Below are 122,135 nucleotides of genomic sequence, written 5' to 3'. Positions count from 1 at the left end.
TCCAGGACTTGGCACAGACGGCAAAGCAGACCGGTCAGGTGATGTGGAAACTATCACCTTCAGCAAATAACAGGAAAGGGAAGTTTCTGAAGAAGATTGAGTCTAAATTCCGGGCCCCCAAGCAAATGCCAAGCAGGGTAGCTGGGGCCTTTCTCCTAGCAGCGCTTGCTCTGCCTGGCAAAAGCTGCCGAATTTGCCTGGGCCTCTTCCCCTGGAAAGGCAGAGCCTCAAAAATATTAACCGTGTTGGGGTAAAGATACTGTGATTGTGTTAGAAAAATCACCCAAGATCTCCCTCTCCTGAATAGTTTGGCTAGAAACTTTGTCTCGTGCCTCCAAATTTACCCCTACCCCAAGCCCCTTTCAGTCTAGTCTGACATATTGCTAAATTTCGTTATATCTGCTCTGGGGAAAAAAGAAAAATAACCCATATTTTCAGTGATTTACTCCCCCTTTGCTGAAAGATATGCCAATTATTTTTTATTTCTCCACGATATTTTTCCTTTGAAGCCTTGTCTCTTACTGTGGCTCTGAAAAGTTTATCTGTACTGGGGGGGGGGGGGGGGGGGGAGAATACAAAGATTTAATAGCTCTAAGCTTGGTTTCCTCACTTGTAAAATGGGAGTTTCATACCGCAAGGGAAGAGGGGGAGTGGGAACTACAGCTGTTGAGTCAGGCCCTGGGCTGGCCTTGCCTGGGGTGTTTCCCAGGTGAGAAGGGATTCTAGCAAATCTTTTCTTTCTCCTTTGTCTCTCCTCTAGATCCTCTTTTCTAGGTTACTTATATTTGCCTTGGTTTACTCCCCTTCTCTGTGTAAGCTTTTCTCCTCTTTTTAATTTTATTTTCTTCTATCAAATCAAAGGCTCTAAAGTCAGACAGTCCTGGATTTGGATGGCAGTCCCCACTGCTTCTTACTGCTGATGTATCAGAATCCCTTAACTTCTCTATTAGTTTCCTCTCTCTAAAATAAGATATTAATACCAGCCTTGCTTTGTTATTATGCGCTGTTAAGGTTTTGTTTTGTTTTGTTTTGTTTTTTTGGTGGGGGGACAGGGTCTCACTCTGTTGCCCAGGCAGGAGTGCAGTGGCATCATCTTAGCTCACTCCAACTCCTGGGGTCAAAAGACACCAGCGTCAGCCTCCCAAGTAGCTAGGATTACAGGCATGAGCAGGTTTTGTCCACCTTTTTCCTATTATGGTCATATCTGCATCCCCAGGGCTTGAAAACTGACACAGCAGGCAAGCAATTCATATGTTTAATTTTTCAGTTAATTAAGAGAAATGATGTATGTAAATCACCTAAATGTTCTTTTCCCATCTTGTTATGTCATTTTTTCCCACCACTTTTCCTGTGTCTTTGAGTGTGTAATACTTGTCAAGCATGTGTCTTTCAGTGGAGTTCCCTTAATCCCTCCGACTCTATTCACAAAAACATTCTGAACCTCCTCTGGCCATCCGTACCCACTTTCCATCTTCTAGTGACTTCAGCCAAGTGAATTATCCATTTGTGAGGGAGTATTTTAATGTTCCTTTAAATTTATACATCCTAGAACCACAGGAAGCTTCAAAGGGACATGTCAGAATTTCTTGGTAGGGACACAGAATAGGGATCATATGTCGTAGTGAACATCTCTTGATCTTCTTTGGGGAATTACCCTTCTCACAGTAGTCCATATTATTGATTCAGATGTGGTTGGGCCCTATACCACATTTTTTCAGGGGTAGGGACATGATTATCTCTGATTGATTAAATCATTCCAGTTCTTAGCCCCTCACTCCCCCCCTGCCCCAACCCCCACCCCCGCCCCATTAGGAATGAGAATGAGTAATCCAGTCAGACCGGTCCACCACTGCTCCTAGGCCAGCCAGAGAGAAGTGTGCACGTTTTCTCTGAGTAGCACAGTGCTGAGCCAGGGCAGCCATCTTGTTTGCAGGAGGGAAGAAGCTGCCTGAGGTAGACACAACACAGTGGGAAGGAAAGCTGAGAGATGGGAAGTAGGACCCCTGGAGGCTCTTGTTTAAAAAGCCTTGAACCTAGCCCCACTTTTGGAATTCCCAGTTATTTGAACATAAGAGTCAGCTCTCTGCAACCAACTGTAGATTGAAAATATTTTTTTTAAAAATCTCGAGTAAAGTGCAGTGGCATCATCATAGTTTACTGCAACCTCAAACTCCTGGGCTCACAGGATCCTCCTGCCTCAGCCTCCAGAGTAGCTGCGACTACAGGAGAACACCACACTCATTTTTCTATTTTAGTAAAGACGGGGGTCTCGCTCTTGCTCAGGCTGGTCTCGAACTCCTGACCTCAAGGAATCCTCCTGCCTCGGCCTCCCAGAGTGCTAGGATTACGCTCATGAGCCACCGCACCTGGCCTAACCCTAACTTTTAATGAGCAGCACTGATCCCATTTCTCTGGAGTCCATGTTTACCAGATGGCTCTTCCTAGCTTTTTGCCTGAATAAACTCTTTAAAACGGGATTCTGATCCTTTTGATTATTTCAGGTTGACATCCTCATATAAGTGAAATCATGTAATATTTGTCTTTTTGTGATGGGATTATTTCATGTGGCATAATGTCTTTAAAGTTCATCCATGTTATAGCATACTATGTATTTTTACATGATTCTCTTAAACAATTTTTGGATCATAATACAAACTGAATCATTCATTCATCCAAGAAGTATTATTATGGGCCGGGCGTGGTGGCTCACGCCTGTAATCCTAGCACTCTGAGAGGCTGAGGTGGGAGGATCTCTCAAGGTCAGGAGTTCAAGACCAGCCTGAGCAAGAGTGAGACCCCATCTCTACTAAAAATAGAAAGAAATTAGCTGGACAACTAAAAATATATAGAAAAAGAATTAACCAGGCATGGTGGCACATCCCTGTAGTCCCAGCTACATGGGAGGCTGAGGCAGGAGGATCGCTTGAGCCCAGGAGTTTGAGGTTGCTGTGAGCTAGGCTGACGCCACGGCACTCCAGCCTGGGCAACAGAGCAAGATTCTGTCTCAAAAAAAAAAAAAAAAAAAAAAAGTATTATTATGTATCTTCTATTTTTCAAACACTGAGATGGATTTGGGGAATAAAATGGTAAGCCAAAACAGCCTCAGCCTGCCATCTCTTCCAATAGAGAGAGGAAATTAGTGAGATAGTGAGAATCACACAAATAGTTGTGAAATTACTTACTCGGAAAATGGTCTGGAGGAGAGGCAATTGGTGCCCTAAAAACGTCTCATAGGAGGGATTGGCCTGATCAGGTAGACCAAGGCTGGCTTCCCAGAGGAAGTGATGATTCGGTAAAAAGAAGGCAATAACTAGCAAGGTTAGTGAAAGAGAAGAGTAAGAGAGTGTCCCGGGAAGAGGGTACACATGTGTAAAGCTCCTATGGTAAATTAGAGAAATTAAGAATTGAAAAAAAAAAAAAAAAAAGACCATTGTGGCTAAAGCATAGAATAAGGGGTAGATTTGAGATTTTATTAATGATATGTCTTATGGACTGAATGTATCCCTCCAACATTTATATATTGAAAACCTAATCCCCAATGTGATAGTGTTAGGATGTGGGACCTTTGGGAGATAGTTTGATCACAAGGGTGGAGCCCTCATGTATGGGATTAGCACCCTTTTAAAAGGGACTCCAGGGAGCTCTCCCGCTCTCTTTTTTCTACCATGTGAGGGTACAAAGAGAAATGAGCAGTCTGTGACCCAAAAAGGGGCTTTCACCAGAACCTGACCATGCTGGTACCCTGATCTCAGACTTCCAGCCTCCGGAACCATGAGAAATAAATTTCTGTTGTCCACAAGCCACCCAATCTGTGGTATTCTGTCACATCAGCCCAAACTCAGACAATATGTAAAATACTCATTTTATACACCCATTTGTTCATATATCAACAAGTACTTGCCTACTACGTTCTTTCAGTGGGGCAAAGATTATGCCAATGCACATTAATTAAGCACTTACTATGTTTGTCTCTGGAAGACTCATGGAAACTTCTATGATGGTTTGTCAGAAATATATGCACTCAGGATACTGTCTTCCCCTCTCCCTCCCATGTAGAAGACCCCAGGTGGCAATTGGAGTGGTTTTGTTTGTTTGGTTTTTATAGAGACAGGGTCTCATGATTTTGTCCCCGCTGGTGAATTCCTGGCCTCAAGCAATCCTCCCACCTTGGTGTCCCAAAGTGCTGGGATTACAGGCAGGAGCCACTATGCCCAGCCAACAATTGGGGTTTTATTAAATAAGGGGGGGTCTTGTGCCTGGAAAGGAATAATGATTGATTCTGGGGTTTTGATTAATGTTAAATTTATCAAAATTTCAAATTCTTTTTTTTTGATGCTGACATTTAAAAATTTAATTTAATTATCAAAACAACAACAAATCACTGAAGAAGTTCCTAAGTGGCAAAAACACACTAAAACAATTATTTGTATTGCGCATGTGATATTGTGAAATATATATTTAGTTCAAATTCTTAAATTCAGTTATTTTTGTACAGTTAAGCTAAATTTCCAATCATCGCTATTTTGTTTTCTAAAAATCTAATTCCCATTGTACTTAGATAAATTTTTTTTTTTTTTGAGGCAGAGTCTCACCTGTTGCCCAGGCTAGAGCGCTGTGGTGTCAGCCTAGCTCATAGCAACCTCAGACTCCTAGGCTCAAGTGATCCTTCTGCCTCAGCCTTCCAAGGAGCTGGGACTACAGGCTGGTACCACCACACTTGGCTAATTTTTTCTATTTTTGGTAGATATGAGGGGTCTAGCTCTTGCTCAGTCTAGTCTCGAACTCCTGAGCTCAAGCGATCCTTCCACCTTGGCCTCCCAGAGTGCTAGAATTATATCCATGAGCCGCCGTGCCTGGCCTACATAAACCTTTTATTCACTCCGAAGTTAAGTAGAATTTCTCTAAATTTACATACTTGATTAAGTTCCCTTAAATATATGAAGCTACATTTATCTGTTTAATATTTAACATTTGGCCGGGCGCGGTGGCTCACGCCTGTAATTCTAGCACTCTGGGAGGCCGAGGTGGGTGGAATCGCTCAAGGTCAGGAGTTTGAGACCAGCCTGAGCAAGAGCGAGACCCCGTCTCTACTAAAAATAGAAAGAAATTATCTGGCCAACTAAAATACATATATAGAAAAAATTAGCCAGGCATGGTGGCACATGCCTGTAGTCCCAGCTACTCGGGAGGCTGAGGCAGTAGGATTGCTTAAGCCCAGGAGTTTGAGGTTGCTGTGAGCTAGGCTGACGCCACGGCACTCACTCTAGCCCAGGCAACAAAGCGAGACTCTGTCTCAAAAAAAAAAAAAAAAAAATTTAACATTTGATTTTTGAAGTATTTCAAAGATCTATCGTAGCAGACTTAAAATTCTAACAAGCAATACATCCGTGTTCATGGATTAGAAGACTTAATATTATTAAGATGGTGATACTGTCTAAAGCAATCTACAAATTCAATGCAATCTCTGTCAATATTCCAAAGACTTCTTTTTCAGAAACAGAAAAGCCAATCCTCTTCGTGCAAAATGTATTCAGGAAAAAAAAAAAGAAAAGCCAATCCTCAAATTCATATGGAATTTCAAGGGGCCCCATATAGCCAAAACAATATTGAAAAGAAAAACAAAGTTGGAGGACTCACACTTCCTAATTTCAAAACTTACTACGAAGCTATAATAATCAATACGCTGTGGTATTAGCATAAGGATAGACATATAGAAGAATGGGATAGAATTGAGAGTCTGGAAACAAACCCATACATCTATAGCCAGCTGATTTTCAACAAGGGTGCCAAGACCTTTCAGTGGGAAAAGGATAGTCTCTTCAACAAATGGTGCTGGGACAACTGAATATCCACATGCAAAAAAACGAAATTGGACCCCCTACCTCATATCATGTACAAAAACTAACAAAAAATAGATCAACAAACTAAGTGTAAGATCTAAAATCATAGATAGCTTCATGCTGGGGGCTGGTCACTAGGAAGACCAACTAAATGATTAGAGGGTTGGAACTTTGAGCCAGCCTGACCTCTGGGGAGAGGACAGGAGCTGCAGATTGAGTTCAGTCCTGTGGCCGATGATTTAATCAGTCAAGCTTACTAACGAAGCCCGCAGTAGAATCTCTGGAAGCTGCCGATGGAGCTTCCTGGTTTGTGAACACATTGATGTACAGAGAGGGTGATCTACCTTTATTCCAAGAGGAGAAGGCATGGAAGCTCCATGTTGGGAACCCTCCCAGACCTCTCCCTATGTTTAGAGGTTAAAACACTTTTGCTTGTTAAAATTGTTTTGATTGAGATAAAATTCACATAATGTAAAATTAACCATTTTGAGGTGAACAATTCAGTGGCATTTAGTGCATTCACAATGTCATGCAACCACCACCTGCACCTAGTTCCAAAAGATTTTTATCACTCCAAAAGGAACGCTGGTGCCCATTAAGAAGTTGCTTCCCATCTCCACTCCTCCTATCCCTGGAAACCACCAATTTGGTGTATGTTTGAAATTTTCCATAATTAAAAAGTTAAGGCCAGGCGCAGTGGCTCACGCCTGTAATCCTAGCACTCTGGGAGGCCGAGGCGGGAGGATAGCTTGAGGTCAGCAGTTTGAGATCAGCCTGAGTAAGAGCGAGACTCTGTCTCAACTAAAAATAGAAAAAATTAGCTGGGCATGGTGGCACATGCCTGTAGTCCCAGCTACTTGGGACGCTGAGGCAGGAGGATCGCTTGAGCCCAGGGGTTTGAAGTTGCTGTGAGCTAGGCTGATGCCACGGCACTCTAGCCCGGGTGACAGAGCAAGACTATGTCTCAAAAAAAAAAAAAGAAAGAAAGAAAGTTAAAAAAAAAATAGAAGGAAAAGAAAAGGAGAGTAACTAAGAGAGGAAAGCATAAGAGATGGAGAAAAAGAATACTTATGCTGCCATTGATGTCATAAGAGAATAGCACTTCATAGATTGCAGAACATTTACATCCAGTAATTCAGAAGAGACAGGCTAGCTCCCAGCTTCTTTCCAAACCCCTTCATCCAGCTGCAGAATCCCTGCATGCCTTGAGACCCTGCCCAGCCTGGCACATAGATGACACTCAATAAATGTTCATCAAAAATGAGTAAATGGAAGCTCTCATTCACAGCCCTCCCCACCTTCCCCAGAGGCTCTGCCACAATCCTCTTAGCCTTGGTTTTACATCAGACAGAGACTGAGGCAGGGACCCATAGCAATTGCACCTGTGCTCCCTGTCTCTTTCTGGTCTACCAAGCACATCTTGAATGCTTCTGATTGCTGGCCGCATATTTTAGAATTTAAATTACAAATTTACCCAGATCTTTATTCCCTAGCCAAAAACCTGTAGCTTGCTTCATAGATTTTTTCTTGTTATTTGTTTTTGTTTTAAAATTTTAGGGGGCCTGGCACAGTGGCTCACACCTGTGATCCTAGCACTTTGGGAGGCTGAGGTAGGATGATTGGTTGAGGCCAGGAGTTTGAGACCAGCCTGGACAACATAGCAAGACCCCTTTCTCTACAAAAAATAAAAAATTAGCTGGGCATGGTAGTCTCAGCTACTTGAGAGGCTGAGGCAGGAGGATCGCTTGAGCCCAGGAGTTGGAGGTTGCTGTGAGGTATGATCATGCCACCGCACTCCAGCCCAGGCAACAAAGCGAAACCCCGTCTCTACTAAAAAATAGAAAGAAATTAACCGGACATCTAAAAATATACAGAAAAAAATTAGCCGGGCATGGTGGTGCATGCCTGTAGCCTCAGCTACTCAGGAGGCTGAGGCAGAAGGATTGCTTGAGCCCAGGAATTTGAGGTTGCTGTGAGCTAGGCTGACGCCACGGCACTCTAGCCCAGGCAACAGAGTGAGACTCTGTTTCGAAAAAAAAAATAAAGGGGGAGGGGAGTGGGGTGGGAAATGGGGCCAGCAAATGAGGAATGTTCGTTTCAGGTTATGGTTTATGGTTCTTTGCAAGTTATACTTCCTCTCATTCACCATGTTGTGTCCTGGGAAAGTTTAGTTATCCCAAAGTGTGTCACAGAATCAAAACACTGGGAAACACCGATCAGCAGAGGATTTACGTACGTAAGGAACTGGCAGGGCTGGTGGCCACTGAGTGGGTTTTAAGCGAATTCATAACTATTCTTACCACCCCCCCAAAAAGGTTACAGAACAATGTAGGCATGATCCACTTTTCAAATATATTGTAAGTATTTATATGTATATGCGTGTGTATATATGTGCATATGTGTATATACATATAGACACTGAGAAAAAAGTAGCAAAGGTTATGTATCAAAGTGATAACAATTACTTCTAGATGGTGAGACTTTCTTAGCTATTTGTTTCTCTGGTCTGATTTTCTGTAATTATAATTTAATGAAAATTAATAAAAATTCTTTTTACTGAAGTAGAGAACCAAAATACCTAAAATATAATTTGGCTTTAAAACTTTTATTTTAAATTGGTCCACAGTGAGTTTCCAATCATCATCAGTTAATTATCTGATTTCTCCTAGTCTGGGAGTGTCACACAATCACCGAAGTTTGTGAGTTTTGTAAGCACATTTGGGTAATTCTGTTTCCCTGAAATGCCACCTCGAAACACATTTCTCCACATACAGCAACACCCCACCCCATTCCAAAACACACATGCTAAATTTCACCCTGTGGTTTTTCCTGGAATGCATCTGATTTATAAAACGTAATTGTAGCACTTGAAACAAATGGAAACTAGCTGGGTGTTCGTGGTACACCTACAGTGCTAGCTACTTATAGGAGGCTGAGTCAGAAGCATTGCTTGAGCCCAGAAGTTCAAGGCTTCAGTGAGCTATGATGATGCCACTGCACTCCAGCCTGGATGACAGAGTGAAACCCCTGTCTCTAAAAAATAAAATAAAAAATAAAATAAAATAAATAAAATAATAAAATAAAATATAAAACTAGGACACAGAGAAGTTAAGTAACTTGGTCAAGGTTACACAGCTTTAAGGGATGAAGATGGGATTCCAATCCCACGTCTGGCTCTGGAGCTAAGTGATCACTTGAGAAGCAGAAGGCAGCAATGCTCAGAAATTGCTTGCCTTTGGTGTCTCTGGGTGTGTCTGTTTGTTTTTCAGCACTCCCCACCCCCCCCCCTTTCCTCTGGGAAACCCTAAGGAACAGCATGTTACATGAGCAGATGTCCTTCCTCGCTGTGCTTGGGCCCCGAGACAGCACAATTCCCGAGCCTCCCAAGACGGGTTTTCCCCTTTTCATTTCAGCTCCGCCCTCTCTCCCCCTCGACGCCTGAACTTCAATGCCTGCGTCGTGTGTTACCTTATTTGGTTCTCAGCCCTACAAAGAGGTCTGGAAAAGGATCCAGGCCAGAAGGAAAGAATTGCTGGTGCCACGGGCGGGGGTGAGAAGTCTTTATTCCAGTGACCCTAGCTGTTGCCCTGGAAATCACAAATACAGGGAAGCAAGTTTGACCTCAATGGCAACTACAAGAAGCAACTGAAGAGGGCAGAGTAGAGATGTGAAGATGTCACAATTTTTAATGTGTGCTTAATTCTATGTTTGTCTTTATTCAGCTCCAGTATGGCTGTCATTTTTTCTTTCTTTTTTTCCTGAGTTTCTAGAGTTTATACACCAATCTCTAGTTTACAGGCAAGGAAACTCAGTCCCAAAAAGTGATAGCTTTCATAATTTAGCATATGCTTATCTGTAGCAACTATAATTTTTTAAAGCTGGTTCAAAGCATTTCTCTCTTAATCTCTCCCTCTTTGTTTCTCTGTCTCTGTCTTTGTCTTTCTGTCTTATTCTATACCGCACACACACACACACACACACACACACGCTTATTTAATCCTTGAAACTCTCTGAGGTAGATGTTCTTATTATCTCCATTTTATGGATGTAAAAACTGAGGCATAAGAGGTTGATTCACTTGCCCAAGGTCATAGAGCTCTGAATTACAAGAGCCAGGACTGACCTCTGCAGTCTGAATGCCTAACCACAGACCACGCTGCCTCCCCGGCCCAGGGATTCCGGAGTCCTTATCTTACCAGACCTATGGCATTTCAGCCTGTTGGTGTCCTTCCTCCTGCATTGCTGTCCTCTCTCTCCCAGTTTCCAAGTTCCCATCGCTCCGGCTCCTCTTTCTCCATACCCTTCAGAGTACTTCTTTCTCCACTGCCTGCTAATTCAGGGAGCCCTCCGCGTCCCCTCCTGGGCCTCCTCCCGGCTCCCTGTGTGCCTCTCTCCAGGCAGGAGCTCATCTGCTCCCAGGACCTCAGTTCTTTGCTTTATCTTTGGTGGGATGGGTGTTTTCCTGCACTGAACCATGCATCGAACATACAGACTTCTTTCTTGTGTCCCCAATGTGCTTCAGACCCCCAATTTTGCCATCTTTCCATTCTGCGCCCCACATCTGAGTGTCACTGGCCCCAGGCCACTCTTGACTGACCATAAGCCTCATGACCTTTGTACCTAGCCCCTGCCTCCCTCCTGGGTATCTCATTATTTCCTCTCCAGAAATAAGCTGTGCATGTCTACATTCAGACTCCTCTGCCGGGAGTGCCCTGGCCTAGGTTTTTCAAACTTTTGACCACAACAGTAAGAAATACATGTGACATCACAACCCAGTACCTAAAAGGACATATCCCGAGGGTAGACAGAATCGAGGCTGTCTCAATAGTCCCAGACAGTGGTGGGTGACACTGTGTTCAAGTTAGAATATGGTTGCCAGATCACACTAGTTAGAATTCCAACCCAGTCCGTGTCCACACCCAGGGAAGTTATTCAAAATATTTAACCACAGTTCAGCCTGGACCCTAACTAATCAAAACGGTCACGGGAGGGAGGCAAGAGCAGAGACTGTGTGCTGGGGTGTGTGGAAGTTAGGCGCTGGGGGTGGGTCTCAGAGCAGCAGCTATCTACCAAGGAACACAGAAGTATTTGCATATTTTCACAACTGCTACCTCTGTTCCAGAGCCTTCCAGCCGAACCCTGTCCACCGTTTCGTTTCTGAGTCCCTCTCTGACTCCACCATCCAGTCCCCCTTTCAGATTCCTGGCTTTTCTGCCACTTGCTACTTTCTACCCCTATCCTTGCTTGGCAAAGAGCCCAGGAGGCCATTCCTAATGAATTCCAATTTCTGAAAGAAAAGCTGTGAGAAGTCAGCGAAGGGGGCTTTCACGGCAGAGGCCTGTTGGGCCGCAGTGTTCAGCATCGGCCTCGCACCCGCAGGTGCTGGGAAGGGGAGCACAGCAGCCTGTGAGCACGGGTGGCAGAGATCTTGCTGAGAGGAGGGGCCGGTGGCAGGGAGATGAATGTTTCTCACTAGCCCCTGACCACATTACTAGGAAGCAGGTGCGGGTCAGGCACACGATGACCAATTTTCAAAATGCCTTGGCAACCAAGAGCTTTTATTGTAGAATCAAACTCTTACTGGGATTCTTGTTTGTTAGCTGGGATTGAGACCTTGAGCAACTTCCTTAAACTCTTTTCGAGTCTTGCTGTCACAGCTTTCAGACTGTGAAATGAGATCACCAGAATGACCTGTGTGAATCAAAAAGCTGTGTGAGGATTCAAATAACTCTTTATTTTGAAAATTGGCAATGAAAGGGAAAGGATTAAACATGTAACATATCTTTCCACAGGGAAATATATTTAAATAACGACATAATCTCAGTTGATCAGAGAAAGCTCTATTTTATCAAAGAATACCAGGTAATCAATGTAGAAATAATGTTAGAAATATAAAATCAGCTTCTTGCAAGCTCTAATAACATTGGTTCAAGCAAGGATTGTCCGCTGGTTTTTAAATGATCAGGTGACCCACCTGTTACAATGGCTAGAAGTAAAAAGCCTGATCATACACTAACTGTTGGTGAGGACATGGAGGAATTGAAACCCTCATACATTGCTGGTGGGAATATAAGCCACTTTGGAAAGTAGTTTGGCAATTTCTTAAAAAGTTAAACATACATCTACTTTATGACTCAGGCATTCCACTCCTTGGTATTGTATTTACTCAAGAGAAATAAAAGCACATATCCACACAAAGACTTGTATGTGAATGTTCATAGCAGCTTTCTTTTTTTTTTTTTTGAGACAGAGTCTCACTCTGTTGCCCTGAGTAGAGTACCGTGGCGTCAGCCTAGCTCACAGCAACCTCAAACCCCTGGGCTCAAGTGATCCTCCTGCCTCAGGCTACCGAGGAGTTGGGATTATAGGTACGTACCACCATGCCTGGCTAATTTTTCTATTTTTAGTAGAGACGAGGTCTCTCTCTTGCTCAGGCTGGTCTTGAACTCCTGAGCTTAAGCAATCCTCCTGCCTTGGCCTCCCAGAGTGCTAGGATTACAGGCATGAGCCACTGCACCCGGCTTGTAGTAGCTTTCTTTGTAATAGCCAAAAATATGAAATCAACCCAAGTGTCATTCAGTAGATGAATGGATAATGACATAGTATATTTGCACAATGGAATATTTACTACCTAGCAATAAAAGGAATGAACTACTATTATGAACAACAACATGGATGAATCTTAAAATAGCTATACTGAGTGAAAGAAGCCAGACAAAAAAAGTGCATTTATATAAAACTCTAGAAATGCAAACTAATCTATAATGACAAGAAGCAGATCAGTGGTTGCTTGAGGATATGGAGTGTGGAGGGGCAGTAGCAAGAAATTACCAAGGGAGGCCGGGCGCGGTGGCTCATGCCTGTAATCCTAGCACTCTGGGAGGCCAAGGCAGGTGGATCGCTCGAGGTCAGGAGTTCGAGACCAGCCTGAGCAAGAGCAAGACCCCGTCTCTACTAAAAATAGAAAGAAATTATATGGACAACTAAAATATATATAGAAAAAAATTAGCCGGGCATGGTGGCGCATGCCTGTAGTCCCAGCTACTCGGGAGGCTGAGGCAGTAGGATCGCTTAAGCCCAGGAGTTTGAGGTTGCTGTGAGCTAGGCTGATGCCACGGCACTCACTCTAGCCCGGGCAACAAAGCGATACTCTGTCTCAAAAAAAAAGAAAAAAGAAAAAAAAAGAAATTACTAAGGAGCATGAGAAAACTACTGAGGGTGATGGAATATACAGACACACACACAAACACAGTTGTGCATCAGTTAACGACAGGAATACATTCTGAGAAATCCGTTGTTAGGTGATTTTGTCATTGTGTGAACTCATAGAATGTACTTACACAAACCTAGATGGTAGGTTGTTGTGCTAGGACATTACGACAGCTACAGCATCACTAGGTGATAGGAATTTTTCAGCTCCATGATAATCTTATGGGACCACTGTCATATATGTGGTCCATTGTTAACTGAAACATTGTTATACCATGCATGACTGTATGTTAAAACTTATCAAATTGTACCTGTGATAGTCCTTTTGGTGTGCCAACTTTGCTATGCTACAATCCCCAGTTATTCAACCCAACACTGATATAGGTGTTGCTGTGAAGATCTTTTTTTCTTTTGTAAGGCAAACACAAAAATGAGGTTTATTGAGCAGAGGAAGACAGGATTATAGAGCAAGAACAAGATACAGGTTTACAGAGCGTGACACATACGCCACAGATGATGACCAGATCCATCTTGCAGCAAAAGGAAGGGCAAAAAAGGTGTGAAGGTCTTTTGTAGATGTAAAGTCCATGATCAGTTAACTCTAAGTGAGAAAGATTATCCAGTCCGGGTGGGCCTGATCCAATCAGTTGGAAGGCTTTAAAAGCAGAGCTGACGTTTTCTTGAAGAAGAGATTTTGTCTATAGACAGCGGCTTTAGTCCATGCCATAGAGCTCCAGCCTTCCCTTCCTGATGGCCTGACCTACGGATTTCAGATTTGCTTAGCTGGCCTCACAATCACATAAGCCAATTTCTTTCAATAAATTTCTTAACATACATCTCTTGCTGGCTCTGTTCCTCTGGCTGAACGCTGGCTGATTACAGATTTCGGTACCTGGAAATGGGGTGCCGCCATAATATCTAAAAATGTGGACGTGACTTTGGAATTGGACAATGAGCAGAGGTTGGAACAATTTTGAGGAGCATGGAAAAAGCCTAGTGCCCCTTGAACAGACTGTTAGTTGAAATAAGGATGTTAAAGACTCTGCCTGTGAACACTCAGAAAGAAGTGAGGAGCCGGCTAGAGGAAATGTCTGCTGCCCCAGAGAATACCTACATCACTGTAACCAGACTGTTAGAAACATGGGTATTAAAGGTGTTGCTGGTGTGGGCTCAGAATGAAATGTAGAACATGTTATTGGAAACTAGAGAAAAGGTGATTCTGGTTCTATAATGACAGAAAACTTAGCAGAATTGTGTCCCGCTATTACAAGGAAAGCAAAATGATGAATTTGGATATTTAACTGAGGAGATTTCCAAGCAAAATGTTGAAAGTGTGGCCTGCTTTCTTCTTGCTGCTTATAGCAAAATTCAAGAGAAAAGAAATAAATTGAGCCAAGAACTGTTAAAGAAAAGGGAACCAGGACTGGATGATTTGGGAGCCTCTATCTACATGGCAAAAGATGCTAAAATTAAGAAATTCATTGTCAGGAAAGCACGGTGTAAAGAAAAAGCCAAGTATGTAACTCCATAGCCTTTTGCTAATACCTTAGAAAGAGCAAAAGTTCAGAGAGTTAACTCATGCAGAAGGCTCTTTGAAGAAATTAAGAGTGTGACTGGTAGATCCTTTCAGCCACCTCAGCAGAAGAAAAAAAATATAGAGATGAAGATATCTAGGAAAGATAAGTGAAGGAGCCTCTTATCTACTAGTTAATCTCCATGACATATACAGGAGACCCACAGGGCTCTTGGGAACTTTACACCAGCAGAAACACAGACAGCTTGAATTGAAAGGAACAGACAGAAGATGAAATGAAAGAAGTCTGTCAGGCCGGGTGTGGTGGCTCATGCCTGTAATCCTAGCACTCTGGGAGGCTGAGGCAGGAGGATCACTTGAGGTCAGGAGTTCAAGACCAGCCTGAGCAAGAGCGAGACCCCATCTCTACTAAAAATAGAAAGAAGTGATTTGGACAGCTAAAAATATATGTAGAAAAAAATTAGCTGGGCATGGTGGCGCATGCCTGTAGTCCCAGCTACTCGGGAGGCTGAGGCAGGAGGATCGCTTAAGCCCAGGAGTTTGAGGTTGCTGTGAGCTCGGCTGATGCCACAGCACTCTAGCCCAGGCAACAGAGTGAGACTCTGTCTTAAAAAAAGAAGAAAAAGAAAAAAGAAAAAAAAGAAAGAAGTCTGTTAGAGCCCCTAAATTCTACATACAGGAAACAGGCTGATAAAACTACTTCGCTGTAAACATATGCACCTTTCATGAAAAAGGAAGGATGACAGAGAGGGTGGAGCCTCAAACCCAAAGACCAGAACTGAGAGCTCAGGCCTTGAAACGTAATGGAGTTTGCCTGGCTGGATTTTGAAATTTGTTGGGACCAGTGACTCCTTTTTTCCTTCTATTTTTCTCCTCTTTTGAATGGGAATGTCTATTGCTGTTATCAATGTGCCACCGTTGTCTTTTCGGAGCAGAAAACTTGTTTTCTATTTTCACACTTCCCCAGATAAAGAGGAATTTTGCCCCAGGGTGGATTATACCCAGAGTCTCATCCATATGTAATTTAGGTGATTTCAGTGATGGGACTTAGATGAGACGTTGGACTTTGAGGTGATGCTGTAATGAATTGAGACTTTGGGGGACCTTGGAAAGGGGTGAATGGTATACAAGATGAACATAAATAGTTGGGGATCACACAGCACACTAAGGTTGGTAGAATAATGGTCCCTCAAAGATGTCCACATCCTAATCCCTGGAACCTGTGAAAATGTTATGTTAGGTGAAAAAATGGAATTAAGGTAGTAGATAGCATTAAGGCTGCTAATCAGATGACTTTAAAATGGGGAGATTATCCTGTGTTACCTGGATGGGCACGGTATAATTACCAGGATTCTTAGAAGCAGAAAGAACGTCAGAGGGATATATGACTACAAAGAATAGTCAGAGCCATGCAACACTGCTGGCTTTTAAAACGGAGGAAGGGAACCATGAGCCAAGGAATGTGGGCAGCCTCTAGGAAAGGCCAGGAAATGGATCCTGCCCAGGAGCCTCCACGGAGGGACGCAGCCCTGCCGACACCTCGATTTGAACCCAGTGAGACCCATGTCGAACTAATCTACAGAACTGTAAGACAATAGATTCGTGTTGTTTTAAGCACTAAGTTTGTGATAATTTGTTAAAACAGCAATAGAAAATTAATACAGTACCCTTTAAAATGTGTCACTTATTGTATGTCAATTGTGCTGCAATAAAGCTGTTAAAAATGAAGTGAATGGTTGATAGAGAAGTGGACATACAAACAGTGCCAATTAGTACCACACTATATCACTTCTAGTCTCAAATTGAGGCTGAGGTGGACACAACCATTTAGTGGGAAAATCAGACAGTTGTTCCCCTAAGCCTGATTCAATCTTAGCATCAATAATGGCTCATTAGGTGTCTTCTGATGATATAGTATGAATGCACAACACCACTTAGAGTATAGTCTAGCTAAAATGTTGATACGATGCCCAGGCTGGATTCAAACTTCTAGGCTCAAGCAATCCTCCTGCCGGAGCTTCCCAAGAAGCTGGGACTATAGGCACCTACTACTGAGCCTGGCTCTGTCACACTTTTAGATATAACTTTTAATTTACAGTAAATGCAGGGTATAGGGTAAATATTGGCACAAAGAAGCAGACAGACAATCCAGAAGGTGGAACGTTCTGCAGAGCAGCTGGCCTGATCTCTTTGAAAGTCAACATCATGACAAAAGGATTAGAAGAGAGTAAAGGCCATAATAATCAGATCAATGAGTAGTCCTGCATCAATAGCGGTGTCAGCAAATTTACTTTAAAGAAAATCTTGGGGGAAATTTGAATATGGTATGGATGTTAGATAAAATGAAAGTATACAAGGGTGAAAAGGAAGACTTTTTGTTTGTTTGTTTTTTAAATTTTTTGTAGAGATGCAGTTTCACCATGTTTCCCAGGCTGGTCTTGAACTCCTGGGCTCAAGCCACCCCCCTGCCTCTGCCTCCCAACCTGTTGGGATTATAAGAGTGAGCCACCCCATCCAGTCAAGACTGTTGACTAAAAAAAAAAAGGTTACAAAGTAGTATGAAGCATGTGATTTTATGTGGGTTAAAAAAAACATGTATAGAAAAAAATCCAGAGTGATATACACAAAGCTGTTAACAGTAGAATCTCCAGCAATGGGATAATTTTCTTATTTTTGACTGCTTGGATTTTCCAACTTTTTACCCTCAACATGCATGATGTTATAATAATAAAATATTATTTAAAAAATATATTAGGAGTGCGTGAGATAAGAGATAATAGAAATCAAGCATTGGGACAGTATTAAGCACATCTGTGGCTACCCCGCAAGGTCTAGTGCAGTAATTAATAATAACTAACATTTACTGAGTGCTCACAAGGTGCCCGGCCACGCTTCTAATTGCTTTACCTGTAGTCATTCAAAGGTGTTCAAGCCTTCTCTTTTTTAACTTTTTTTTGTCTGTTTTGAGGCAGGGTCTCACTCTGTCACCTAGGTTGGAGTGCAATGGCATGATCATAGCTCACTGCAACCTTGAACTCCTGGGCTCAAGTGATCCTCCCACCTCAGCCTGTGGAGTAGCTAGGACTACAGGTGTGCACCACCACACCCGCCTATTTTCCTATTTTTTTGTATAGATGGGGGTTCTCACTGTGTTTTCCAGTGTGGTCTCGAACTCCTGGCCTCAGGTGATCCTCCTGCCTTGGCCTCCCAAAGTGCTGAGATTACAGGCATGAGCCACCGCACCTGGCCTGTTGTATTTTTTTTTTTTTTTTAAATAAAGACAAGGTCTCGCTCTGTTGCCCAGGCTGGAGTGCAGTAGCTCACGGCAGCCTCAAACTCCTGGGCTCAAGTGATCCTCCCACTTCAGCCTCCCCAGTGGTTGGGACGACAGGTGCATGCCACCACACCCGGCTAGAGGTGTTCAAATCTTTTTGATGGTGACTCACAATAAGAAATACATTTTAGGCTCATGGCTGTAATCCCAGTGCTTTGGGAGGCCGAGTCAAAAGGATCCCTTGAGGCCAGGAGTTCCAGATCAGCCTGGGCAACATGGCAAGACCCCTTGTCTTAAAAACAAAGAGACATTTTACAGAGCAATGCAGCACACTCATGCATACGTATATACTTTCATACTGTACACAGTGGAAACAAAAGCTTTCAGAAAACAATTACCTGCCATGACTATGCAATGCATTCTGGTATCTTGTATTCAATTAGGTTCCATCTAATTCTATTTTGTTTTTTAAAAAATGCTGGTTAACCCATTAAATTGATTTCATGACTCACTAATGGGTCTTGACCTGCAATTTGAAAAACGCTTTTAACTCATTTAATATATGCACAGACATACACAAACTGCTATGAGGTAGGAACTATTACTGTACCCATTTTTTAGAAGAGGAAATTCTGACACAGCTAGGTTAAATAACACAGCTAAGGGTGAAGTAGGAGAACCAGGATTCCAACCCAGGGAGCCAGCTCCAAAGTCTATCCTTGAACCACTCTCTCACAGAGACTCTCTCCTCCCACCAGCCACATGGTGATAAATGAATATCTGCTAATATATATTTGACCCTCCAAAAGGCGGATGCAAGTAGTATTTTAACAGAATTGGCATGTTCAAGGTTACAGCAGATTTAGGGAGCAGAAGTTGTATTTTCTGACTCTTGTTATTTCATGACGAACAATAGTACTGTGTAAGGAGCATGGACTTCAGAGTTGAATAATTCTAGGTTCAAATACTGGCTCCACACCAGGGACAGATCCAGATTTTGTGAGGACTGAAGCTTATGCAATTTTGAAAGCTCTTAAGAAGAAGAATAAACATTATAAATACAGAGTTAGGTACAGTGCCTCGAAAGGGGCCCATGTAAGTGGGTTCCTGAGGCTTCATTAGCTTCCTGGTTAACCTGCCTCTGGCTGCCCGTCATTAGCTTTTATTTCTGACACTCAGTTTTCTAATCTCTGAAATAGGGGCAACAATTCCCGTTTCTCGTGGTTGCCAGAAGATCGATTGAAAGAACCTGACGGAAGGGCCCTTCCAACGTTCACTGAGTAGGCACTCAATAAGTGGCTGTTGTTAATAATAATAAGAAATAATAGAATACTTCAATTAGAAGCCAGTTTTTAAGCAAGGTTTGAAATAAGAACATGATGTGGAGAACAGTTATTTTGTCTGCTCATTTAAGCTTCAGCTCTGCAACTTGGCTCTCCCTGGAGTTTAATTATTTTGGTTTCTCTGAAGCTCTCTCTACAGAGAGAAGTCTAAGTGCAAACAAGAAGGCATCGGAAAACAAAGGCAGACAGCGCATCATGGGAGGGAGTCGTTGGCAGGGACCCCCACAGGCCAGATTTCCACCACAGGGATGTCAATAAGAAAAGATGTTTAACCATTTTAAATCTTGTTAGTCTTTCTCAATCAGCCCAAAGAAGGCAGGTTTCATGGTGCATTTTGGTGTTGAGAGGGAAGGCAGCTAGACAGGTTCTATCCCGGCAGCATTGAGTTCTTGGTCACCTGCAGGCGGCCACTTGGAGTTTGTTGTTCTGCTGTGTCCTGAGGGATTATCCAAAAGCAAAAGGCCCCTGGAGTTGGTCTCTTGACCCCTAGAGAACTAGCAGTATTTGCAGAAAAGCATGAGCTCATGTTACCTAACACTTGCATCATATACTCTCCTCCCAGGGTTTGAAATTCTAAAAAAGGAGGTATCTTAATATATATTTACAAGAAAACATGACAGGAGTCCTTCTCAAACATGTGGCTTCTCTTGGTTGTCTGTGGGCTTTTTGTTTAGGGTGATTGTGTTGTTTCATTTAGGTAATAATAAATGGGGATATGTGGGAGGAGAAAGGTCAAAAGATGGTAGGAGGTAATTAGATTAATTAGGTAATTAAGGGGAGATATGTGGGTGATTATTAACTTCGTTGTTAGCTACATTTAGGCACAACTACATGTGTTATTTTTGTTAATATTTACAAATGACTCATACCCTTTGCTAGTCAACAATCACAAAATCTTCACATTTCCCTCTAGAAATTCCTCTCTGTAATACTGAAGATGGAACAGCCATTCTTTTTCTACTCCTGGGCAAAATGATTTTTTTTCCCTCCTGCTATATCTATTTGTCTAGTTTCTGGGGACATCAGGAAGTTCTGGAGTCATCTTTTGTCTCCAAACCCTGTTTTCCCTGGATTCTCAATACCCACAATCCACATACTGTGTCAGGGTGCTATTTTGGAATATTGTAACTGATGGCTTCTGTCCCTGGGATTTTATTTTCTCCATGGCCCCTGTCCCCGTTCTGTGAACTAATCTTTGTTGTCTCAACTTGGGGAAGAGTGGACCCAGCTGAAAGAGGAAGGAGTGTCCTCTGTGGGCTTTTGAGCCATGACCCTGTGGGAAACAGAAAGAACTCACGTGCAAAGACAACACATGAGGCTTGGAAGAACCTACCTCCAGGTGAGATCAGGGTTCTTGGACTGAGGAGAAGACTGGAGAATTCAGAAGTGTGTTTGTTGTCCAGGCCCTGTGCTGTGCCCCCATAACTGGACCAGGCCTTCAGGGGTGGGAGTTAGAAATGGAGATGAAAGGAATCCCCTGATTTCTTTTGGTGTCTTTGTTGTTTGTTAGGGGAAATTTCATACAAAGAGGCTATGTAGCCACTATTAGGCCACCCCCCGGGACTGCTGCTTCAATCATTTCCAAAATCACTTTGCACAATGTCTGGAAAAATACTGGGGAAAAATGAAAATGTGTGAGGAGAATGAAAGGGAGTGTTCAGATCACTGTAAACTAGCATGCATGAAGACTGTGAGCTCTTAGTATGTTTCAGCCTGGCCAGTATACCAGATGATGTTCAGGAGCACGAAGCCACCCTCCCCTGTGTCTTGCTACCACAGAAGTCCCTGGAAATTAAATACAGCCTGGGGAAAAATCTGGGGGTGTAGAATGACCCTAGCACATCTAATTGCAATCTGGGATAATTGCTACTCTGGCAAAGCACAGGAAGCCATGCAAACTGGTCTGAGGGGACAGGGAAGGGCTCCCTGAGCAGAGACCTGAAGGGTGAGTTAGAGATAACTAGGTGTTTGTGAAGGGAGAAGGAAAATCCAGTCCCTGGGCTGGCAATTACCTGGTGAGCCACCCAGAGTCATTTAAAAATTATTGTCATGAGGAAGATGACAAGTAAACAGAGTACTTCAAGGAGAAGGTACTGGTCAGTGGTGGCAAACGCTTCAGAGAGGCCAAGCAAAATAAGGACCATGAAGAGCCCATTGGATTAAATAATATGGAGGACAATGGTGTCGACCTTGTCAAGAACGGTTTGAGCAGGTTGTGGCAAGAAAGCAAAATTGCAGGAGGGTGACACATGTGGGAGGTGTAGACACAGAGATGGTAAACAGAGACAACTTATTCCAGAAATTTGGCAGTGAAGGGAATGGTAAAGGGTAACGGGAGCTGGACAAGGGAAGAGGCTTTTAAGATAGGGAGCTCAGCCTACGCATAAATGTTGGTAGGATGCAGCAAGCGGAGAGGGCAGGTAAAAGAGAGAGGATAGAGACCCCAAAGAGCCAGGAAGTGACACAAGCCAAAGCCCACGTAGGAAATTGGCTTAAATAGGAGGAGAAAAGAATGGGAGCGGATGCAGATGTCTGTAGATTCGGTGGCAGAAGTAAGGGAGCTCTCTTTTATTTATTTATTTATTGAGGCAGAGTCTCGCTTTGTTGCCCGGGCTAGAGTGAGTGCGTGGCGTCAGCCTAGCTCACAGCAACCTCAAACTCCTGGGCTTAAGCGATCCTACCGCCCCAGCCTCCCGAGTAGCTGGGACTACAGGCATGTGCCACCATGCCCGGCTAACTTTTTCTATATATATTTTAGTTGGCCAGATAATTTCTTTCAATTTTCTTTTTTTTTAGTAGAGACGGGGTCTCGCTCTTGCTCAGGCTGGTCTTGAACTCCTGACCTTGAGCAATCCACCCACCTCAGCCTCCCAGAGTGCTAGGATTACAGGCGTGAGCCACCGCGCCTGGCTGTAAGGGAGCTCTCTTTGGCCTCTGCCTTCTCTGTGGAGTAGGAGCTGACAGGCTCTGCTAATGGCATAGGGTACTGGGGAACGTGGATGGGTTGGGAGGGTTGGCCACATCAAAGAACTGAAGGCAGAGAAGATTTGAAATAGCCACGAGAGTGGGCACAAATTCCCAGTGTGCAAGAAAAACTTTATATTTCTATATCTTTTCAGTATTCCTGTTTCAAGCTCTCTTTCCTCTAGGTGGTCAGAGTTTCATCTTAGTGACTTGATGAAGAAATGACAGGGAGGCAGTTGGGTACATGGCTCGAGTTCAGAAGAGACGAGAGAGCCGAAAACATTCACTTGGGAGTCATCAGAATACAGTTTGTCTCTGGAGTCCCTGGAAATACTGACTTGGCTCAGGGAGACAGAACGGGCTGCAGAGCCAAACTTGGAGAAACCCCAACATTTAAAGGCCTGGTGGAGGAAGAAGAGTCAGAAGGTAGGAAGAAAAGCAGGAGATCTCAGAGGATGAAATGCAGAGACAAGAAAAAGAAAAGAAAAAAAGAAAAGAAAAGTAGGAGATCTCATGTCTTAGAACTAAGGGAAGTGAATATTTTAAGTAAGTGGAAATGAAAGGCCAACTAGCAGTAGGATAATCAAATATCCACTGGATGTCATACATTCTTCTTTCTTTGGCTTGAGGCACAAAGAACAGTCAGATGTAATCATGGCAATCAATCATTATATCTACTATTACCGAGTGCACAGTTCCTGATTATGTCATTCAGCCAGCCAATCAATCAGTCCCGTAATGTATTAACTGAAACACACCGTGTGCCAAGCACTGCCGAGGACAGTGTTTCCTCTCACGGTGCTCATCGGGGCTCCTCAGTCTTTTCTCTGTCACACATAAAAAATAATACCACTCGTGCCTCCCCCGTGGCTACTCTGAGGGCTGAGAGATCAGAATCTCATCATCCCCTGCCTCTGATCACAGTTTTCCTGTTCTGACGTTGCGTGTGACTACAGAGGAGTTTTATGGTTGTGAGCACAGAGCTGGGGACCATACGGTACATAGGAGCTGCTAGTGATTGTCAGCAGGTTAAGAGCGAGTCTTGGAGAGTGAGGCTGGTTTCGAAAGTTTGGCGCTTAAAAGGAAAGAAAAGAAAGAAAAGCTGTTCAGTTTTCAGTAATGAGAGGAGAGAGAGTGAGAGAGGGAGGAAGAGAGAGAAGCTTGTTGTAAAAATAAGGAGAGGGGAAAAGTTACTCTAAAAATTAGAAATCTTGAGGTAGTCTGAGACTTAGGAGGTGAAAACACTTGTGAGTTTCTGTTGGGCGTGCATTTGTCTGTAGGTGCCGATGCTGCTCTCATTGTGGCCCGTGCACAAAGGGACACACCCTGAGAGGATCTTGTTTCCTGCGACAGAGTGCAACTGAAAACCAGGCCTGCAGATAGTGAATCAGATTGTCAGTGGAATAGTTGAGTTCACCATGAAAAAGAGCTCCTTTTAGGCTAAATTCATTTTGATGTATCCATCAATGGGAAATTATACAGCCCTTGAAAAAGAAAAAGAATGAGACACTTCGATTTGTCCTGATACAGAAGGCTTTCCAAGACATATTTTTCAGCGAAAAGTAACAAGGTACAAAACAGTATGTTTACAGTGCTATTTTAAAAAAAAAAGAATATATATGGATATGTTTGCATATGCAAAGAATATGGAAGAACACACAGGAAACTGGTAAGAGAGGTGGGTGGCCCACGAGGAGGGGAACTCAGTGGCTAGGGATCAAGGTGGAAGGTTTTCATTGTATACTCTTTTGAATTTCATACCAAGTATAAGTATTATTTATTTAATGAATAAATATATGCAAGTACATAAAAAAGCCTTTGGTGAATCATTTTGCAAGGTTCATTTGTAATGCAAACAACCACTCCCTAATTTGCTTTGGAAATGTTGACATTTGTGTGCTGGATTTTCTTAAAGCATGAAATACCAGCGTCTGCAAACCACACCCTGAGTGCTTAAATTTGAGGTCACTGAAAAAACCAGCCACACAAGTGTGACTTTCCAAAAAGCCAAACATTGTTAAGAGAGGCAGAGAGAGTGGCAGGGGCTCCATGCATTCCCAACATCTAAGAATGTCAGAGAGAAGGAATCGTGGACAGTCAGTGCAATCTCCTTTCTTCATAAATCAGAAAACGAGGGTCGAAAGGGAAGAGACTTGCCTAATAAAAAGATGGTGCCATTTTGTGTAAAAAAGGGAGAAAAGTGGCCGGGCACAGTGGACCACACCTGTAATCCTAGCACTCTAGGAGGCCAAGGCAGGAGGATCGCTTGAGGTCAGGATTTTGAGCCAGCCTGAGCAAGAGCGAGACCCCATCTCTAAAAAATAGAAAGAATTAGCTGGGGGTGGTGGCAAGCGCCTGTAGTCCCAGCTACTTGAGAGACTGAGGCAGGAGGATCACTTGAGCCCAGGAGTTTGAGGTTGCAGTGAGCCTGGGTAACAGAGTGAGACTCCATATCAAAAAAAAAAAAAAGGAGAAAAACAAGTCTGTCTATCCATATTTGCTTCCATTTGCATAAAGGACTCCAGAAGGATACACAAAACACAAATACAAATAGGTAACTACATGGAGAGGGAAGTTGGGAAATAAAAGGATGAGAGACAGAGGTAGGAATGAGATTTTCACTTTTAATCTTTTATAATCTTTGATCTATTTTTTTTAATAATACAAAAATTTTGAAAGAGAGATGGACCATGCCATCTATATGATCTACCATTCATTTTCAAGGAAGATATCGTAAGTCTGTGGGTTCAGAGGAAAGTTAAGAATCCAGTGTTGAAATCACAGATCAGCTTCTGCTCCTTCACATGCCAATAACTGTTTGAATTATTTTATCATATCGAAGTTTCACCATATTGAGATTTTTTTTTTTTGAGATAACATGGCCATCAGATGGGCTTAGATCTCATTTTTTATTATAGGCAGATTTGTCAAAATCATGTAGTACCAGTCGATTGCTAGTCTGTGGATTCAGTCATAATGGGCAGATACAACAGGGCAGGAGAAAAAGCAGTGGACAGAAAGTCAGGAAACCTGATTTTAATCAAGTTTTGCAATTTAATTAACTTTGTCACCTTCGGCAATTTAATTTCTCTCCTTAGGCCAGTTTTCATATCTACAAAATGAGAGGCTTAGATGAAGTGATCTCTAGGTTCCCTCCTAGCTCTGATATTATTGGATTCTGAAATAATTATTAGTAATTCAGAATGTAAGGGGAATTTATGAGATCATTTTTTAAATCCAGGAGATGGTAACAGGTTGTTGGGCCTCTTTTTGCTCTTTTGACCTGCAGCTACACAAGAACTATTGGGTGATCTGCTCAGCCCCTTTCTCCTAAGCTCACACCCTGATGGTAACTATTTAGATCTGTGTTTCTCACAGCACAAGTTTAAAGGAAATGTTAATCTGTGTTCCACAAAACATCTCATATAAATTTGGGAAATTCTGTATAACAACTGTTCCTGATGGAGAGTCACAATGCTATTAAAGGTCCTGAGAAGTCCTGCCATAAAGAAACTCACGTAACTTACTTAACTCTGCATTTTCAAAACTTATGCATATGGAACACTTCGGGCGTGTGTGTGTGTGTGTGTGTGTGTGTGTGTCCTATTGCCTCTATTTGGAACAAATGGGATCCAAATACCTCCATTTTTAGGGAATTTATGAGATCAGTTATCAGTTGGCAGTTAGGACAGTTCTGGGGCCTCTGCAAACATGGGAAGATTTAGCATGTTCCAGAGGGAGGCTGACCCTGTGATTCATGCAGCTCTCCACCCCACCAGTTGAAAGAAAACCTTCCAACAGTGGGAGCCTCAGAAACTCTCTTGTTTTACAGGGAGGTTCCCATCTAAGCATAATGAGGTCAGTGGACATCTTATCCCTTTCACTTCTGCCTTTGGCTTTCAGATTTATTTTTGCTTTTGGGAACTTGTTTTCATCACCCTTTTTTGTTCACAAATTATATAGTTCTCTTTCTGTCCTTCCTCCATAAGGCCTTAAGGCCACGTTTCCCTCCCTTCTAATATCTTCACTCCCAAGCAAGCATGTGAGAAAAGTTTTGGGCACTGGACCTGCCACACTTCACATCCTTCGTTAGTTTTTGAGATTTTCACCCTCAATTCCCAAAGAAACATTGACTCATCACAGCACAGACACACAGTCATTTGGAAAAAATTAATTTAAAATATGTGTCTCTTAAGACTTCTCAATTACTTTGGCCCCATCCTTAAGCGTTCAGTTTAAAGAAAATAAAATCTCTAGGCAGGCAAAAACATATGACCAAAGCTATCATTGTACTATGTGTTGGCATATCTGCAAGTCTGAAACTAAGGAACAATATGGAAAGCTATTTTTGCATTTAGTGCTCTCTTTCCTTTGAGATTCTCAGGTCTGTAGTCAAAGCATCAGGATAGAAATGACCGGTCAGACAGCTGTTGCAGGCCCAACTGATTATAGTAGTGCTTCCCTGAAGGACTGGAGCTGCAAATACATCTTTCTCCTGATCAGACTTGGCTACTGGCCAGACTCAGCGTATCCCACAGAGTATATGCTGCCTGGGCTCAGCACTCTCCCTCCTCCCTCCTAGGACGGTGGGAAAGAAATGGAGGTGAAGAGGCAGCTAGATGGGAGTAGAGGAATTGCCCATTGACTCTCCCATCCACCCTGTGGGTTTTTTTTTTTTGAATTTAATTTTTTTCTTAAATTTTTTTTGTAGAAATGGGGTTTTGCTATATTGCCTGGGCTGGTCTCAAACTCCTTGAGTCAAGTCATCCTCCCACCTCCGCCTCCCAAAGTGCATGAGCCACCACAACCAGCTCACTCTGGGGTTTTTAAAAACACTTTGACTACCCCAGCCCTATTCCTTTTTTTTTTTTTTTGTGACAGAGTCTCACTCTGTTGCCTGGGCTAGAGTGAGTGCCATGGTGTCAGCCTAGCTCACAGCAACCTCAAACTCCTGGGCTCAAGCGATCCTTCTGCCTCAGCCTCCCAAGTAGCTGGGACTACAGGCATGCACCACCATACCTGGCTAGTTTTTTCTATACATATATTTTTAGTTGTCCAGCTAATTTCTTTCTATTTTTAGTAGAGACGGGGGTCTCACTCTTGTTCAGGCTGGTCTTGAACTCCTGAGCTCAAACAATCCACCCGCCTCAGCCTCCCAGAGTGCTAGGATTACAGGCGTGAGCCACGGTGCCCGGCCTAGCACTATTCCTTGATGGTTTGTCTTAATTCACCCGGGAAATATTAATATTTGCTGAAAGCTATGGTTGATATATAAAAGGGGGGCCAGAAATTAAGTGGGAGGGTGACACTAAAGAGAAAAAACAAAACAAAACATACAGGGGAGATTAATTAGGAGGATGGAGAGTGTAGTGTGATGGTTAATTTTATGTGTTAACTTAGCTAGGCTATGGTGCCCAGTTGTTTGGTCAAGCACTAGTCTAGATGTTGTTGGGAAGGTATATTTTACGTGTAATTAACATTTACAATCACTTGACTTTAAGTTAAGCAGATTACCCCCCATGATGTGGGTGAGCCTTATCCAATCAGTTGAAGGCCTTAAGAGCAAAGGGTGAAGTTTCCTAAGGAAGAAGGAATTTTGTCTCCAGACGGCAACATAGAAATCCTGACTGAGTTTCCAGCCTGCTGGAAAAACCTGTGGATTTCAGACTGAAGACTGCAACATCAACTCTTGCCTGAGTTTCCAGCTTGCCCCCTACATTTCAGACTTTCCATCACCCCCAACAACTGCATGAGCCAATTCCTTAAAATAAATCTCTATTTCCATATACTCTCTATTGGTTCTGCTTCTCTGGAGAACCCTGACTCCAGAAGGCTCCAGGGAGGATGGCTCTAGAGGAAAAAATTGAGCTGATAGACTAATTGTGAGTTTGACTGTAATCTGAGAAGTTTTCCGGTGTTGTCAGAGAGCTTGCAGATAAGTGATAGTTATTTAGAAACAAAACTATGCAAGAGAAAGAATTGAGGCAATTGTTAACTCCAGGGAAAACAAAAAGTGGTACAAGAAGACAACTTGATTCAATTGAAAACACTGAATACTGGCTGGGCATGGTGGCTCATGTCTATCATCCTAGCACTTTGGGAGGCTGAGACAGGAGGATCACTTGAGGCCAGGAGTTTGAGACTCGCCTGGGCAATATAATGAGACCACGTCTTTACAAAAAAAAAATAAGAAAAAAATTAGCTAGGCATGGTGACAATGCCTGTAGTCCTAGCTGCTGGGGAGGCTGAGGCAGAAAGGGTCACTTGAGCCCAGGAGTTTGAGGTTGCAGTGAACTATGAGGCCACTGCACTCTAGCCTGGGCAGCAGAGTGAGACTGTGTCTTAAACAAAAGGAAGAAAGAAAGAAAGAAAATACGAATATTGATTTAAGAGGGATTGTGGTAGTGAAGAAGTTGTATGGAAATTGCAGTGTAAGTAAGTTAAATTCTCATCTTCACTGAGGAAATTAAAAAGATCTAAAACTGGCCAGGTGTGGTGGCTCACACCTGTAATCCTAGCACTCTGGGAGGCTGAGGTGGGAGGATCACTTGAGGTCAGCAGTTCGAGACCAGCCTGAGCAAGAGTGAGACCCTGTCTCTACTAAAAATAGAAAAAAGTAGCCAGTCAACTAAAAATAGAAACAAAAAATTAGCTGGGCATGGTCGCTCTTTCCTATAGTCCCAGTTACTTGGGAGGCTGAGGCAGGAGGATCGCTTGAGCACAGGAGTTTGAGTTTGCTGTGAGCTAGGCTGATGCCACGGCACTCTAGCCCAGGCAACAGAGTGAGACTCTGTCTCAAAAAAACAAAACAAAACAAAAACAACAACAACAACAAAAAACAACTAAAACTGAAATTTTAAGAAGTAGCAATGTTGTTTAGAAACAAAGAGGTAAACAGCAGAACAAACAGCTAAAAGCGCTGAAAGCAGCTGCTTCTACTGAGTGAATCCGATAGGAGCGGATGGGGCAGGGAACTGCTGTTTATCATTTTAAGTCTTGTAGATCATTTAATCATTTTCAAGTTTGTACATGTATTACTTTGATAAAAATAAAAACTAAAGTTAGCTATTCCCAACTGGGGCAGGGATTTAAAAAAATGTTATGTGGGCCCAATGTGGAAAATTTGGAAAGTACAGAAAAATGTAAGGAAGAAAATAATAACCACTCATAATTCCTCCACTCAGAGAAAGCCACTGTATGCATTTTGGAGGAATAGGATTATTAAATGAATTTGTGAGATTAAATCATTAGAGCTTAAAGATTTAAAACATCACGATTTAGATATAAATGTACAAATAAGAACAGCATAGCATGTGTGTAATATTGTAGGTATATTTATGTAGTTATAACCATGTACAATATGATCCCACATGCGTTTATATGCAAAGTAGGCTGTAGGGATACCCACCAAAATGTTACTTGGTGGGTGTGTTACCAGGGGTGGGACTAGGGTGAGGCAAGCAAGGCTCCCAGGATGTCAGTGTAAGGATGCCCTCAGCCTCAGGATCACAAAAGTGTAGGGGTGGCACCCGAGGTGTGTATCTCCTTACATGTTGTGCCCTGGGTGCCTCCCTCACATGCCTAGGACCTAGGGCTGCTGGATTCTGGGCACTTTCCCCTTCTTATTTTTCACTTGGATATATGTTCAAGCTCCTTGCTACTCCAAGTGTGGTACATGGACCAGCAGTGTTAGCATTACTTGGAGGCTTGTTTGAAATGCAGTGGCTCAGCTCTGCCCCAGAACTTCTGAACCAGAATCTGCATTTAAACCAAATCCCAGCGGATTTACGTGCATGTTACAGTTCGAGAAGCATTGGGTGAGCAGGGACTAAGCTCCTCTTATAGAAGGAATGTTCAGAGGCAACTGATGTCATTGCTCCCAATGGGTTAGGTAAGATGCCTGTCTTTAAGAGGGTTGTGGTTGTCACCAAGAGGCTGAGCATCAGCTGGTGAAGCAATCACAGGTCAGCCTGATGAAGGAGAAGCAGGTGATTCCCTTGGGACAAAGAACGACTTGGGCAACAATTAAAGAGGAGAGAAAGACTATTAGGTCTGAAACTGGGGAAAAGAGCAAGACAAAAAAATGCTAATATTCAAATCAAGTAAGTCGAGTCCCATGGGGATGAATAACTTAGTGTGCTATAAGGTTGCTTTTTTACCCAAGAGTTTTAGAGAAATTTGTTACAAAACCAAGAAGCTTAGATTAGGTGAATTATAATTATTATATGAGGGCAGAGACAATATAGAACAGATAGTATAAAGGGATTGTCTCTGTTCAGTGTTCCCATTAACTAGAAGTCAATAACAGTCCTGCTATGTATGTCAGTTCTCCATATAGATTAGTTAGATTAAAATAGAACGCAGAGTAACATACACTATTGTGACACACATTATTGGCTAGATAACCTAGTATCCATTCCCAGCCCCTTTCTTCCTGCCTGCCTCCAGAGCAAAAAATGGGGAAGGGGTACTGGAGTACTTGCTTTCTCAGGAAAATGACACAAGCCTGCCAATGAAACTCTGAAAATATACTGGAGTCTTCAGAGAAAGCTCTTGTTCTCTTGATTAAAGGGAAAGACAGCTGATGGTGCCCCGATTCCCTTCATCCACCTTGAATGTACACGTGATGCCTGGAGCTGGGGCTGCCAACTTGTATCAATGAGGCAAAAGCCAAAAGAATTAGAGAAGACAAGCCTGACACCATTGAGCCATGTACCTCTAGAATTCTTTATATGTGAGAAAAAAAAGCCACATTTGTTTAAGCCACTATGAATCCAGTTATCTGTTACTTGAAGGGAAATGCATTCTAAATAATATAATTCCTGATGAGTACCCATCCTTTTTGTTCAAATAATGCCAACATTTTCTCTGATTGGTATTTTGTGGGACTTCTAAAGTGGTACGATTCTATCCCCAGTTTGGTGGGTCTGTGGCTGTAACCCCTGGTGATTTAGATGAAGTCATAAAGTACGGATGACTTTACCACACAATCTATACAACGAATAAAAATAAAGCAGTATTATATCATTTTGCCTAATATTACATTTTTATTTTCAGAAGTCCTTGGACAAGAGTAAGAAGAGAATATTGCATTGGTCAGAGTTTTTAAGTGCAAATCACAGAAACTAACTCTGGCCAATTTATGCAGAAAAGGACTTTATTAAAAGGATATTGAAAAAGGAAATAAAGGATCCTAGGTAGTACCCAGAATGCCAGGGACAGCCAGAGAGCCAGGCTTAGTGGCAAAGCCTGCAAGAAAAAGGCTTAATATCACACTGACCATTTGGTCTGATGAAGGAATCTGGGCCCAGATCTTGAAGCTGGCGTGGCTGATACCATTGACAGCAGATGCTGGATATGCTGCCACCTAAGCCATGGCCACATCAGCTTCTAGAAACTGTGTGAAGCAGCTGCCACCCTCACCAGAATGGATTCAGAGTGATCCTTCCAGGGCCTGGACTAGAGTGAGCTGAGCAGGTGACCAACTCACCTTGGGTAGAAGATTTCACAGGGCAGCAAATGACTCAGTAATCAAGATAAAGATCTAATGCAATGTTTTAAAAAATTAAAATTAATGCAAAAAATCCATTATGAACAAAATATCAAAATTTAAATAAAGGCAGGCTGTGATAACACCAGGATTAGTAAGGCAAGTACAGGTCAGGTCATCCAAGTTTCTAATTCACAGTCTAGGGTGGGTGTAAGTGATTGGTGACATAGAGATTTTGTACCCTAGTTGCAAAGGAGTCTAGGAGAGAGGATATTTGGAATTTTCAGTTTTGGTAGTAGGAAGTGGGAAACATAGTGAAGGGGTTCAGGTGCTTGGGTGGCCAAAAAGAATGACAAATGTCTACTATACTTATTGGAGTCTTGGTAAAACATCATCTTTTGGGTTCACAGAGAGCAGCATATTCTGGCTATTTTGAGGAAAACTTTAGTGTTTATTAGAGTTGGGATATAGATAAATTAATATAGGAGGACAGAGAACAGAGAGTGAAATAAGTCTTCTGAAACTGGGAAGGCTCCAAGGGGAAGATAAAGTTTGAGCAGGGCTTTAGAGGAAGGAAAGGGGAAGGGAGACAGAACACAGGATTTGCAGTCAGGAAGTGGGATTCTCTGCTTGGCTACTTGGCTTATTCAGGCAGGTCACTTAGCTTCTCTAAGTGTTAGTTATTTTATCTGTAAAACCTTATCTTATGTGACCTGCCAAAGAGTTGTGAGGATCAACTGATTAAATGAGTGAAAGCTGTTTGCAAATTGTAAAGCACTATGCAAACAACTTGGACTGTTATTAAGAGGTTAAGGATGGGTAGGACTTGGATAAAAGGCTCTGGGGGAGAAGGGCAGGGAGAATGAAAGGTGAAGTGATTTTTGTATGAGGCTAGACAAAAGGAAACTGGGCTTTGAAGATGAAAGCAGTCAAGGAAGTCTTGTTTTTTCAGATCATAAAGGAAACAAAGCCTGAGATCCCAAGCTTGAAGGATAAAACCAAGTCCTAAGGTCTCACCACAGTTACAGGAGAGCATGGGACACCATAACACCCGTCACAACACACCTGAATGATGACTGGGAGCACATGCTCCTTTCGCTCCCTTGATGGTCCATTCAAAGGCAAGCAGGGACCATGTCTTACTCATCTTTGTTTCCAGAAGCCTGATACATTCTAGTTGAGGGCATTCTGCTCCACTTCCAAGGAATGAGTGTGTGCCCAAAGGCTAGTAAACTTGGGACCTCTTGACCCCAAAAGGTGGTACAGACCAAGCGCTTGGGTAGCCTTGAAAAGCAAGTTCTGTGCATACTGCATCACCCTCTGGGTAGCCTCCCAAATCTGAGAGCTCACCTTATCCCAGGTAAGGTGTATTAATCCTTAATTTAAGGAGGAGTGGGTGGGACGAAGGGCTCCAGCAGACCTATTCTAAAATGGTTGAAAATCAAGGAGGGAGGGCTATGCATGTGATAAAACTTCATAGAACTACATAATACACACATGCACACGAAGGATGACAAACTGGTTAAATCCAAGTATGGTCTGTAATCAAGTTAATTGTATTGGTTTTGTTAATTGTATTGTTGCCAACCTCGATTTCCTGGTTTTGAGAAGGTATCTTACGTAAGATGTTGAGGAAAGCAGGGTGGGTGACAAGTATACGGAACTTCTCTGTACTAACTGTGCAACTTCTTGTGAGTCTATAATGATTTCAAAGTGAAAAATAAAAACAAAAAAATACAAGTGGAACCGCCCCCTCCCATCCCCGCAGCCGACCTCTAGACAGTCCACACATCATCACACACCTGGCCTCACCCCGGCCTCGCCCGCCCGAGGCAGTGGGGCGGGGTGTGGGTGTGTGTGCGTGTGTGTGTGTGTATGTGTGTGTGTGGGGGGGGGGGGGGGGGTGGCGGTGGTGCTAGGGCGGGGCAGGGCGGGGCCACGCACGCGCAGTCCTGAAATCCCGGCCGCGCTGGGAAGTCGCGCACGCGCAGTCTTGCCCCCAGGCTGCCGCACCAACTCCTCTCCGAGACTGGGGACCCGGCTGCCTTGGCCCCTCCGCGGTGCCGTCTTTTCCGGCAGTTGGGGCGCTTCCTGTTGTCCTGACCCGCAACCGCTCCTCGGCCCCTTTCTCAGAGCCCCTTGCGCGTTCCCTAGTCTCCTCTGGCTAGCTGGCTGCTGCCGCTGGGGCTTCGTCTGTCTGCACGCCGAGACTGCTGGCCGGGAGGGGGGCGTCTGCGGCTGTCCGCCGCCCCCAACCCTACCTCCCCTGGTGCTCTGGTGAGTTTCTTGACGTCGCCGTCTTCACACCATCCCAGGCTTTTTCCTTCATCTCCTTCTTCCCCCGACTCCTCCTTCCCGCCAGCGCCCTCTTTCTAGCTCTGTCCTTTCAGCCCCTCGGCCCCTCTCCTCAGCCTCCTGTCAGTCTCCCTGTCTTCCGTGTCTGGAGGCTCCTTGTTGGCACTCCACATTTTCTCAGTCCCAGGCTCTCCACCCTGTCCTTTCTCTTTCTCCTTGTGCAGTTGGGGCGGGGAGCCAGGCTCTCCTCTTTTTTCCATGTTGCCAGCTTTGTCTGCTCACTGCCACCAGTCCGTCCCCTCAGAGATCTCGGTTGTCACCAATTTTCACCTGCTTTTCTTTTTTCTGGAGTCTAAGAACCTGAGAGCTGTTATCTAAGGTAGAGATGTCGAAAGCCCACCTTGGGGTGTGGTACTTTTGAGTCTGCTCCCTTCCCTATAGTTAGTTTTGAGGTACTGGGCTTCAGCGAAGACTCTTAGAGTGGAAAAGGATCGGCTAGAGGAAAGGAAAAAGTCAATAAAGACTTAGAGGAAAGTCGGTGTCAGAAAGTGTGCAGAACGCCTAGCAGAGAGACCAGATCTCCCAGTTCACTCAGAGGACTAAAACACACAAAGAGAAACTTACTCTTTTTGTAATGCACTGAGGAAGGTTGGAGTGCGGTAGACCCTACGCTTCCTCTCCCTTTCAGCTGACCTTGGTCTGAATTAGACAGGCAGTAGATATGGTTTCTCTAAACGTAAAACAACCACCACCACAATAACAGGTTCCTCTCCCCACCGCAAACATTAGATATCAGCTTCCTTATAAGAGGATGAGAACTCTGTTCTCCAGCTCTGTATAGAAGAACATTTCATGTCCCAACCCTATCTCCCATCAAACATACCTATTCTGAACTCTTAGGAACGGACATCAACAGTGAGTGTTTTTTCTAGTTAACCTTTTTTTTAAGGTGCTTACTAAGTGCATAGCACTGTGCATGAGATGGGGGGATATTAAAATGAGTATAAGACATTGTGCTTGCTTTCCAGTGGCTTATACTTCAGTAAGAGAGATTAGATATGTGGCTTGAGGAATAGTCTTAGTCCCAATGTTGAATTGTCCAAATGAAAGGTAATGGATTGTAAATCACAAAGAAAGAAAGTACCATATTCATGAGAAAAGGGGTATTTATAGATATCACAGAGTACCATTGTAAAGTCAATCAGTCAACCAGGCATAACCATCTAGATTGAATAAAACAATGGTTTTCATTTGACCTCCTTTTGAGTTTGAAGTCCCTATCCCATTTGTCAATTTTTGAAAACTTTTAAGAATTTCTGGTGGTGGTGGGGTCATACAAAAAAAAAAGAATTTCTCATCTAACTATTATTACCTAATTCTGCAGAGTTGAAGGAAGATGAAACAAATTGGGCGAGGGCCTCCAATGGCCTATAGGTCAGGGCAGGAAGGCTTGAATTAGTGAAAGCTTGAAGAAAAGCCCTATCTTATGAAAAGTTGGTTGACCTAGTAAACATATGAATTGCTGTAGGGCAATATTAATTGTGTCTTTTGATTAAAGGTTATTAGAATTAGGCTAAACCTTTTGTGAGTGGAGGAGGAGGAAGAGGAGGGTTTAAAGAAAGGTCAAATGGTAGGACAGTGCAACGTTTATCATTACATTAGAAACTGTATGTGAAAGTTGAAAACTACTCTGCTAAAAAATTTATTGGCCTAATATATGAGGATCTTTGAGTGCACTTTATGTCTTTTTGATCTTTTTAAAAAATGTTTGAGAAGTAATGCCTTAAGTGACTTAAATGAGTCAAAACTTCTTCCCCCAGTTTTTTATGTACCCTTTTGTTCTTTACTTTTGTTGACAACTAAAAATCATTAACTTGTTCACATTGCGTTTATTAACCACCTGATGTGGAGAAGGCATTGTTTATCTTAGGGGTAAATTCTCTCAAATTGTTGTATTTTTATGTTGAAGTAATTTCAGTTGTTAAAATATAACTACATATGTGTAAAAAGGGTCTCCTGAAATTTTCAGGCAAAGGAGGAGTGTAAAGTTCTCACTTGCTTTTGACTTGTTTTTAGATCTGGTTTTAAAATTTCTTCACCAGACACACTTAGAGTGCATGTGGTTTTCATTGTGGGTGGAGGGGGTACAGGCTGACAAATAAGGAACCACACCCAAGATTCGTAAACCAAACAGAGGTTTTTAAAAAAAAATTCTTCCACTGATATTCTAAAAACACTTGGTATTAGCAGAAACTTTCTCATAAAAAAATAACATTTTATAGTAAGGTAACTCGGAGTACAATGTCTTGAATTTGTGATTACTGATCATTTGGCCTATCATGAATCAAAATATTTGACTCTAAAGTAGAGCCTTGATTTTGAATCTCTGCTCTGAAGGGATTATTTTTATGTGAATTTTGTCTGAGTATCTTTTTTAAAAATTGTTTAATGTTAAGCCTTTTTTCTTAGCAATAACAGTGTTTACACTGTTTCTTACAAGCCTTAGTTTAATCCACAAAACAATTTAAAAAGCTGCTAAGTATTATGGGGGAAAACCGTAAGAAAACTTTTTATAAAATATGCTATCTTTGAAAATGGCCCTTGGTCCCTCCTCATTTTTACTCAGCTTTATATTGGGATGAAAAGACAGAAGCATGATAAGAATTAAAAGATTGAGCACTATTGCCAATGCTGGAGTCAGGTAGTTTTGGTGAACAGTTTGACCAAGTGTGATAATATAGGTTATCCAGAGCATCTGGGGGAAATGAGATTTTAAATTTAGGAAAAAATCGTTCTATAAGTTATCTAAAACTGTTGGTATTGTTTTTTTCTTTTTTTTTTTTTTTGAGACAGAGTCTCACTCTGTTGCCCAGGCTAGAGTGCCGTGGTGTCAGCCTCGCTCACAGCAACCTCAAACTCCTGGGCTCAAGCAATCCTCCTGCCTCAGCCTCCCGAGTAGCTGGGACTACAGGCATGTGCCACCATGCCTGGCTAATTTTTTCTGTATATATTCTTAGTTGTCCAGGTAATTTCTTTCTATTTTTAGTAAAGACGAGGTGTCGCTCTTGCTCAGGCTGGTCTTGAACTCCTGACCTTGAGAGATCCGCCTGCCTCAGCCTCCCAGAGTGCTAGGATTACAGGCATGAGCCACTGCGTGGTGTTGTTTTTTTCTTATATAAAATGAGGAAGTTAGGATCCCTGGTTTTTAAGGTATCTTTCATCACTAGAATTGCAATTCAGGTTTTTTCTTTGTAACATTGTTCCCTTTATGGGTCTTTATTTTAACTTGTAAATTCAAATAAATGCCAAACATTTATCAACTATCTTAAGGCTGTGTTAGAGCACATAAATACCTACTGATTAGCATTTTATTCATAGTTTTTTTTTTTTTTTTACTGTAGAAATTATAAACTTAAAAGTTACTGGTAACAGTACATGCTCATTGAAGAAAATACAGAAAAACATGGAAAAGCATAAGCCAGTACACGCCCGGCTAATTATTTTTTTGTAGAGATGGGGGTCTCTATATTGTCCAAGCTGGTCTCTAATTCCTGCCTTCAAGTGATCCTCCTGCCTCAGCCTCCGAAAGTACTAGGATTATAGGCGTGAGCTGCCATGCCTGGCCTTATTATAGACTCTTTTTTTTTTTTTTTTTATTTTCTACCTCCCTATAGACTTTTTTTTTTTTTTTTTTTTTTTTGAGACAGAGTCTCACTTTGTTGCCCACGCTAGAGTGAGTGCCGTGGCGTCAGCCTAGCTCACAGCAACCTCAAACTCCTGGGCTCAAGCGATCCTCCTGCCTCAGCCTCCCGAGTAGCTGGGACTACAGGCATGCGCCACCATGCCCGGCTAATTTTTTCTATATGTATATATATTTTTAGTTGTCCATATAATTTCTTTCTATTTTTGGTAGAGACGGGGTCTCGCTCTTGCTCAGGCTGGCCTGTAGACTCTTGATTTACCCATATGGTATTGTGATCTTGTTCTTCTCCTTTTTAAAAATGGCACTGTGTTTTAAGGATATGTTCACGTGGCTTGTAGGTACGATAGAGTTGCTTCTGACCTTTACATGGTATTTCTTTTTTTATTTTTTTTTATTTTTCATCACACACTTCAGTGTATGCATGGTATTTCCTATGCATCCACAGCATTTTATTTATTTATTTCCTTAATGAGTGGCCTCCAGCTTTCCATAACACAAATGATGGCATAACGAATATCCACTTCTCATTTGTATTAGTCCCCTTAAAAGCCTGTGTGACAATCTCTAGTTTTTGTATGTAGGGGTGGGATTTCTGGGTCATAGGACACTAATATATACTATTTTAACTAAGTATTCTGTTTGTCTGGCTTTTGTCACATACTATCTGTTTATCCTCCAGAAAACTTGTACCAATTTAAATTCCTACCAATAGGGTAGGAAAGTGCATAATTGATGGATTCTAACTCCAAAACTATTACCTCTTCTTTTCTTTGTTTCTAGCAACCATGGCAATGACAGGCTCAACACCTAGCTCGTCCATGAGTAATCACACAAAGGAAAGGGTGACAATGACCAAAGTGACACTGGAGAATTTTTATAGCAACCTTATCGCTCAACATGAAGAACGAGAAATGAGGTAAAGAATTTTGTTTGAAAAAATTGTGTCATGGCGTTCATGTTTTGTATCATAAACATACTTACATTGTTGAAAGGAGACAAGAATAGCAGCAGCCATGTTATAGCCTATGCCATTACAATGGAGTGATAGTGTAACGGATTTTCGAAGTTCCTGCCATTAACTCACTTATGTCTACTAGTCAATAACACAAAATTCTATGGCAATATAAAAAAATAATTGGTACTCGGGAGGCTGAGGTGAGAGGATCACGTGAGCCCATGGAGTTCAAGGCCAGCTTGGGCAACGTGGTGAAACCCTGTCTCTTAGAAAAAAGAGGGCCAGATCCTTGGAGTTAATTGTAAAGGCAGCGTGATATATTGGAAACAGCAGCTTCTTTGGAGTCAGATCTGGTTTTAGAATCCTTTCTGCACCGTTTAGTAGCTATGTAAAGTTAGAACAAAGTTCTTTAGTCTTTCTGTGTATCATTTCCCCCATTTGGGAAATGGGAATAATAATACTTACCTTGCACGATTGCTGTGGTAATTAGATATAACATACATGTATACCCACCACAGTGCTTTGCACATAGTAATCACTTAGTTAATGGTGGTAGTAGCAGCTATTATTATTACTGATCTGGTGTATACTATCCATGTAGTAACTCATAATTTAAAAAAATCTTTCCAGCATTTTATGAGGAAAGCATTTGGAAGTACAGAAAAGTTGAAAGAATTATACAGTGAATGCACATATACACATAATCTAGAGTCTATAATTATTATTTATTGTATTTATTTTATCATATAGCCATCTATCCCTCCATTCATTAGTCCATCTTAATTGTTTGCTGTAGTTGGTATGTTACAGAGATTAGTATACTTCTGAATATTTATGCTTATATAACATTAGTTAGAGTTCAATATTTATATATTTTTTGTGTGGGTATAAAATTTATATACAATGAAATGTACAAGTTGAAGGGTTCCATTTGATGAGTTTTGACAAATGTATAACTTAAACCCTTATCAAACCATAGAACATTACCATCCTCCCAGAAAGTTCTTTCATGCCCTCTTGCTCCTTCAACCTCAGGCAACCACTGTTGTGATTTTGTCTCTATCGTAGATTAGTTGTGCCTATTCCATGCAAGTGGAACATGTAAATGAAATCATACAGTACATATTCATTTGAGTAAAGCATCTTTCATTAGTCTAATGTTTTTGAGGTTCATCTGTGTTGCTATGTGTATCAATAATTTGTTCCTGGCTGGGTGTGCTGGCTCCACCTATAATCCTAGCACTTTGGGAGGCTGAGGTGAGAAGATCACTGGAGGCCAGGTGTTTAAGACCCGCCTGAGCAACATAGGCAGACCTCATCTCTACAAAAAATTAAAAAAAAAAAGTTAGCCAGATGTGGTGGCACATGCCTGTAGCCCTAGCTACTTGAGAGGCTGAGGCAGGAGGATAGCTTGAGCCCAGAAGTCTGAGATTGCATTGAGCTATGATGATGCCACTGTACTCTAGCCCTGGTGAGACAGCGAAGCCCTATCTCAAAAGAAAACAAAATAAATAAAAATAAATATTCTGAGTACCATTCTGTTTTCTGACTATATCTCATTTTGTTTATCCATTCTTTTGTTGATGGGCTTTTTTCAGTTTTTGGCTATTTTGGTTTTTTTAAAAAATAATATTGAATTTTTTTTTTTTTTTTTTTGAGATGGGGTTCTCACTCTGTTGCCCACCAGACTGGAGTACAGTGGTGTGGTCATAGTTCACTGCGGCCTCAAACTCCTGGGCTCATGAGATCCTCCTGCCTCAGCCTCCCAAGCAGCTGGGACTATAGGTGTGCGCCACGATGCCCGGGTAGCTTTTAAATTTTTTTTTTTTTTTTTGAGAAAGAATCTTGCTATGTTGCCCAGGATAATCTCAAACTTCAAGCCTCAGGTGATCCTCCCACTTCAGCCTCCCAAAGTGCTGAGATTATAGGCATGAGCCATCGTGCCCAGTTTTTGGCTATTTTGAATAAGCTTGTATGAACATTTGTGTACAAATCTTACAGAGAAAGTTTGTTTTTAGTTCTCAAATAAACACCTAGGAGTGGAATTGCTGGATCATACACATGCATAGGTGTATGTTTAATTTTATAAGAAACTGCTAGATCTTTTTCTAAAAATTACCTATAGTATATGAGAGTTCCAGTTGCTTTACATTTTTGCCAAGAATTTATGTTGTCAGTGTTTTAACTTTAGTTATTCTGGTGGGATGCTTAGTGGTATCTCTCTGTGATTTTCATTTGCATTTCCCTGATGGCTAATAGTGTAAGTCCTCTAGCTTTGTTCTTTTTATTTCAAGATTGCTTTGGATATTCTAGGTTCTTTGCATTTCCATTTAAATTTCAGAGTCCCCTTGTCAATTTCTATATCAAAGTCTAATGGAATTATGGTTAGAATTATATTGGATCTATAGATCAAATCAGGGAGAATTGACATCTTAACAGTATTGAATCTTCTGATCCATGGTTATTTTGGATACCATATTCCATGGTATATCTCTCCATTTTATAGATCTTCTTTAATTTTTCTCAGCAGTGTTTTATAGTTTTTAGTGTGGAGGTCTTACATGTCTTTTGTTCACTCATTCCTAGTATTTTGGGGTTTTTTTCATGCTATTGTGAATGGATATCTTTCACTGTCCAGTTGTTTGCTGCTAGTATATAGAAATATAACTGAATTTTGTATATTGACCTCATATCCTGCAACTTATTAATTTACTTATTCATATTTTTTTGCATATTCTTTAGGATTTTCTATATAAACTATCATGTCATTCATATAGAGACTGTTTTACTTCTTTCTTTTCAATGTATTTAACTTTTTTTTTCTTGGTTTATTGTGCTGGCTGGAACTTCCAGTAAAATGTTGACTAGAAGTGGTGGGAATGGATATCTTTGCTTTACTCTTAAGAGGAAAGTTGCGCAATATTTCTCTTTTAGTTATGATGGTAACTGTAGGTTTTTCAAAGATGTCCTCTATAGACTGAGGAAGTTTTCTTAGTTTGTATTTGGCTGAGAGTTTTTATCATGAGTGGGTGTTAAATTTTTTCAAATGCTTTTTCTGCATCTTTGAAATAATCATTTTTTTCCTCCTTTATTCTTTTAATAAGGCAAATTACATAGACTGATTTTTTTTTTTTTTAAGAGACTGTTTTTTCTTTTTCTTTCCTTTTTTTTTTTTTTTTTTTTTTTGAGACACAGTCTAACTCTGTTGCCCGGGATAGAGTGCCGTGGCATCAGCCTAGCTCACAGCAACCTCAAATGCCTGGGCTCAAGCGATCCTCCTGCCTCAGCCTCCCGAGTAGCTGGGACTGCAGGCATGCGCCACCATGCCCGGCTAATTTTTTCTATATATTTTTAGTTTTCCAGCTAATTTCTTTCTGTTTTTCTTTTAGTAGAGATGGAGTCTCATTCTTACTCAGGCTGGTCTCGAACTCCTGAGCTCAAATGATCCTCCTGCCTCAGCCTCACAGAGTGCTAGGATTACAGTTGTGAGCCACTGTGCCTGGCTGATATTCTTACCTATTTTTTCTTAACTGTGTCTACATTTGATCTGATCTGATACTGAGCAGAAGTATGTGATTATTATTAGTGATCCAGTGTCAGTTTTTTTTTTTTTTTTTTGAGACAGTCTCGCTCTTTTGCCCGGGCTAGAGTGCTGTGGCATCAGCCTAGCTCACAGCAACTTCAAACCCCTGGGCTCAAGCAATCCTCCTGCCTCAGCCTCCCGAGTAGCTGGGACTGTAGACATGCGCCACCATGCCTGGCTAATTTTTTCTATATATATTTTTAGTTCTCCATGTAATTTCTTTCTATTTTAGTAGAGATGGGGGTCTCGCTCTTGCTCAGGCTGGTCTCGAACTCCTGAGCTCAAACAATCCACCTGCCTCGGCCTCCCAGAGTGCTAAGATTACAGGCGTGAGCCACCACGCCCGGCCCAGTGTCAGTTTTATTTAAGCCTTAAGGATGGATAAATCCAGACCTTTTAGTGGTCTTCACTCACCAGACATATAACAGTGAAACCAGAGTATAGAATTGAAGTAATTTGTTGAGATTTAAAAAATATGAGTAATATTAATTTTCAGGATATTAGGCATTTTCTCAATTTTGATCATAGAGATATAATCACAGTTTATACTATTTTTCCTGATTATAAGTGTCTCAACAACAGAAATTAGAAATACTGTCTATTCACCTGTCTTGTAGAGTGGAAGAGCTCCCTCTTTCCATTTTATTGCCTCTGAATCAGGCTATGATGGGATGGGAGCCTAAATTAGGTATAAAAAAGAGTGCTAATTATAAGTAGTAGTCATGAATGTGTCTGCACATTGTTACACATTCTGACCTCTTTATTTATTTTTTTAATTTAACAGCATACATTTTTAAAACTAGCTGTGTACAAAGCACACTGTTCGTAGTAGAGACAGGAGATTCAGATGTGGTCCTTGCCTGCAAAAGAATTTACCCTCTCATATGGGAAATGAACATACACGCAAATAAATGGAACACATGGAAAGGCGTTGCTGGGGTGAGATGGGCTGTGGCCTCTAAGTGTGAAAAGTGGCCTGGTCTCTTTCCCAGCATTCTGCTTGGGAACACTGGGGTTGATTGAGGGGGAAGGGTGGCTCCACTGAAGACTGGAGTGTTAGCTAACCTGGCACTGCCACTAGAGAGCATGCCTTTTGGGAGGCTTGCTTTTCTTTTTCATTATGAATAATTTTAAATATACACACAAGTAGAAAGAATAATACAACGACACCCCGCATGTGTTTATCCCTTAGATTCAGTAATTATTAGGACTTTGCCACATTTGCTTTATGTATTCCATTTTATTTTTTCTTTCTATTGTGTTTTAAAGTAAATCCCAAACATCTGTCATGTTAATTCTACATACTCTAATGTGCATCTTCAAAAATATGGCCAATTTCTTGCAGAGTGTAAATGCCACCTTGAATCTAACCAAATTAACAATAATTCTTTTAGTATCATTTCACAGAGGATGTCACTTTTAAGTGTCATTTCAGGCTGTGCCTACTATTTTTGGTGTCCTCAAGGCCTTTATGGATTTGGTCCCAGTAAATCGTTATCATGATAGCTTTTTCTGGATAATTTCTCTAATGAAATAATCTAATTGTGTTAAAGGAGTTAATTCTGATAACTTTACTCTTAGGCAGGTGCTCTACTGAAACCAATTTAATTAGACTTCATTAAAGCTGTGGAAAACCTCTCGGTTTGAAGTTAGGTTTAAAATATAATCGGAAAGAGCTGGTTTTGTGACATAGTGGATAGCATATTGGACTTGTAGCCCAATCTGATGTGGTCATTTAAAAAAATGTAATCAGGAGGTTTGGTGGTATATGGTACTCAAGACACAAAAAGAGCTGACCATAGTTGAGTTCTTATAGCTTTTGCCAATACGTTATGCTTTGACTCTTCTTACTCTTCCCTACTTCAACTATCTAACGACTGAAATGGAATTAATTTACACCCCTGAAACTACCAACAGTACAGCTTTCTCCCTCCATTACATGTGCACACATAGATGCATATCTCAAAATATTCTGGGAACTGGGAGAAGAAAATTGGGAAGACTGGGAGCCATGTAGATGTTTTTTTCTTTCCATCAGGATCAGAGTAGATCATTTCACTTCCTCAGAGTTTGGATGCAAATTCTTATTCATTGTTTCATCCTATGAGTTTGTAATATAATTTCTAACAAAATATTCATTTTAACTAAATGCTATTATTATAATAAATATTCATTGACCAAAATGAAACTCATTTTCTTCCCATGTTCCTTTTTTTTTTTTCCCTTTCCTCCACTCCATGTTCCCCCATTCACAATGCAGACCAGGCACAGGGCCTGGGCTGGGGTGTACGTGGGGTAGCTTTACTCTGCCTCCTCTTCCTATACAGTCAGTGTAAGAACACAGCCTGTGGTAGCATTGGGAGGCCTCTTTCCATGTTCCTACCTCTGTGTTTCCTGTGTTAGTTAGTGGCATCATTATCCCTCTAGACAAGAAATTGTAAGACTTTTCCCTTGACTCCCACTGCCAATTGGTCATCTTTGCAGTAGCTCCTTTCATTTTGTTCTAGCTTCAGATCTTTACTACATATCTGAATCATTACGATAACTTTCAACTGGCCTCAGATCTTTCTGAGTTGCTTCCCCTGCCAGTCCATCAGATTCTCAATACTGCTGCTTACCATTCTAAAATAGAAATGTCGTCACATCATTCCTTTGTATACAAGCCTCTTTGAAGCTCTCAGTTGTCTACAGAATAAGATCCAACCTTCTTGGTGTGGCATGTTAAGTGCTATGTACATCAGCCACACTAGACTACATGCTCTTGGTACAGCATACACTTTTATTCTTTCTTGCCCTGTCCATATTGCCTGTTTATCTGGAATGCTGATAAGTGGTGGTGATTTCTAGCCATGTGCTTTCATTTATTATTCTGAATAAATGAAGGTTCTGTGGAATTGGTTGTAAGGAAGTTTTACTTCTTTTAATTTTATCAAGTCAGTATGAGACTATATATAAAAAATATTATTGGATGCAGTTTCTAAACTGAAGTTCAGTACTCTAGGAGTTTGTAGTCTTAAGTTTTGATAGTGGTGCCTATCACCTTTCTTTATCTTAATTTTCCCCTTAAATCTCCAAATTCTGTCTTTACCTTTGTTGCTTATTACTCTTTTCTTGTGGCAGGGAGGAGGAGGAAGATGCTAAAATAAAGGAAGTAGATTTCAGTCAGAGGGAAAGAAACACCATGATATAAGAGATTATCAAATACCAGCTGTTTCATGGTTTGGTAAGGAGGAAATAACCGCGAAAAAAAAAAAAAAAAAGAGAGAGAGAGAGAGAAAGTACAAAACATCACAGAACCTGAAACAAGATTCTTTGTTGCATTAACATCTTACACAATCTTTTTAAAAATGCAGACCTCAGGAAGGATAGGAATCTTTTCACTTGTCCTGCTAACTGTAATTTTTTGTGTTTTAATGTGGCATTTTGAGATTTACCTGTTTTTGTCATTTTTCAAAACTAATTACAGTATTATGTTTATATAGAATTTTCAGAAAATTATTCAAATGTTATTTCGTGTGTCTCTTGTTTTTGTTCATTTGTTTTAGACAAAAGAAGTTAGAAAAAGTGATGGAAGAAGAAGGCCTAAAAGATGAAGAGGTAATTAATATTGGAAATTTTTTCTTTGAAACCCCGCATGGCAGGCTGTATCTTGTCCAGCAAGTTGCTGGCCTTGGTGCACACGGGAAGGGTTTTGGCTCAATAACAGAGGAATGTGAGGGTTGGTGTGCTTCTGGATTTGGATATTCATGCACAGGGAGAAGTTAATTATTAACTACCTAGGAGAGGAAGACTTCTTTAGGCACAGTTATAATAAATTAGATTTAGAATTACAAGAGAAAGAAGGGATGAATTCAGTGAAGTCAAATTAAAATTTAAAAGAGTAAACTGTAGCATTCTTATAGAATTCATTGGAAAGGCTCCATAGAAGTGGGGCAAATTTCTGAAATCTTTATCAAGGCAAAATATCCATCTCAAATCAGCCCTTTCACCCAGTACCCACAGATGTGGTAGGAGAAAATACAGTTAACAAGGGACTGTGCAAGGAACTGCAATGGCAGTAAATAGGATTGAATCATAGAACCCAGGCAGTGGAAATGCTTTCAGAAATGGGATTGAATCACAGAACCCCAGGACAGTGGTGAAAAATATTTGTAGGAATAATAGAGCATACAGTGAGCTACAGTGTGTAAAAAAAAAAAAAAAAAGAGGGAAATAGAAAAACACATTTTTATTTTATGTAAAAAAAAGTAAAGGAAAATGGTTTTGACTGTTTATCCCCCCTTTCGTTAGAAGTGTTGGAGTAGTGGATGGCTGAAGTAGCTTAGCTAGAGTCCTTCGAGGAGGCATTCATCTGTTCGGTATGGCTTGGGTGTTGTGTCTGAAGGTCAGGGAAGGGAGAAGTCACCTCTTAAGGATACTTCTGTGATGCTTTCATGTGTGAAAAGGCTATGCCTAATCTAGTATGGCCCTGTTTTCCACCTGGTAAGTCACAAATATGACTTTGTTGCAGAGTTTCAGAATTTCAACTTGTTCCCTTCCCTGCTCTCCCTTATTTAAACATTAGAAACGACTCAGGAGATCAGCACATGCTCGGAAGGAAACAGAGTTTCTTCGTTTGAAGAGAACAAGACTTGGCTTGGAAGATTTTGAATCCTTAAAAGTAATAGGCAGAGGAGCATTTGGTGAGGTAAAAACCACAGCTACTTATGAAGTACAAACACATCACAGAACTTCAGAGCTTCTGACATACTGTAAGCTCATGATTGTTGACATAACTGAAATATGTGGAATGTCAGGCATGCCAGCCCCACATCCTAACTGCTTTGTCTGTCCTGTCTCTCTTTCTTCCCCTCTCCACTGTCTCAGATCTCTGTTGTTTTCTGTTGTTTTGCCAGAGATGATGTTGGTGTTTGAATACTGATCTAGAGGGAGAGTTGAAAGGTAGAAGGGAATCAATATTTGTTATTTATTCAGTGCTTTTCACCTACAGTCAAGACAACAACCCATTTTATAGATGATGAAATTAAGAGTCTGAAGGTATATATAGTGTCTCAATGTCACATAGCCATTGAGCATTGGGACCAGAAGTTGGGTCCAAGTCTTTCTGCCCTCAAAGGTCTTGCTTTTTCCCAGTACTGTACTACCTCTCTGGGAGCAAACTAACAGTATATCTCCACCCTTTATTTTTATTGCCAGATTGGTACAGCTCTAAAAAGATGGCCCTAGGAGATAGAATTTATAGAAAGGAGTTATACTGGTAGTGGTGGAGAGTTGAAAGCATTTACAGCTTTGTCCTAGCTATTCTTAGAAATGAATCCTGCTTGGTCACAAGAGCGTTCTGTTGGGGAGAGTTTAAGTGAGCCCACACAAGGTCATTCCCATTAATGGAGAACACCCAAAGTGGACAACCTATTGATGCAATAGTTTCGTGTATAGAAGGAGCAGCATATTATTAAAAACCAGTACACGGGGAAATGTGAGCATATTCAAAGGTACAGGTAAAGCTAAACTAGGTCCCTCAGTGTTCATCCCTGTTGGACTCTTGAAAGAGGGAAAGGTATAAATACCACCTCTGAAAGAGCTTTCTGTTCAGTGAGGAAGGGACATGGTACTCAATTAGGAAAAACGTGAAGAAAGGTACAGGAGGAAGAAAACATACTTATCTTGGGAGTGGAGAAGAGAATATGCAGGAACTTGTGAACTTTTCTTTCGGTTTGTAAATCATTTTCTTTTCATCATAAAATTATTCTCTTTAAAAACATTGGAAAATATAAAAGAGAAAGGAAAACTGCATAAAACTCCATTTCCCTAATTATACATTTCAGGGTTTTTTTCCTTATATTTTTCCTATGCGTGAAGTTTTACTTTATTTTAAACATTGTTGTAATCATTTACTTAGATTTTTCTGAGCTGACTGAATGACATATGCCAGAGGTTTAATGAGTCTTTAAGTTTGAAACTGAAAATTTTAAATTAGATTGGTTTGTTCAACTAGGGAGCCAAAGCTGTTCAGATATGGAGATATTTGAGGATATTTCCAGCATTGACATCACTGTGTAATGTATTCTTTTGGGAATGTATTCATTTTCTTCTGCTTTGTTACTGCTAGTTACTTATATTAAAATTATCATACTTTTTCAGTTTAATTACTGCTTCCTGTAACACATGAAAGTATTAGCTTGGTAGTGTGAATTTTTGACTTGGCATTTCTTTTATAACTTTTAGGTGCGACTTGTTCAGAAGAAAGATACAGGGCACGTGTATGCGATGAAAATACTCCGTAAAGCAGATATGCTTGAAAAAGAGCAGGTAAAGCACAGTTGTAGCAGTGTTTTTAGTCAGCTTATGAATTTTTGTCTCCTAAAGCTATTCTCTATGTTTAATTGAAATGTGTATTTTTATTACAGTTTTCTTTAGCTCTGTCATGTATGACTATACATATAATATTACTTTTTTACCCCTACAAAGAAGCAGTTACATATTGAAAAGTACAAATAATGCCTCTGGATTATGTACAATTTTCTTTAAAGTTGAAAACCTAATAAAAAAGCAGCTGCTATTTGTGTCTTTCAGTTGATCACAAGATGTCCTTGTCATGAGAGCCTGTTTTTTGAAGTCATACTTGGTGTGGCAGTATGTTTCTTCCCAAATGCCGAGAAATAGAAATTATATATGCACTTTGGAACTAAGGACTAGGAATTAGAATTTGGAATTTATAATCTAAAACATGTCTTAATGTGCTTCATTCTGTATGCCTAAATCAAAGTTGGGTGTTCTAGGTACCTCATCACAGCCTAAGAGAGACCAGTCTTCCAATTTCTAACATTTGAAAAATACAATGCAAATGGTAGAACAATACAAATTCTCCTTTAATAAGTAAGAACACTTTCTAAAATCCAAACCCACTTTACAAATAGATCTATAAGATGCATAAGTACTTTATGTGAAATAAATAAGGTTTTAAATATTGGACAGTGTATTTTAAAAAGCAAGATGCAGGCTTTCTATAAATCTAGTTTAGTTTAGCTGATTGCTTAAGAATTGATCACAGTGGATGATGACTGCAGATGTCCTGTAAAAGATCTGATGTTACAGGAGAGCAAAGAGAGACCCTGTGGCAAGGAAAGCTCCTGATACAGAACCCAAGAGCAAGAATGGAGATTGGCCCCACATCCAATCCTTTCTGTCTCTTGAGAGGAGGTACAATACAATCACTGAGTTTTCTCTGTCTTCATTTAAAAATTTAAAAATTGCACCTCAAAATTTGGAATTTTTATTTTCTCTTTAATTTTCACATGTTACTCAGAAAATTTAGACTCCTAGGAATTGCAGTTGAGAATATCAGATACCTGAGCAGTAAATCTTCAGACACCGTACTTTATGCTGACACCAACCTTATTCAGAATGCACAGTAGCCCTATTTATATATGACGTAAAAATTACTGTGTGGTCTGAGTGTGTAGGCACTGAAAGAGTTCCAGTTAACTTGAGAAGGAAAACATAAAGCTTATTTCTACATTGACTGGTCAGCGTATTTGTATTTCACGAGTAAGTTTTATTTTTACAATACATATTTCCTACAGTTTTAACCAAGGCTTAAAACTTCTCTTTATGAAATAATTAGCAGTTAGAGTAAAATTGTAAAGAGAAGTATGTATCATTATATATACTTTGAGAATCACTAATTCTACGTAGCATGTGCCAGGTGCCCAGAATGGTAACAGAGGAAGATCCAAAGGTATTTTTCTCAAATATTGTACCTTCTTCAAAATCAATTTTTAAAATTTTTCTAAATGAAAGTAAAGGAAATATCTGTTAGGGTTAGGATTTTTAAATTATGGAATAATTTATGCATTAAATGGTACATTAACTTAATTTTTTAGCTGACTTTAGCTGATGGACTCAAATCCCTAGGTTTGATCTCAGTATGGGCCAGTTAAAGTCTCTGGCCACAGACTCTACCTGGGTCAGCCAGGGTAGGAACTGCCCTGAAGGAACTTGCATTGAGTGTGTGCTAGGTAAAAGCTGGAAGTAGACCAGTGCAAATCCATCATCATCCTGCCCTTGAAGGAACTTGCATTGAGTGTGTGCTAGGTAAAAGCTGGAAGTAGACCAGTGCAAATCCATCATCTTTTTTGGGTAAGGTTGACAAAGTTTAGATTCAGAACCTAACTTTTCATAGTTACAGGTGTCTTATCCAGAGGAAAAATTTTGTTGTTTTGTTTGTTTTTACAAAACTGAGCAGGAATTAAATCTATGCACTGAGGCTGGGTGTGATGGCTCACACCTGTAATCCTAGCACTCTGGAAGGCCAAGGCTGGAGGATCGCTTGAGGTCAGGAGGTTGAGACCAGCCTGAGCAAGAGTGAGACCCTGTCTCTACCAAAAATAGAAAAAATTAGCCAGGTGTGGTGGCACACACCTGTAGTCCCAGCTACTTGAGGGACTGAGGCAAGGGGATTGCTTGAGCCCAGGAATTTGAGGTTGCAGTGATCTATGATCACCCTAGATGGGGCAACAGAGTGAGACTCTGTCTGAAAAAAAACAAAAACAAAAAATTATGCACTGAGAGTTCATGTTGTTGTTCTGGTCCACAGGGTGGAAATTTCTGCTATCTGGAAAATTTTAGAGAATAAGACATTGGCATTTAGCTGGTTTCTGGTGTTTCTCTTTCAGTGCAAAAGAAAACCTTCAGTTGTGACGCCAGTATACTATTAATGATGGAACAAAAGACTGGCTTTTATCTCTGCTTTCTTTAGTGCCCAGGATGGCAATTTGTACCTCCACCCTATTAAATATTTATGGAATGAGGGAAAGAGAACGTTTTTTTGTATGAATTGCACCTCTCACTCTTCCCTCTCTTATCCTATATTCAGCTGACTCCACTTCTAGATCTTGAGGTTTGTTTTTTTTTTTTTTTTTTTGAGACAGAGTCTCACTCTGTTGCCCAGGCTAGAGTGCCATGGTGTCAGCCTAGCTCACAGCAACCTCAAACTCCTGGGCTCAAGCGATCCTTCTGCCTCAGCCTCCCTAGTAGCTGGGACTACAGGCATGTGCCACCATGCCTGGCTGATTTTTTCTATATATTTTTAGTTGTCCACCTAATTTCTTTCTATTTTTAGCAGAGACGGGGTCTCGCTCTTGCTCAGGCTGGGAGATCTTGAGGTTTCTAACTGCCATTTCAGCCTCAGGAGAGAAGGGCAATGTGTACATACATTTACTGTAGCTTTCCCCTTGACAAACAGGAAATGTTGCTGTCACCATTCTGTCCTCCAAGGTGAGTGACAAGTGGTAATTGTAGTGCCTCCCCTTTTCTCTGGCTCCCTGCAGTAGGTAGGGGACTTAACAGGAGCCAGGGGAGATAGGCAGGTGAAGGCTGCCTTCTACAGTATTAGTGTATGACAGTGGCTAGGTCATAGCCAGCAGGGGGTCAGCAAGCGGCATTACTGTTTTACAAAAGCTTTACTTTTGCATTAACGTCAAGTGAAGGCAGATGCTGTGCTTGGCTTCTTGATGGTTTCATGGCACTGTTCCTTATCACCCTTATTGTCCATTTTTTCCCAACCCCATACCATAAGTACAGATGAAAAATGTAAGTCTTCTGTAACATTGAAGGTATTAAAAAATTCCCCAAAGAAAAATTTTAGTAGAGACTGAAAACGCAAATATGTAAACTCAAATGCTTCTAGGCCCCCAAGAGTTAGCTTGGAAGACTGAGGCATTAGGTGTAAGACAGGAGAGAGGGTGGGATCTGTGTCCGAATGGAAGAGTATTAGAAGAGTGCTTGGTCTTACTGAAGACATTCCAGTAAAACAAATGTGCATTGTATCAGACAAAACAACAGCCATGGGCTGAATTTGTCAACAGAAGTGCCAGTTTGTGAACCTTGGTACATCTTTTACTTTAAAACATATTGTAAAAACTCAAGACATGTAGCATATGTGAAGACCAAAACCTCTATTCAGGGATTCAGCTGGGTCTTAATAAATGTATACCTAGTTCAACCCAATTTGCATCTTGTGATACTTAAAAAAGAAGGGTGGGGTAGGATTTGCTAATATGCAGCGATGTTTTGATTACTGTTCTATATTTAAAGTAAATAAGGTAAACTTGACAATAAAGCATTATTTTAACAAAGTAATTCTAGTTCTCCCACACCTCCTGTAACTTCGTCTCCTTAGCAAGACATTTCAGTAAAAGTAGAAAACTGGAAATGTCATTAATTTGAATCTAACTTTTCTTAGGTGTTCTTATATTTCAATTCATTAAGAATTGATTGAGCACATGCTGTGTGCATAGCTGTGAACTAAATCCTGTGGCATAGCATTCTAGAGTTGTCAGCCAGGGCACTGTCATTGCAGATAATCAGATACCAATCGCAGACCTGAGGTAGGATTTGTTTAGAGTCTCACCTTGAGGACCTATTTTTATCACAAAAGATTATTAGAACAAAAATGTATGTAAAAGAGTGGTAATTTTAATCAGAGGTTCACTTTATACCATGTTAAAGTTGCTGTATGCATTAAAGCCATTCATTTTGCCATTTTTAAAAGCCTTTCATCACTCAAGTTTTCATCACTGAATACCTTCAAGTCAAACGTTGTCAATTTTGAGTTATAGGTTTGCCTAAACAGAAATGAGATCTTTTTCATCATCACCATTAAATACTCAAAACAGTATATAAATTGTTTAAACAAATATACAGTCTAATAAAGCGGAGCAAGGCTTGTCATTAATCAAATGCATATACCTCCAGGTTGGCCACATTCGTGCGGAGCGTGACATTCTAGTGGAGGCAGACAGTTTGTGGGTTGTGAAAATGTTCTATAGTTTTCAGGATAAGCTAAACCTCTACCTAATCATGGAGTTCCTGCCTGGAGGTAATTACTTGACGATGAAAGGTCATTTTTCCTTATTGTTCTATGGTTTCTTTCTCTCACATCAACAATTAACCCTCCTTCCTACTTTTAATTGTGCTCACAAAGTTGCTTTCTGTATCTTTTTTTAGGTCTATAAAGGAGGTCAGTAACCTGTCTTATGCTGGGGTGCATTTCTGCAATCTTAGTGCCATAAAAGTAACCTTTTCATTCATTCTCATGATTTCAGATGGACCTTTCTTTCTTTTCTTTTTCTTTGTTAAATATATAGGAATAAGCTAGGGGGCTCTGCCTGCTCTCCTATCAATTGGAATCATGTATGATAGGTTACCCAAGTGACAAAATTGAAGCTGTAACATTCTTTGCTGCAACTTTTTCTTTCTTTTTGTATAACCTATATTAATGAGGAGTAAATTTCTCACTACCTATATCAGTAGACAGACTCAATCCTCGTTTCTGAGATTTCAACTTTTATGTAACTCGGCATGTGTATCTCCTAAGACAGCTTCAAAGTAAACCCAGAACAGAACATGCCATCTGTTCTGGGGAACACAGTCTGTTTCCCAGTGAGTAGATGCACTCTGAGCAAACTCTGGTGGGGAAAAAAAGAAAAACTTTTTCCTTTTTGGTTCTTAGCAAGGCACATGTAATTGTGGCATATTTTGATTTTGTGACAACTCTTAGATTAGGGTCATTGATATTTTTCATTAACAATTGCTCAAGGTTAGAGAAGAGTTTGGTAGAACAAGGAGAAACTTTTTAACGTTTAGATGCTAGTTCTTAAATAGGAATAAGAGCCAGCTTGGTCACCGGCTCCTAACATGTGTCTCCTCAAGCCTTACCTGCACCATCTTCCATAGCTTCTCATGTCTCCTGGACCCTGCCCTTTGCACTCGGTGGAGCTGGCCTGCAGAGCCATAGACCATCTGGCCTGAGCTCTTTGATCATCTGGGCAAGCTCGCACAGGTGAGGCCATTGGCTACTCTCCTGGGCCATGGAGCTAAGGCCACACAGCTACCTTAGAGTTGGCCTGAGTGCACGACCCCTAGTCTCTGCTGTCCCTCGAGATTGAATGGCTGCCAGGAGTGATTAGGGAATCATATTTTTCAAGCTTTACACCAAAAAAGAGCATTTAATAAATGGTTTAATTTTTGCCTGAGGGAAAAATATCTACTTTTCTCTAAGAATACTAAAAATAAAGTTATAGATGAAGTGAAATTCAAAAAGCAGCACAATGCTATCAAAATCAGAGATTTCTTTCTCCTTTCCCTGTTTTCTAACATAAGTGGCTTTATGTGAGGTCTAAACTGAATCTTTCCTGTTTCTCTTAGCTTTAAACTACTTATACATATTTTCTTTGCTTTTCTAACTGTTGGGTTAGGATGTGAATCTTTTTCTACCATTTTATGTTGCTGGTATTAAGCAGAAATAATTAAATTTTGACTTTGTAGAAAACTAAGGAGGTTACCTTTCAATTGCTAAAATACTGATACTGTGTTTTAAAAGTTACATAAAAGGTACTGGTGTACATTTAAATAACTGTAATAAAACTTGAGAGACAAAAGCACTGATCTTGAGAGGTGTTCAGTGAGCGCTTCTGGGAGGCAGTTATGATACATTCTAGTTTACAGCATTTTCGCTTCATTTTTAGCTTCTGTTGACTAATGCTTTGCTACCTAAGTCCCACCTTTTTATTTGTTTATGTTCCAGTGTTTTGTGAGTAGAAGTTGGAAACCTTGTTTTCAGCCTCCCCAAATGTTTACATTTTTATTTGGCAAATATATTAGCCTCTCTAGCAATAGCAGTGTAATCTATGTGGAGGAAGTGCCTTTTGGTTCTAGATGTAGAGAAGCTTGTAGATATTTGTGCAAAGTAAAAGTAAAGTAGTTTTTTTCCCCACAGTCCAAAAAATTATCCTGAGCAAATATACTTTTTTTTTTTTTAAAGTGTGAGAGAAATTTCCTTTTTCTCTTAAAAGTAAAATAGAAATCACAGCTTAGGGGTCAGTATAACTAGCTTAAGTGTGAAAATGCTTTGCCCTCTGTGGCTGTGATTTTTATCTTTTAAGTACTACTTACCATTTCCCCCCATATTGGCAATGTGGGTCTATCTCTAGAACACAGCAGAGGTCTGTTTAGCTGCCTTATATTGGCAGATAGAGAAGACATCTGAAAACTGTTACTTACTCATATGTTATTTGTATGTGTGCGTGTGTGTGCCTGTGTATGTGTGTGTGGTGGCTCTGTATGTTCTTGTTTCCAGGGGACATGATGACCTTGTTGATGAAAAAGGACACTCTGACAGAAGAGGAGACTCAGTTCTATATAGCAGAAACAGTATTAGCCATAGACTCCATTCACCAACTTGGATTCATCCACAGAGACATCAAACCAGACAACCTTCTCCTGGATAGCAAGGTATCTGTGGCAGGTAGAAGCATTGATAGTGCATATTTACTTATGTGAGCAGCCTCTGCTTAGCACCTGTACCACTTGTAATCACAGTAAGGGAGCTGTGATCTACCTTGTAGGTTTTCTCTTTTTTATAGATAAGTTTTCTGTCACGTCCTTTCTCTGAAAAGCTTATCATTCTATAATTCAGTTGAACATTCCTCTTAAAATTAAAGGACATTCTTGAAAATGATCAAGAGAAAAATTGATTTAGAGGGTTATTTTGTAATAAAGCCAGAGATGTTCATCTTCTCTGAGCATGTAATTAACTATACTGTTAATGCATCACCTATCTAGAACCCCTCTGTTGGGCAACCTCATCAGTTAATGAGGAACCCAGCCAAGAACCAGGAAGTAAGGCAAAAACAACTCACAACAAAAACCTGTCACAAAGTCCAGGTTCCAAATCGTATGCCCTGTGCTTAAAGAAGAGCCCTACTCAGCCTCTGTAATAGCCTGTTTATCTTTAGACATGCAAATAAGCTCAGCTGCTTAGTTCCTAAACTTACAGAAAATTAGAAGGGGATCCCTATGCTGCTGACTAAATTGCTGGATAACCTTTGGCAAATCTCTTACCATCTGGACCTCACTGTTCTTATTTATGAAGTGAATATGTTAATCTAGAGAACCTCTGAAGTCCCTTCCAGCTCTAAAATTTTTAGAATGTTATATTCTGTTATGCAGAATTGTTGTTTTGACTGAATTTTTCTTTTAAGTAGAAAAGTAAATTTATTTCCTAGGATTTTTTTCTTCCTTGCTGTCTTTTGATAACTTTCTTGCTATCTTTGAAAAACCTAAAGTGTTTTTGTCTGTCTTTGAAAACCTTTGTCTTTCTATTTTAAGAGGAAAGGAGACTTGTCAGATAACTTCTTCTGGTTAATAGCTTTTTTCTTTCATTATAAGAATAATGCACAGAAGTAGAGAGTAGAATTGTGATTATCATAGGCTGGGGAGACTGGTGGGAAGGGGAGATGAGAGGAGGTTAGCCGCCCATGCATAGTAGAAAATTTGCACAATACAGACAGTTATAAAGAAGAAAAATTACCTGTAATCTTATCACTGGAAGATAACCACTATTTTGTTATAATAGCTTTGATACCTTTCTATTTGTGTCGATAATTTCTATAAAGTTAGCATCCTAAAAGTAAATAGTATGATATTCTACTGAAACATCAAAACATTAATGCTATACAAGATATTTTCCTATGTCATCAAGTTCAGATATATACATATATATATATATATATATATATTTTTTTTTTTTTTTTTTTGGAACAGAGTCTCACTCTATTGCCCAGGCTAGAGTGAGTGCCTTGGCGTCACCCTAGCTCACAGCAACCTCAAACTCCTGGGCTCAAGCGATCCTCCTGCCTCAGCCTCCCACATAGCTGGGACTATAGGCATGTGCCACCATGCCCGGCTACTTTTTCTATATATATTTTTAGCTGTCCATATAATTTCTTTTTTTTTCTTTTTTTTTTTTTTTTTTTGTTGAGACAGAGTCTCACTTTGTTGCCCAGGCTAGAGTGAGTGCCGTGGCGTCAGCTTAGCTCACAGCAACCTCAGACTCCTCGGCTTAAGCGATCCTACTGCCTCAGCCTCCCGAGTAGCTGGGACTACAGGCATGCGCCACTATACCCGGCTAATTTTTTCTATATAGATTTTTAGTTGTCCATATAATGTCTTTCCATTTTTTTAGTAGAGACGGGGTCTCGCTCAGGCTGGTCTCGAACTCCTGACCTTGAGCAATCTACCCGCCTCGGCCTCCCAGAGTGCTAGGATTACAGGCGTGAGCCACCGCGCCCGGCCCCATATAATTTCTTTCTATTTTTAGTAGAGACGGGGTCTCGCTCTTGCTCAGGCTGGTCTCGAACTCCTGAGCTCAAACAATCCACCCGCCTCGGCCTCCCAGAGAGCTAGGATTACAAGCGTGAGCCACCACACCCGGCCCAGATATATTTTTAATAAAGCACTGGCCTTACTTTGTATGGTTTTGGGTTCAGATATCCTGGCTTAATTATCCCCCTATAGTCGACATTCAGATCCAGCAAATATATTAAAGTCAAAGATCTTGGAGACTCAGTATAGCTGAAGAGAAGAGGGAGATCCTGTTAGGTACAGGTTTTCCCTCTGCAGTATGCTAGCTCACACCTGTATAATGTTCTCAGAAGCAAGTTCATTTCTGTGTTCAGCTATATAGATCATAGTAGTGAAATGTAGAAGTTTTGAGTTTCTGCTGTATACTCAGAATAGCTACACCCAAACCTAATGGGATTTCTTTTAAAACACAGTGTAATAAAACCCGACCCATCTGAACAGGCCTCCTGTAGCCTTGTGCTCTGGGAAGTTTACGTGTTAAAACCTGAGGATGTCCTAGAAGGTGGTATCATGAAAAGGCCACAGACACTGAAGTCATTGGAGCTCAAGTCTTTGCTAGAACACTTCTGATTATGTGACCTTGAGCAATGTAGATCCCTGAGCATCAGGATTCCCTCTTCTATTTTTGATTTCACCTCCTCATCTACTTAAAATTTCACCACCCCAAGAATACCTACTTCTTCCTGAGGGCTAGTTATATGACAGGCACTGTGTTAAGAGTCTTTCGTGCATTAGTTCTCATTCCTGCCAGAAAGTTATCTTTATCCCTGTTTTCTAGATGAGATAAGGGGCCTTTGGAGAGGTAAAGTAATTCTGGTCTAGGGGAAAAGAGCATAGGCTGATTTCTGGCTTTGATTTTGCCATTTCACCAGCAATCCATTTAATTACTCTGAGTCTGTGATGTGTGGCTTAAGAGTTATAAATGAAACGACACAATTGAGGCACTGATCATGGTGCCTGGCTCATAAGTCTGTTTTCCTTTATGAGAATTATAAAGTCAGAGGCTTATTATAGAAATATGGTATGGCAACACTTACCAAGAACTATGCAATAATTTTTTTTTTTTGTCTTTGAAATAGTTTACTCCTTGGAATTTATCCCAATGCAATAATTTAAGAGGAGAAAAAGCTATATGAACAAAGATTTGTTCAGCTACTCATTGTTTAACAACCACTGATTAAGGTCATCCTCTGTATCATGTATAGCTAGAGCTGGAAATATAGACCCTCTCTGTTAGAGGGTACTTATGATCCATGTTACATGAGACAAAGACTTGTTTTAGGGGGATGGTTGGGTAAATAATAATGTACCAAGTCAACTGAATCTTATGTAGAATTTTCTTTTTTTAAATGTTTTTGGAAATGGGGTCTTGCTTTGTCGGTCAGGCTGGAGTGCAGTGGCACAATCATAGCTCACTGTAACCTGAGCTTCACACTATAACTCCTGGGCTCAAGTGATCTTCACACCTTGGACTCCCAAAGCGTTGGGATTACAGGCATAAGCCACTATGCTGGCCTACGTAGACTTTAAAAGTGTAATTTTGCATGTGTGGTGTTGTACACTTGTAGCCCCAGCTACTTGGGAGGCTGAGGCAGGAAGAGGATCTTCTTGAGCCCAGGAGTTTGAGGTCGCAGAGAACTGATGACCCCATTACACTCCAGTTTGGGCAATAGAGTGAGACCCTGTCTCAAAAAAAAAAAAAATAAATAAAAAGTGGTAGTTTTGGCTAGGTGCAGTGGCTTGTACCTGTAGTCCTAGCTACATAGGGGGCTGAGGTGGGAGGATCGTGTAAGCCCAGGAGTTCGAGGCTGCAGTGAGCTGTGATTGTGCCATTGCACTCTAGCTTGGGCAACAGTGTGAGACCTCCATCTCTGAAATAAAAATGATAAATTAAAAAAAATAGTCTTTTTGAAGACCATATAAAAACAGGAATATTTTAATTAAAAAGGTAGTAAAATTGTCTCTAGATGTTATGGAGGGGTACTATGTTTAAAAGTCTATATTTGGACAAGACCAAAGGTAATATATAAAAATGAAAGTAGCTTTATTAGTGTAGTATAAATAGGATCTGGTTTGATCTTTAAAAAAATTATTTGCTATTACATCCTTTTTCCTATAATAAAGAAAAAAACCAGCATACTTTGTAGAGATGTAAAGGATACTAGAAGGGGCAGGAGAAGATAATGTTCTGTTCTACATCCAAGAATGTTTATCCATCCATCACCTTGTTTCTTCTTCCCCATAGGGCCATGTGAAACTTTCTGACTTTGGCCTTTGCACAGGACTGAAAAAAGCACACAGGACAGAATTTTATAGGAATCTGAACCATAGCCTCCCCAGTGATTTCAGTAAGTGGTAACAATGATGTTAGCCTTTCTTTTCCTTAACTGGCCCTAGAAGAACTGTTCCCCTGGCAACCAAATTATGCAGGACAGATAGGAGATTCTCACGGCATGAGTTTTTAGAGAATAAAAATACCTTCCCAAGTCTGTCTATGATTTGTATTGTCTGGTGAGGCAAAATGAGTGCTGTGAAATGTGTAAAGGCAGATATTGAAAGAAGCTCTATTTAGAGCTCTACTGAGAAGGTTTACTGGGGATGAGTATGGAGCAGGCAAGCAAAGGGAGTAGAGGAAAAAGTTCCGGAAACAGCTCCACACTACACTTATCCTAGGTGCTTCTTTCTTTCATGGCAGAGAAAGTTGTTTATGAGGGTTACTTCCACTTGAGTGCTATCAAATCATTAACAACTATGTAGTAAAATTACAATTCATCATAGAAAACCTATGTCAAATAATGTATTTTAAATTCAGAAGTTGCTGAATATATAACAGTTTCTACTCATGGAAAATTGATAGTAATTTTGAGAGGTTGTGAATGCTTTAGGTCCACTTCAGGACCATTGCTTCTGGCCGGGCGTGGTGGCTCACGCCTGTAATCCTAGCACTCTGGGAGGCCGAGGCGGGTGGATAGCTCGAGGTCAGGAGTTCGAGACCAGCCTGAGGAAGAGCAAGACCCCGTCTCTACTAAAATTAGAAAGAAATTATCTGGCCAACTAAAAATATATATAGGAAAAAAGTTAGCCGGACATGGTGGCGCATGCCTGTAGTCCCAGCTACTTGGGAGGCTGAGGCAGAAGGATCGCTTGAGCCCAGGAGTTTGAGGTTGCTGTGAGCTAGGCTGATGCCACGGCACTCTAGCCTGGGCAACAGAGAGAGACTCTGTCTAAAAAAAAAAAAAAGACCATTGCTTTTGATTGAGACTGAATTCCCTTTAATTCTGATTAAGGCTGTGTCCTCTCTGGCCACCTGATCCACATGGAAGTGCTATTTGCAATTCTCACTGTGTGAGTCTTTAAGTGAATGATTAGAGCCTCTGATTTGGGCTTCCTGTAGCCTCACTGGGAAATGTGTCACCCAGAGTTTTTGATGTATGAATAGAAAAGCAAGACTTTAGGGTTTCATGTGACTTGATCCAGAGCCTAGAAAAGTAGTAAACATTCCTGTTTGAACTTTCATTAAAGCTTATTTTCTCTACTTTTAGCCTTCCAGAACATGAATTCCAAAAGGAAAGCAGAAACCTGGAAAAGAAATAGACGTCAACTAGTAAGTAATATCTGTAGCTTCTGAAATGCTACAAACCAAGTATGAGTAAGTTAAAAAAATATACATGTAAGTTTCCATTTGATAAATACATGCAATATATCCCTTGCTTTTAAGATTACCTTAAAGGAACACTGTCATTATGTTGGTAGCACCAAAAGGAATCTTTTGAAGGAGGGCAGATATTAGGTTGTTTTGATTGTAATATGTTCAATGGGTGACATCATTCTGACCTGCTAGGTTGGTAGCAATGCTTTTCCTTCCTGTTCCACCTTTTCTCTATTTTTATGATGGTAAAGGGATTATATTTAAACTGGAGATCTCTAAGGGTTGGTTCAAAGGTAGTGAGTTATCTCAGTTGATTGCTCATAGTCAGTTACAGATTGAACTGCTTGTTCTATTCTGTACCCTCCTCTCACTACGGCACTTGACTAGTTGGGGGGGGAAAAAAAAGTACAAATACCTACCTAGAGCTTTCAGGCATTGGTTGATCTACTTGGGTAAGTCAAGACTCCTCAGTTCATCTGTCCCACCCTTTCTTACTTTGTCATGGAAAAAAGAACTTGTTAACAAAAATTGGAGAGAAATATAAAGGAAATGCTTATCTCTTTATAAGCATTTGCGTATATACCCATATAAAATTATTCCCCACAAGCTTAAAAATAAGAAACTACTGCATTTACCTTGATAGTGTGTTGGAAGTTATTTAAATAGTTAAAATTCACCATTGAAATGTTGTTGTCTATGCAAAATTTTTTCTTACCAATAGCTGATTAATTGATTCATATTTTACATAAAAAATGTATATGTCCCAGTGTCCAGTTATTGGAAAATCATTGGCCACGTAATAGAAATGTGTATCACTACATACTTGGGCTTTGTTAGAAACCGATAGCAAATGAAATTGAAGACAGTAAAGCCAAACTAACATTTGGTCATTAGAAAGCAAGAATAGCAGCAGTGGGAAACTATTACTAACTCAGAATGATGGCCATACGCATGCATTGTCTAGAAATGATAGCACTTGTGCTTATCTACATATACAATAGTAACTTGGCACGTTCGCCATACACCGTTTCAGTCAGACTTCTTAGTAAAATGCCGATGTAAAGTTCTCTATCGTACCTTTAAGAACTCACTTAGTAGGTCACTAATATCTACTAATAAGTAGATATCAGTCATATGTTGAGAGTGGAAGCCTGTGGATGGTTTAAGAAAGAATCAAAGGAAAGGCTTGCATTTTTTGATTTATTTGAAGCCCATCAGTGGGGCCTCAGACCATGCTTTGAGATTATGATTTTTATGTTAAACCTGGGAGAGACATTAACTTAAACACCTTTGGAGCTGCAGTAACTGAAATTAATCTTTGATGTCTTTTTCTAACATGAACTTGGGGATACTTTAGTTTAGTATAAGTAGCCACAACAGTCTCCTTTCCTTAGGAGGTCTGACACTTTTTCAACTTCTAAATTCTGTATGTGGTTGAAAAACTGTTCACCTAGCTTCTTGAGGGTTAGGGAATTTCAGAAACAAATTGGTCAGATACTTCTATTATGTCTCTCCATAGAGCAGTAGTTTTTTTTTTTTTTTTTTTGAGACAGAGTTTCACTCTGTTGCCCGGGCTAGAGTGAGTGCCGTGGCGTCAGTCTAGCTCACAGCAACCTCAAACTCCTGGGCTTAAGCGATCCTACTGCCTCAGCCTCCTGAGTAGCTAGGACTACAGGCATGCGCCACCATGCCCGGCTAATTTTTTGTATATATATATTTTAGTTGTCCATATAATTTCTTTCTATTTTTAGTAGAGACGGGGTCTCACTCTTGTTCAGGTTGGTCTTGAACTCCTGACCTCGAGCGATCCACCTGCCTCGGCCTCCTAGAGTGCTAGGATTACAGGCGTGAGCCACCGCGCCCGGCCGAGCAGTAGTTTTTAACCTTGGCTGCACAACGAAATCACTTTGGGACCTTCAGAACATATTGATGTCCAGGTCCCGCACACAGAGATTCTGATTCAGTTGATCTGGAACAGAGTCTGAGCATCTGATTTTTAAAAGACTCCTAGTGATTCTACTGTGCAGTGAATGTTCAGACCCTCCACTGAAGACACTATGTCTTAAATAGTAGCTTCTGCATTGTTGGGAAACTGATGTTTATTTATACTTTGGAACTAACAAAAGGTAAGGAATCTTTTGTGATTTTTTTTTCTTTTTTTTTAAAGCAGGCCAGGATTTAACCTTTGGTTATTGTGTTAACATTTATTTTGGGGATAATTAAGCTTAAGTACCTTGAATTGTCCTCACACTCTGAGACAAGCTTTGTGGTCTTTTCGTGCACCGAAGTATCATGTAAGGTTTACTAGGAACCATTTCTGTAGTTCTATAATGAAGGCAATTTCACAATTTCTGTACTTGGAGTCAAATGTCATTTAATAGTTTAAAAAGTTCTTTGAAAATCTGAATAAACTTAAGGCCCTGATGCTATGATTAAGGTTCTTGCTTGTGTATTCTATACACAGTAGAAATGGGAAAGTGTAAATTAAGGTCATTCTCATATTACCTTTTCTCATAACTTGAAGATAATAAAGCCACCTCTCAGTTGTCCAACTGTTAGTTAACCATGTTACTTTGACTTTTTTTTGTAAGTGATCCCATTCAGCTAGTACCAAGCTGAAGGCTGATATTAGTTAATGCTTAATATAAATTTACTGCTATAGGTTAAGCCTAATATGTAATTGCTTACCCAGGCTATTATGTTTCAGAACATTGGGAATAACTGGGAAAAAAAAATGAAGGCTTTGGCTTTATTCCTTGGCTACTTGAATCATATTGTAATGTTTTAAATTTGTTATGTGGTCCTGGGTAACCTTAGGCCTCAGTGATTAGAGAATAGGTATGAGTCAGCTTTAAGTTATAAAACCACAGAGGTAAAAGGTGGTGGATATATAGGCATCCAATCTTTGTCAGTTTTTTTTTTTTTAGGGTAGAATTTACAGAAGTGATTAAGTAGGAAATTAAATTGCTTTCTTTCTCCTAAAACTCTAAAATAAAATTGTAAGGTTAGAACACATCATGTGGTTAAAAATGACTATTAACAATCAACAGAGCTTTTCTAGATTGCAGCTCTAATTGACACTAGAAATACCCAGACAACAAAAGGAAAAACGAGGGTACAGATTTGAGAGGTTGGAGTTGGAGGACACCCTGGTGTGGAAAACAACAAATGTTTGGGTCCCTAAATTGGAAAGGCTCAACGTGGTACAAATGGTGGAGTAAGTAATGTGGTAAAATGAGAGTGAGCGCCTATAGCAAACTAGTTTCCACAGGAAGAGCATTTCTGTTACTTTCACAGGTGGAGCCTGTGTTGGCTGTATTTTATAACTCTAAGAGTTTTTTTAATGCTTTGGTATCTTGAAGAAATTCTTTTCCTATGACAATAGACCTCTGGTTTCATAATAGAAATCTCTGGACAAGTAAGATTTGCTTAACATTTATCTTTGCTAGGGTAAATCTAGTCTCTAAATTAAAGGGTATCTGTAGTTTCTTTATGATTAGAATGAAAATATTTCTGCTTGGGCATATTTCAGACTTTAAAGCTTAAAAAAATGGCATTTATGTTATTTAATATTTGTAAAAACAGCATATTTTATAAAACAGTGTATTATTATCTATATGGAAAAAATGGATCCCTACCTGACAGTATATGCAAAAATCAATTCTAGATGGAAAATACAACTTTAAAAAATTTTAAAGAAAATTCAGGGTGATAATTTTATGATCTTGGAATAAGGAAGGATTTCTTAAATAAGAAACAAGAATTACAACTCACAAAGGAAAAACCTGATTTATTTTACCACTTTTAAAGGAAAAAACCTTCTGTATATCAAAAGGCATAAACAAATGAAAAGACAAGCCACGTGGCACAGCGACTTTGGAATTACCTTGCAGAGTTCCTATGCACACCCTACAGTCCTGCAGCTCTACCCCTGGTCATATGCCCTGGAGAAACTACATGTGAACCAGGAAACACGTAGAATTCATTTTCGTAATAGCAAAACACTGGAAATAACTTAATGTCTGTTGACAGGAAAATGGTTATGTTGTGGAATAGAATATTTTACAGCAGTAAAAATAATTGAACTACAGCTACATGTGGCAGCGTGAATCAATTTTAGAAACATAACGTTGAGAGGAAAAATCAAATAAAAGACTGCATATAGAATGATACCGTTTTCATAAACCTCAAAAATAAACTATTTCATTTAGAGAGGCACATGGAAAAACTATATTCTTTTTAAAAACAGAGGAATAATAAACATGAAATTCACCATGGTTAGGAGAGGCAGGGGGTTGGATGGGGAGGAGTACTTGTTAGCTTTAATAATATTGCTATTCGGCCTGGTGTGGTGGGTCACGCCTGTAATTCTAGCAGTTTGGGAGGCCAAGGCAGGAGTACTGCTTGAAGCCAGGAGTTCAAGACCAGCCTGAGCACAAGTGAGACCCCATGTCTACAAAATTTAGAAAAATTAGCTGGGTGTGGTAGCGTGCGCCTAGTCTCAGCTACTTGGGAATCTGAGGCAAGAGGATTGCTTGAGCACAGGAGTTTGAGGTTGCAGTGAGCTCTGAACTATGATCATACCACTGCACTCCAACCTGGATGACAGAGCAAAACCTTTCCTTAAAAAAAAATTGGTATTCTTTAATTCTTTAATTGAACTCATAGGTATTCATTTTCATTGTTATGTGTCATAATTTGATAATTACACATGTATGTATATGACATTTATTTTTGGTATGTATGTAACAAATATTACTTCATTTAAACAACTATAATAAAAATAATAAGCCTCAGACTGGGAGAAGATATTTGCAATATGCAAAACTATAAAGGTTTAATACCCTGAATTCATAAAGCATTCTTATGAATCAATAAGAAAAAAGATGGCCGGGCGCGGTGGCTCACGCCTGTAATCCTAGCACTCTGGGAGGCCGAGGCGGGTGGATTGTTTGAGCTCAGGAGTTCAAGACCAGCCTGAGCAAGAGCGAGACCCCATCTCTACTAAAAATAGAAAGAAATTATATGGACAACTAAAACTATATACAGAAAAAATTAGCCGGGCATGGTGGCGCATGCGTGTCGTCCCAGCTACTCGGGAGGCTGAGGCAGGAGGATCGCTTGAGCCCAGGAGTTTGAGGTTGCTGTGAGCGAGGCTGATGCCATGGCACTCTAGCCTGGGCAACAGAGTGAGACGCTGTCTCAAAATAAATAAATAAATAAATAAATAAAAAGAAAAAAGACAACACAACTGCAGAAACCAGTGGGCAAAGGATCTGAACAGGAATTCACAGAAAAAAAAAGACCAGGATGCCTAATTAGAATATGTGCTCAGCCTTGCTGGAAGTAAGGGAAATGTAAATTAAAACAAAGAGAACCCAGCCAGGTACTGTGGTGGGCCCCTTTAGTTAGTCCCAGCTACTCACTTGGCTAGGTACGGAAGATTGAAGATCACCTAGCCACTATACTCCAGCCTGGGCAACATGGCAAGACTCCATTTCTAAGAGGAAAAAAATAAAAAATAAAACACAATGAGATCTCATTTCATATTTATCAGATTGGTAAAACTGTAAAACTCCGACAAAGCCAAGTCTTGGTAAGATGTAGAACACCAGGAGTTCATCCCTACTGGGCCAGTATAAATAGGACTAACCACTTTGGAGGACAATCGGAGGATTGCTCATTAAGTTGCAATGCTCATAACCCAGGACCCAGCATTACTGTTATGAGTCTATACCCTAGCGAAATTCTTACACAGTGCCCAAGGAGGTATTACAAGAATGTTTATTCAGGTGTTGCCATAGAGAAACATTGGAAGTAATGTAAGTGTTCATTTACAGAAGAATGGATTAAAACAATTATGATTTATTTATACAATGACGTAGAGAAATGAGTGAACTAGAGCTCCATGAACAAATGTCAAAACCGAATGTTGAGTAAAAAAAGCAAGTTGTAGCATTGAAGAATAATGCAGTTTGGTATGAAACCCTTTATTAAAAGTTTAAATATACAAAAAGTAATACTGTGTTAATTGTGAGCATACTTATGTAAGAACACAGCAATTTCAGGGTAGTTTTTACTTCAGTGGGGAAGGCGGAAAGGAGATATATTGGGCAGAGCTTTAATTGTTTCTACAGTTTTGTTTCTTTCAAAAAGACAAATGATCCGAGATAAATATAGCAGATTATTAACCTCTTTAATGTGGATAATGGGTACATGTGTTGTATTATCTGTTTTTTCCTGTATGTTTATAATATTTCATAATAAATATTTTAAAAGACAAGACAGCTATAATTTTTAATTTTAAAAGTTTTATAACATTTAAAGCACCTATATTAGTGCCTTGCACATGCTAAGCCCTCAAATGTTAAGCACATTTTAAGGCTTTGACTGTACTTACTCCTAGTATTTTGCAGTCCCGGTATATTAGAGTAAAATACTGGAATTTAAAAAATGTTCCTCTAAGAATTATTTACAGAAATGATCAAGTTTGATAAATAGACATTTAGAAACATTTGACTAATGGGATAGCTTTTGATAATAAAACTTCCCTTTATGATTTTCTCAAATCAGAGAATATATATAGTGGAAGGAGGGATGATTTGGAGCAAAATTAACTTCCAGACTGGGCTCTGCCACTTAATTAGTTCTGAGGCCTTGGGCAAAGCCATTTTGGGCATCAAATTTTGTCTATTTTATCTTTAAAGTTGGGCTAATAAGGTCCTTCTTAGAGAAGTTTTTTCAGGATTAAATAGGCTCATACGCATATTAAGAAGTACAGAGCCTGGTATTTATTGGGGCTCAGTAAATTATGGTACTGGTTATGGTAGAGATAACTTTGACCTAGTGAATTAAGGGCTTTGGATGTGTTTAGGAAGCCTCTCTCACCTCATTAACAAAGCTTTATTGTTCATTTTGGAAAGAGCTTTGGCAAGTCAAGCTTGCCATTAAGCTGCTGGGCAGTCCTGCTTATTTACTTTGGGGGTAGCTCCAGGTGGTGCTTGTAGCCTTTGGTCTCTAGAACAGAACTCTGGGCACCCTCCTGCCTGGCTGGGCCTCCCTGATGTGTGGTCCATGTTTCAGGCCTTTTCCACAGTAGGCACTCCTGACTACATTGCTCCTGAGGTGTTCATGCAGACCGGGTACAACAAGCTCTGTGATTGGTGGTCGCTTGGGGTGATCATGTATGAGATGCTCATCGGTAAGTTGCATGCTTTCAGAGGACTTTTTTGTGAATCCAAGAAAGACTTCTACATTAATATTAGACTCTCTTTCAATAGGGGGTGATGTAAGCACTTTTCCCCCTTTGTCTTTCAAAGTGAGGTTTCCTAGATAGCTCTTTCAATCAAATGTATCCCACTGTATTCTTGGGCTTACTGGCATCCTGTGGTTGCTTTGCTGATCATTTATCATGGTTTTCTTTCTTTTACACTTTCATGCTCTCCATCTAGCAGCTCTTTTAATTACTAGCATTTATTAAACATCCATTGTATGCAGAGTGTTTTAACTGGGCACTGCTTCTCTCACTCTTTGCTTCTAATTTGCTACCCCCTTCCTCTGTCAAAGCCTTCAAAGCATGGAACCCACTGGCTTCTCCCTCTTCTATTGGGTTGGTATGTCTCTGTGTTTAGGGGACACATCTGTGGGGGTGGCCGTGTGCCAGTGAACAGTAGGACAGGGAGTATATCTGTGGTGGTCCCAAGTGAGTCTGTCTGGCTGTGTTGTCTTTGAGAACATTGGAAGGATGCCTGTGGAGGTGGGCGTACCCTGTGTGTGGGGAGCAGATGGGGTAATAGGGTGAATGTTTATCCTCTTGCCTGTAGTTCTCTAAAAGAGGCATAGTGGTCACTTTTAAAACTTAAGTGTTTTTTTCTTATTCAACTTGTTTGGCACTTTACCCATGTAAGGCTTTCCTGGAATGGAGTTGTTTCTTAGTGGTGGTGTTGCATCCTGTGATTTCCTCATTTCTTGGGCATGGTGATTCCCACACCTGCAACTCTACTTGTGCCTTCCTTTCTTTTCCCACCTCCAACTACTAGCTGGCTTCCTATCGGTACCAGAGGCACAACTTAACTTTGGGTTTAGGAATTTGGGGGAAAATGAAAAATTGGTCCAGATGTTTTCTGGGATGAGTAGAAATCCTGCCCATGCCATGGAGGGACGGACATACAGAAGTATCCAGTAGTCCTTAAAGACAGAGAGAGTCATACTAGGGAGCATAATCTGAGATTCAAAGTTCTGGGGTGTAAAAGCTCCGAAGTTCCTTTTTTGTTACAGGCTACCCACCTTTCTGTTCTGAGACTCCCCAAGAGACATATAAGAAGGTGATGAACTGGAAAGAAACTTTGACTTTCCCTCCAGAAGTTCCCATCTCTGAGAAAGCCAAGGATCTAATTTTGAGGTATTAGAGAACATCCCTCCACCTCCGGCCCAGGCTTTTTGACATGAGTGAATCATTATCTCCATATCTGCCTGTTTCCTCCCATTTCTCTCTTGAAAAAAAAAAAATAGAGAAAGGTTATTCCTTTCCTTTTTCTGAAGAGATTGCTTGAAGTCTGCTGAAAGGCCTCTGTCTTTTCCAGATTCTGCTGTGAGTGGGAACATAGAATTGGAGCCTCTGGAGTTGAGGAAATCAAAAGTAACTCTTTTTTTGAAGGTGTTGACTGGGAACATATCAGGTATACTCATATAAAAACTTTTAGAATTATTTCAGAAAGTCTACAGTTTGCTTAATACTTATTTGAAAGAACCGTCATTGACAAACCAAGTTAAGGGAAGAGAGCTTCTTAGAAATTTAGGGTCTTTTCCTGATTTTCATTCATGGTGAAGATTGAAAGTTGGCCTTCTTGTCAGCTGTGTGCCAGGCGATATATTGAACCCAGAAGTTATTTACAAAGTGAGTGAACTTTGGGTTCCGTGGTGAAGGAAGCATCTGAGAAGTGTGTTGCCCTTGCTTTTACCTAGAACTCAGCCACCTCTTGGGGCCACCAGCAGGACTGTCCTTGCCCAGGGTAGAGGCTATCCCTGAGAGGTAGAGAAGGGAGAAAAAAGTGGAGGAAGGATTGGGGGGAGGGAAGTGGACAGGGAAAGGAAGTGGAATTGTCCTGGTGGGGGTGGCAGAGTGCTGCTAACAGCCATGAGAGCCTGCACTGCCCGCTGCAGTCCAGACCTCCTTACTCAGCATTCCTTGGGTGTTACACAGAAGGTGAAGACGCTTTCATTTATTTTATAATTGTGTTCTGATTTGCATCCTGGTAAATTTTACCTTTTCCTCCTTTTTGCCACATTTTTAGCCACCCCACTCATTGGCACCTCCAGTGGAGGAAGGGCAGGACCTTACATGAGGGGGACACTTGGGGGTTCAGTTTCCATTTTTAGTGGACAGGATAGGCCATTGGGGGTAGTACATTAACTTTGGATTTTAGTTATACCTTATTATTCCTGTCTTTCTTTATGGATATGAATGATATTTTTTCCTCCTAATTTATTTGGATGCAGGCAGTTGGCTTGGTTGGTCAGTGTTTACAAGCTTTTCAGAGAAAATAAATGCTGCCTGCCAGTGAATAGTCTTCTCATGTCTGACCAGGGGTCTTTTTTGGAGAAAGACTTGATTAGTATGATCCACATGATTACTAATGGCGTATGTATTCTTGGCAGAGAGAGACCTGCTGCAATATCTATCGAAATCAAAAGCATTGATGATACCTCAAACTTCGATGAGTTTCCAGAATCTGATATTCTTAAGCCGACAGGTAATATCACCAGCACTGCCTCCCACTGCTTTATAAGCACCTTAATTTCCCCCCAGTTTTGGGGTGAGATTACAAATCAGGGTAGAGAACATAGAGAGGAACTTCAGTTCTTTAGGTTCTTTGTAAGTATTTTTCCAATGCTAATGCTGGGTCGTGGTGAAACCTTATTGAATGGAAACGAGTATCAGCTCCCATGTTTAGACTGCTGAGCTGGCTTTTGTGAGTAAGCCACAAAAATCTGTTATTTTGTTATTTATTAAATTAAAGGTTAGGTAACCTGAAATGACAGGAATGGGAGAATGAAACTTTAAAAGAGGGTCAAAGAACACAGGCAAGTGAATGTAGAAAATTTGCAAAGTGAAAAATAACCTTTCCCAAATTGAAACCGTGGTATGTTCAGAGTGTCATGTCCTGAGTACTGTGGGAGGCCAGTAGAGGTAAGGCAGCGAATCAACTCTCACATCTGTTTCTTTCCCAGTGGCCACAAGTAATCACCCTGAAACTGACTACAAGAACAAAGACTGGGTCTTCATCAATTACACGTACAAGCGCTTTGAGGGCCTGACTGCGAGGGGGGCAATACCTTCCTACATGAAAGCAGCAAAATAGTGCCCTTGTCACGGAATCCTAAGTGGAGCAGAGTTCTTTATACAACATCATGGTTTTCTTCTCATACTCTTCTGAAAGAGCTTCCAAGAAGTTTATGGAACCCACCAATATGTCATAGTAGTCTCCTGAAATGTGATAGTAAGAGGATTTTCTTCCAGAATGCAACTGAAAACCTATAGAACAAAGACAACCATTTCTACTACGTCAGCCATAAACAGCTGTCCTGCTTCTTCAGAAGCATCATGAGCCAATTTGATAGGTGTTTTAAAAATAATTTTTCCTAAGTTCATCAGAATAAAGGGGAAATACAGCCATCATCCAACATTGTTGAGATTGTAATGTATACTCATCGGATATCAGCCAATTCCTTGACTTTGTGACACACCGTCAGCCAAGCCCACCAAGTATTTTTTTTTTCTTTATAGCTAACAGTTCCACTAAGGAAATAAAGCAATAATGAAAGTCTCAGCAGCCAGCATTCTGGCTGAGGGAAATGATCCACCACCCCGAGGGGTGGTGATGGTAATTTGTCCCCATACCTCGGCCTCGGGCAAGTGGCTTTTTACAGCCTCCATTCATGGTGCACTTTATTTATGGTACTAAGATAAAGACCCTCAATCCATTGATTTATCTCCTCCCTCCCACCCATCTGAAATACTGATGCTGCTTTTCTGAGTGCCGATGGTGGTGGGGGATACCAGCTTGATCCATTGTTGCTTAGAAGGCCCAAAAAAGCCACTGGGCATTGCCAAGGGATCCCAGATCATGTGGAAAACCCTGACTTTCTCTTCACGGCTGTTATCAGAAAATCCTAAAACAGATGCTGCCGTGGACCAGCAATACCTGCAAGTGCTACCAACAGGAATTCAGTTTATTCCTGGGAACATAGAAAGGAGGAGCCCTCTTGGCTAAGGTGCTGCTCCTGCCAGGTCTCCAGAACCTCCTTGGAAGTGGTGAAGGAACCAACCCAACAGAAAGCGCGGCGCCTGCTGACAAGTCAAGTCCTTGTAGGGTTCACTCCTCAATCCTTGGTGCAACCGTGTTTTGTCTTCTCCTTTGGTATTCCTTCTCTCCCAACTTTAAGTAGCCATTTTGCCTTGGAATCATGATTACAAGTTTTCCTTTGCAGATGCCTTCCTGGGGGGCGTACTCCCCCTCACCCTAAAGGGTCGCCTGCTGACCGGGCCACGCCACTGTGGTGTTCTCTCATGAGAGACCCTCTGAATTTTAGCACAAAGTGCCTTCTTTTTCACAGCTGCCACTACCTTTAGAGGAATTTTGTCAGAAAAATATGGAGGCTTCATATTAATGCATTATTACTTTTTTTTTTTTTTTAAGTTTTGGTAACTCTTAAAGCGTCGTTTGCACCTGTGTGGTAACTTTGCCTGTTGCAGAGCATCATGGCCGTCATGGCCAAGCTACAACTGGGAAACTGCTCTTTGCCAGTCTGTGGTTGTGAATATCAGCTTGGGAAGGAAAGTATGTCCTAGTGTAGCCATTGAGAAGAGGAAAATGGAGTATCAGTTAGTCGTACGTGAAACGGCTTTGGGTTTTAACATCTTAGAGGAACTAAAAAGAACGTTAGGGAAGTCTTAACTCTGGATGAAGGTTATGTGTTTGCCCCCCCAATCTTTCATTCATAGCCTGTTAGTGAAAAGGAAGTAAATGAGATTCTTTTGTGTAACTTTGTAGTCTCTTTGTATTACCAAATAGTTGGGGCCTTGACCCCCGTGTGTTCTGCAGGAGTGTGTGGGGCAAGTGCGGGTAGAGAGAAGTGAAGAGAGCAGGGGGAGTCTGTGTTGGGGAGTGGTAGCGGACGATTTGTTTTAGGGGAAAATGCCCACATTTTAACTTTGAAACTTCTGAATAAACTGTGTGAAAACAGTAGTGGAAATCTGTGATGTGTTTTAAAGCAAACGTGGCTTGTAATTCAAAGAGGCAGAGTGCTGGTGGCTTCTTTTGTAACCCCTTTTTCCATATATTTTCAGAATATCTAATTTTAAATGTTAAATTTCAAAACTGCATCACCATCTCCATGCAGAGTGCTTTCTGTCTCAGGGAAGCTGGGACTGGTGTTTTTGTTGCCAGGGAGCTAGTCTTCTGAATTGGTGTCCAGATGAAGTGACCGTTGCCCCACTGCACGTACTTTTTCTACCTGGTGCAGCATTACAGGACGTTGGTTCCCCGCTCGCAGTAAAGTGCTGTCAACTGGTGGACCTTTTACACAGCTGTTTACAGCCCCATTTTTTCCAGCCTGGGGTTCAACTAGGAATCCCCTGAAATCACAGGATGGGATTTCTCAGCTCTCCGTGTGCACCAGGGCAGGGTTCAGCCTCTGAGATGTATACAGGAGGAGTCCTGCATGTCCCACTTGCTAGCCCCTTTTCTGGTAGGGAAGGGAGCCTTGGAAAGAGTTGAGAACAGAGGGACAAAGACTGCTTAGAGTAGAAACTGCAGGCAGCGGGAAGCTAAATGCAGCCAGAGTGGGTAAGGTCTTTTATGGATCCCAAGAAACATGTTGGGAAAACACTGGCTCAGTGTTGATCCTGTTCATAGATAATTCTGTTTTCTACTCTCATGGGGGGAGTCAGAAAATAATAAACTTTAACTGTACTGTATATGAAAATGAAACCAAACACTGATGTCAGTCAGTCTCTTTTTGATTCATGAATGCATCACAATTTTCTTTAGTACCTGTTTTTTTTTTTTTTTTTTTTTAGAATTACTTTCAAAAGTAAGATTCAGATGAGTTCCTTCAGGATTAATATTCAGGTTCTGAATAACAGGCTGCTAACTGAAAATCTCATTTATGTGATCTAATAGGAGTCCTCTGCCATCAGTTGCTAATGGTTTTTCTCAGAATCATTTCCTTGGAAAGCATATTTTTGGGATCACCTTGTCCTGTTTGTCCTGGGCCTCTATGTAACCCAAATGGTGCTTTTAATTGAACTCAACAGGACACATTGAATGATATTTCATTTCTTACACAGCATACATTTCCCTGGAATAATCTATCAATGCCAACACTGAGTTAAAAACAGCCTCCGTGATGCTTTTTGACTCATTTTCAGAGAAAACATCTTGCCCAAACATTTAAGCATCCATAATGTGCAGAACTCAATACCCAGGAACTCTGGGGATGCAACAGGGAACGCACCATGGTTCTGACTTGCAGATCAGTTTGGGTAGAGAATTGCTACCAAGTGGCTTAACAGAACCCAGCATCAACTTAATGTGATTACATTAGTGTTGGTGTGACAGTGCTGACAAGCCAGCCCACAGCTGAGTAGCTCAGGGAAGCTTCCCAGATGTTTGTATTTAAGTAGCAGTGATTTGGCAGAAGGGAAAGAAGTGAGCACTCCGGGATTTTGGAGGTGGTAGGTATGGTCTTGTGCTGTGGAAGAGGCATGGAGCTGTGAATAAGCATTACTTTGTGAAGAATGGCAGGACACCACGGTCACTTTTGTTACTTCCTCATTTCCCTCTCCCGCTCCAACCCACACCAGTCTGGTTTATCCCATATGTGAACCATGTTAGTATTAATCATCCCATGTATAAAACATGCTGGTATTAATTATCATTCCTTGTCACTGGTGTTCTGCCATATCCATTGGGTTCCCTTCAGTCCTCTTCTTATTTATCAACCTGTTGCACTCACAGTCAACCTTTTGTTTTAAACTCTTCCTTCCACCTGACTTTTTTTTTTTTTTAGACAGTCTCATTCTGTTGCCCAGGCTAGAGTGCAGTGATATCATCATAGCTCACAGCAACCTCAAACTCCTGGGCTCAAGGGATCTCCTGCCTCAGCCTCTCGAGTAGCTGTGACTCCAGGTGCAGACCACCGTGCCCGGCTAATTTTTCTATTTTTTTTATAGAGTTGGGGGTCTTGCTGTGTTATTCAGGCTGGTCTCAAATTCCTGGCCTCTAGCAATTCTCCTGTCTTGGCCTCCCAAACTGCTAGGATTACAGGGATGAGCCACTGTGCCCAGCCTCTGACTCCTTTTCTAATGATTCCTCTGCCCACCACTTAAATGTTGGTGCTCTTCAGAGCCATGCCTTTGCTCTTTCCACTCACATGATCTCTTGGTGACCTTCCCCATATGGTGGCTTCAGCTACTACTTTTGTAGTGAGGTTTTCAAAGACCTGTTTACCAATCTACCTAGACCCCTTTCCAGAACTCTAAATCCCACGTAACCAGGTACCTACTAGAAACTGTCACCTGCAAGGCCTCCTATAGGCTCAAACTAAGGCTATCCAAATGGAGCTTCTCTTGCTCCCATACCCTTTTTTCTAGCTTAGTCTGCCCAGATGTCAAAGCCAGAAACCTTAGCACCTTTGTACATGGCTCCCATTAGTAAACATGCATAATTTACGGGCATGGCCATCCATTCTAGCAGTGTTTCTGAGGTACCTGCCTGGACTCCACCTGCCTTCGTTTCTGCCATCCTTTCTCGCTTTAAATCAAAACTAGAACACAGAAGTTCATGGATCCCCTTATCTTTCAATTTTATGTTTGGCCTTTTGGGGTCCTGCTTAGATTTAAGTGTTCAAGGGGTCTCAAATACAAGTCAACCAGGAACTCAAGAGAAGGCAGACCATTAAGGGCTCTGAAACCTGTGAGTTATAAAGAAATAATCAGGGTAGGAAAAGCACATGCAGGCTCTGGGCAAGCTCCATGTCTCCTTTAGGAAAGGAAGAGGTTTGCTCTGGGCAGTCTGGGTGCCACCCCTTTAAGTCCCTTTTAACATCTTTTTTTTTTTTTTTTTTTTAATTATTTATTTATTTTTATTTTATTTTATTTTTTTTTGGGACAGAGTCTCACTCTGTTGCCCGGGCTAGAGTGAGTGCTGTGGCATCAGCCTAGCTCACAGCAACCTCAAACTCCTGGGCTCAAGTGATCCTCCTGCCCCAGCCTCCCGAGTAGCTGGGACTACAGGCATGCGCCACCATGCCCGGCTAAATTTTTTTTTTTTTATATATATATTTTAGTTGGCCAGATAATTTCTTTCTATTTTTAGTAGAGACGGGGTCTCGCTCTTGCTCAGGCTGGTCTCGAACTCCTGAGCTCAAACGATCCACCCACCTCGGCCTCCCAGAGTGCTAGGATTACAGGTGTGAGCCACCACGCCCAGCCCCTTTTAACATCTTGATTTCCAATTTTATTTTCTGCTAAAAAAACAACACAGACACAGAAGTGATAATATTTTATTATAGAAAAAGCATCCCAAATATAGGATTTCGTAAACACTGGTAGGTGAACAAGTGCAATTTAAAAGTAAATACAAATTAAAGAGGCAAAACCTACAAGCATTTTGCCTTGAGGAGAAAATGTAATGTTCTCCTGCAGAGGTGATCCCACCCAGAACACAAATGTGGCTCCATCTCCCACGAAGGCATTAGGTTTGCTTTCTGAGCTCACTATGCCCATTTTAATAATTTCAAAATGATGGCAAGAAGTGGCATTGTATGTATTACTAAAAATCCTTGATTTTTAACTTTCTGTTGACACTTGATTTTTTAAAAAATCTGCATATGAATTAAAGTCTGTGGTCTGAATATTTGTTTTACTTAAAGAAGGATGCTTTGGAACACCACTTGCAAATACATCTATACTTCCTGGGCTTATTCCACAGTATTTTTTATAGACGTGTACATTAGATATCCCACAGTTCTCTTGGGATTTGGTTTAAATTATATTGGCTATCGAATATTGTGCAGTTAATCCAGCTACTTTCCGTCTTCCTTCCCTTTTTTATTTTCTGGAAGGGAGGAGGGGTGATGGGGGTGGGGTGAGGTAAGGGCCACCTTCCTTCCCTTTCTGCTGTCACTTTCAGTGTCTTTCCTCCACTTAGGAGAAACCATGAAATAACCCGACGCATTTTAGCACGGTCCCCTTGCCATCTCTCCAGCTCCTCAATGGCAAATGTTTCCTATCAACTATACATGATATGATGCAGACACAAACTCAAGATTCTAAACCTCAAATTCAGGTTCATCTTGGCTTGCTGAGATGCTCTAAGATACTCTAGCTAAAACCATTTTCTTATGAAAATGTTTCTGTATAAACAGCCTGGCTTACTTATTTAGGCACTTAGAAAAAACACCAAACCCGAGTTCTACCTTTTTTTTATTAGAGAGAAAGGCCTCTTGCCCATCTGGCCAGTAACTGACTCTCAAGGGGATGACCAAAGCCCAGCTCTTGCTCCTGTGAGGACCGAGAGGTCCTGCCATTGTAGAATGTCGTGACCCTGGAATAGAGCAGGATTGGCTGGGAGGAGCCACCAAATTACAGTGATGCTGAGCTCCACCTTGGGGGAGCGGAATGAGAGGGGTGCAGAAGAAACTTCCTCTCCACCAGAGGGAACCCGTGGTTCCAGCCTCTCCTTTAGTCACTACCACCTGGTAACAACAGCCAGATACACCTTCACAGATTTCCAGCTTACTCACACCCCATGGGTTGAGGCCAAATGCATGTTAACCCAATTTGGGGGAAAAGACCTAGTTCTTAAAAGCCTGAGGAAATTGATTACATAGAACAAAGAGTTAAATATATGCCATACTTTCATATCTGGCTTTTTACCTAAGCAAGGACTAATTAGTTTTAAAGTGTTAGCTGTGGCATGTTTATATTTAAATGTTAACAATACATAAACTGTATAATAGAATACACAAACATTAGATAATGCAAATTTCCTTTGTAATGGCATGGACGTCCACTGAGAAACGTAAAGGAAGCACCATTTAACAATTATCTGGGCTGGCCAACTGCTAGTGGGTATGAATGTGGTGCTGGTGAGGTCAAGACCAAACCTGACCTCAAATATGAGCCAATTAGTTTCACAGAAATAAAAGTTTCTTCTGGCTACAAATAACCCTAACCCTTGACCCTGTGGCCGTCAGCCTTGCAAATGGATGCCAATGGTTATCAGAAGAATTCTAGGTAAGGGATGGCTCAGTTTAACCCCTTACTACTAGTTTTTCCAAGTAAGCAACAGAGCTTTGATTTCCGCTGTGATGCTGGTCACATGCACAGAGAACATAAGCACACTCTTGTCCTTCAAGCCTGGAAAGAGGAGTCTTCAACACCTATCTAACTTTTATCTTTGGAGGATTTTAACTAGGGCAGTCATAAAAATGGAATCAAGTAGCTTGCCCTACACAGGTTGAGTATCCCAAATCCAAAAATCCAAAATCAGAAATGTTCCAAAATCCAAAAATTTTTCAGTACCAACATGATGTTAAAAAAAAAATACTCCTTGGACCATTTAAGATTTTTAGAAGTGCAATGTTCAACCAGCAAGTATTCTGTAAATATTCCAAAATCTGAAAAAATCTGAAATCCGAAATACTCCTGGTCCCAAGCATTTTGGATAGAGATGCTCAACCTGTATTACCTTACGCGAATGGAATTTAAGAAAACCACTGGTTCATATTTTCAAAGAAATTAATGGAAACTTATGTACCTCTTCACAATTTGTGATGAGTAAACACCCCAGGTGAGTGATTGGAAGGTCAACTTCTACTACTAAGTGAGAGATAATCCCAAAATACTTTTATCTGGCTCTGGACTCTAAATTTAGCTCTGCTATTAACATCCACAGAGAGAGAGGAAGAGGAAGGTGGGCATGGAGTCAGTGATCTGGGTTGTCATTTACCACACACTGTTTAACAGAGCTGACAGATCAAATGAAATGACTAGGCCTAATTTCCCTTCAAACCACTCTTTAGGGATGACATTAGTATCATTTTCTTACCCAGTATATGAGCAGCTATTAGGCTATTTCAAAAACTGAAATATACTGATATTCAAAAAAAATTCACGGTATGAAAATTACATACATAGAAAAATCATACACCAAGACACAGCCTGTGCAGGTGACGTTTCCCACCCAGCTTCACACCAAATACCTCCTCCCTGGAACTCTTATAAGTCTTTCTATTGAGAAACTGAGCACTTGTGAGAAATTTCTGCCCTCATCTTGAAAGCCTTTAATCCATATTTAAGTTCTCCCGGCCACACCCACAGCAATATGCTGCCCACGGGTGTCAAGACCTATGTTTTCATACCAGATTCCAAGCCACAATAATCCAACCGGTCTGATTTGGAGAGGTTCTTCTACTTGAGTTGTGAGTTTCACTCCAAATGAATCATCAATTTGTTTAGGCTCAAAAACCTGAAAGCTAAAAAGGTTTCATAAACATTGTTATTCCATTATCCTTCCTGCCAAGGAATCTGTGTGTTTTGGATTGTTCATTGCATTAATGAGAAACAAAACTGAATTAAGCTCTTAAGAATTTCCTTTTGGACACTTTGAATGACGGTCTAGTTCTCCCCAGATGCAATCTGAGTGCACAGGCCACCAAGCATGGCATCTTCAATAACCTCTACTGAGCATCTCATTAGTGCCTGCTTTTAGAAGATAGAGATTGTCTCCTTTTAAGTTTGGTCCCTTTGCTACTAAGCAGTTTGCCTGGTATAAAACAAAGTAAGCAAAACCCAAGAGAGTATAAATGACAAGGACGGCTTTGCTAAACATGGGGCAACAGGAGTCCTGACTTCCTTTCCTGCTTTTGCAGTTATGCAAAGACTCAGTGAACAGCACCAGATCCAAAATGTTCAAGTTACCAGGGCTGCTGCAAAGCTGGTAGCATAAGTACCAGTGAGTACTTCTTCATCCCCTGCCAGAGGCACGGACTTACTGCAAAGGACACATGTTAATTATGGGAGAAAGGAAACGGATAGGGGAGAAGCATATCTCCTACTTGGGGCGAGGCAAATCCTGGGGAGGCTGGGGAGGGCTGGCTGTGGGCCTCCCAGACTGAGAAGAGCTCCAATGAGGGGTGGACCCACAGCTGGCCCTAATCCTGAAAGTCATTAGAAGCCATCTGAGAAAGTGGGGCATTTAGCCGGTCAAGTTCATCCACTTGGGGCGGGTGATGCATTAATATCTCCTGGTCCTCCAAGACATCCTCACCAGCAGCTACCAGATTGGTGAGGGATTTGCTTCGAACACACTGGAAATCTACATGGCGACTCTTTCCTTCTTCCTTTTCCCATGACATCTGGATAAAGGGGCGTTGTACGTAATTATAGATGACTTCAGACCGGCCACCAGGTCTTCTCTTAATTTTTTCTTTACAGGTAGGGTAACCTGAAGCAGAGAAAAAGGCCATTCTCATAATTGGCAGATTGTGCTCACTCTGGTGTCCTCCCTAACCACATCAATTTTTTCCCCAAATCCATAGACAGCATGAAAAACGATGTGAGAAATGTCCAATCCCTGCCCCATGCTTTCCCAGCCCCAGCCACCTTCATGCTCGCTTCCCTCCTGCTCAGGTTAGTAGGTCTTGTGCCCAGAAGGGACTAATGTAAGACAAGTAACAAGAATTCTATCCGTGCTAATGGAAGGGGGAGAGAAGCCTTTTACTAATTCTGGAACCTTTAGTCACTGGCAACAATTATCATAGGACAAAAATTCTGCCAGTGCATGGCTACTCTAGTCCTCTTAATTCTGTTGCTTAGAGGGCACACTGTATGAGAAACGGCTAAGGAAATGTGCAATGCTTAGCCTAAAGAAAAAACAGGGATGCTGCCTAAAATACCTAAAAGACTCTCACATGGAAATGGGAGAAATCTCATTCAACACAGCCTCCAAAGCTACGGGCAGAAGGAGGCAGTTATCCATCAGATGTATGGAAGAAGGTTCTGATCCCTATTCACTATAACCTTAGGGTTTCCCAAGAGATAAGAGAAAGATATAGGGGAAGGAGGTTTAACAGATAATCTCAAAATCTTCCTCCCACTTTAAATTTCAGTCTAAGTCAGACACAACGAAGGTGTGATGGGTTCTGTGGGCAGAAGTGAGGCAGCAAGAGTAGTGAAGCACAAGAGTCAAAGATCCATGGAGGGGAGACCAGGATGGCTTCAGCACTCCAAGAATCAGTCTCTGGGACGCTCCCATGGGGACCACAGGTTGGGAGCCATTGCTCAAGATCATTTAAAGTAGGTCTGTCAGTATATCCAGACATTCTTCAAAGGTATGGAATAATCTTAAATTTTGAGTCCCCAAGCTGTATTTTTCAGAATGACTCTTCCAGATCCCAGAAACATCCTCACAAAGAGTGCTGGCAGAACGATCCTGCCACTTGGCGAGCCCACAAGCCCCGCTACGTCTGTCCACCAGCATCCTCTGCCTTCACTGCTCTTTATCCTGGAAGTAGTAAGCTTGAACCTACTCCTGTGGTTGTTTTAAAGCATTTTCAACTGGAGATAAAAAATAAAAAGGAAATATAATAAAAACAAAAATAGGAATCCTTCACATTTGAGTAGGAATGTGATTTTCATGTATGTCTACGCTCTGGCCCTCTGGAAGCTGAATTTCCAATGTGCTGCATAAGCATGCAACCTGAACACTGTGGTTTTTTGTTTTTTTTTTTACCTTCAATTCCAATGCGAATGTTTTTCAGGCCCCGTTCCTTTAACACTGTTTTTGCAACATCCCGATTCTCGATATATTTGAAGAATCTGTAGAGCTTGGAGCTATAAAGAACTGAAAAAGAAAAAATTTAGGATTAATCATGGTGTGAAGACCTTGGTAATAGGAGGGAGATAAGCTAACAGAATCAAACTAATGGAAGGTACACTTGACCTCTCATGTCAAAATAATCCAGATGGATCAAAGATTAAATGTTAAATAATACATAAACCATAAGAGAAATTTTGTAATCTTAGAGTAGAAAAGGCCTTTCTGGGTATGACATAAAACCTAGAAGCCATAAAAGAAAAATTGATGACTATACAGAAATAACATCTCTGCATAGCCCAAACCACCATTTAACAAAGCTAAAAAGAAACCAAATGGGGAAAATATTTGCAGCTCATATTACAAAGGGCAAATTTCCTTAATATAATATATAGAAAGAGCTGTCACAAATAGAGAGCAAATCACTAAGTAAAAGACTAACAATCCAATTTTGTAATAGGCAAAAGGCACAACAGTGTTAACAGAAAAGGAAATTAGAATGGTTCTTAAAAATTAAAAAGATGTTCAGCCTCACTCATGAAATGAGAAATGCAAATTAAAACTCATGCTGATCCTGAGATACAGTTTTTTTTTTTTTAAACCTAATAAGAAAGTAGTAAAGATAAAAGTTTTTAAAATATGCCAGGTGCCATGGCAAATGCCTGCAATCCTAGCACTCTGGGAGGCTGAGATGGGAGGATCACTTAAGGTCAGGAGTTCAAGACCATCCTGAGCAAGAGTAAGACCCCAACTCTACTAAAAATAGAAAAAATTAGTTGGGCATGGTGGTACATGCCTGTATTCCCAGCTACTTGGGAGGCTGAGGCAGAAGGATTGCTTGAGCCCAGGAGTTTGAGGTTGCTGTGAGCTAGGCTGACGCCACAGCAAGTTTTTTATTTTTTTTATTTCAGCTTATTATGGGGGTACAAAAGTTCAGGTTATATATATTGCCCATGCCCCCCCATCCCCCCGACAGCAAGTTTTTAAAACACTGTTTTGGAGATGGTGTGGGAAACAAACTTGCCATATATTGTTTTGTGAGTATAGATTGGTATAATCTTTATGGAGGATAATTTGGCAACATCTATCAAAATTATAAAGGCACAAAGCTTTTGATACATTCTGTAGAGATATATACATACATGAAAAGATTGTTTTAAAAGGATATTCAGGCTGGGCTCAGTAGCTCACGCCTGTAATCCTAGCACTCTGGGAGGCCGAGGTGGGTGGAAAGCTAGAGGTCAGGAGTTCGAGACCAGCCTGAGCAAGAGTGAGACCCCCCGTTTCTACTAAAAATAGAAAAAAATTAGCTGGACAACTAAAAATACATAGAAAAAATTAGCCGGGCATGGTGGCGCATGCCTATAGTCCCAGCTACTCGGGAGGCTGAGGCAGGACGATTACTTGAGCCCAGGAGTTTGAGGTTGCTGTGAGCTAGGCTGACGTCACGGCACTAGCCCGGGCAGGCCCTCTAGCCCGGGCAATAGAGTGAGACTCTGTCTCAAAAAAAAAAAAAGGATATTCACTGCAGTATCATTTATAATTTAAGCTTACATGTCCAACAACAGAGCTGGTTAAATCAATGATGGCACATTTGTGTAACAGGATACTATGCAACCATAAAAAAGAATATGGAAGATTTTTATGTAAGAAAGGGTACAGAATAGTCTGTATAATACAGTATCATTTGAAAAAAAGGGGAAAAATTGTTTATGTATGTGCATTGAATATACTTGGAAGGATATAAAATAAATTGAAGAGGAAAACTGGGGAGATGGGGCGGGGTGGGAACAAAATTTCTTAATGTATATATATATCCTTTTATACTTTTTGAATTTTGAATTATTACCAATTCAAAAGGATTTAAAAATGAAATGAATGAAAAGAAGAATGACAAACCATTTAACGTGCTGCCTCAGTATTTGACACAGTACTAGATAGCAGGGATAGGAGTGAACGGTTTAACAAAATTCACTATATTCCCCAGCACGAAAGTTAGACCTGCATTACTAGGGGTTTATCATCCAGGTGAATGTGCACATCATGGAACCAATATTCATATTGGTGCTAACATCTAGCTGCTACTTTGGGCAGCGTGTTTCTTGCTGAAAATATCTACACCATGCAGGGAGCTCCTACTTTGGGAATATTCCTCCCCCATGGGTGGGGGATGGTCTTCATCCCAGTCCACAGAATCCTCATCTGTCAGCACAACGATGTGGCACTCTCGCTCCCCTTTCTTGGCACAGCCCACCATGATGGGCAAGATCAGCTCTTCGAGGTAGTGATCAAACTGCTTATGAGCACCATCGTTAGACAGTTCATGTAGTAAAGCACCTGGGGAGAGAAAACGCAGATGAGCATGCTATCTGTCCAAATGCAAGTATTACTGGAGTGAAGAATACTGATGAAGTAATGGCTGTTATCATTAACAAGGTCCAGGGAAGTGGCACATTTAAAGGGAAAGAGATTATTTCCTGCCAAAGGTGATAATTAAACTGACCTTGTTAATTTGAATTTCATATTCTATCACTCTTCAATTACTCATGTTTAATAATCCCTGAGCATTCTGATCAATTGAGGTTCTGTTGGACATACAGTGTCAGATCATAGATGTTAATTCTACAAGAGATGGAACCACACTCTGGACCCTTATTTCATGGAGTTAAAGTACTACCGTAGAGGAATAATATGAGTTTTGGTGACACCGAAACACTTACTCTAAGTGTGTACTAGACCCAGTATAGAAATCACAAGTCCAGAGGTCTTTATGTAACATGCAGGGAAATGCATCATGAAATTCCAAGAATAAATCTTTAAATAATTTCAGGAAGCCTGGGTAATTGTAAGAGCATGGAGTTTCTGGTCAGACAATCTGACTAGTTCTAATCCTAGCTTTAATGCTTAGCTTTGAACAAGGTTAATTTCTCAGTCTTCTCATTTGTTAGTTGAGGTTATCGCCCACCTCTTAGGGTTAACTCACAAGGTTTAAGCAAGTCCACATCTATAAAGCACTTAGAAAACACTAAGTTAATTAATAATGATAAAAATAATGGTAAGAACCCCCCAACCAATCTATGCTGTTTGACTTTATTAGTGAGCCTTTCCTCATGCTGGACAATCAGTATCCTTGTCTGTTAGCGCTGAGACACCAAGGTCCCAAGAGAGGAGCAGTAAACTTGGTCACTCACTGACAAGCTAGACTTAGAACCTACTGCCTGTTTTCCTTTGTTTATTCCACTTCCTCATAGTGCTTTGAAGCAAGAGAGGGAGCAGGTTAATTAGTATCACAATTTTGCCTCTGTAGATAATTTTCAACCCGCACTCAAAACTCTTGTTTGGTAATAAAAAATATCAGTTATTTCCACCAAACTCAAAGTTCAGCAACTCTAGTGCAGATGGCAGCTGCTCCTGTACTTACTCAGATCCTGACATCGGATAGTGTTGAAGTCAAAATTAATGCAGAGATAATCGCATGTATCTCTAAGGTCTGGGATAGAGATGCCATCAGGACAATTAATGATACCAGTTTTGTAATAATCCTGTAAATAGATTAGGAAGAAGATATGTAGGCAAAGAACAAGATAAAAAATTACTTCATCATCCCTGTTCATTCTTGGTTCTGTTAAAGCAATGGGTTACTGCTATTATCACCGAGTTGAATGATTCACTAGATGGCAAAGCGGCTCCTGGCTATCCTGACATGTTGAATCAGACGTGGTAACTGAGCGCACACAAGCAGGACAGACTTAAAAAGTTACAGGCATAGAGAGGACAAAGAAACAACTGGAAACCACAGACCCTAAAGTCAGTAACGTAGCTGATGGAATTCTCAAGGCCATTGACCATGCATGTCCCTGGGGAAGAGGATGTAACAAAAAAGGCTTCTTTCTACATACCAGCACGGTGCGAAATACAGTTGCACTGATTCCTTCGGCAATTTCGTATTCTCCCTTCTCATTGGGCCGCGTGAAGTTGTACTCTCTTCCTGGCCCAAACATCCTGAAAGACAACCAGGCAGCAATGTTACCTTCTCCAGGCAGGATTCTTCACCAGTGAGACTTCTCCCCTCTTCACCTCATTCTGGAAGACTCCATTCCACTCTCTTATAGTGTAAGATAGAAACACAGCACTGGGACCCAATGCCTGTAAGACAACTCAAGTCTTAGGAAACTCCCTTCAGAAAGGAAAAGACAGCAATTGCTTTAAACATTTGTGTGCAAAGAGGAATGAAGCAGCAAGTCTACAGGTTCATCTGTAGTGGGTTTCTTTGGCAGCAAATGCAGTAAAACAGCAACTGCAGAGGCGGCCACTGGAAAACACGACAGCTCAGGGAGACAGCATCTCTGCCCCTGACCATTCCTATTCCTTTCCCTCCTCTACCAACAGTTACCTGTCCAGTATGCCATTCCTCAGTATTTCTGAGTGTTGCTTTTCAGCATCTAATCTGACAGATGAATGTGTATTTTAGGCTATGTTACTACTTTCCCTTTCCTAGTATGTCTTAACAGTGGAGCTCTGGGAAAAAATGGCCTTATTCCATCTAAGGAGTAACTCTGACAATGGTACTTTCAGGTCAAGTAGAAAAGCCTAATAAGCATTAGGTTCATCTGCAGGTTGACACGTTTCAGAGAGACAGGTCTGCTCTTGGCATGAACTCAGAAGTCATGAGGGTGCAGGGAGGAGGGCTTACTTTTCTTATTCACCTCTCCCATCCTTCTCCCTTCTGCCAGATCCCCCCCCCCCCCCCGGTCTAACTGACCTCATGACTTCTGCTGCTGCTGTACTTTCGCGTATGAGCTGTGGAATGGGAAGACGGCACAAAGGACAGGGCAGGCTGTCGCTATCTTCAGCCAGCCGGATTCCATTTCCCAGTGGGGGCTCACTGCCATTTCCTTCCTTAACCTGCTGGGAAGCGCTGCTGTTCACAACTGTTATCCTCCACCCTGAACTGGCTGCTTTTCAGAGGTCTAAAAATGATTCCATATCGCATGCTTTCCAAATCATTGCACCACGCATAAGAAATCCATCCTGGTAAAAGGAGCCTCCAAAGAATGCTGACTTTTTTCCTAGAATACTGGTTGAAGTCTAGCTGAGGGAGCTATGAATCAAAATAGTGAACATGTTGGAAATATAATCCCCTCTATCATCAGTAGAACTGAGCTGAGTTGTTTATTTAGTAGTGGCATGGACTTTCATTAATCCATTCTCATTCTCAGCTTGTGACTAGTGGTCCCCATCTGTAAGCTCACCGGCAAGGCTTATGAGTACTGTATGTAACCACAGGACAGGCAGCCACAAGACAGAACAAACCTAAGTAACTCACAGAATTTGTGACCTTGGCCTATTCAGCTGAATGAACCACCTGGATAAAGAACCAGACTCTCCTCTTCATGGGACAACTCATTCCTAGATTCAAAGAACCAGTGTCACCTGAGAATCTGTTACCCAGAAAATGCTTGCCTTTCTTCTCTTGTTCGCTACTTTCAAAGGCAACATACCTAAAAGAGCCAGCCTACACCCAGGAACACCTTTTTGGGGCATGGGGAAGGCAGGCAATGGTGGAGATACCAAAACTAAGAGCAGGAAGTCAAGCCTGATAAAATACAGGGCCAATGTGAAAAATGTTTTAATGTTCTACTTTCATCTTACTTTAGATGTTTGTATATAGACAGGTTTGGCTGTAGTTAAAAACAGTTTGTTGTGAATTTGTAAGTTCAAATATACACATATCTAAATAGCTGGCTTCCATTCAGCCTAGAATTCAGCATATTAGAATGATCCATTCTGACTTCTAGTTTAGTTCAAATTTGTCCCAAGTCCTGAGGTTAGATCTTTAAACAAAATAAAAGTAGATGAAAATCCTTAAAAGCCAAACCTACAAACACACTATCATTATTGTTATTTTCACATCCCAAGTTGCTCTTCCTCAGGTTAAGGTCTCCTCTTTAGCACCTATTTTCATTTCCAAAATACTAACTCTAAAAATCTGAGGGCTGGAAACTGAGAGAGGAAGGTAAGTTTGAATGAAGCAGCACAGAGAGTAGACCATGAAGAATAAAGACAGCAACGTGAAACATGAAAAACAAAACAGCTAGATATAAAGATTCCATTTCGAGCAACCTGAATAGTAATGGAGGCATCAGAAAATAACAGCAGAGCATCTACTGCCGAGCATGAAACTGGCAATAGATGGCGGGCAAAATGTTTTCATTAAAATGGCTTTGTTCTTGTGTCATGTGGAACATTTGTCTAATTCTGTTTTTTATTTAAACAAAACAAAACTTAGGTCTCACCTTACCCCCCAGCATCTTTGACCTGCAGAACTCAGAAAAGATTTTTTTTTTTTGAGGCAGAGTCTCAGTCTGTCACCCGGGCTAGAGTGCCATGGCGTCAGCCTAGCTCACAGCAACCTCAAACTCCTGGGCTCAAGCGATCCTTCTGCCTCAGCCTCCCAAGTAGCTGGGACTACAGGTGTGCACCACCATGCCCGGCTAATTTTTTCTATATATTTTTAGTTGTCCAGCTAATTTATTTCTATTTTTTTTTTTAGTAGAGACAGGGTCTCACTTGCTCAGGCTGGTTTCAAACTCCTGAGTGCTAGGATTATAGGCATGAGCTACCGTGCTGGGCCTGATTTTTTTTTTTTTTTAAATTTTTGAGACAGAGTCTTGCTCTGTCACTCAGGCTGGAGTACAGTGGCATAATCTTAGCTCACTGCAGCTTCCAACCCCTGGCTTAGGTGATCCTCCTGCCTCAGCCTCCTGAGCAACTGGGACTACAGGTGCATGCCACCATCCCTAATTTTTTATTTAAATAGATATAGGGTCTCGCTATGTTGCCATGAACTCCTGGCCTCAAGTTATCCTCCCACCTTGATCTCTCAAAGTGCTGGGATTATAGGCTCGAGCCACTGTGCCTAGCCAAAAACATTACTTTACGGTGAGTTTATGGAGGAGCAGGGAATGAGATTCAGCAGGTTATTTTTTATAGTTCAACTAGATTTTACTTCCTTTTGTGGAGGCTTATTTACTATACCGGCTTTGTAAATGAAACAAGTACACTCCCCCTCACCCAAATCACTAACACATACTAGGCTTTTACTAGCTTGCCCTCCCTTTTTCACAAAGTGCAGGGGGGAAAATGGGCAATGCAATGCTTCTTATCCTCACAGCCAATGCAAGATAAACAGCAGATATTTCCATCCATAGAGAACAGAGTGAATCTGAAGGAAAATTATCATTGCTTACCTTCCCAACATGGTGTCCGGATGAGCAGTGAAAATCTGTGGATTCACAACAAAACGTGTGCCATCTACAAGAAGCGTCACTTTCTCTGGCGCCTGGGAATGGGAGTTAGTGCCAAAGCCTACGCTGCTGTTTCCAAATCTTTCTGGAGCAATAAAGGGTTCATGGTTCCGTTTATTCCCATTTTGGAAGCAAGAGCCTTTGATGTCGTCAGGAAGTGGCATTATGTGAGAGAACTGCAGATTTGCTGGCGGAGAGGCGTAGTCAAGTGACGACAGGTCTAAAAGAACATACAAAGAAACCAAAATAACTTGAGAGCAAAATGCACTCTGTCTTCTTTAAAACAATAAGTAAACAAACAAAAAACCAAGCTTTTAGGTGTTTGTAGGCAAAAAATCTTCCCTAGAACAAGTAAAAAAGAAACAAACAAGAAACAAGACTCATACCGGATCCCCCTGAACTTTTTTCCATGTATGGGTGGGGGTGGGGGTGGGTGAATGAAGGCAGGAATACCCACACTTGAAAATAAAATGATTTGAAATTTCTAAAGTAAACTATGTACGTGGTTAAAAAAATTAAATAGAGAAGAATTTAAGTGGCAACTCAGCAGTCCCCCACCGCTCCCCTCACTCCCCAGTGTTGGTTCACAGAAGCAATCACCTTTTACTTGTGTCACTTCTACCTCTAATACTCTTATATCTCCCTGTGTCTTAGTTGAGGAACTTGCTACGGCTGTGTGACAAAACTGTTCATATTCTTCAAAAAGTGTATTTAAATTTTATTTTCCAGAAAGGATAATGATATTCTCTAATTGTCTAATATACCATTCTTCCTAGAAACTCTCTCACACACACACACACACACACACACACACACACACAAATACATTTTCACTCTGTACAGGAGAATCCTAATATCACCTACACAATTTTTAAAAAGGCAGGTCTTACTCTCAGCAGAAAAGTTCCAGTGCAAATGGCATTAGGATTCATTCAGGGAATTCTAGTATCACCAAAAAGCTGTTTTCTTTAAGCAATTTATTTAATATTTCTAAACCTAGTCCATCATCTGTAAAATGAGGATAACAATGTTCACTCCCTCTACTTCACAGGGCTTTTTGTTTTGATTATCAACTGAAATTAAGGACTGGAGAGCCCTTAAAAGTACACGATACTGCATGACACAAATTAGGCTTAAAACTAAATATTAATATATGAAATCTGGATGTATACAGGAGACAATCACAAGTAAATATTTACGAAAAGATTACCAGAGGGTTCTTTCAAATAGGTAGTCTAATTTAATGTAAAAAAAAAAAAAAAAAAAAAAAAGTTTTTGGCTGGGCACGGTGGCTCATGCCTGTAATCCTAGCACTCTGGGAGGCCGAGGCAGGTGGATTGCTCGAGGTCAAGAGTTCGAGACCAGCCTGAGCAAGAGCGAGACCCCTGTCTCTACTAAAAATAGAAAGAAATTATCTGGCCAACTAAAAATATATACAGAAAAAATTAGGTGGGATGGTGGCACAAGCCTGTAGTCCCAGCTACTCGGGAGGCTGAGGCAGGAGGATCACTTGAGCCCAGGAGTTGGAGGTTGCTGTGAGCTAGGCTGACACCACGGCACTCTAGCCTGGGCAACAGAGCGAGACTCTGTCTCAAAAAAAAAAAAAAAAAAGTTTTTTTAATGAAATATTGTAAACAAACATTTGAGTGCATATAGAAGCACAGACTTAACATTTTACATATGTCCCATCATCTAGATTTGGCAAGCTTGGTTAACATTTTCCTACCTTTTCTTCAAGCCCCTTTTTTTAAAAGAAATAAAATGTTTTAGATGCAACTGAATGTCTCACTCCCACCCCTCATGTTTTTAAAATTTGTATATAATTATTCATGAACATAATTACTGCCCATGATCTCTGGGAATTATTTATTCTGATTTCTTATACTCAGACAACCAAATAAATTATTAGCTAGAGGACACTTAATTTTTTTCTTCACTTGCTTGTAAAAGGAAACAAAAATCTAGACCAAAAACCTATTTAGAGTTCACATCCTACAGCTTCTGATAAATTTTCAACGTGGTCTCACGTTTGCACACCAAGAGCTAAGCTTCCATGCAGTTCACAGGCAAGCTTGTCACAAGAAACACTCTGATCACCAGGCTAGGCTTTCACACTTGAGGTGCTGTTCTTAAAAATGAAACAGGTACTGGAATTCCTAATTCAGCAGTACTTTAGAACGCTTGATTTCCCCCAACAATGAAGCAATTAAATTGGGTTGATTCCCAAACCCAAGGAAGAAGCCTCAGGTTCTACCCTGCTTAAATGGGTGAGCAGGAAAAGAGACGCATTGCACAAGTTCTCCCTAACGGTGCACTCTAGGGTGGCAGTCACCTGCTTTTCTGTCAGTTGATAAATATTAAATATATAACACAGCCTGGCCAGAAAGACACAGATTCAAATCCTGGCCCACTTACCTCCTAGCAATGTGAACCTGAGCAAGTTATCTAAGCTTTCTAAGCCTCAGTTTCCTCATCTATAAAACAAGGATAGTAGTTGTAACGATTAATCTAGATTAAGGGTCAGCAAACTTTCCACAAAGAGCCAGAAAATAAACATTTTAGGCTCGTGGGTCACAGCCTCTGCCACTATGGAGCAAGAAAGCAGCCACAGACAATATGTAACAAATAGACATGATGGCTGTGTTTCAATAAAATTTTATTTACAAAAACAGGTAGCCAGATTTGGCCATAGTTTGCCACCCCTGATCTAAGAATGTATGTAAAGTTCCTACCACGGTGCATGCTCAATAAATGGTAGTTGCTATTGTTGTTGCTGTTGCTTTTATTAAAAGTTAAAAAGAACCTAACAGTTTATCAGGAGCTTTCACATCAATGCACTCATTAATCCACCAGCCTTGCAAGGTAGAAAGAATATTAATATCCTTGTTTTCTAGATTAAGAAAGCAGGGCTCAGAAAGATTAAGAATCTTATCCATGGTTACAGCTAATAAGTAGCTGAGCTAGATTCTGAATATGTCTTCTGCCTCCAAACCTGTGGCTGTTTTTCTTACACTGTCACCACCAAGTTGGATGTGCTAGACCGATTAAATGAGTGGAGATTTTCTGTGAAGGTCAGCTTTGTGTAATTGTGATATGCAGGCTAAGCCAATTGGTGGGTCAGTTGGTCATTCATTCATTCATTTATTTAGAGACACAGTCTCACTCTCTGTTGTCCAAGCTCAGTCAGTCAGTTAGTTAGTAATTAATTAATTAATTAAGAGACAGGGTCTCACTCTCTGTTGTCCAAGCTCAGTCAGCTAGTTAGTTATTAATTAATTAATTAAGAGACAGGGTCTCACTCTCTGTTGTCCAAGCTAGAGTGCAGTGGTGCAATCATAGCTCACTTCAGCCTTGAACTGCTGGGCTCAAGCGATCCTCCCACCTTGGCCTCCCCAAGTGCTGGGATTACAGGTAGGAGCCACTGTGCCTGGCCTTGTATGATTTATTTATATTAAGAACATTCAAGCCTTCTGGGCAGAGTAGATGCTGAAGTGTCAGAAAGACCCCTAAATCAGGTCAAGAGGTAATCACTGTACCTTCATTCCTGGGAGCTAGGGGATAAGTAAGACTATGAAGACCAGATGAAGCCAAGCCGTTTGTTTCTTTTTCTTGGGCTGCAGCTGAAGTATCATCCACCAGGCAGCTGGCCTCCTGTCGCAATAACCTGTCGCCGTCACTGCTGCGGTGAACATTCATCCTTGGACTCTGTATCCTGAACTGTCTGCTTGATCAGAATGAAATCCTAGAAGACAGGAATATACATGATTTAGAACTCATAAAACAGGTTTCTAAAAAATTCCATGGTATGAAAGCCAAAACAGAAAATTGACGGACAGCTCTCATTCTTGTTCTCGGAGAAACGGGCATCTGAAACATTTTTGTGATTTTATATTGAGAGGAATTGGGCTGATTTAAATGGTCTTTACCAAACCATGAAGAATGCTGATAAACTTGCTACCAGGGAATAATTTTAAGCTTTATCCATAAATAGACATCAAATTCACTGATTTTGGCCACATTCATGATCAATTCTACATATTAAATGGTGGTAAAATAATTCAGTGTTGTTTATACGATAGAGACATGGTCGGGGCAATTGTTCAATTAAAGAAGACCAGCCCACGTTTTAAAAACTGACACATACACTCTTCTAACAATTAAACACCAGGAAATTAAAAACAATCACAACCATAATGCCTGTATGAGAGCCATCTGTGCTTAAAAACAAAAACAAACTTTGGTTTATAGTGCTCAAGTTCTCCGTTTTATCTTCCCTTTTCTTTCTTTTACCCTGTGTACCTTATGCTCAACCCCCAAACCCCACCTCAAAATCATATTGCTAGAACGCTAACCAGGGCATCTCTCCTGCAAGAAACACACAATCCCCATGCCATGAACAGCACATACCAAGTGACGGACACGTGCAAGACACTCACTGACCAGGCAGAAGGGAGGAGCACACACCTTTCTATGGGGTAATCACACCCTGCAACTCTTCCATCCTCACCAGCTGCCCAACTACTCAAAACATTCCTGAAGTTCACCCTACTTAGCATTTTCACAGTTTTTATACTATACTAATTTTCACTTGGCATTCTGCTGGAAGAGTCATCTTCAATCACCAGTAATCTGTATGCATATGGATTGCATGCTTAACAATATTTTAGGAAGCAGGAAATTCATCAAGGGTAGTAACAAATTTTAATACTCCAAATTTCCAGACATACCAAGCACGTAGTAGGTGCCAACAAACATCTATAATAAACATAATAAATATGTGTAATGTGAATCAAATTTTTTTCTCTTTTTTTAGCCTCTTTCCAGAAGAAGTGAATTAAATTTTGAATCCCTTCATAACCTATATTAAAATATTTTGAGCACAAGGTTGATCAGTTTACTCTCTATTTTCACTTGGATGAAATATAAAAATGACCACTTTGAAAAGAGGGATCAAGGCATGTGCCTGAAAATAAATCATTTTTAAAGAGAGATACTTTCAAGCTGATGAAATCTTTATTCTCAGATAATGGCTCTTACAACATAAAGCAAACTGAAGAAATAAAGTGAATGTACTGGCACAAAACCTGCTCTGTGGCTTCAGCTTTTTCAGGATTACTCTTTCTTAAAGAAAAAACATATTCACATTACAAAAAATGCAGACACATGAAATTGATCTCTAGTGATTGGTAGAACCACCAATACTTCAAGTTTGACTCAGAAGATGTCAAAATACAGTCTAGAGACCAAGATAAAGAAGGTCCACAGAACTAGAAAGAGCACTGACATCCCAAAGAGCATTAACAACCAAAGGGAGTCTGGTTCTTTAAGCTTAATTGGCTTTGAACCATAATGTTCCAATCTACCCGTAGCTATTGCTTCTCTAGCTGCTCGAGAACTAAGGCTGGCTGCAGTGGCTCACGCCTGTAATCCTAGCACTCAGGGAGGCCGAGGTGGGAGGATCACTTGAGCTCAGGAGTTCGAGACCAGCCTGAGCAAGAGCAAGACCCCGTCTCTACTGAAAATAGAAAAAATTAGCCAGGCTGATGGCATGCACCTATAGTCCCAGCTACTCGGGAGGCTGAGACAGGATTACTTGAGCCCAGGAGCTTGAGGTTGCAGTGAGCTGTGATGAAGCCACTGCACTCTAGCCTGGGCAACAGAGTGAGACTCTGTCTTTTTTTTTAAGCCAGTCAAGAGACTCTGTCTTAAAGAAAAAAAAAAAAGTAACTTTCTGAACACTTCATAGACATTTGTACTTACTTTTTATAAGTAATACACGAATATATTGCCTTTTAAGAAAATGCAAACCTTACAGATAAGGCAAAAAGGACCCTTTGATCATCTTCAATCGCAGTCTCTTCTCCAAATAACTATCACTATTTGCTTGGTATGAATCCTTTCAGACTTTATTAAAAGGCATTTATACTATACAGATATATTTAAAACACAAACTATATACTAGATGCATAATTCTCATTCTGTAATGTTTTTCTAAATTAATGTTGAGAAACATCCATGTTGGAAGATCTAGTTCATTCCTTCTAAACTGCTGCATAGTATTCCAATCCTATCTATGAATATTTGTTTATAACTTAACTATAACAATGCTTCAGTGAACAAGATCAGACTGTACTATGAAACTCCAAGAGAGGATCCAGTTTGCAGAGATTTCCCAAATGGATCTGGCCTCAGAACTCTTTTTTGCAAGAAACTTTCTCAGGATTACTAGTGTTTAATGGCACACACTTTAAGAAATCACCTAATCCAGCATTTCCCAAAGTCCCCTATAATCCCAGAATGACAAAACAAAAATCTCTTGACCTATGAGAGAGAGGTTAGGCCCTTTCCCCAATCATAACTCAAGCTAAAAGGCGGGGATAGATTCCAAACCTGGGTCCTTGGATTTCCATATTCTTTCCATCCCATCACACTGCTTCCCCAAACCATCTTGTCTTCCATCCATTACTGATTCTAGACGTTATTCTTTCCTCTATCGTTTGCCAGAAATGAAGAGAAAACCAGTATTTTCCAGGGTCACTGCTGCTGAAGTTCGTATCAAGTAGGAGTTAGGGAAGTAATGCAAAAATCCAGTGATTGAAACATTATTGGTGTTTTACTGCTCATAAAATTAATATGTGCTCATTAAAAAAAATTCAGTCAATATAGAAAAATATAAACACTTGAAAAATTAATGATGCTGTGGTGAAATCTTTGCACATGTATCTTCGGGCAGCTACCCCATTATTTCCCTGGAATAAACTCCTAGAGGTAAAATTGCTGTGGAAAAGGGTAATTTTAAAGGTTTGATATGTACTGCCAGATTGACCTCTATAAACATCAGTTTACCCTTCCAACAGCATGGAGTGTCCATTCTCCAGAACCCTTGTTAACAGTCATTGTTTCAGTCTTCCTCATCTTTATCTGATCAAGGAGACAGCTCATTTTAATGTGGTCATTTAAAAAGTCATTCATTCTCAACAATACGCCAAAATTTCACCTTTGAGAGCCTTAAAAATTTTGGGTGCTGGAGTTAAAACTCGTGCTTGATGGATACTAGGTAAGAGCAGTGATTTATTCCTATCAAGTTTGTCAGGCTTCATTAGAATCACTGGATGCTTCCCATGACTTGCTCACATCTCCCTGGAAGTCTACGAGATAATAAGACACAATGACAAGATCACCCACCAGATGAAAGCAAAGCAGGTTCTGGCAGAGGTAATAAAACTCAATTATGGTACCATTGTTAACACAATCCCAAATGTTTACTGACAATGAACATATTATTTCCATACGTCAAACCTGTAGTTTTAAAACTAAACAATACACAGCTTTCCAATGATGTAACTGGATCTTCTGTATTGTCTAAGCACTCATATCAGCGTGGTTTCTTTTTTAATATGTCAAAGCTGTAGAAAAACTTCTGGTAATCTCTTCCGGTTATCGACAAAATACCCAATGTATATTTACCAAATGTCTACTGGGTGGAAGGCACGGCGCCAGCACTGAGACACACGAGATTGAGCAACACTTTCAAGGGCTGGCCCTCAGCTCCCAAGCTAGGTTAGGTGGGGATATGTGAAAAAGATAAGTAAACTTTAGTAGATACAGAATAGGTAGTACAGATCAGTGGTTCCAGATTCTTAAGCCTGTCCCCTGAGAGTCTGTCTCCATAAGCTTACACTGTGGTCTGGGAATTTGTAATTTAAAAAAAAGAAAAAACAACTTCTAAGGCAGTTCTCACCCACATTTAGGTTTGAGGATCATAACACAGAATTTTAAAAATTCATATTAGAAAATCACCTCTAGCTAGTGTGATTGGGAAAAGGAAGTCTTCATAAAAGAGACAAAATCTGAGCTGGGCTCTAAAGTATGGTTAAGATTTTCTCCCCAACTTTTTATTTTGAAACTTCAAATCTGTAGGAAAATTGAAACATTATAATCGGTACTTTTATACCCATTACTCAGATTCACCAGTGATCATCCTGCTTCACATCCTGCACCCACGCTCTCTCTCTCTCTATATATACACATAGATGCAGTTGTCCCTCCTTATCTGAGGTTTCCTGTGGTCCAAAAATATTAAATGAAAATTTCAGAGATTAAAAACAATTCATCATATTGTTCTGAGCAGTGTGATGAAATCTCATGTGCTGTCCCACTTTGTCCTGCCTAGGACATAAATCACCCCTTTTGTCCAGGGTATTCATGCTGTCTACACTACCCACCCATCAGTCACTTAGTAGCCATCCTGGTTATTGGGTTGACTGCTGTGGTATCGCCGTGTTTCTGTTCAAGTAACCCTTATTTTACTTAGTAACAGCCCCAAAGCCTGAGAGTGGTGACGCTGGCAATTCAGATATGCCAGCGAGAAGCCATAAAGTGCTTCCTTTAAGTGAAAAGGTTAAAGTTCTTTTTTTTTTTTTTTTTGAGTCTCACTCTGTTGCCCGGGCTAGAGTGAGTGCCGTGGCGTCAGCCTAGCTCACAGCAACCTCAAACTCCTGAGCTCAAGCGATCCTCCTGTCTCAGCCTCCCGAGTAGCTGGGACTACAGGGATGTGCCACCATGCCCGACTAATTTTTTTTCTCTATATATTTTTAGCTGTCCATATAATTTCTTTCTATTTTTAGTAGAGACGGGGGTCTCGCTCTTGCTCAGGCTGGTCTCAAACTCCTGACCTTGAGCGATCCTCCCGCCTCAGCCTCCCAGAGTGCTAGGATTAAGCCCCGCCTTTTAATACTGCCATTGCTTTGGGAGTTTAAATTCCAACACATGAATTTTGGAGGAACACATACATTCAACCACAGCATGAATTTTATTAGTTTCTGCTTAGCATGAATTTTATTAGTTTCTGTTTATCTTTCATGTTTCTCTTTGTAGAAATAAGCAAATATGTGTGTGTATATATAATATTTTTTCATTTTTTATTGAGGTAAAATATACATATATAATTTACCATCTTTACCATTTTTAAGTATACAGATCAGTGGTAATAAATACATTTATATTCTTTTTGCCTTTCTTCTCCCCCAGCCTCTGGTAACTACCAATCTAGTCTCTCTTTTCATGAGATCCATTTTTAGCTCCCACATATGAGTAAGAACATGCAATATTTGCCTTTCTGTGCTTGGCTTGTTTCACTTAACATAATGGCCTCTAGTTCCATCCACGTTCTTGTGAAAGACAGGATTTCACTCTTTTTTATGGCTAAATAATATTCCATTGTGTAGATATCCCACACTTAGGTTGATCCCGTATTTTTGCTATTGTGAATAGTGCTATAATAAACATGAGAGTACAGATATCTCTTTGATACATTTATTTCCTTTCTTTTGGATATATACCCAGTCATATAATTGCTGGATCATATGGAAGTTCTACTTTTAGTTTTTTGGAGGTACGGCCATACTGTTCTCCATAGTGGCTGTACTAATTTATATTCCCACCAACAGTGTACAAATGATAGAATACCATATCCAGTCTTTTGTACCTTGCTATTTTTGCTTAACAATATATCCTAGATATCACTCCATAGGAATTCAGAGATCTTTCTCATTCTTTATTATGGCTGCATGATATTCCACCATGTAGCTGGTAATATGCAGAACTTCAATAACAAAAAGGGGAAAGGGGGCATTCCAGACAGGGTGAACAGCAAATAACTGCCAGGAAAGTAAGAACAAACAAGACTTTATTATATGAAAGAAAGAGAGAGAGAAAGAGAGAGAGAGAGAGAGAGAACCAATCAGGCTACACAGAGTAATGCAAAAGGGTGGGAAAAATCAGGGTCACCATCACATACAACTCCTGGAACGCCATGCACACCATCCTCTGAGGAACTGTGTACAATGTACAGCTTGGATGGCTGTACACCAACTGCCTTGAGGAAAGAAAGCTAAAGCTGAAAAACAAATTGGGACCAGTTTAAAGAGGCCCTTGAATTATGAGGTAGAACAGAGTTAGAATTTTCTTGTGAAGCCAAGTTTTTGCAGAGAGGTATCATGTTCAAAATATTACCCTGTAAGATAAATAAGGCCACAGACAGACTGAAGGGGTTATAAGAGGAAGTTGCTGGATTTGTCTAGAGTGAGGTAGTAAGGATATTAATGAATTGACAGCAAAGAGAAGGGTAATGCCTAAAACAGTCTTGTCTCCCTTCAAAGAGTTTATAATCTAATTGTTGAGATTATACAAGAATTACATAATAAAAGTGATATTTTAGAATCAGAAGAAACTTTAGTGATATTGTCCAATTCTCAAATTTAGCTGATGATCAGAATCATCTAGAGGAGTTTGTTAACAACATATGCTTGGGCCCCATTCCCCGAAGATTCTGATTCATTAAATCTGGGGTTGGAGCTGGAGAATCCGAATGTGTAACAAGCTCCTCAAGTGATCCCAATAACTGAACATGTTTGAGAATCACTGATCTAGTATAACCTTTTCATTTCATGGATGAGAGGCTGAATCACAACAGCATTCTTTACCAAGAATATTCTAAGAGATTACAATCTACGGGCAGGGGGGCCTTTTAAATCAAGACCCAAAACACAAAAGCTAAAAGAAGACAAATCTAACTACAAAAAAACCTGAGAACATTTTTTATGACAAAGGATCCTGTAAACAAAGGCAACAGACTTGAAAAACTATCTTTCTAACAGACTACAAAGGGTTACTATCACAATATTCCATGAAGTTTATGAAAATACTTGAAACTAACCCAATGGAAAAATGACGAAAGGATGAAAAAAGGGGCAAATACCCAAAAGAGAGTTGGTGAAACTTTAATAATAACCTACAAAGTAGAATTTAAGGCAAAATAAACTACACAAGTTGGGCAAGGCAGAATATTCAAAGGATGTTTATTGCCAGAACCACTTCTGTTCTTCATTTCTTCCTTGGAATAAAACTACAACAAGAAGGGAAGCAGGGGAGAAGAGGGTATTACAATTCCACAGCAAAGCTGATTCCACTTCCCTTTTCCTTCCTTCTCTGTGAATCACAGGCCAGGCTAACAAGCTGACAGATAAAAATGCAATGACAGTAGTGACAAAATCCTAATTGCTTGGATAAACTTTCCTGTCTCCTGTACTTGACACCCCTAACTTACTACCTTAGTACCTTTTTGTCCATATTACCTATTAAGGACAACTTTTGTGCACATAAAATACCATATTAAGTTACCTGGATTTATATTAAGACTAAGACCTTAAATTCAGTTTATAGTTAAACAGTCTAAAGGCCCTTAAACGGTTTCTTTTATAACTTTATCAGCCAAATTAAAAAATTTAATGTACTCTAAACAAAAAGATTTAAAGAACAGTAAAAACTCTTGTCCCCACTATCCAGTGTAAAATATAAAACATGAATCCCGGCCAGGCGCGGTGGCTCACGCCTGTAATCCTAGCACTCTGGGAGGCCGAGGCGGGTGGATCGCTCAAGGTCAGGAGTTCGAGACCAGCTTGAGCAAGAGCGAGACCCTGTTTCTACTAAAAATAGAAAGAAATTAGCTGGACAACTAAAAATATATATATAAAAAATTAGCCGGGCATGGTGGCGCATGCCTGTAGTCCCAGCTACTCAGGAGGCTGAGGCAGCAGGATCGCTTGAGCCCAGGAGTTGGAGGTTGCTGTGAGCTAGGCTGACACCACGGCACTCTAGCCTGGGCAACAGAGCCAGACTGTCTCAAAAAACAAACAAACAAACAAACAAAAACATGAATCCCCTAAGTTTGGTATTTCCATCAAAAATTGTAAATTATATTTATAATCTTCATATTTTTTTTTCTTGTGTTAGCACTTCAACTGCCTACCAAGCAAATCTTTAAGTACTCAAAAAGTTCTAGTAAATCTTTAAAAATTAAACTTATAAACATAGTATAGCTGGGCACAGTGGCTCATGTCTGTAATCCCAGTGCTTTGGGAGGCCAAAGCGGGAGGATCCTTTGAGGCCAGGAGTTTGAGACCAGCCTGGGCAACACAGTAAGACCCCATCTCTACCAAAACAAAAAAATTTTTTTTTAGAAATAATATATATAAAAAGTTCCTAAATATTACACCATTCTTTTCAAACTTAGCAATTTTTTTCATCCTTAAACTAATAATCAAATCTAAACCAATTACTCAAGAACATATCTTAAATGAGAACAAATTAATCTGCTGAGATTCTTTAATGTCAAATTACTTTACTGATTTAACACACATTTTATATATTGTTTAAATACTTTATAAATACTTAATACTCAAAAAACTTTATGAAATAGGTGCCATTACCCTCATTTTACAGATGAGAAAACCAAGGAAGGAGGAGGTTAAAGAAAGTTCCCACAGTCACACAGCTAACAAGTAGTGGAGCCAGGCTTCTGGCATCATAGTTTATGCTGTTTACCATCATGCTGTGCGCTCTCTCCTTATAGGTCTGATTCATACAACCTTTCTGTGTTCATAATGGACACACCTTTTCTGTTTAAATAATCGCTACAAAAGGACCTCTAAATCAGTTACCTCCAGATGGGTGTTGGTTTTATGATCTGAGTTCAAATTAAGATTTTACTTAATTTTGCTGTAACTTCTTTCAACTTTATTACCTAAAAATTGGATAGACAAAATTTGATAATTTCCACACAAAGTACTGCATCTTTTGATTAGATTTAACTAGTTAAGATCATTCTAATGATACTTTTAGCTAGGAACAATCGAAGGCACACAGTAGGCCAAGCAAAGCTCATGACTCTTAAGAAAAGACCCGTCAACATATGATAGAATCTCCAGGATGAGGTCTCCAATATCCAGGATACTCTTCTGTTTGCTATTAACTGAAACTCCTAAAGAGGAGATACGCAGGCTTTTAAGGATAATTCAACGACAAACTTCTAGTAAATCCAAAGAATATACTATTAGCAATAACATTTTTAAAGGCAGTGCAATGAAAAAATAAAAAGTGCATTAAGCTATTTTATAGAAAAGAGCTACGTGTTCACACGGCAAGAAAAGAGCCGAAGGCTTGAACAATAAATCAGTACTGGAGCAAGAGAACACGTAGAAAATTCTGGAGACAGTTCAAAATCACTGTATCAGAAGATGGTGTAAAAAAGGTCATCTAGTTAAGGACCAGTGCCAATCAGTGTAAGTTTTCATGCATTCTTGGCAAAAATGGGGACAAGTAGATAATGTAACACACACAGGCCTGGGCACAGTGGCTCATGCCTATAATCCTAGCACTCTGGGAGGCCGAGGTAAGAGGATCGCTTGAGGTCAGGAGTTCGACACCAGCCTGAGCAAGAGCGAGACCCCGTTTCTACTAAAAAAATAGGAAGAAATTGGCTGGACAACTAAAAAAAAAAAAAAAAAAAAAAAAAATATATATATATATATATATATATATATATATAAAAATTAGCTGGGCATGGTGGCACATGCCTGTAGTTCCAGCTACTTGTGAGGCTGAGGCAGGAGGATTGCTTGAGCCCAGGAGTTTGAGGTTGCTGTGAGCTAGGCTGACGCCACGACACTCTAGCCCAGGCAACAGAGCGAGACTGTCTCAAAAACAAAAAAAAAAAAACCAAAAAGAAAACAAAACCAACCCCCCCCCCCCGCCCACACACAGTATTATCTGAGTCCTAAAGCACTTGACTTTTTTTTTTTTTTTTTTTTTTTGGTAATTGCAACAGGGTCTTGCAACAGGGTCTTGCTCTGTCTCCGAGGCTACAGTGCAGTGAGTCATCATAGCTCACTGCAACCTCTAATTCCTGGCCTCGAACGATCCTCCCACCTCAGCCTCCCAAAGTGGTAGGATTACAGGCCAGGAGTTCGAGGCTGCAATGAGCTATGATGGTGCCACTGCACTCTAGCTTGGGCAACAGAGCGAGACCCTGTCTCAAAAAAAAAACCAAAAACCAACCAAACAAACAAAAAACCCAACAATAATTCATTGTAACTTTCCTCCATAACTTTAATAACACTATTTTACATTTGTATAACATATGAAATTCAAATTTCATTTACATTTATTACTTTGTCTGATCCTTATAACCTTCTCTATGAAACAGAAGTTTCGAGCCTAGGATCACAGAGCTAGCAGCAACAGACAACTAGAAGCAAATCCTCTGGCCTGGGTCATGGATCTTTATACTACATCCCAAAGCTTTCCACAACTTTAGTAAGGCTTCCCTGCCTTGGTAAGCACAGAGATAAAGTCTACTTTATCTCTATACTTATCATAAAACCTTAGTATTTTAAATAGTGGAAAGAACAATCTAAATTTAAATAGTTATCTTGAAATAAATTATAATATTTTTAAAAACATTAACAACCAGAATTTTCCAAAAACTTAAAATTTGTCAGGCATGGTTCTAAGCACTTTACATGAATTAACTCAATCCTAAAAGTCCTCTGAGGTAGGTACTGTTTCACAGACATAGAAGGTGATGATACAAGCTAGTAACTAGAGGAGGCAGGATTTGAACTCAGGCAAGACTGACTCCAGAGCCCACATTCTTAACTACTGCCCAATGAAATATAACTAGGACACTGTCAAGCATATATTTTAATGGCACCGAAGTTAGGTGGACTTAAATTTGAACATAGGCTTAGCCACTTACTAGGTGTATGATTTTGGGCATTCAGTCTCTGTGCCTTAGATTCTTCATCTATAAAATGGAGATAATTAAATGGGACAATGATATAAAACCATTTAGTACAGTGTCTGGTACATAATGTATACTTGGTAAGCCCTTACTATTACTATTTTTATTTCTACTACTTTTATAAATATACAAGAACAATTCAACACTGTCTAAAACTGGAGACTCCAAGCTAAAATATCAAATGGCCTTCTTTCATCCATACTTCTTTCCTTCCTACTATTCCAGAAATACATGTAGTATGCCAACAATCTCACTTTCCATAACTTAAGAAATAAATGGGGTTAGTAGTTAGATCAGTCTTAAATTCTACCACAGAGATACCTAGAAATATCTAATAACTCTGGTAAGGCATTAGTATACTTACGATGACAACTTCAAAAGATTCTGGGCATTGCTCAAGCATATAACATCTAATAAAAAAATCACCTAAGTATTTATCTAAACCTCTACTGAATCTTTTTTAAAATACTGAGTTCATAACATCTCTTGGGTTTTATAAGATAGCTATCTACTCGCTCTTATTTGTCCTTTCACTTATTTCAAATTTAAAGCATTCCTTATATTAGTATTCCTACTCTTCACGATTTATATGGTTGGATCATATTCTCTTTCAATCTCCATCTTTCCAGATAAGATAATATTGCTTTTGTAGTTATATCAAAGTCTCTCCATTTTCTTCATCTACTCATAATTTCTCTGGACCTTTTCCATTTTTGAAGCATTTTTCTTGATATGATTTAGTGAGAAGAACACTGGGCGAGGAGCCAGGAATCCTCACTGTCACCTCATCTCTCAGGTTATCTGAAAGATGAGAGGATTGCACTCAATAAATTTGTAATAGGTTCCCTTATATCTCTAAGCCTCGTATTTCCATAACTCTGGGTCTTCCAACTAGAAAACATTGTTTTCCAACAATTCTCCTCAATTTTCTATTCCACTTAGCCAAGGAGAGGCAAGAAGGTCAGATTACGGGTTCCAGAAAGACACGATAATCAGGAAGCTCAAGGCTAAAGAAGGAAAGACATGACATCTTGTGAATCAACAGAAAAAGATCCATTAATAAGAAAAATGAGACACCAAAAAAAAAAAAAACAAAAAAAAAAACAACCAAAGACAGGAAAAAAGTCAGAAACACATGGCCTAACTCTAATCTCATTTCTACACATCTATTTGAAGGAGGAGTAAGAAATAGAAAAAGGTTTTGGCAGCAGTAGAGGTTATTCAGCCCTCATTTCTGCCTCAAAGGGGCAATGCAACTCTATGCCGTATTTGCAATGCTGTTGATAAAATGGCCTGCTACAGTGCTTTGCACAAAACAGACACTACTCAGATATTTGGTGACCGAATTAATGTCCAGCTGAACTGAAAGCCCTCATAAATACTGGTACTGTTATATCCCAGAGACTCTGAGAGCTCAAGGCCATGGGAATTGGCTGCCCTGGGTCTATGGGGGAGTGAGCTGGAAGGGGGGAGACTGGGCATTGCTTAAGCTCTGATGATATTGGAAGCAGCCCTCACAAGGAAAAAGGACAGATTAATCAGGCCTGGGCTAACTCTAAACCACCAAGGCAATATCAGAATATGTATGAAAGTCATTTCCTACCCTGGTGTCAGGGCCCAAGAAAACACTATCTTTCCTCACATTGCCTTCCAGAGAGTCAGGGTTTCTTGGCCTATATGACTGGTTGGAGGCAGAGGAGGAATAAGTCATCAAAGGGATAAGGGAGTTGGGTAATTTTAAAAATTTCCAGCAAAAATTACCTATTGAGTATCATGTACACCATCCTGGTGACTGGTATACTAAAAGCCCTGACTTCCACTATACAATTCCACCACTATACAATTCATCCATGTAACAAAAAACACTTGCACTCCCTAACTCTATTGGAAAAAAAAAAAAAAAAAAAACAACCCAAATCCTAGCCCAGCCCAATGGTGGTGTTTCTCAAAGTATGGTCCCTGGATCACCAGTAATAGACCAAGGGAGGAAGGAGGTGCTTGCTTAAATATGCACTCAGGGACCCATCACAGATCTTTAGGATCAAATTTCTAGAAGTGGTGCTAGGTTACTGCAACTTTATTATTAAGGAGCAACCTTATGTTCTAGAACTCCAGCCCAGAGAATTTTTCAGGGGATAGGGGAGTTGAGGGTGAAGTTCTCTGACTCTGGATTTGTCACATTAAGTGATGTTACTACAACACTCTGTTTTGGGGACCACTAAAAAACCACCTCAATTTCTCAGGTAACAGTTGCAGGTAGTGGTTTCATAGCAAACAGGAGTGGCTCACGCCTGCAATCCTAGCACTCTGGGAGGCCCAGGTTGGGGGGGGATATGGCTTGAGCTCAAGAGTTGGACATCAGCCTGAGCAAGTGCAAGACCCCATCTCTATTAAAAATAGAAAAAATTAGCAGGCATGGTGGCACACGCCTGTAGTCCCAGCTACTTGGGAGGCTGAGGCAGGAGGATTGCTTGAGCCCAGGAGTTTGAGGCTGCAGCAAGCTGTGATGATGCCACTGCACTCTACCGGGGGCGAGAGAGACCCTGTCTCAAAAAAAAAGGGGGAGGGGACTTGGAAATATAGTTTCCTAAGCTGGTTAAACAGTTCCTTCACAGCTTTGCTTATCATGTTAGCTTTTTCACTGGATTCTCATTTTAAAATAAATCAGTTCAACCCAGGAATTTTCAGAAAGAATCACAAACTGCAAAATACAAGTTTTCTGATAGTGCAGAACTGGCCTCGTAAACCTGTAGACACTGTCTGCTACAGAAAGTAAGGTTTTATTTAAAAGCAGATTAAGGATCTCTGTTGCACTCAGAGCCACCGATGAGAGCCAGTAATTTGTGGGTGGCGGGGAAGGAAGACTCCGAAGCAGGGGTGAAAAGACCAAGCAAAAGGCCCTCTGTGCTCCCGAGTTGAGGAGGAAGTGCAACCGACTACCCAATTTATTGGATTCAATTAATTGCCAGAAAAAACGCGTCTGCATGTGTTTTGCCAGTAAACACTCCAGGGTTCGCCCTGTTTCTCCCGGCGGGATAAGCCACCGGGGGCCTGCAGAAAGCAGTCAAGTTCTATTTCAGCTGTCCCCAGGACCGTGTTTACCATTTCGGCAAAATGTGACCTCCCTTCCCCGATGATCAGACTTTACCCTCAGCACGAAAGCAGGCGCCCGTCACCCATCTGCCGACGTTCTCCTCGCGCAGAGTTTAGTCCCCGCGGCCTTTCGATCCGGGGGTCCGGGCTGCCGCGGGCGTCCTGAGGAGACGCCACCTGGTCACAAAGGCAGGACTCGGGCCACGCCCGCCGTCGCGCTCGCCCTGCCGGGTCTTCGCGCCTGAACCCTTCCCGCGCCGCCGCTTCCTCGCCGCTCCCTACAACGCTCCAGCGCTCGGAGCCGGAATCCGCCCGGGAGGCGCGCGCAGGCCGCGCCGCCAGAAGCCGCCGCGGGGACCCGCTGTGCCGCAGCGGCGCGCGCCCCCCGCCCTGGCCGGCGCGGCCACGCGGCTGAGTCACCCGGCGCTTCACGTTAAGAGTCCCCTCCGCGCGGGGCACGCCGGGAAGGCGCGGGGGGCTCCCGCCAGGGGCCGACCGGGTGGGGGCGGGGGTGGTGCCGTACTCCTCGCCTGTCCGCGCCGCCCGGGGGGGACACGCTCTGCCCGCACAGCCTGGGTAGCTTCGGTGTCCGAGCTGCGGACACCGTCTCTCAATTATTAAAGGTCTAAGACGGAAAAGTTACTGTTTTCTGAATTGTAAAATAAGCTCGTGCAGCCCCAGGACAGCTAATGCTTCCAGAAAAATGTGAAGCCCCCGATGTCCCCGTACATTTGGGGACAATGTATGTAAGAATACTGGAGTTCCTTAAACGCATTTTACTTGAAAGCCCCTATCCTGGATATGCTTTTTGGCCAAAAGAAAGAAAAAAGCCTCATGTTTTCGTCTAACTGATTTCATGAAACTACCTCTTACGGCAAAGTTGAGTTACAAATTTTAAATCAACTAGAAGCAAATTATTGGAAAACCGGCTGTGTAAAATATTTTAACACAAAAAACAAAAGAAAGAAAATAGCATCAGTTCTTACTGTCATGGTTTCTAGTGGCTTTTGTAATTTTAAAAATTACACTAATTAAATATTTATTCTGATTATGCAAGCTATGCTATTTTTAAATTGTTGTTGAAAGCTATATAAACTAATAGCATGTTTTTAAAATTGAGATTTAAATTTAAGGATTGTTTTCCTTACAAGGGAGCCTCTAAAAACTAATTTCGGGCCAAGGATTAGGATTGGCATTGAAATGGAAGGAATGTGAGAAATAGTTTGACTCATTCTAATAGGTTTCAAATGATTAACAGATACTTGTATAGCAAAATTGCTTTACCATAATCAACAATTTTAATTTTCGAAACGGAAGGTGTCAATTTTTCCTTATAATTGAGGGTCATTTCTCATTTTTACTCTTTAACCTCACTTATGATCATAAAGTATGCAGGGCAGTATTGTGTTTATCTCAGGATGGGCTAGGTTAAGATGCTGCACTAGTCACCTGTAAGTCAGCTGACTGTCCCGAGCAGCTCGCCTCCATGTGGTGACTCAGCACCCCCAGCTGCCTCCATCCTTGGCGCTCCATCCCAGCCCAACAGGGATGGCAGAAGAGCTAGACTGGAGAGTCCTGCAAGGATTTGCCTCTGCCAGAAGTGGTCTTTCCACTTCTGCTGACATTTCATTGGCCTGAACTAGTCATATGACTCAACCTGGCTGACTGGAAGAAGACTGTGAGATTGTAACTTCCTGTGTGCCTGGGAAAAAGGAATATGAAAAACATTTGGTGAACACATAGGTATAAACCAATTTGAATAAGTGTTATAGGATCCAAACTTTACAACCAAAGTAGCATAGAGGACAGTTCAAACTAATGATTTTATTTCCATTTTGATAAAGTACAATGTTATATATAGTCTTCTAGGAAAAAAAAAAAAAACAGAACAATACTTTTGATATTCCTGCAAGAGGATTCTTGAAACAAATTTTTCCTTTCTGGAAAGATTTCTCCCTGTAGATTTTCAATATACAAAAATCTGCCCCAAAGTTTGTGGAATCAGGCTAACTACTCTCGTTTTTTTTCTTAAATTACTTTTGTTTTAGAAATTAAAAACCATACATTAATCCTAGCACTTTGGGAGGCTGAAGCAGAAGGGTCACTTAAGGCCAGGGAGGTCACGACCAGCCTGAGCAACATAACAAGACCCGGTCGCTACAAAAAATAGAAAAATTAGCCAGTCGTGGTGGCAGACACCTACTGTAGCCCCAGCTACTCCGGAGGCTGAGGCAGGATTACTTGAGCCCACGAGATTAAGGCTGCAGTGAGCTAGGATCAGGCCACTGAATTTCGGCTTGGGCAACAGAGTGAAACCCTGTCTCTTTTTTTTTTTTTTTTTTTTTTTTTTTTTGAGACAGAGTCTCGCTCTGTTGCCCAGGCTAGAGTGAGTGCCGTGGCATCAGCCTAGCTCACAGCAACCTCAAACTCCTGGGTTTAAGCAATCCTACTGTAGCCTCAGCCTCCCGAGTAGCTGGGATTACAGGCATGCGCCACCATGCCCAGCTATTTTTTTCTATATATATCTTTGGTTGTCCATATAATTTCCTTCTATTTTTAGTAGAGACGGGGTCTCGCTCTTGCTCAAGCTGGTTTCAAACTCCTGACCTCAAACAATCCACCTGCCTTGGCCTCCCAGAGTGCTAGGATTACAGGCGAGAGCGACCGCGCCCGGCCAGAAACCCTGTCTCCTAAAAACAAGACAAAACAAAAAAACCCATACAGTAAAATATAATTGATACCCATTACTCATCATCCAAAATAAATAAGTGATGTCTTTTAATGAATAGTTAAGACTAAATGGTTCTATTTCTATTTTTGGCTTAAATTTCATTTAATGAATAGCCTATCAGACCTGATACTTTTTGGGGGTAGACATCAAGGAAATGTGGTATGAGAAATACGTATTCACAGAAAGCACAGGTGTTTGCTGATTTTTTATCAATTTACTTCCAATTTAATGTATGTATCTCAAAGCCCTGAATCTCTGAGCTCTGAGATGTGTTTGTATATGAAACTGAAACGCTTTCTTTCTTTCAGTTGTTTTTGTTTGTTTGTTTGTGACAAGGTCTTGCTCTGTCTCCCAGGCTAGAGTGCAATAGTGTGATCATTAACTCACTGCAGTCTCAAACTCCTGGGCTTAAGCGATCCTCTTGCCTCAGCCTCCTGAGTAGCTGGGATTTACAGGCCCACGCTACCTTGCCAGGCTAATTTTTTTGTTTTTTTGTAAAGATGGGTTCTAGCTCAGGCTGTCTCCAACTCCTCTCACAACGGCCTCCCAAAGTGCTGGGATTATAGGAATGAGCCACCATGCTGGGCCAAAACGCTTTCTAATGTCAAAGTGATAGGCCTGAAGTTTTCAGTTTTGTAATAGCCAATGTAAAGGGCAATATAGTTCACCTGATGCACTGAGTTATTTAAATCCCCTTAAATACATTAATAGTATCTACCACCAGTAAATATTAGAAAGGACTCACCCCAATATTTTACATCATTTAAACTTCTCAACAAACATGGGAGATAGATTTTATTACTCAGATTTACAAATGAGGAAAATAAGACATAAACAAGTAATGTATTTAAATCATTAGACTACTAAGTGGTGCTTCTGGATTCAGGACCCAGGTTATCTTACCCCAAAGTTCTTGCTTACCATCCACTGAGCAGGTGACAATTCCATCTAACTGCTTCCGGGTGAAGTCCTCAGCACTTCCAGGAGGCACTTTAAATGCCTTCAGCTGCTGGCAGTCACTCGGATAGCTCAGTCGGTAGAGCGTGAGACTGTTAAATGCCTTCAGCTGTTAATACCAGACAACTAATTTAAGGTTAACTCTATCTTAAGAATGAAAATATTTTTTCAATAAAAGCTATTATTAATTATAATATAAAAATAATTATGCTTTCTACCTACTACATCATATATAGTAAATACCAGAAAACCCCTAAAATTTCAAGGTTTTTTAACTCTTTCAAAATAATTAAATTTGCTAATTTTTTTCAACTAGATGCTTTCAGTTACATGATCTCTATATCACTGCTGACATATCAAATGAGACTTTTTGAAAGAATAATCACCTTCATCTGGAAGTCCAAAATTGTGCTCAAATATAGACGTAAATAATTGTATAATTTCTGACTTTCGGGGGTGAGGGAGACCCTGCATGTTAATCCAAAACAGATTCACAAGAATCTTTTTACTTCAGTTCCATCAGTTCACTTTTGTTAAAAATCTCTTCATGAAAATTATAAAGGCTAATGATCAGCAGGAAACAAAGACTGTACCTTGAATACATGATCAACCAGAAAATCAAGAATTATAAGTTTCTAGTGGCTGGAATTTGCTATTAAAACCTAACTTGCTTGAGCCCAGGAGTTTGAGGCTGCAGTATGCTATAATCACGCCTGTGAACATCCACTGCACTCCATTTGCTCTATGTATGGCTTCAGTGTGTCTTTCAGTCTCATTTAAAGGAAAATCTCATCTCTAAATTCAATAACCATCTAGCCAGTCCAAAGGTATAGGACCCCAAAAAGGCTATGAAGATGACTGCAGGATCACTGCTCTAAAGGAACTTTTAAAAGTTAAAGTTAAGTAACCAAAATTGAGTAACCAAATAGGAGATAAGGGGAAGTGAATCTACATGAAAGTATTACACTATTAAGTAAAGAGGAAATGATAGAATATCCCGATTTTGTAAACCTCTGTGAATGAATTATGCATTATACATCAAAACCTCCTAAAATCAAAAAGAAGCTCAGATGTTATGTGCCTCCTGGGGGAAGACCACACCACCATCTAAAATGCTACCAAAGGGATCAGACCTAAGTTTGATCCATCCTCAAGATCCAAGTGGGCATAGTGGCACGTGCCTGTAGTCCCGGTTACTTGGGAGGCTGAGGTGGGAGGATCCCTTGAGCCCAGGAGTTCAAGTCAGCCTGGGCAACATAGTGAGATTCCCATCTCTTAAAAAAAAAAAAAAAGAATCCAGCCTCCAATTTATAGGAAATGCAGGGAACAGAAGAACATGTTGAACGGCACCATGAGTATGCAATCTGCAAAGTCCTGACTCTGGAAGACTCCATAGGGCAAAGGCCTCTGTTTTTAAAGAGATAAATTGTAAAGTAAAAACAAAACATTAAAAGATATATCAAATTTTTTAAAAATGTGTGTGTGGTAGGGGAGATTATATTGTCTAGGAGTGCACATTTGGGTGATAAAGCCATTAAAGATAAAAGGAAGTAAAAGTGATTACTCTAAGTCAGGATGATGCTTACTTACAGGGTTGGGGGGTAGAGTAGTTATTGAGACGGGACACATGGAAGGGGCTTCTAAGATGGGTGGTGAAGTTGTTTCTTGACCTGGTGGTAATTACAAGGGTGTCTGCCTGAGAATAATTCATTAAGGCAAACATTTCCTTTGTGTGGTTTTCTGTTTCCGTGTTTTATTTTATAATAAAAGATTTTAAAAGAAAAAGTTTGAAAGCAGAGGTCAGTCCTACTTCAGAGGTAAAATATATTTTCTCCACACCAAGCTAGTTGCAAGTGTATCCATTTGCCTTTCTGGGACAATATTAAGGTTAGATTATTCTAAAAGAAAAATAAATGCTTTCAGAAAAAACAAATTCTCGGAAGGATATTACACATTGTAATACAACTTGGGAATTTTGTTTAGACATTCTTTTTTTGAAAAGGTAACGGACAAGTAGGTAGTAGAGTGTATCTTGAGGAAAGATAAGCAGGAATGACAAAGGACAAGCAGACTAGTCTCCCATAATAGCCAGGAGAGTGATCTATAAACATTTCCTGTTGAAATTTTGATGAGGGCATGAGCTCCTCCGTTTCTTACCCACATACCAGGACAATTCACCTCAGAATAGTATGACTTTTTAAAAGTACACAGAATGCTAAGTTTGAGAGTCAATATTCAAATACACCTCTGTAAATAAAAGTCCTCTGGCACATCAGAATGGAAGAGTGAGGAAACACGTAAGTGTGTTATCCTGGGCCTCAGCGGAGGCTGGGTGTAAACGGATAATGTTTATCTCTTACTACTGCTGTTACCGGGTTACAGACTCCAACCTTCCCATCCCATGCACCAGCCCTGACAGCTCACATTGCCTCTTGTCTGTGAACACACAACGCTCACTCTTGAACTCAACACCAAGAATGCTGGGAAGTTTGTTCTGTTTTTAACCTTATATGGGTTTTAAACAAACTGCATTTGAAGAAAAAAACAAATAAACAAGCCCCAAAATATACATTATTTAAGCTAGGGTTTGAACTCGTGAACTTTAGGCTTACGAAATAGGTTCCAGTGACCCAACTGAGCCACCACAGAAAACCATGAGATTCTTTTACCTTGCTCAAATCATACCTCCTTTCCCCCAAATTTCAATAACCAAAACATGCAAAATGTGTTTATCAAAGCTTGTGTCCTGGCCCCTGATCTCCACTCTGAGAAAGTTCATAGTGAAAAACAAATAAACAATAAGATAAAGAATGGCAACTAGGTAAATTCAGAAAGATTTCTTTTACTTGTTAGCCAAGAGCCCAAACAAAGCTTTCTCCTTGCTTATTTGGAATTGTGATGCCTACTTGGAAACAAGGTAGTGTTGAATATGTAAAGTATGTGAAAAACGAAGCATAAAAATATGAAGTGATATATTCAAAGGCAGTATGATTAGTGAAAAAAACACTGGAGGAAGAGCCAAATGACCTCTGTTTGTGGCTGTTCATTGCATCACTTACTGACTGAACCAGTCACGCAGCTTAGGTTTCCCAACCTGTAAGATGATAACCCACCTACCTTTGCCATGAGATTCAAAGAAGAAGAAAAAATAAACAAAATGTATGCCCAACTATTTTATAGCTCAAAACACTAGAGAAATTTAAGGCACTACTATTAAATAGTATTAATATCAGCCCATCCAAACTAGTATCATCCAAACTAATCTTATCTCTAAAAGGAACACCAAAAGACATTTTTGTAAGGTAAATTGCCCTCCTTAATGTCAACCTTAAGTTGTTCGTATATCACAATACACAAGTTTCATTAACATTGGTTATGTAGTTTGAATAAAAATAAAAACATGTTACAGTGACAAAATATTTTCACTATTTTCTCCTTGTATCCATAATCACTGCTAACCATAAAGTTATTTTAAAGAAAATTAAACATCACTTCTTAAGGGGATAGTTAGTTTTCTACCAAATGTGTCTTTAATGTATTTTTTTTCCTTTTTTCTTTCTTTTCCCTCCTCTATTGTGAAGGAAACTTTAATGCATTTTTTAATGATACACTGAATAATTGCCCTCATAGATTCTTATTCTTAGAAGGTTGTGAAACACACACACACACACACACACACACACAATGTCAACACTCCAGGCTGTATCTGGAAGGAATTATTAGGAATTGCTAGCTCGTTCCTTCCTCAGCTTCTCTTTGGTTTTTAATAAACCACATGATAGCAACATGTAAACAAATTGACAAGAGCAATTTCAGAAAGTTCCTCTTCTTGCTTTGAATTTCTGTGCTACAGAGATTAAGCTAAACTTAAGTTTAGCTAATTATTTGGATTGGTCTCTCTTGTTTTTTAATTTATTGTAAATGGAAATAGACCCCTCGGCCTTGGGGTGGGAATATTTAAAAATATTTAATAAAATATTTAAATGTTTGCCTTAAATTAAAATATTTAAAAATTAACCTTAAGAAGGTTCTAGGTGAGAAAAAGTTGAATAGGAATTAAGGAGATCTGACATCTGGTACCAGCATGGTCACCTTTAAGTCAGTCATTGCCTCTGTGGTCTCATTTATTTTTATCTAAAAATGAGGATGGCTGGGTGCAGTGGCTCACATCTGTAATCCCAGCATTCTGAGAGGCTGAGGCAGGAGGATCGCTTGAGGCCAGGAGTTCAAGACCAGCCTGGGCAACATAGTGAGACTCCATCTCTAAAAAATTTTTTAAAAATTAGCTGGGCATGGTGGTGCACACCTGTAGTCACAGATACTCAGGAGGCTGTGGCAAGAGGATTGCTTGAGCCCAGAAGTTTGAGATTGCAGTGAGCCTTGATGATGCCACTGCATTCTAACCCAGGCAACAGAGCAAGACCCTGTCTCAAAATCAATAAATAATAAAAATGAGGAAGTTTGGGTGAAATGATAGCTACCATTGGCTAAGTGCCTTCCATATGGTAGGCAGGCACTAACTCTAATTTTCCCAGCAGCCTTATTAGTTCCATATTACACATGCAAAAATCAAGGCTCAAAGAGATGAAATTATCATTTTAGATCACATCAGGTAAACACCACGGAATCATTTCAGCTTCGAAATTCTAGGATTCTTTGGAGAGGAAATCTACCTGTTGGGCTTCATGATCCTCCTTTTAAAAATTCCATTGTTTGTCATGGAATGCCAAATGTGGATAGGGACTCAGAAATCAACAACGCCAGGTTTTTCACTTGTGAAGAAGGGATCTAAGGCCCAAAGAAGATCCACGACCAGCTCAGGGTTATGATTTATTTTCTCTTTCAAGTTTGTCCATAAAGCCATTATAACCTGATTCTGCCTGTATAGAAACATATATGGAGGCTGCGTGCGGTGACTCACGCCTATAATCCTAGCACTCTGGGAGGCCGAGGCAGGAGGATTGCTTGAGCTCAGGAGATAGAGACCAGCCTGAGCAAGAGCGAGACCCCATCTCTACTAAAAATAGAAAGAAATTAGCTGGACAACTAAAAATATATAGATAAAATAAGCTGGGCATGGTGGCACATGCCTGTACTCCCAGCTACTTGGGAGGCTGAGGCAGAAGGATTGCTTGAGCCAAGGAGTTTGAGGTTGCTGTGAACTAGGCTGACGCCACGACACTCTAGCCCAGGCAAAAAAAAAAAAAAAAAAGAAACATATGGAAAGATAGGTTAGGAAGTGGAATTTGGCCTGGACTTCAAAAGCTTCCTGAAGATAACCTTACTTATATGTGTAAATATTGTCTGTCCAAATAAGCAGAATTTCCAAGATTTGAAGGTCACCAGAGGGCATTCCTTTTCCTTAGAAAATAAAGATAGGGAAACTTTTACATCAAGAACCACTGAAAAGTCAAAGAAAAGTCGCACATAATTAAAAGGCAACTTAATTTAGCTCTTAATGTACCTTAAAATAGTTCTTGAAACTAAGAACAAATATAGACATATTACATTTTAAAGTTATTTTTAGCACTAAAAGTAGGAAATAAAATTTTTATAGGTAACTCACTTTCAATAAATATAATAAATAATTATTATGTCTAGCTAAGGGGGAGAATTCCCATGAAAGGAGGAGATGGGAGAGAGGAAAGAAGGAAAAGGCAATACTGAATGAAAGAGAAAAAGGGCAAAGAAAAAGGAAAAGGAGAAAAAGGCAGAAGAAAAATTTAGAGTTGGGGAGAAGGAAAAGAAGAGTCGCAAAGAAGAAAGTTAGGGAAAGGAAAGGAGAAATCAGAGAGGGAGAAAGAAACTGAGAGGGTCGGAATAAGAGGAGGCTGGTATGGGGAAGACATAAAGACTAGAACAAGGAATCGCAGAGGAAGCCAGGAGGGATGGTTCAAGCGAGTTCCTTTTTGCATTCAACAAATATTTATTACCCACCCACGGTCTGCAAGGCACCGTGATAAATGCATTCTCTGGGAGAAAAAAATATGCATTACTCATGGTCTAACCCCAAGCAGAATCAGTGATTTCATTTCTTAGTAATTTGGTTTTTCTTCCTTTCTGCTAATGAAGATAATTTATGCTCATTTAGAAAATTTGGAGAAGAGAGGCTGGAATGGAGTCTCTAATTCTAGCCTACTGACATTACTGACATCTTGGGGTCTTTTGCATTCTTTCTGGGGTTCAGTTTGAAGGGGCAGCACCGCTGAGGGAAAACTCTTCTTACGGAGATAGCAGAGGTGCAAAAGGGCAGGCAGAAGGTTACCAGGCCTCTGTAGGCTGAGGCTTGGAATAGTGCATTGTCACTTCTGCCTCTGTCTCATGAAGCCATTGCAAAGGTGTAGATGCAGGGAGAAATAAAGAATTGGGGCCAGAGAGAGAGAGAGAGAGAGAATACATATATACTATTAAAATTAGTAACTCAATTACCATGTGTGCTGCTGCAGTCAATGATCTGATTTTCTGATATAATGAACTAATCTCGGTAAAATTCAGAAAAACATAAAACGATAACAAAAGTAAAGTTTCCCTTGATTCATACCGTAGATGCATTCCTGGAAAATCCAGTGTATATAAAACACATGCAAAAAATATTTTTGTTTATATGTGAAGCAGACACATTCTAGACTCAGATCATTATGAACAGATTTTTTTGCCACATGAATATCCAGAGGGACAGTCCAAAGTAATATAGGACGTAGGACAATTTTTTGTGTGGGGTAGGACTTTTATAGGCATTGGAGGAGGTCTACTATACCTGTCTCTACTTACTAAATTTGAATATAATCCCCCATCAATGTAACTATAAAAAGGCACTCCAACATTTTAAACAACTCCCCCTAGTTGGAGTCCACTTATCACACATTGTGTACCATAAAGTTTTTGCTCACGACTATGACCTAGCACCTAGTATAGTGCCTGGCACATGGTGGAGTTTAATAAATATTTCTTGAGCGAATGAACACAAAGCTGTTCTTTTCTTTTTTTTGAGATAGCGTCTCTCTGTGTCACCTGGGGCCAGCAGTCCCCAACGTTCTTGGCACCAGGGCCCAGTTTCATGGAAGACAAGTTTTCCATGGACCGATGGTGGGGTAAGGGGGGGGTGGGGGGGGAGGGGAGCAGGGAGGAGTGGGCAGAGCTCAGGTGGTGATCCCAGTGATGCGGAGTGGCTGCAGGGGCTGTAAATACAGATGAAGCTTAGCTTGCTTCGCCTCTTGCTGTGTGGCTGGTTCCTAAGTTTCATGGGAGACAATTTTTCCATGGACCAAGGGGGTGGGACGGTAGGAGCTCAGGCAGTGATGTGTGGCCTGGTTCCCAGCAGGCCAGGGACTGATAGCGAGCCATGGCCTGGGGTTTCTGGACTGCAGGGCTAGAGTGACGTGGTGTCATCATAGCTCACTGCCAACCTCAAACTCCTGGGCTCAAGCGATCCTCTCACTCTGCCTTGGCCTCCCAAAGTGCTAGGATTAAAGGCATGAGCCACCCTGCCTGCTAAAAAAGGTGTTCCTTTTACTTTCTGCGGCATTTTTCATCTTCTCCATGATAATGACTCACAAATTCATATTTCCAGCCCTGACTCCTCAGTCTTCTGAACTCCAAATTCATTTTGGCAAATGCTCACTTAACATTTCCACTTGAATGACTTTCAGATACCTTAAACACTAAATATATCCAAAATTGAACTCATCATTTTCTGCCATTGTACCCCTCCTCCAAGTAACTCTACCTACTACCAAACAGCGAGACAAAAATGTTAATTCCATGCTGGTGGTCTCTGGTTTAGTTAAGTGCCACCAAAATCCACTTGCTTGCTCATTAAAAACCTGGTCATTATCCATGATTCCTCTCTCCCTATCATCTCATTTTCTAATCAACCAATTCTATTAATAGTTCCTAAATCTTCTCAAATTTATCCCCTTCTTTCCGTCTCCAGTGCTACCACCCTAGTGGCTTGCTGAATTATTAAAATGATCTCTTGCCTACTTCCAAGCCACCCTCCATCCAGCAGCCAGAGTGGTCTTTTAAAACAGAAATCTCATCAGGTCACTTCTCTATTTAAATTCTTTAAATGGTTTTTTCTTTTAGAATAAAACTCTTAGCAGGGCATATAAGACCCTACATGATTTGGCTCCTGCATATATATCTTTTCTTATTTTGGGCTACTTACCCACAATTCTCTAATCACCCTGGCCTTCTTTTTTAAAATTTTTTTTTTTTTTTTTTTTTTTTAAGGCTGGTCAAGTGGAGCAGTGGGAGTGGAGAAGGAACAAAGGAATCTGTAACTGGTTGTGATCAATTAGTTGTAAACACCACTGCACTCGGACCAACCCTTCTTTTTTAAAATTATATTTTATTTTTATTAAACTAATCCAGGAACACAATTTAAAACCAATCATTCCTAAATAGTTTATGGAGGAAAAAAGTTTATGACATAATCTTGTTTTCCAGGATGTCCGCTTTCATCTCTATTGATTTACTTCTTTCTTTTGGTGGAGGCTTCTCCTTCTCTAGTAGCTTCCTGTGAAAGGATGCACAGGAGGTTAATTTTTTGAGGTACTGTAGGAAAATGAGGCTTATTCTAGTCTTACTTGTTAGTGTAAGTAGGTGTACAGTCTAGATTAGAAAACATTTCTCTCAAAATTTTGAAGGCTCTATTGTTTTCTTACTTCCAATAGTATAGTTGAGCTTGTTCTTAATTGATTTTTTTTTCAATCTGATTTTAGGATCTATTGTTTGTCAATTATGTTTAAAATGTCAAAATTTGTGTTTATCTTGGGGAAGGTCTTTTCCATTGATCATGCTGGGAACTCAGTGGGCCTTCTCATCCATGGAACATACGTCCTTTGGTTGGTTCTGAGATGTTTTCCTGCATTTGTTCCTTTGATAATTTCTTCTCTAAAGCTTTTGCTGGTTTTCTTTTCTCTGGAATTCCTATTATTCAGATATTATAACTTTTAGATTCTTTAATCTTATCTTTTTTTCCTATCGTCCATATGTTTGTCTTTGTGACAACTGAATTTTTTTATATCTGCCAGAAGTTAATCCTCCTAGGCCATTAAAAGAGGAGTATAGAGAAAATTATAACATTTCAGCTGAGATATTTTATGATTTTAGTTAAAAGTCTAGCAAATTTTAGCAGTCAGTTGAAAAGGGGCCCTTGCCACTTACTAGATACAAATCTTTTCAGACCACATGCATTTAGGCTAATTGATTTCTTCTTTACATACCTAAATTGACTGACTGACAAAACTCTTCAAGTACTTAAGCATTCCCTTATTGTGAACCTAATAAACTTGAAACTATGAGTGATTGTTAATTCTCTTATATGTCAACTTCTTTTGGCTGTTACAAGTGTTGGTTTGATTTTTCCTGGCCTTATATGCCCAACTATTCCCACTAATGAGGCAAAATGTCAATTCCATGCTGGTGTTTTCTGGCCAGCAAAACTAAGGAGGATTTCAGTTCTATCATTAACTTTCCAACCTTATTGGAACCTAAAATGGCCCCTCATTTGATTGGATTCAATTAATTTATTTACTGCTTAATTCTATTTTGAATTTTTCTCAAAATAAGCCTAATTCTTACAGACATTAACATAAAATTTATTAAATTTTAGATATTTCTCATGACTTTTTCCCCCAAATTTTTATTATGAAAAGCTTCAAACATAAAGAAAAGTGGAAGGCATAATATATTCAACCCCAGTATACCCACTATTTAAATGCAATAATCAACATTTGACATCTGCTTTATCTTTATAGCTGTTTATAATGAAAAATTTCAAACATAAAGAAAAGTTGAGGCCGGGCACGGTGGCTCACGCCTGTAATCCTGGCACTCTGGGAAGTGGAGGCGGGAGGATCACTCGAGGTCAGGAGTTCAAGACCAGCTTGAGCAAGAGCAAGACCCCATCTCTACGAAAAATAGAAAGGAATTAGCGGGACAACTAAAAATATATAGAAAAAATTAGCTGGGCATGGTGGTGCATGCCTGTAGTCCCAGCTACTTGGAAGGCTGAGGCAGAAGGATTGCTTGAGCCCAAGAGTTTGAGGTTGCTGTGAGCTAGGCTGATGCCACGGCACTCTAGCCTGGGCAACAGAGCGAGACTCTGTCTCAAAAAAAAAAAAAAAAAAAAGAAAGAAAGAAAAAGAAAAGAAAAGAAAAGAAAAAAGAAAAACAAAAGAAAAGTTGAGAGAATAATATGATCAACACTAGTACGCTCGCTATTTAAACAATTGTTAATGCTGGGCATGGTGGTTCGAATATGTAATACTAGCACTCTGGGAGGCCGAGGTGGGAGGATCATTCGAGGTCAGGAGTTCGAGACCTTCCTGAGCAAGAGCGGGACCCTGTCTCTACTAAAAGGAGAAAAATTAGCCAGGCATGGTGGCGCATGCCTGTAATCCAGCTACTCGGGAGGCTGAGGCAAGAGGATCCCTTGAGCCTAGGAGTTTGAGGTTGCTGTGAGCTGTGATGACACCACTCCACTCTACCCAGGGCAACAGGGCAAGACTCTGTCTCAAAAACTATAAATAAATAAATAAACAATTGTTAACATTTCCCCATATTTTCTTTATCTTCATATTTATCCAATTATTTTTTCCTAAATTGTTTGAAAGTAAATGGCAGACCATATGACATTTCACCACAAAATACTTCAAAATGCAACTCCTAAAATTAAGGACATTCTCCACATGCCTATTATAGCATTAGTACATCTAATACAAATAACAATAATTCCTTAATATCATTTTTATAGGAGTTTTTTTTAAACCAGGATCCAAGCTTCATGTATTATATTTGGATGTAGTCTCTTTAGCCTCTTTTAATCTGAGCAGTGCCCCCACATCTGCCCACCATTTTATCCCCCATAATACTAATTTGTTAAAGAGGTCAGGGCAGCGATCTTGTGGAATTTTCTCATGACTTTTTCTGACTTGTAGCAGTTTCCAAGGTCATTCCACTTTGGAGAATTTGTCTTATCTTTCAATATATAATTTTTTACAGAATTTTAATTATAATATTTGTAATTTCCAACTGCTCTTTATTATTCTAAGAGTGTTTCTTCTTTTAGCATCCTGTTCTTGTTTCATGGATACAATATTTCTCTGATAATCTTATAATTTCACTGAAGTATTTTTATGCTCCTTGTATTGTCTCAGGTTTCTGTGGTTCTTTTTTTCTCCTGATTCTACCATGTTGGAAGTCTTTTATTTTTTCATGGTGAAGGTTTTCCTCTGGTATCTGGTGATTTTTGTCATATTCATATTTTAAGAGTAAAATACCAAAAGCTGATTGGAGGCTGGCTCTGAGTATATATATTTGAGTCTTGTCAATTGAAGGAATTCACTGTAGCCTTTTTCTGTGAGGGCCCTCAGTGTCAGTCTCTGTGGCTCTTTCCAGCATCATTTTCCTAAGTACCCATTTTTTCTGCTAGAGAGTAGAACCTGGCTACGAAGTTCTGTATCTGAGCAGAAG

At 40.5% G+C, this 122,135-nt stretch overlaps 2 protein-coding genes and 1 non-coding gene across 4 annotated transcripts; 1 reads left to right on the top strand and 2 right to left on the bottom strand.

Annotated features, from left to right (window-relative positions):
* Nucleotides 1-33,639: 33,639 nt before the first annotated feature.
* On the top strand, nt 33,640-72,221 carry STK38 (serine/threonine kinase 38). The gene is made up of 14 exons (XM_069489202.1): nt 33,640-33,931; nt 38,433-38,568; nt 45,736-45,787; nt 46,755-46,877; nt 48,416-48,499; nt 52,946-53,069; nt 55,329-55,483; nt 59,640-59,742; nt 60,937-60,998; nt 68,127-68,244; nt 69,321-69,444; nt 69,626-69,721; nt 70,701-70,795; nt 71,274-72,221. The coding sequence occupies exons 2-14, from the start codon at nt 38,438-38,440 to the stop codon at nt 71,402-71,404; spliced, it is 1,398 nt and encodes a 465-aa protein (XP_069345303.1). The 5' UTR covers nt 33,640-33,931; nt 38,433-38,437; the 3' UTR covers nt 71,405-72,221.
* Nucleotides 44,426-44,556, bottom strand: LOC138396201 (small nucleolar RNA SNORA51). Its single transcript, XR_011235666.1, has one exon. It is a non-coding gene; the product is annotated as a small nucleolar RNA SNORA51 (small nucleolar RNA).
* Nucleotides 72,222-77,608: 5,387 nt separating the features above from the next.
* Nucleotides 77,609-107,352, bottom strand: KCTD20 (potassium channel tetramerization domain containing 20). 2 transcript variants are annotated; one of them, XM_069487850.1, is made up of 8 exons: nt 107,025-107,352; nt 92,772-92,977; nt 89,179-89,455; nt 85,828-85,930; nt 85,350-85,470; nt 84,068-84,265; nt 81,845-81,955; nt 77,609-80,557 (listed from the first exon to the last, which is right to left on the bottom strand). In XM_069487850.1, exons 2-8 carry the CDS (start codon nt 92,929-92,931, stop codon nt 80,265-80,267), a joined length of 1,263 nt encoding a protein of 420 aa, XP_069343951.1. In that variant the 5' UTR covers nt 92,932-92,977; nt 107,025-107,352; the 3' UTR covers nt 77,609-80,264. The 2 variants fall into 2 exon arrangements, with proteins under 2 accessions (XP_069343951.1, XP_069343952.1); XM_069487851.1 differs by lacking the exon at nt 107,025-107,352 and adding an exon at nt 95,626-95,669.
* Nucleotides 107,353-122,135: the final 14,783 nt, after the last annotated feature.

Source organism: Eulemur rufifrons, chromosome 15 (genome assembly GCF_041146395.1).
Source record: "Eulemur rufifrons isolate Redbay chromosome 15, OSU_ERuf_1, whole genome shotgun sequence".
Lineage (NCBI taxonomy): Eukaryota > Metazoa > Chordata > Mammalia > Primates > Lemuridae > Eulemur > Eulemur rufifrons.
This window is presented reverse-complemented; position numbering and strand designations above follow the sequence as displayed.

What these genes read in the sequence shown, in the direction of transcription:
- STK38 (XM_069489202.1), top strand. Translation starts at nt 38,438, where the DNA reads ATGGCAATGACAGGCTCAACACCTAGCTCGTCCATGAGTAATCACACA. An exon ending in CATGGAGTTCCTGCCTGGAG is followed by an intron (nt 53,070 to 55,328) that starts GTAATTACTTGA and finishes TCTTGTTTCCAG; the next exon opens with GGGACATGATGACCTTGTTG. An exon ending in ACCTTCTCCTGGATAGCAAG is followed by an intron (nt 55,484 to 59,639) that starts GTATCTGTGGCA and finishes TCTTCCCCATAG; the next exon opens with GGCCATGTGAAACTTTCTGA.
- KCTD20 (XM_069487850.1), bottom strand. Translation starts at nt 92,931, where the DNA reads ATGAATGTTCACCGCAGCAGTGACGGCGACAGGTTATTGCGACAGGAG. An exon ending in CCGGACACCATGTTGGGAAG is followed by an intron (nt 85,931 to 89,178) that starts GTAAGCAATGAT and finishes GTTGTCTTTCAG; the next exon opens with GATGTTTGGGCCAGGAAGAG. An exon ending in CATTCGCATTGGAATTGAAG is followed by an intron (nt 80,558 to 81,844) that starts GTAAAAAAAAAA and finishes TCTCTGCTTCAG; the next exon opens with GTTACCCTACCTGTAAAGAA.